The sequence below is a fragment of the Perissodus microlepis genome, chromosome 14 (assembly GCF_051167445.1).
Source record: "Perissodus microlepis isolate ML-2025 ecotype Zambia chromosome 14, ASM5116744v1, whole genome shotgun sequence".
Classification (NCBI taxonomy): Eukaryota; Metazoa; Chordata; class Actinopteri; order Cichliformes; family Cichlidae; genus Perissodus; species Perissodus microlepis.
Window position 1 is genome coordinate 13,210,857 of NC_140474.1, and position 142,463 is coordinate 13,353,319.

General features: G+C 40.2%; 7 protein-coding genes across 19 annotated transcripts in view; 4 read left to right on the plus strand and 3 right to left on the minus strand.

Annotated features, from left to right (window-relative positions):
* The first annotated feature begins 2,801 nt into the window (after positions 1-2,801).
* On the plus strand, positions 2,802-70,592 carry LOC146373553 (roundabout homolog 2). Of its 4 annotated transcripts, none has more exons than XM_084950030.1 (26): positions 2,802-3,465; positions 13,396-13,722; positions 31,541-31,698; positions 33,931-34,051; positions 34,128-34,269; positions 37,718-37,845; positions 41,328-41,452; positions 43,782-43,953; positions 44,409-44,614; positions 49,380-49,461; positions 49,697-49,862; positions 54,775-54,941; positions 55,287-55,408; positions 55,620-55,836; positions 57,692-57,810; positions 58,717-58,894; positions 60,142-60,360; positions 61,300-61,342; positions 61,437-61,573; positions 61,641-61,943; positions 62,984-63,122; positions 65,579-65,901; positions 66,101-66,217; positions 67,714-67,884; positions 68,203-68,324; positions 69,739-70,592. In XM_084950030.1, exons 1-26 carry the CDS (start codon positions 3,411-3,413, stop codon positions 69,748-69,750), a joined length of 4,071 nt encoding a protein of 1,356 aa, XP_084806156.1. In that variant the 5' UTR covers positions 2,802-3,410; the 3' UTR covers positions 69,751-70,592. The 4 variants fall into 4 exon arrangements, with proteins under 4 accessions (XP_084806156.1, XP_084806157.1, XP_084806158.1 ...); XM_084950031.1 differs by having other exon boundaries at positions 34,131-34,269; XM_084950032.1 differs by having other exon boundaries at positions 2,803-3,465; positions 61,656-61,943.
* Positions 70,593-77,123: 6,531 nt separating this feature from the next.
* lim2.3 (lens intrinsic membrane protein 2.3) lies at positions 77,124-79,171 on the plus strand. Its single transcript, XM_084950848.1, has 4 exons — positions 77,124-77,306; positions 78,559-78,708; positions 78,797-78,931; positions 79,007-79,171. The coding sequence occupies exons 1-4, from the start codon at positions 77,132-77,134 to the stop codon at positions 79,066-79,068; spliced, it is 522 nt and encodes a 173-aa protein (XP_084806974.1). The 5' UTR covers positions 77,124-77,131; the 3' UTR covers positions 79,069-79,171.
* A 294-nt stretch (positions 79,172-79,465) lies between these two features.
* On the minus strand, positions 79,466-84,128 carry hspa8b (heat shock protein family A (Hsp70) member 8b). The gene is made up of 9 exons (XM_084950847.1): positions 83,945-84,128; positions 82,326-82,535; positions 82,038-82,243; positions 81,692-81,844; positions 81,021-81,576; positions 80,703-80,905; positions 80,413-80,611; positions 80,100-80,332; positions 79,466-80,008 (listed from the first exon to the last, which is right to left on the minus strand). The coding sequence occupies exons 2-9, from the start codon at positions 82,528-82,530 to the stop codon at positions 79,823-79,825; spliced, it is 1,941 nt and encodes a 646-aa protein (XP_084806973.1). The 5' UTR covers positions 82,531-82,535; positions 83,945-84,128; the 3' UTR covers positions 79,466-79,822.
* An 11,449-nt stretch (positions 84,129-95,577) lies between these two features.
* Positions 95,578-98,694, plus strand: LOC146373556 (zona pellucida-like domain-containing protein 1). 2 transcript variants are annotated; one of them, XM_084951816.1, is made up of 10 exons: positions 95,578-95,591; positions 96,097-96,212; positions 96,302-96,528; positions 96,627-96,811; positions 96,940-97,012; positions 97,092-97,189; positions 97,268-97,348; positions 97,460-97,631; positions 97,745-97,847; positions 98,564-98,694. In XM_084951816.1, the coding sequence occupies exons 1-10, from the start codon at positions 95,578-95,580 to the stop codon at positions 98,692-98,694; spliced, it is 1,200 nt and encodes a 399-aa protein (XP_084807942.1). The 2 variants fall into 2 exon arrangements, with proteins under 2 accessions (XP_084807942.1, XP_084807943.1); XM_084951817.1 differs by having other exon boundaries at positions 98,615-98,694.
* Positions 98,695-98,849: 155 nt separating this feature from the next.
* LOC146373557 (zona pellucida-like domain-containing protein 1) lies at positions 98,850-101,994 on the plus strand. Its single transcript, XM_084951661.1, has 9 exons — positions 98,850-98,862; positions 99,705-99,931; positions 100,022-100,206; positions 100,294-100,366; positions 100,456-100,553; positions 100,625-100,705; positions 100,792-100,963; positions 101,084-101,219; positions 101,951-101,994. Exons 1-9 carry the CDS (start codon positions 98,850-98,852, stop codon positions 101,992-101,994), a joined length of 1,029 nt encoding a protein of 342 aa, XP_084807787.1.
* A 3,938-nt stretch (positions 101,995-105,932) lies between these two features.
* Positions 105,933-124,045, minus strand: sytl2b (synaptotagmin-like 2b). The gene is made up of 20 exons (XM_084951106.1): positions 123,991-124,045; positions 122,554-122,706; positions 120,926-121,089; positions 120,509-120,620; positions 119,357-119,405; positions 119,160-119,262; positions 118,668-119,073; positions 118,381-118,586; positions 114,490-116,976; positions 113,128-113,241; positions 112,991-113,041; positions 112,601-112,695; positions 112,393-112,509; positions 111,257-111,426; positions 110,685-110,787; positions 110,423-110,584; positions 110,146-110,230; positions 107,622-107,724; positions 107,326-107,531; positions 105,933-106,708 (listed from the first exon to the last, which is right to left on the minus strand). The coding sequence occupies exons 1-20, from the start codon at positions 124,035-124,037 to the stop codon at positions 106,560-106,562; spliced, it is 5,082 nt and encodes a 1,693-aa protein (XP_084807232.1). The 5' UTR covers positions 124,038-124,045; the 3' UTR covers positions 105,933-106,559.
* Positions 124,046-125,994: 1,949 nt separating this feature from the next.
* The window catches only part of picalmb (phosphatidylinositol binding clathrin assembly protein b), a 21,338-nt gene continuing 4,869 nt past the window's right edge, over positions 125,995-142,463 (minus strand). The window contains exons 2-24 of one of the 9 annotated variants that reach the window (XM_084950417.1): positions 141,778-141,920; positions 141,573-141,648; positions 141,380-141,482; positions 139,743-139,836; positions 139,433-139,544; positions 139,205-139,311; positions 139,076-139,117; positions 138,554-138,565; positions 137,927-138,012; positions 137,683-137,806; positions 137,436-137,569; positions 135,910-136,010; positions 135,582-135,734; positions 135,131-135,214; positions 133,297-133,389; positions 132,958-133,068; positions 131,210-131,326; positions 131,073-131,103; positions 130,855-130,954; positions 129,816-129,875; positions 129,339-129,443; positions 128,834-128,939; positions 125,995-127,406 (exon numbers count right to left, since the gene is read on the minus strand). In XM_084950417.1, the coding sequence (XP_084806543.1) occupies positions 128,847-128,939; positions 129,339-129,443; positions 129,816-129,875; positions 130,855-130,954; positions 131,073-131,103; positions 131,210-131,326; positions 132,958-133,068; positions 133,297-133,389; positions 135,131-135,214; positions 135,582-135,734; positions 135,910-136,010; positions 137,436-137,569; positions 137,683-137,806; positions 137,927-138,012; positions 138,554-138,565; positions 139,076-139,117; positions 139,205-139,311; positions 139,433-139,544; positions 139,743-139,836; positions 141,380-141,482; positions 141,573-141,648; positions 141,778-141,920 (2,081 nt within the window). In that variant the 3' untranslated portion in view covers positions 125,995-127,406; positions 128,834-128,846. The remainder of the gene's footprint in view (positions 127,407-128,833; positions 128,940-129,338; positions 129,444-129,815; positions 129,876-130,854; positions 130,955-131,072; positions 131,104-131,209; positions 131,327-132,957; positions 133,069-133,296; positions 133,390-135,130; positions 135,215-135,581; positions 135,735-135,909; positions 136,011-137,435; positions 137,570-137,682; positions 137,807-137,926; positions 138,013-138,553; positions 138,566-139,075; positions 139,118-139,204; positions 139,312-139,432; positions 139,545-139,742; positions 139,837-141,379; positions 141,483-141,572; positions 141,649-141,777; positions 141,921-142,463) is intronic. The other 8 variants (XM_084950419.1, XM_084950418.1, XM_084950420.1 and 5 more) reach the window with 8 other exon arrangements.

A 142,463-nucleotide genomic window follows, 5' to 3' on the forward strand; every position in this document is an offset into this window, starting at 1 on the left:
TTTCACAACCTGACATGAGCACAATGAGGTGGAGGGAGATGAAGCAACGGCACCGAGGAATGGGTCTGGGCCCCGCCCCAAGGGAGCTGTTTGTGTCCAGAGCTCCCTGAGAGAAAGACCTCGGCCAAACTCTGGAGGCTACAGCAAGGCCAGATTGTGGAAGAGTGGGTGTGAAACAGCAGCTGCTGAACAAATCTCGAAAGAATGAGGGAGTGGATGACAAACAGCAGGACTGAGATGATGTGAAGTGGAGAGGACGCAGGACATGTTAGCACACACGGTTGACGCTCTCTGTCATCATTATCAGCCTCAGCAGCAGCAACAGTGATGATGAAAGTGAGAGAGTGATTATGGCTGTGCTGAGTTGTTGGAGTGATTACGGATAAACAATGGCAGTTGTCGCGAATTCAGGTTGTTACTTCGAAGCACCTCTCATTAGAGGCTTTAAAGGGAAAAATGCACAAGCAAGCATGAGGAACAAGTTTCATCTTTGTGAGCGTCCAGAAACTGAGACTCATGTATGTGAAGTGTCAAGAAAAAGGAACTAATAAAGTAAATACAACAACTAGTGGATAAAAATGACTCAAATATCAATTTAATAGGTGATAATAGAAATGAAAAAACTCAATTTAAGTTTTAATCATTAAAAACTTTACCTCACTGACACTGTTTTGGTGTCACTTTAAAGGAAAACAGAGCCTTTTACTTGAATAAATTTAGCTTTTATTGAGGTTGAGGAAACTTAAAATAGCATTGTGCAGAGCATAGAGTCACAAATCAGTGTTCCTGAGCAAGACTCTGAATCCCAAAATGCTTTTATGTCCATGTCTGCCCAGACTCTTATAACATCTGTAGTGATGACTGATAAATAATTAAGTTAATGTTAGGCGGCATGGTGCAGTGGTGTGGTTAGAGCACGGTCTGGGCTTGAATCCACCTGGTGCTGAGCCTCTTCTGTGTGGATTTTCCATGTTCTGCCGGTACCTTGTTCTCCCACGCTTCCTCCCACAGTCCAAAAATATCCATGTTAGGTTAAAGGCTGATTCTAAATTGTCTGTAGGTGTAAATGGTTGTCTGTCTCTCTGTGTTAGCCCTGTAATAGACTACCATCTGGTCCAGGTTGTATCCCTGGATGGAAATTGATGGAAAACAAAAGTGCCAAAATTAGAAACATCCTGAATCAGATTTATGAAAAACTATTCTACTGTATTTAGGGCTATTGTCCTAAAAGCTCCCTGAAAAGCCTTAAGTTGATTCAACACACTGAAGTGCACAGAGTACTAATGGAAGCTAGAAAGAGAGATCATATTTCTCTCTTATTATTGTGTCTTCATTGGCTCCCAGTTAAGCCCAGATTTAACTTGAAAATCCTTTTCCCCGCATACAAAATCTTAGATGATCAGACAGTATCATATCTTAAAGACCTCAGAGTATCATATGGTCCCAACAGAGTGCTTCCTTCTCAGAGAGCAGGCTTCTTGCAGTTCCTAGTTTCTAAAAGTAGAACAAACTACCAGGCTCCTCTCTCCAGCTCCCAGTTTGGGTTCAGGAGACAGACACCCTGTCTACTACTAAAATGATGTCTGGATGGCCGGATCAGGTGGCCATGAAACATCCCTTGGTTATTCTGCTGTAGTCTCTGCTTCTGCTGAGGACCCATGACGCTCTGAGTATTTTCCTCCACTTTCCTCTTATTATTTTCACAACTTCATGTCAGTAACTGCTGTAGTCTGTCCTTTTTCTATTTATCATCTCTCTGTCATCAGCAAAATCTTTCCTCTTAATCTCAGACTGCTCCTGCACCCACTGTACCGTTTGGGCTTGATTTTCTTGGAGATTTCTTCCTGTGAAAAAGGACTTCTTCCTTCCCACTGTCCTCAAGTGCTAGCTCAGTAGAGATGGTCTGATTGGCGGTGTTTCCTCTGTAATATTGGTCTATATATGTCTTTATCTTTCAATATAAAGTGCTGCTCGATGACTGTGGCTGTGAACTAAAACTAAATAAATAAAACTGAATTTAACTTGTCCTGCTGTTACCAAGTTACCACACGGATTAAATGACCAGAAAAGCGTCAACACTTCAGCACTTTATCCTGGGATGTTGATCTAAAAATGTCTGTACTTTTTCATAGATTATTGAGCTCCAGCCAAAATTTATTTTTATTATTAAAGGAACTTTTGACCTGAATCACCAAAATTAAAGGAAGTTATATCTTCCAGGTCCAAGTATTTGTTTGTTACAAATTTGAGGACATTTTTATTCAGGCATTAAAGAGATGGATGGACTCACAAGTCAAAAATGCAATGCAGTTCTGGCCAAGCTATGCTGATGCCAAGGCATTAAAAATCCCCATATTTGCCATGTAACTTATTCTACTGAGATTTTAGATCTTGGAATCTGAACATTAAGTCTAGAATTCACACTCTAACCCACTGGTTCTGGTTCTCAACCTTTTTGTCTGACCCTGAAATTGTAATGCTGCCCTACATTACAACCCAAGAGCATTTCTATTGGCTTACATTAATATTAGACATAAAACCACCTTTAAGATCTTCACATTATTAGCCATAATTAGTTTTCAGTATTTTTGTCATTAGCCAATATAGACATTAAAAACACACCCTTTACCTCAAACACAAGTATCATTTCTAATAAAAGTGACTTCCACACTGACGCTTATACTACCACAGTTCATAATAAGACCAGCAGCTGTGCCCCTTCTGCAAGTTTTATTTCACGCTCCCGTCCTGTGAGGACACTCTGAGAGCGCAAATGTCGTGTCTGTCTCTTTAAAACACAGACTCCTGGAGGTTGGCGAGGATTGTTGCGGATCTGGGAGTGCGCAGCTCGGCTCGGCATGTTCAGCGCTTCATATTCGCTCAAACTGACGCTGCAACCCGCAAGTGCCCGACTCTGAGCAGAGGAAGAGGAGAGGAATTGTTTTATTTATGACCGGGCTAAATATAGTTAAACCCCCCCACCCCCTCTTTTTTATTTTATTTTATTTTTTATTTTTTTGTTTTGTTTTCGGCAGCAGCAGAGGGGGCATCTTAGGAAGAAGTCGCTGTGCGTGTGAGCGACCATGCGGACACTAAGAAGTGATGCTGCTGAGTTTTGTTATTAGGTTTCTCCTCCCGGGCGGTGCTGATGCTGATCCTGCTGCTGTCATGGGTTTCTGGGAGTGACATCAAAGTTTTTTTTCGGGCTGATCTCAAACGTTTGAATATTCCAGCTGAGACTTCGTTTTCAAAGCCATCAGCTCGGCTAGTTTTCTTTAGTAAAACCCGTTTTTTCTTTTCTTTTTTCTTTTTTTCCATGACTGGAGTTTTGGTTTAACTGATCATTTTGACGCGGAGTCCCTCAAGAGAGCTGCAGACTCCGGCGGATTTGGCACCGGGAGAGTGAGGAGATGAACGTTGCCAATTTACTACTTGTGACTGTCTCCTTCGTCAGCGTTTCTTCAGGTAAAACGATGCTAATTCTACAAAAGTCTCGTATAACTGGCTCTTTCTCACACGCACACGTGCACGCGCACTAACAGCCCATATGGCGTGACTGCCTCCTAGCTGTGCTTGGCTTTTCTTATCTTGTTTTCTGTCCCTCCAGATGGATGTAGATGTTGTGTTTAGCTTCATTTCAAACACCCCTACAGCTGTGGGAACTGAACACATCCTCCCCAACAACAGATGGATTTTAAACTGGAAATGTCACATGTGCATTCATTTTTATTTAATTATTTTAATACCACCGATGAATGCCGGCAAGACTCTCATGTTCTCAGTGTCCCCTTGGTCCCTGAAGTGGCCACACAGCGAAACCATTAGACCACAGCAGAGGTCAAAAGAAGCTCCACTCAAGCAAAAGCGAAACCATTAAACTCTCACTTTTAATCCAGCTGTGAGCGCAGAAATTGTGAGGGGTAGTGCAATAGCCTGACAAGCCACCACCCTCCAGGCGTGCTTATAGAGGCGCACACACATTACCAAAGATGCTTTTAAAAGATCATTTTTGATTACCTTTGACAAAAGGATTATATTTTAATCGTTGCTCTAGTAACAGCTTAAATTTCCAAGCCTTAATCCAAAGCATAAATAAAAGCAGGGCTCAGAAAAAAAAACAATTCATGAGAGTGCAGATGTTTTGTTTTGTTTTTTCATTCTCAATGGGGCTAAAAAAAATTTAATGTTAAGGAAATTAAATTTCGACTCAGTGGACATGAAAGGAAATAAATCTCTCTTGATTAAATGATGTATTTACATTTTAGACCAAAGCCTCATTAATACTGGATTTGCACAGCCAGTGGAAACACTGATATTTTAGAGTTTTTGAAAGATAGACAGACAGTTCTGGAATTATTTAAACTATACCTCCAAAAGGATCCAGTGGTACTGCTGTAGAACTTTTTGTTGCATAGTTTACTTGGATGGCTTGACTGACAGCTTGTGACACTGATGTTATTCAGGATTATATTAGATTTAATAACTGGACTCAAAGATGGTTAATCCTGAAAACAGTCCTCAGAAAACTTTTAGAGTTAATGATGGAAACATTTAAAACCCTTGTTTACAGTTGCAACAATGTCTACACATATCCCCAAAATTACGTGCAGAGAAAAGGCTTCACAGGAAACTTTTTGTTGCTTTTTTGACAAAAATGATTATTAAGCCTTTAAAGTAACACATTAAATTTGGTTTACAACATCTGTTTGAATCATTATGACATCACAGGCCTAGAGACTGGTTGGCAACCTTCAGTTACAAAAAAAAAGAAGAAAAAATACGTGTTCCCTTACTGGTTGGTGATTGGTTGCTGAAGGTTACTGACTGTAGCAAAAGGGGGTGCTGCATCAAAATCCTCCAAACAATTGCTTTGGTCACTAGCAAACTGCCACATTCATTAGTTAGCATGGAAGAAGCTAACTTATTTGCAAAGACTTGCTTTGAAGGCAAATGTTTTCCGTTTTTTGGTTGGTGACTGTTTGCAAACAAGTCGTCATCTTCCCTGCAAGAACAAAATTCCTCTTTGCAACCAATTTCACTTCGCCATTTATAGCAACCACTCACCTGTCTATACATTTTTAACTAATCACCTGTTGTTTTGTTTAGTTCTGACCAACTCTGGGGGTAAAAGATTTGTCTTCTGCTGCTAAACTGTGCTTGCACGCTTGTTTATGCTGGCAAGTTATAACACCCAGGGGTTTTACTCACATTGCTGGTAAATGTTAAAGTTTTGGGCCATAAAACCATGTGCAGCTCTATTTTACAATGTCTTCAGTCATAAACAAAAAAATTTGCTTCAAACCCTGAGCTCTTTGACCCCAGTAACTCTTCTTGCAACCCACATTGCTTCATTATTGTAAACTGGAACCACCTCTGAACATTAAAGGTACTTCTCAACACCCACACCATCTGCCCACATCTATTGATCTGGAGTGGGTATTTCCTCTTGTCCCGCCTCTACGATACAGCGTGTTCCCATATGTATTTTCATAAAAGCATTCGTGAAAAGGATTCGAACAGGCTTCATGACTCCTGCTTGAACCGCGCTCAGACAAAAACACCACCGGTACACACAGCCTAGCAGTTTTTCACAAAGCCTCCGTGTGATTGCGAACAACAATGGCCTGCCTCACAATGTGCATGTAATTCAGCCCAGCAGCTCGCCTCTCACGCAGACATGCAAACCGAACCTCAATTAATAGACTTCAATACGTCTCATTGAAATTTCTGTTATCTCGAGCTGTATTCAGACTCAGCTGTTGTGGTGCTTGCTGCAGAACTAATCGATGCTAAACAATCCTTAGCTGGTGATTTGTGTCCGCTCCGATCCCTGCGGTCATTACTTAGCGACAAATGTGGCTCAGGGCTGACTAAAGCTTCCTACAGTACTTCTTGATAAAAAGAACACAGATGATGAAACCACTGCAGAGGGGAGGTAGTCGTCTAATGTGCCACAGCCTCGAGTCATGTTGCCGGATGCTGATGATGTCCCACTTCTGGTACAGTGGCTGATGACATCATTTAGAGTTTAGATGATGGAAGAGGAGGACGGTTGCTAAACAAAGGCTTCAGTTCTCAGTCTGATGCCAGAAGAAAATCAAACCCGACTCTTTGGCTTTGAAATGTAGTCTGCTGTGACATGTTATCACCCTCCCGCAGAGATTACTTGGCAATGTCACAAGAACTCCTTGAATGTTTTGGCCCTTTTAAGTATGTAAATGAATTGAAATGAGAAAAAAAAGAAAAGAAAAAGACATGAGTGAATTTCAGCAGACAGCCACGAGCCCCAACTACAAGCTGCCAGCCTTCTACTGCTGTCTCACTTTAACTTTCGTGTAAAGTTCGCCTCTGAGCTTTCTGCAGGTTGTGTTCCTGTTTTTGTTTTTTCCACCAGATATAAAACTGTGAGCTGAGACAGGTCCAGGTGTTTTCGTGTGTGTGTTTAACTCCGAGCCTGGGTGTTGATAAAAGGCTCTGAGATATGAAGCAAAACAGGACGTCCCCTCGGTGTCTCTGTTGTTTTCACACATTAGCATGACTGCAGTACACTTCTGCCCCTGGGGAGGATGCGGGGTTAATATTTGTAAATACTAATTAATGAAAGCAGCCCCCAGCCTTATGAAACACCACAGCTAGGAGCCAAGAAACGCCAGATATAGCCCAAATAACCAGCTTGTAAAATGCAATCGTGATCTCCCTCTCAGCTCCTACCCGGCTTACTTTGCGTGTTAGATGAGGCAGAGATGTAGGAGACGCCTTGAGCAAACATGTGGGCGTGTGTCAGAGAGAGAGAATTAGGACCAATGCAATAACTTGTCTATCAGATCTGCCTGTGGCATTAATGAGCTTTCATTAAACTGTGGTTGCACGCTTTCTCTGGATTTCTTTCTCGGTTTTTTGTTTTTTCCTTTTCTTTGTGTATAAAAGACATCAGTTGCAGTTATTACAATTATTCCATCTAATCATCATGGATGAATCATCACGGATCATCAGTTCATAACGAGTTAAATCTGTATCAGCTCTAAATCTGCTTAGATTTTTTTAATACCACTGAAAAGAAAACAAAAAATCCTGCATGAATTTATGTTGTGTGTTGCAGATACTGGACATGATAACACTCACAAACCACTTTTTTAGGTACGCCTGTTTAACTGCTCAGTAATATAAATATCCAATCAGCCAATCACATGGTAGAAACTGTGCATTTAGTCACAGCTTAAGATGTCCTGCAGTATAGTTCTGTTTATATGGCATCAAGTAACGACAACAGTCACCTCAAGGCACTTTATATTGTAAGGTAAAGAGAAAATCCCAACTATCAAATGATCAGAATGGGGAAGAAATATGATTTAAGTGACTTTGAAGGTGGCATGTTTCTAGGTGCCAGACATGCTAGTCTGAGTATTTCAGAAAAAACCGTCTCGAGGGTTTACAGAGGATGGTCAGAAAAAGACAAAATATCCAGCGAGCGGCAGTTCTCTGGGTGAAAATGCCTTATTGATGTTAGAGGTCAGAAGAGAATGGCCAGACTGCTTTGAGCTGCTGGGAAGACAACAGCAAGTCAAATAACCACTCGTTACAACCAAGGCAGACGAGGAGCGTCTCCGAACGCACAACATGACAACCCTTGAAGCATGTGGGATATATTGCTAACCCCAAGAATTTCCCACTGCTAAAGTAAAACCAGGTTACTTGAATGTATGGTGCTATTGTGCTTATTGCTAAAATTAGCCTGTTTTATCATATTTACTTAAGGTAGAACTTAATTAATAATCTGAGAAATGACACTTTGACACCCCGAAGGGTTCAGGTTTCAGGTCAGTGCATACATGTCTCGTAAATGTTTTGCAGCTGCACTGGGCTGTCTTTTTCAGGAAAACAAAGCTTTAAGATCCACTGTCAGCAGTGTTACTTTGTAATACGTCAGTAATGGCATTACATTTCTGTTTAATGCACTAATGTCAGGCAACACTGCTCCTAAATTAAGTAATCACATTACAGTTACTCCATCCATTTTCTGCCTGGTTACCAGAAAAGCAGTTTCAGCAGAGATGCTCAGACACCCGCACCAGAGGGACATAATCTCTCCAGCATGATAAAAACCTAATGTGCCTTTATGTGTACACACACATGCACATAGCCTTTAATTTTCTGTGCAAAGGTACAAACATTACAAACTGTACTCTGACTTTTTCCACATATACAGGTTGTTTTTATAGGCCAGAAGCCTGGGGTGGGGGAAGTCATAAGGTCAACAAAAGTCCAGTCTGCAATGTCTCAAGATTTTCTCCATCACTAAAGAAAATCTTCTCATCCAAGCAATAACACGACGCACAGTGAGATAAATGTGCGCACCTCTGATTGCGAGACAAAATCTTTGTTGCCGTCATCCGCATGCAAACACAGAAAACTTCATCTTACGGAGCTTTTTCAAAAGCTGCTGTTCATGTGTGGGCAAAGCCAGGCTGTAATCCACCATCCACTTCTGCAAAAACTGCATCAAAGCTTCCCAAACACCAAGCTACTGACAGAAAACCCCCGATGCAAAGTGATGCTCCACATTTGAGCGTGCCAGTGCCATAACCCGAAGCTTGGTTTTTGAAAGGGTAACAAAAGCTACGATGAACCGGCTTACAGCACCACACCTGGTTTAACATGAGTGGTGGCAGGTTTGTGGGCTTGTTTTTGCTGACTTTGCTGTTGGTTTGTGGTGACTTTAAAGAAGGATCAATTTTGAATGGATTTATGCTGATCCGTGGCCATATACAACATCAAAGTGTCTGAGACTTCCGTGGCAGTGCATTCATAATGCCAAGATAATGTCACAAGTAGTGAAACAAATTACTCTCTACAGGCAGTAAATAACTTTTATGCAAAACCGCAATGTTATTATTATTTTTAAATAACAAAATGAGACTGAATATTGGACCCTAAGTATAAATAGGCACACTTTTCAATATTTTTAAGAGCTGATTATAAATAAATGACCATAAGGATATTGATACGGCCGATATTTATTGAAGCGTTTCATTTAAGAGCGAAAATATCTTTTTTCATGTTGAAGTGTAAACATGTATCAGATGGAATTTACTGCATTTCTCTCTGTAAAGCACCTCTTGCTCTGATACATTCGTGTGTTTACCGGTTAGCCTTGAGAGTATTCCAGAGTGTGATAACCTTGCAGGGGGGCGGCACACTCTCGCTTAAATAAAGCTCCCGTCATATTGGACGTCAGCTCAAGGTTGACTGCCATTCACGCTTATGGCTCAACTTGCCTCCCCATTGCCCCTCACGCTTGCAGAAGTTAACATGTTTAAAAGCTTCTCATTGATTCGTCCGCTCTGACGCCGCAGCGCAGCGATGAAACACGTTTAGTGGCTACAAGGGGCCTAACAAGGTTTTGTTTTCTGCTTTAACTTACAATTGAGGGTTGCTGGATTAGATATTTCACCAGTGTGGAGCTGATATCTGCCGATGTCCTGTTGATTTTAGCTGTACTTTCTGCTGAGAGCTTTAACCCTCGGTTCTTTAAAATAGCTGCTCTCATAAATGGGAGTCTGTGTACTAAATGCTGCAACAGACTCATGTCAAAGCTTTGCATTTTCTGTGCTTATTTTGAAACTCTGCCGTACAGCGTGCTTAGCCAGTGCACTTCCTAACTTGTTCATCTCTTGTAAATGAAGTCATTTCACACCAGGACGCGCCAAATTAAAATTTTTCACACAAATCAAGTCACACTCTAAATTCCCCTATGCACTCGGAGATCTCCGAGGACCTGCGGGCTCTAATGTGCCGTGTTTATGATCCGACTAAAACATACCTTCTCTGAGGTCCCCATTATCAGCGGTGACATTTATTTTTCCACGACACAAACAGGTTGACAGAGTTTCTTTTTTGCCGAAAGGTGCTTTCAACCGCCGCACCGCAATCTTCTTGTCACGAGGCAAACGTTGCTGTGAAAGTATTGTTTCTCACAAAGAAAATGTGCTGCTGTCATGCTCATAGCGGCGTAGCCTTTTCACTGATTGCACACTTGTCGCAGGAGCAGGTTGCTGTTTGTCACTTTGGCCACCTGAAGCTGTTTTGCTGTTATTTTTCTGCTTTGACGAGACTATTTTGTCTGTAACACATCAGCATGGCGCCACGCTGATTCTGTTATCTGTAGTAAGTGCCCGTTGACTCTTATTAATAATACCAAAGCTGGCTTTGGTTGGAAAACGTTGCCTCTAATGCACTTTAAGACACAGCTGGGCTGAGTTTCCCAAAATGAAAGCACTGAATTTGATTTCAGGATTTTGAAAAGTATCCTATTCAAATATGAGAAAACGAAGACACAAAAATTTGTCACAGTGACATTTGTGCTATTCAAATCAACTGAATGGGGCCAAGGCAGTGAGTACAAGGACAGCTCAACATTGCAGAATAGAGAGCTTTAACTACGGTATTATACACTCACAATAAAGGGATTAAAATGACCCCTGTTAACAGTTGATAGCATTATTAATGGCAGACGGATGGCTTTATGCAGTAGGCGAAATGATGAGGTAATCGCTGAGATTAGCTGGTATTACTGTAAATATACATAATGTCATTTGTCTGTATTAATCTGACTTCTTATCTGTTCTTCTTGGAGACATAATTGTAGATATTCACAGAAATAAACGGCTCCAAGAGTTTTTGTTATTAGCAAAGCTTTATTTAGTTAAGATAATATTAGATGAGACTTCATCACCCTGAAGGAACTTTGTCTTGAACACAAAATTAGAAATACATATGGCACTCATTCAACATCAAAATGTCCTCTGCAAGAGAGGTCCCGTGTGCATCTGTTCCCATGCCACGATCCCTCAAAATGACAAATATTATACACATAAGCGTGTCCCACAGAGGAAAAAATGTGTTCCACTCAAACTGCATTAAAGAAAGCATTAAAGCTGCACCGATATATTATTGATGTGAAGAGTGGATGTGCAAAAGGGTCACTCTTAGTGAGAAACCCACTGAGAATCACCAGCCAACAGCACACTTCCTCTCAACATGTTCAGCTCATTGTTTAGCTCTCCAGTCCACAGTGTTGTACAGTTCATATCAGCCAACAGTTTTTACCAAAAATGCTCTTTTTCATAAACCTGCCAAGTACCGTACTGAGTGATTGATGCTGCTAGCAACTAGCTGCAGAACAAAACGGGGCAGCTGACGAGCCAGTGCGCGATTTCACTTCACAGTAAATAGTAGAATTTAATAGTTCGTTTCACTAAATTTATGGATGATGAGCTTGATGACTCAGTTGCAGCACATATGAGGTTGTCAAGTCTTAAAAAAAATCATGCTGATGTCATGGTGAAGTCATGGAGATATTGAATATGAAACCAGGCTTCCAGGAAACACAAACAAGAGGCTACACTATGATTTATATATACATATGTACATATATATATATATATGTGTGTGTGTATTGTGGCTCAAATCCTTTGAAATGGCTCTTAATCTAATCAGAATGCGATCCATTGTTTCCATAATGATGGAAATCTGGCCTGTCGTTTCAGTCGCATGTACACTCTACCAGCTTGACTTGGAGAGACGCTGTGCTCTACGGGCCCAAAATTACGGAAGCGTGAGGAACACGGAGGAAGCTTGGAATTTCTTTTTTGATATATGCACCACTGAGCAACTCGTGTTCAAATAACTGAGGCACCATCTTGTCATCAATGCAACATGCACCTGAACCCGTGGATGTGGATTTGGAAAGGTGGAATCTATTCAAATATGCTTGCACTACGCGGTGCCGGTTTAAGTGTTTTGTTTTGCTTTTTTTTTTTTTTAAACAAGAGTTACTCATTAAAAGTGCCTCAGCAGTAGAGCTTGGCCTTTTACTGCTTTGACCTTTATTTTTATATTTCCACCTCAGTTGAAATGCAGCACTGAGCTCCTGGGACCTCTTTTAAGAAGTCTGGTCTCTCTCAAGTACATGTATACACAGTGCTTTTTAAAAATAAAATAAAATGCAGTTATCACTCAAGAGGAAGTGAGCACAGAGTGATGTAACTGTATTACATGATCTGGGATTAGAAATCCTGTATGTGCTTGCAAACAAGGTTCAACACCAGGACATTGCTGGGCTGCAGATCCTCCCTTTATCAAATATTGTTCCAATGTCTCAGTTTCAATATAATATATATTATCCTGTGTATAATATAACAATATAATATATATGTAAACAAAGTGTGTTTTCGCATCAGTACTCAGTAAAGGTGCCATATCTTATTTTAATGGCTCCGCTAGCATTCATCCACAAGCCTGCATTAGTGTTTTGAGCTGTCCTGGTTTGTGACCCTGGTGCTGTGAGTGCTCGGATCGCGCTTTAGATGTTTACTTCAGGTTTGTGCCATAGCAGCGACTTCAGCCCATGAAAAAAACATAACAACCATAAATCTGCTTATAGCTAAAAAGTGAGGATTTATCCTGAAACCTCCTGATTTAAGTGTAATGTAGCAGCAGCATGTGTGTCATTAGGTTAGGTCCTGTCTGTTCCTCTCCAATGATAATGTAGGATTTCCATGCAGTCTAGATTATGTGCTAAGAATAATGCCTCAGAAAGAGCAGCACAATAATCAGTGGCACAGTGACCATTTCATTTTCTCTCTTTCTTTCTGTCTTTTTTTTTGGTTGGGGGAACTTGAGCGGCAGACCATCTGCTCCTCAGAACCGAACTAAAAGCGGCAGTCTTTTGAATTATTCATTTTTTAAAACGAAGCACATTGTTAGAGACATTTGGTCGTGGTCTAAAAGCTTACCTTGGGTGCTGAAGAGTGTGACTTTCTCTCACAACCGAGCGAAGATAGTAATGGATCCCCCAGAGAGAAGGAGATATGGGAGTTATCTACGTATGTCAGTCTGCGTAGCTTCTTCCTTTAACTTTAGTCTTTTTCCTTCAAATGCAAAGACCTTGTCTTATACTCAGCGTTCAGCCAGCTATCATCTCTACCACTATCCTGCCTGACACAGAGATTGGCTATTACCATATCATATGGCTGATTGAATCCTCTATGCTGCCGGTGGCTTTGCTGGTGGCTTTCTCTGCAGTGTATGTACACTGTGTCCTGCTGTTTAGAGAATATAGAAAGAGCAGATAGATGTCAAATTGATTTATTTATCTAAAACGCACAGGTTGTTGTTGTTGTGGGAAAATGTAGCATCTTACTTTGAACTTCAAACAGAGATTACTGATGATTTTCCCCTTCACCACACAAATTTATCAAGCATCTCCGAAAGAAGATTTTTCTCTCCTTTCAAAAAGGTTTCGCTTTTGTCTGTCCTCTCACAAAGAAACTGTTTCCATGAATGACAGCAGGTCATCCCGATAGATAACATCTCACCTTCATCTCGGCTTCACAGGGTCTCGGCCGCGTTTTGAAGACAGCCCGCCGCGGATTGCGGAGGACCCCTCGGATTTGATTGTCTCCAAGGGGGAGCCTGCCACCCTCAACTGCAAGGCAGAGGGCCGCCCCATCCCCAGCATTGAATGGTACAAAGATGGTGAACGTGTGGAGACAGACAAAGATGACCCGCGTTCTCACCGCATGCTCCTGCCCAGCGGCTCCCTTTTCTTCTTGCGCATCGTGCACGGCCGACGGAGCAAACCAGACGAGGGCGTTTACACCTGTGTGGCCCGCAACTACCTGGGAGAGGCCATTAGTCGCAACGCTTCACTGGAAGTTGCCGGTAAGGCCCTGTGTTATTGATCATCGTGCTAACAGTGTTTGTGGTTCCTTTTGCACTATATCTTGATATGTATGTTATGTGTACACAGATGCCTCACAGTTGTGTCCCAGATCTTTTTGCAGCTGCCTGCCAGCTTTGTGGAGGTTCACTGGAGAAGTGGTGCTTAAAAATAATGACATGAAATACACAGACAGTAGGAAGCGACTTCTAAAAATATTGAGGTGTAGGTGTAGCTAAAATCAGTGATAAGTAATGGCCTGTGGATTCGTCCTTATTTTTTGGCTAATTTGGCAACAGTGATGCAATTTGTCTTCAAGTCTGTGTGTGTTAGTTGTTTACACTTTTAGAAGAGGCAGGCATGCAATCATTTTGTGCCACATTAGGCAGCTTAGCTACTATACATAAATATTAAGATATAACAATACACAACACATGAAAATGATTTCAGTTTTTTGAAGTGAAACTGTGGTATATAATGTAATGGGTGCAGCTGAGTGTGGATGCTGATCATAGTTAGTGGAGTTTGTGACATTTCATCTTTAATCAAACATCTGGATTTATTGAATGACGCATCTGTGGCTCCATTCTGCACTATTGTGTCGACCGCAATCTCCACAGATGCAAAACTGTTTATTACACATTTGCTAAAAAGAGGGCAAACTCAGTCACCCATTGCAGCTGATGAAGCTTCAGTTCCCCTACTCCGTACTCATCTGCAGAACAACACCCATCTTTGACAGATCGTTCTGTGGCTGCAGCTTGCACTGTTTCTGCATAACTGCATAAAATGTGTTTTTATTAGTGCTGTTATCAGTGAAAAATGTGCCTTCAAAAAATATTAGCAAATGTTATATTTGATAGTAGCAGTAGTACGGTTTTTCTTTATTGTATTTTTCATTTCATGATGTGTAAAATGTTTTCTGCCTGGGCTGCGGGCAGGTAAGTTCATCTTTACAAAGCCACGCTGTTGTGATATGCATTTCAGCATTCTCCTTAAAAGTTTTTGAAAAGATTTCCCTGGAAAAGACGTTGTCTTGATGAGTGCATCTGTTGTTCTAAAAGCTGTATCATTCCATCGCAAATCAGCGAATTTTTAGAATTTTTCCTTTTTGACTATCTCCAAGTTGCGCAAAAAATTATATTCTCCAAAGATTGAACATTTATAACGAGCACTGTGAATTTCCAGCTCCACACCTCAAACACTCTTTAAGACATATTCTTTCGAAAAATGCTCAGTTGACCCACACCAGAAGGCAAACATCTAAACATTTAAAAGAGCCTGCACATTTCTGCAACAAATCTTTGGACACCTGAAGCCAAGATAAACTTGTACCTGAATGATGGGAAGAGAAAAGCATGAAGGAGGCAAACGGCTCATTATGCGAAGCATATCGCATCATCTGTCAAACATGATGGGGGAGACGTGACTGCACGGGTATGTATGGCTCCCAGTGGAACCGAGTCACTGGTGTTTATGGATGCTGTGACTGCTGATAGAAGCAGCAGGATGAATTCTGTAATGTACAGGGATATACTCTCTGCTCAGATTCAGCCAAATGACCTTCATCCGAGATTAAGAACAACCATTATATTTTACTTTTTTTTAGTTTGTTCAGTTACTTTTGAGTCTCTGAAAAACAAAAGATTTTTTTTAAATCACTTGGGCTACGTCCACACGTACACGGGTATTTTTGAAAATGGAGATTTTCCGTTTTCGTGTTAAAAAATAATCCCGTCCACACGTAAACGCAGAAATGAAGGAAAACGCGGCTAGGAACATGCCAAAGCAACAGGTGGCGATATATTCCTAACCGTGTAGAAATGTTGGCCAATCAGAAGTCTAGAAGCCTCGGTGGGAAATAGTAAACAAGGATGGGGCATAGAAGCAGAACCAAGTTGTATGTGTGGAGGGACAGTAACTGTGTGTGTATATGTAAGCATTTAAACACTGCAGAGAGTACAATTAACAGTAACAGTATTGTAGAAATTCATTTCACCGAAACAATAACGTGGCGCACAGTGTGACGTCAAAAAAGGCGCACACCTTTGACGCTGCGTTTTCTGCGTTTTCTCCGTTCTTCTCGTCCACACGTAAATGCAAAAACGGAGTTTTCAAAAATATCCACCCTGGCCGGAGTTTTTAAAAATCTCCGTTTTCAGTGACCGAAAACGCCGTTTACGTGTGGACGAAAGGTGCAAACGCATAGAAAAATCTGCGTTTTCAAAAATACCCGGGTACGTGTGGACGTAGCCTTGAATCAAAGTTGAAAGTTTGCGCTTCAATCAGATCTTGATTGCTTAATTTAGAACAGTGTAGTTGTGAATGGAGGCCAACATTACAAAAAAGTGCAACTTATGGAGATGAATGTAACTGTTCAGGAGATGGATGGTTGTATGTTTGCCATGTTTCTTATACTCTGACACTATTGTGTCTACAGATTACTGTGAATGAGACTTTTGTTTGAGAGCCGAAACACCCAGAACCATCAAGGAGGTCATCACTTTTCTTGCTCCTTTTTTTTTTGTGAGACCTCACCATTTAGAGGAATTAATCCAAAAAAAAAAATTACAATACGTATGATTATGTGTACAAAACATTATAATTGTATGTGATAGAATTAGAGAAATTGGTACGTACTAAAGTCAGTTTCCTAATAAAGCATTTCTAGGTTGATAAATACTATTATAAAGGCTGTTTGTAGCTGATTTCAGCCTGGCATGGTTCCTGTAACGTGGCTTTGTATTGTGCTTCTGTTGGTTTTCAAAGTGCAAGGTCCCCGCAGCTTCTCAAACAATTGTGACTGAAAGTAACACTGAAATTAGCAGCACTGATTGGCCATTTTGGTAATTGCAAGCAAGCATACACCCAGCATGACCCATGGAGCCAAATTTTAGGAAATAATGCCAGGCTGACATAAATTATGCTTTGATAAAATGAGATCATTATGTTGCTATAGTTCAAGTCTACAAACTACTTAAGGAAAACCTGAGCCAAAAAAATAAAAAATGTAGATAATCATTATTTGCTAATTACTCTCCCTGTGATTTTCTGTCTTAATGGATTTAACATTTAGTAAAGGAAATGCCAGAAAATTCCCCATTATAATTTCCTAAATCTAAGTTCACGTCTTCAAATGTCATTTCGTCAAACTCCTCATATTTGAGCAATCGGAAGTGGTGAAATATGAGGATTTTTACAGCCGATACAGAAGATAAGGCATTACTCATCTTTTCTGTTGGGGCTGCACTGATGCATGTTTATGTCGGCTGTACTGGACTTCTCTGTGGCAGTTAGATTACCATCTCCTCACCTCAGAGTCAGTGTGTACAAACAAGATCAGGAGAGCATGCCTTTAAAGCTTTGTTATTTGTTAGCTTGCTGCTGAGCAGTACAGAGTGTGAGCTTCCTCATCTGTTGGTGGAAGTGCACTGAAGTAGAAAAAAAAGACTCCCTCATGGAGCCGTGTCTGTTATTTTTTCTCCCCCGTCCAGGACACGTGCCATTGTCTTCCCCCTCTCCTCGTTGCGCTGGCGTGGCTCGGCCCTGGGCTGAACTGCGGCTCTCTTTGGCACGAGAAAATGGATTAGTCAGTGGGTTGATTAGGGGAAGGAGCCTAACAGATTAGCAAGGTCGAATTGTCCTCGTTAAAAAACACAAAACAGCAATTTGAGCAAGGCCTTATCTGCCTCCATACTGAGGCTTCTTTTCTAGCAGTGTGTGTGTGTGAGCGCTCACGGCTGGCTGACCTCATCTGTGGCTTGGGTCCAAAAATAGGGACAGCCTCCTCAGATATCCTGCATATTGACAACCATAAGTGTCTGCAAGTAATGCAGATATCCAAGCTGGGAGGAGATACAAGGCTGTCATATTGCCTCTTTTGAGTTGCTGATAATAAATGTAGCTTTGTGTGCTGCTGATTACAGTGCAGTCATACTGGTGAAGGGATGATTGACCTGCAGGCACCGAGTGACTAACAGTATTAATAAGTGCCTGTTTTGCTCTAATCTCAGTGCCTGCAGCCTACCAGGGCATATGCTAGGACAGCATGATGGTGGTCTTGGATTCCCCCTCCCCTCTGTGTGAGGTTGTGCTGACTGTGGGGTAAATAGTGACCCAATTAGCAATGGCATCGGGGGCGGGGGGAGTCTGCAGTGTTAATGAGAGGCCAGTTTTAAGCTGGTGGCCTTGCAGAAATGTGTGTCGGTTGTGGCTCGGTGGCAGGAGTCTGAGAGACAACAGGTGGGAGGAGGAAGAGCTTAAACCTCCCACTGAGCAGAAATGAATACTGATGCATCTGTGTGAATGCTGCAGCTCAGAACAGGGAGCAGGAGTGCTGACACTAACCTGGTTTTCACCACATTAATTACTCATTTATTGCCGGTGAATGATGCATAATGCATTTGGCTGCATGACTAAGACTTTTATCTGTAGTGCACTAGCCACATGCCGTACTTTTGCTTGAACTACTTGGGCAAATTGTTCTTATTCCTCTGAACTGCAGGGTGTCATGGATAACTGTAGGGCTCGAAGACTTGTAGAAGCCCACGTGAATCATATTTGGAAACATTTTTGGAACGTAAGCCACATTTTTTCAGAGCACCACTGCTACAAATTAAATTCTAGCTGATCACAGAAAACTAAATTAGAGTTACTTAACATTTTGGCCATTGTTTCATCTTTCTGTTCATTCACAGTGATACATTTAAATTCTTTCACAGAAGTATTTGTTTGCTGACACTGGGGTGAAGCACATTTCCATTTTATTATTTTTCCACATTTTTTCCGCTGTGGTTGGTTTCATTCATGCAATGCTTCTTCCCAGGGGAAACCATGGATGTGTTAAGAGAGCTGACTATGGGCGCGACCCAGTGGCAGGGTACATATCACATGGGCTAAAAAGCCATTAGGAACAGAATTGCTGGTTCAGGGCCTAGTGGCTTCTAACTGCATGTCATTTCCCTGCTCTCTTGTCTGTCAGTCTCTGCTGTGCACAGTCAAATAAAGACTAAAGGCTGCCAAAAACATGTAAAATAATAAAAAAGACAGCTAATAATTTGCTGTCACTCACCAATTTGCATTTTATGTGGGCGACATTTCTTTCCAGAGTGTCACAAATTGAATAACTGAATTTAATTATTTCTTAGCACAACGCTCTTTAGATAGTTTAGTTTGAAGGTTGGTTTGAAATGGTTCAGGGACTGATATTTTGCCCATCTGTTCTGCAGTCAAATTAGGGAAGACTGTGGTTGGAGCCTGTGGTTGTGGCCAATGAAGTTGTGATCTTGTTACTTTTAAAATGATTGCTTTGAAGTTTGGGACCAGGTGTGCAATTACATGGAGTCAGGTGCTGTCTTCAGAACAACTTTGTGATCAAGTCAGTGTGCCATCAATCTGCAAATGAATGGGTTAAAGTTGGCATGAACTGTGAAAATCCAATGAAAATTGCAAATCCGTTGTTGTCTACATGCACAGAAATAGACCCTGTGCACGAAAAAATGCTAACTTCCCGTTTTAAGACTGGATGTAGGGTTGTACATTTCCGGTAGCTTTATTTTGCGGTCAATCACTACTGCGAAGATGGACTCCAAAATCATGTCCAAAACACGAAAAATGAAAGATCGCGTTAAGGTACGAAGAGCAGAGGTGGGAACACTCACCACTGCTGTGTCATAAAAAAATCAAATGATCAATTTTGACGATTGAAGCGTGTAGATCGATTGGTTGTTTACATCAGCGGTCCCCAACCCCCGGGCCTCGGACCGGTACCCATGAAAATAATGTCAGGCATAAAGCAGTCCGTTGCGCAAAAAAGGTTGGGGACCGCTGGTTTACATCACTCAACATAAGCAGAATTGCGTTACAAAATGAGAAGACACATCGTCCAGATTCAGAAGCACATCTCTGTATAGTGACAGTTCTTATGATTTAAACAGGCAAATGTTCAGTATTCAAACTACAGGTGAACAATAGTCAAATGTTTCTCCCGTTATGTCGATATCAGCTAGCCAAGAACACACTTACACAGCATTTTTTTTTAACAGCTCATTGTGTTCTGTGTCCTGATCAGCTGCAGACCACTGTCCATCTCCTCTGTGCCGTCTCTCCTGTACAGTACAGAATCGCTACATCGATCGCTGATTCATTGATTCATTAATGATTCACTGACGTTGAATTCTCTCGCAGCTGCTCTATTCCTGTGTTCTGGAACTGAAAACAGGGTTTGATCTTTGGTTTCATTCTATAATACTGGACTTATTTTTCTACAAAGGTTTGAACTTTAGAGTTTTAAACAAGAGAGAAAAGTGTGAAAATGTTCATGCCTGTCTGAGAAAAGTGTATTAAGTGTGTAGTGAGGGGCTTTACAGTCTTAAAACATCTATAATAATTGTAAAAAATAAAGTTGGCTACTTTGCGGATTTCACCTATCGCTGGTTATTTTTAGAACATAACACCCGTGATAAACGAGGGACCACTGTATACAAATGCTGAGAAATATAAAATTTGAATCCTTTTTCTTTTTTGTTCTATATATATATCGACAAATCGACGAACATCATCTACAGATATATTCGGTAAATGCCCAAGACATCTTGAGAAATGTAAATCGCCGCTTGATTCATCCATTTGGTTGACTTGTTTTGGAAAAACCAACCGTAAACAAGGAGTGAATATCACACCGGAAACGAAGGACCCTACAGGAGTTTCCCCACTGGAAGTAGCATATGCTAAGGTGCACATAGTCTATTCACATTCCCTACTATGAGTACAAATTTGAAATAGAAATTCAGAAATTCAACAAATACTGAGTAGTTGCAACAGGATGGCAATTTAACTGAAAAATGATGTAGGCTTTACTTTCATATTGAGATTTTGCAGACATGTGACCACGTGACTAAATGAGTATTCTATTCTGCAGCTGGTTGCAACTGATGGGACAGAGACAGAGTGCACTGAAACATGTCCACTAGAGGGGAAAACATAACAACATTATTTAAATCTATTTGCACTGAGATACAAACGTTTCTGTGTGAGTTGTGCTAAGAAGCTATCTTAGCAGGCTGTGCTAGCAGTTAGAAACTAATGCTAGCAAATATCTATCGAACAATTGTGTGACAGTAGCAGTAGCAGAGGCTGCAATCTCCTTATAAATGTGTCGTTGTTCCAGTTTTTCATTTGTTAAAAAAACTTTCTATAACTAAGCTGTTAATACTTAGTTAAAGCATGCTAGTGTTGTATGTTTTGATGTTTAAACATTGTTTTGCTAATGAGTAAACTGGAAATGCAACAGAATAATGGATTTTAGTCTCGATCCTATTTTGATCAGTTGATCAGTAAAAAGATTTTTCTCCATATTTAGCTCATCCGGTCGAGGCTCCATCCATCCACAGTTAATAAGAATTGCTACTGCTCCCGTAGCATTGGTCAGAATCTAATCAAACTTGCACATAGTGATCACTTAGTAGGTATTCACCAAAATATTGCTCAAGGTCAAGATAACATTTAGTTGCAGTAACTTGTGAATTATAATGGATTGTGAGCCTAGTACATCACTGACGTGTGTTCTGGTCCTTATTCAGCCTCTAATTTTAGAAGCAGGGTGTGAATGATGGCTCAGAAATGAAGGCATGTACTCCAACATGATTTGGAGAATCAGCTATAAGTGGTGTGCTCTTAAAATGTTAAAATAATTTCCCTGCTAGAACTACTAAAACCGACATTTGGATATACGATTAAAGTGCTTGCTGCATTTTATTACAAGTATCAGGATCCCAGGCTTTACTATTATTCCTGCTGATATATATCTTATTGTTTATTGTACACCTTTCTCAGGTTAAAGACTTAGCTTTTCAATTTGACACCTTTTGAAAACTGTTCTGGGTCATTACCCCATTGTTGTTGTTGCAGTGCTTTCCAGTAGAAGAAAAAGGCCTGATCACATTAGCTACTAGCCATTTTAAGATGTAACAGGTTTTCTTTGCAGAGCTCATGTTTCCACAGAAACTCTAAGAAAGAGGTTTCTATAGTAGAACACTTGAAGTTGTGGCCCTCGGGCCTCCAGCCTCTGGGCCTGCGGCTCGGTTCACTCTGGCACAGCTGGCTGCCGGCAGAGCCGGCGGGTACGCCACTGCAGCCCCCTCTGGCTTCTGCTCCGTGGCTACTGGGTGACCCCTCAATTGGGGCTCTTCCCAGGAGGGTGGCACGGATGCCCCTCCGGTGGTCCTCCTTGGGCTCTCACACTCTGGGGCCTCTGGATGTCTGGAGGCTGGATCTCCTCCATGCCTGCACTGTTAAAAAAAACATCTTAAAAAAAACGGTAATATTCCGGCAGCTGGGGCACCAAAATACTACCGTAAAATAACAGAAAATAACTTTCCCATGAAAATACAGTTATTTTCAGTAATGAAAATAGAGTTTGTTGCGCTAATTTTACATGGGATTCTGCTTTTTCCAAGTGCTTTTAGACATTAAATTAGGAACATTTTAACGTGATCAAACAATGAAATTACCTATAAACAAGGTCAATGAATGTGGCAATATGAATCATAATACGTAAATGTACAGAAATATACAGTTAACAGTTGGTTTAAATAATAATGGATTGCATGCCCTGGGACAGAGGCGAGGCTGCCATACCGCACTATCGGCCCCTCTGGCTATCACCAGTAGGCGAAGAGTCTTGACCACGGACACAATACCGAGAGTGTCCGAGCCGGGGCTCGAACCCGTAACCTTCTGATCACAAGGCGAACTGCCAACTCTTGAGCCACGATCGTCCTAAACAGCAATGATAATAATACTTATGTGATGTAACACAAGCTTATAGGAATCATGTTATATACTTTTCCATAGCATTATATTTGAATTCAACAGTTCGATCTTTCAAATAACGGACAGATATTTGTGAAATTATGATACATTTCTGAATGTATTTTTACAATCTAAATATGCATATGTACAAAAAATATATTTACAAAACAAGTAAATTGTGTTTTACTATATTTACAGTGATGTTATGTTATTTTACCTTTGACATGTAAAATCACAGTCTACTTATGTAAATTTAATGATATTCTAGAAAGACAGTACAAAACTGTAAAATATACAGTAAGATACTTTGACATTACTATTTTTTGGAACAGTGTGCTTCATGCCCTGGGGGACGGGGCTATGGCTCCCTACATCCTCTAGCAGACCATTACATGGGGAAACCTTTTGAATACAAGCGCGCTGATCCACACAGGTGTGCACACGGGTGTTCACTGTTCATAGACATAAACTACACCTTTATTGGCAACATTCAATATTTAGTATTTACTGCTGTTTACACTTAGCTAGATTAACGTAATGGTGTTGTGTTTAGTATGTTGCTCTGGTTTTTTTTGTTGCTTGTTTTCTCTTCTTTTTCTCTCAACAGGTGATCCAGGAGATGTTTTTTCTCTTCTTTCTCTTTTTAAGTGCCCTTTCTCACTGTCCCTCTTCCCTTCTGTTTTTCTTTTCCTTCATCTTTCTTTCTCCCTTTCCTATCCCTCAGTCATGTCTGTCCCATCTGTAACAACTGAAAATAAAATAAAATAAAATAAACAATAACAACAAAGGTTGACCAATACGGCAAGGCCGTGATGATCCATTTGGCAAAGTAAATCCATTGGGTATCCTTGTTGGTCTTCAGACAACAATTCTGACGGCTAAAGAACCACATGGGACAGGCAAAAAAAAGAAGAAGTTGTGGCCTTGATTCACACAAAAGAGATGAATATGTAAAGTGTAGCAGAAATGACTGCTGGCTTCACTGAACCATGAGATCTATCCATAATTCATTAAAATTATCTGAAAATTTAGAGTTCTGTCTTCAGGACTATTCCTATTTGATGCAAATTTGCTGTTTAACTAATTATTTTTATATTATACTATGCATTTTTTGCACCTGTGGTCCAAAAGTTATGGTTTTTGTGTAGCTGCTGTTGCTCTCTTCCAGAGTACCTTGTAGTAAGGAACGTGCACAGCTGCGAAATGCCAACAGCAGTCATAATTCTGCCTTTTTTCCATCTCTTTTCACTGTAGTGCTGCCAGTAACCGGCTGCCCTGCCTGCCTGTTGAAAAACCAGAATAATGAGACGGTAGGAGTGGACTGAAATCCATTCCCTTATTCTTCCAAAGCAGCTTTTTTTGCTTAAAAAAGAAAGAAAGAAAAACAGGGGGGGGGGGGGGGGGAGTAGTAGTTGTGCCTATTTAGAAATCATGAATGTGAATGTCTGGCTGTCTCGGCAAGGAGAAAGTCACATGGTGTGCCAGGATTAGAATAAAGTAGGACAAATAAAAAAATAAAACTTGCTTAAAAGGCTTTAGAGCCAGATGTTCCTCTTACTCCTGATGAGGGATTATGAAGGAACCAAAGTTCTGTTTGCAGCTTGCTTCTTGGCTGCTCCTGCTTTCTGTTTTCCTTTCAGCATAAAGAATGTGCAGGTATTATCTCTGATGAATACAGTTTATAGAATATTTGTTTTTTGGTGCATGAAATCAGTCAGGCTAAATTTTAATATGCAGTTGTGCAAATATGAACCACTGGCATGATTTATATGAATCCTGTCAGGGATTACTAATATTGCAAAAATGTCTTCACTCAGTGCCGATTTGTAATTGAAACAGCACTGCATTTTTGGAAAATGGAAGGATTTATGACCAAGTCTGTCATAATGGCTGTTTGCCCTGGAGTGCCTTCTCATCACCCATCAACACCATCAGACAATGGGTGGATTAAAGCAATCTCTCTTCGCTGTAGGCAAAGTCTCCATTAGCTATGACAGGGCAGTATCACAGCAATGGGATTAGACCACCTCCCTAACGGGTTTTCTGCTCTCCGGAATAAAAGAACAATCGAAGTCAAGCAGCGGGTCGTCTGCAACTCTCCAAAATGTGCGCTTGCTGCTGACCTTTTACCCTTCTGTCCACCCTCCTACCTGTCAGCCATGAAAACACAGAGCTAGTTGTGCGTTCACACATCTGTCAAGGCCAATGCTGTCTACTGTGTCTCCTTCCCACACTCGCTGTCACCTCATGTTTTGCACGAAACCTCTGCAGATTCCCCCCCCCCCCCACTCTCCTGTCTGTCACACTCACGCGTCATGTGTTGCTTTTTTTCAGCCGCTGCATATAAAGAATCCATGGAGTGCTAGTCATCCATATACAATATGCAATAGAAAGGCATTTTCATATGATTAATCGCTATTGTTCATGTTTCCAAAAAAAACATTAACAGATGGCCTTTCTGCAGTGTTTAGCTCTCGTCTGCTCAAGTCTATAATATCACTTAAAAATCAAGTGATGAATATTTTCGGGGAGATTAAGTCTCTTAATCTGTATATCCCTGAAATATTAAAGTAGTTGAAATGAACGGGCGCTCCTGGAATACTCAGCACATAAAAGAATATACCACCAAAAGTCATTTAGGTCTGCTTTGGTATTGTTTAAGCTCTCAGAAAGTGCCTTGGGGAATATGAGGATTTGTCTCAGCAGAGGCAGGGTCAGCTCTTAACTGCCCTGCAGTAACCACACTGCTTGTCTGAGCCCAGTGTGAATGGATAGAGGAGAGAGTGTGGGGCCTGGTTTGGAAGATTGCTTGCTAGACCCAGTCGCATTATGTCTGAGAAGTTATATTAGGGACAGCAGCCCCTCAGGAGACGCGGTTCATCTGTGTTTCTGAAGAAGTTTGTCGATTTCGTGGTGGGACCGTCATTGCATACAAACATCCATGGGAAACTCTGTTTGGCATGGCAGCCTTTAAAGTCGGAGCAAGGAAGGATCACATTAACTTGAACACAGCTTCAAAGAACATTTCAGAGCTTGTGTTGTAGTGTTTGGGGGTAATGATGGCAGAAATTCTGCTCTCTGGCGTTCGTTTCGACCCTCAAATGTCCCACTTTCTGTGAGACTGTGCCTGGGGACTCTAGGACTTAAATGCTAAAGGTGTGTACGTGCATGGGCTTTCTGTGCGAACTCATGTCTGTGTGTGTGTGTGTGCATGTGTACAGTTCAGGGATTAGCTCCTTGCCCATAACTTTTTCACTTCAGTTACTGTGGCAGTGAAACAAAGGCCTCAGCACTCCTATCTCACCAGGCCTTACAGACTGAAGTCTAAAAATAATGCAGCACTTTCAATTAGCCCTTCAGCTCTGCAAAGTATTTGAAATAGGCAGCCAAGTGAGCAGCTTCAGGGTTATTTGATGAACAGACTGTTGTAAGGAATATCGTTTTTGGTTGTACGCCATCCATTTTAATATCTTAGAAAACCCAGACATATTCTGTGAGTAGTTTTCAATTCACGCTGATTGCTTTTACTCAGTGGTGGGATTGGTAATTTGTTTATTGGACACAAATGAGCTCACTCGTACGCCTCAGAATTTGTTCAGTTTACTGCATTTTTAAGCAGTAGACTCAGACCAAAAGTAGTCATGATGCCAGTATTTCAAAGTCGTTGCTGATACCAAAGAAAATACTTGATACCATTGTCAATACCACATAGGAGTGGGAAAAAAGAAAACAGAAAGCTTACTGGAGCCTTTATTTTCATGAGAATACCATCTTTGATCTGATTGCTCTTAGTGATACCAGAGGTACCAAGGTGGGGTGCTCCAACCTGAACTTGTGCCCTTCCTGCTCGGTCTCACGTCAGTTTGTGAAATGAAAAATGAAACTTTTTTTTTCAGCTTCATGGACATGAATAATAACTTTTTATGTAAGTGAACACAAATTTATAAGTAATGCATTTCAATAGGAAACATGTTTTGTGTCAGAAGCAGGTTTCCAGAAGCAGCCGAGAGATGATTGCATGGCAACAAGGGAAAAAAAAAGGTTTAAACAAAGTGAAAACGTATTGTATTTTTCTAAATCTAACCAAATCGTTTAACAGCTAAACTTAACCGAACTGCACATTTGTTAAAAAAAAAAAGTATGACTTGAACTTATGTAACAGGCATGAAAGCCAACAGAGCTTACTCCTCCACCAAACATCCATTTTTTTGCCTGTTAATGAGTACATATGAAACTATACTGATGTTCAGGGGACACAAAATAATTGGGAAATTCATGTTGAGGAACACGAAAACAAAATTCAAACAGCACATTTAAAAAACATAATGGTCATGACTAGATTGCGACCTGCCACAGACCATGCCCTGCAGCAGGATATTGTGCCCAGGCCACACTGGCAGAGTGCTGCAGACCTTTCTGGATCAAGAGCAAAGCTAGTCCCTATATGCTTCCTATCCAAGATGCTGGGTTGGTGCACTAATAAGAGGCAGACACAACCAATGATCCACAGTATGAATGAAGCGCGACAACAGAGCCACCCAGCTTGTACAGTCCATGCATCGAGAAGCGGCCATACCTCATATTAAACACCATGTATATATTGTATCTACACACATGATAGTTTTGGTCTATATATAATATTGTGTTTCTTTCTTTGCTTTTGGTTTTGCTGAAGTTCCCAACTGTTGTGTTGGGAATTTTGTGGAGGGTATTTTTCTTTGTAGCAGATCTTTGGTCCGTGGATACATAAAGAGCTTCTGTACCGCATTGATTGACTGTGAATAATAATTAGTATATCACTGAGGGTAAATGAGAAATTTGATGATGTCAAAGGGGTCAGAAGTCTTAATTTCCAAAAGACTTCTCACTTCAAATCTCGTAGCATGAAACAAAAAGAAATTGGGGAAAAAAAATGATTTCAGTCGGTAAAGAGGGTAAACTTCCTCTTTGTTTTCAATGCTATTTAGTTACAATACAGCCTGAGTTAAAGAGAGATGGGCAGAGAAGGTAAATGAATTGACCGTCTGGCACTTGACTAAGTATTGAATATTTATTGCTGATTACCCCAAGACAATCGTGCCTGTTGAACAAGAGTGAGAAATGATTTTCCGTCTTTAAACAGCTGCGATAAAGTGATTTCAAATGAGATTTTATTCAAGCCCAGTGGATCTGAATATTGATGCTGTATTAAAAGGCCAGGGCTACCATGTTGACACGGACCTGTCAGGCATGCTGGTGGATAATTAATGTTGCATAGATTTAGTCAGGTACTCAGAGTAATTGGCTGAGAATAAACTAAGTGCAAGTCGATTTAAGGTGGCTTACAGAAATGTCACAATTCTCAGTGACTAAAGACGCCACTAGCTTCCATATACCACTTTCTGCAGCTCAACAGTTTACAGTGAAAACCAGTTTTATTGGAAATTTAAAGTTCTGCCAATCTTAATTTTCACACAAGTGAAAAAAGCTGCAAGTCACTTCAGATTAAAGAAATTAATATTGTAGTATAATAAAAAAAACAAAAACCCACACACATAATTATATTTCGTTAAGAAGCTGTTGAATAGCAAGGTACGCTTATTTTAGGTCCAGACTGAAAATGTTTTATTCTGCAAGTTAATAAACCAGAAGCAATCTTTAAAAACACAGAGAAAAGCAACTTTTAGCTCTGCAAGTTTGTTTTGGCAGATCTTTACAGTAGCTGCCTTTCATGACACAACCCCAAAGGGATTTGTGTCTTTTCTCCTTGAATGGGGGACTTTTTGCTTGTTAAGTGAATGTGTGAACTACTACTACTATGGAGCCACTCATGCAAAAAATAACAGGAGTAGAAAAAGATTGCAAAAGTGTTATGCTATAATTCTGAACAAATGGGAAAAAAACACCTTGAAAAGTATTAATTTAACAATCCAAGAGGCAAAATATTTTCAACCGAGATAAGAGGGTTTTAGTATTCTAATAGCGGGATTGCAAATACTTACAAATGACCAAAGGTTTTTGAAATAACCTCTAAAAAAAGCGAGATTAGCTCTGATATGCAAGTGATGGCCACTGGGATATTATGTCCTCTTGACTTGCAGCAGGCAAACTTTCCTCTACCATTGCATCAGAGTTAAGGATGTTGCAGAGCAGCACTGTTTCTCAAATACATAACAACTTGACAACCACCAGTGGTTTACTCGTGGATGTCAACCACCTAATGAATGGAGACTTTAAACCTAATGAATATAGCCAATGATGCTACCAGTGCTCGACACTCAACTTTAACTGTATGTTGACCAGTGATGGGAATAACGGCGTTACAAGTAACTGGGCGCTACAAGTAACTGGGCGCTACAAGTAAATGGGCGCTACAGCTTTAAGCAGCTGCGCGCGCTCCCGCGGACGGTAATCACGATCACTGGCCCTTTCTCAATTCTCAAGTACGCGAGTACGTACTCACGGGAGTACGTACTCGAATTGGAACAGTACTTGGTCTCCGACTGATGACGTATCACGAGTACATGAGAACGCAAGTACGCACAAGTACGCATAATTTGGAAAGGCCCACAGTCTAGCACAACACCTCATGATAAACATGACTCTGTTTTTTTCCTCAATAGCTTAGTCGCGTTTACTGTCTAAGGACAGCGCAGCAAGCACTCTGCTTATGAGAGAAAAAAAAAACAGGGGAAGTTTTAGGAGTGACGGAGAGAGAGAGAGAGAGCAGAAAAAGAGAGAGAGCGAGTTTTGAGATGTGAGAGATTTGTGACGTTTAGCGTGTTTAGACTTTGTAGTTGATGTGTTGTCTTGTGTAGTTAGTGTGTAGTGTTGTGGATAGTTTTGTGTTGTGTGTCAGAACAATGAGGCGACTGCTGTCTCCAGGCAGAAACAGGAGGAGTGATACACCTGCTGCTGTTAGACCTATCAGGCTGTGATGTTCTCCTTTACAGTGGACAGGAATTATTTTTTGGAGTGGCACAAATAATTTGTGTGGCAGCTTATTGAATGCAGAACAGCTGATTGTTCTGTAAATAGTTTGAAATGGTTATTCTAAAAAGGGTAAAAAGTTAATGGATGCAAATAACTTTGTTTGCAAAACTTGTGCATATGATTTTAAAATTGACAATTTATATTTGTATTTAAAGTTATGAAATATGATTCATTAAACATGTTTGTGGTTGTTACAGTCAAAATATAACTTTTTCTACTCGGATTTTATGTTTTTTGTATGATTTTAGATCAGTTGTGTTAGTACAGTGTGTCAAAATGAAAACATAACTGTAAATTCAGACACGTGAGGTTGTGCTGAAAAGAATGAAACCAAACAAGGCAAAGTAAATAGTTTTTAAAGGTAAAATGTGGAGGGAAAATCAAAAGTAGTTAAAAATGGCCAATTATACCCTGGACCCCAGAGGGTTAAACGTTTTTTTTTTTAAAGTAACGCAATAGTTATTTTTCAAGTAATTAATTACTTTTAGAATCTTGTAACTCAGTTACTAACTCAGTTATTTTTTTGAAGAAGTAACTAGTAACTATAATTAATTACCTTTTCAAAGTAACTTGCCCAACACTGATGTTGACACTTATTTTGAAAAAGCTATAAGCAAGTTTTTAGCAATTGTGACTCTAAGGCAGAGGTGAGTAATTAATTTTCCCAAGGGGCCTAATTGTAACATCGACTAGCAGTTTATAAATAGAACCAATTAATATCGAGCAGCATTGAATTCAGCTTATTAGTGCAGCCCTCCATAGCAGTGCCAGTTTCTCATGTGGCCCCTTGAGAAAATGATTTGGGAAAATTGGCCACCCCTACTCTAAGGCAAATTTGGGCTTTCATTGCTGGAGTGTTGGCTAAACTTGCCAAAATCAATAACCCTAACCCTAAGTGCTGGGCAGAGCCAGAAATAGCCCGATATTCAGAAGAAGGCTCTTATCATTGATGAGTCAGCCACAGCGGACATTCGGAGAACTGCAGTTCTTAGCACTTGATTGGAGCAAGTGAACTCACGTTTCTTTTTTTTACACTTGTTTTGCCTTGTAAAGACTTAAAAAAAGCCCTTTCCAAATGTCTCGCTTGGCCAGCAGAGAGGTGTTAAATGATTTGTGTTTGGTCTGCTGCAAAGGCAGTCATTGAGTGAAGATTGGCAGAAAAGGCCAAGATCTTTTATCTTTGCACCTCAGAAAGATCGATGAAATATTCATTACCGTGTAAAAGCAGACCGATTGATTATACTGGAATAATATACTTTGGTTCAGAAAGGATCCTATAGGACTGTGTCTATTGAAAATGCGAGCCTGTCAATTCAGTTCAATTGTACAGCAGGTCTCTTGAGAGCGTTCAGTTCGCAGCTCTCACTGAGGCTTTCATCTGTCAATCACAGCACAAGATTAGAAGATATCAGAGGTCGCCGTGTCAAAGTTCTGTCGTCATCCACAGGGTGGCGGGAGCTCAAACTTTAGAAATGACACGAGCGGAAAGGCTTTGCTCGGTTGGTGCTGATTTCTCTTGACTCAGAGATGTGCTGAAGAGTTGTAAGATAGCTCTTGAATCAGAGACACAATCCTCTCGTTGATTCAGAGGCAGTTTTTCTTCTTTCTCTCCCCTGCACACGGGCTAAATTATGAATGTGCTGTTATTTGTTTACTCCATGTTGGAATGAGAGATGTGCATTATTCATCTGTTCTGACAGGAGAGACATCAGAGTAGGATGCAGGCTTTAAAACCAAGCACAGACTAACAAGGACAATGCTGGGGATGTAAGCAGTCAGGCACATGCAGACACAATAATTGACTTTCTCTATAAAAAAAAATGTGTTCAGAAAACTCTCAGCAGAAAGATGGTTCACCTAGGAGAAAGCAGCCTTAATTACTTCCAAGACAAATTGGTGCTTCATTTGTTGATACTGGTTATATGGCTGTGTGCCTGTTTGCTGATCTGTGAGTCTGATTTCCAGTCCTTGTTTTAAATACATTACTCATACAGGGCCCTCTGAAGCTAATTAGATTTCTTTGTGTCTTCTTTTTAGTCCTGAGAGATGATTTCCGGCAGGCCCCGAGTGACGTGGTGGTAGCTGCCGGTGAGCCTGCTGTGTTGGAGTGTGTACCTCCACGAGGTCACCCCGAGCCCACCGTGTCCTGGAAACGCAACAATGTCCGAGTCAGCACCAAAGATGAGCGCGTCACTGTAAGTTCAACAATCATTAGAAAAAACGTTCATTTTTAGCGAAAAATACAGCGATTTGTAAACCCGATAAACTCTACTGCATTAATCTTTACATCTCTGGATCATCTCCAAAATCTAACCCTCAGAGGTCAAAGTAGTCATAGCTGGTAACCTAAACCTAACCATATATTTGGGAGAAAGCCAAAATTTACTTTCTTTTGTAAATATTTTTTGATCTGTGTAAGTAAGAATGATGATTTTCTTTGTTCTCTGATTGCAAAGACTTTGGGGAGTGACTAAAGAAAACAAAAATTTAAGCCTGTGTGCCTAGGGTTAGAGTTCTGCCCATCACCAATGATGACTCAGACCTCAAACGGTTAACCAGTTTTAAGTTGGATGCAGTCTCACCTCTGGTAAAAATCTCACTCCAGAATGTTTTCAGTTGTCCTGCTAAACAAACAACCAAAAACATCATACCAACCTCCCTGGCAGAAGAAGTAGAGGAAGATGGATGTCTGGTTTTTGGATTTTGTCATCAGACAGTGATCACGAGGGGCTGCGCGGACATCTCAAAATTATGATGATTCAACATGTGCCCCAGGCGGTGGATTTCAGGTGGCCTTCAAAGCTAATAGATCCAATCTTTCCTGCATGTCCTGAGCCTGTCTCGGGGTCTCCTCCCTTTAGGACACGCTTCAACCACCTCATCTAATCAGATGCCTAAACCACTTTAACTGGCTCCTTTTGGAGGAGTAGCGGCTCTACCCTGAGCCTCTCCCAAATGACAGAGCTCCTGAATATTGGGGTGGAGGGATTGGTATACCCACGAGAAAGAAAGACGTACCTGTGGGCTGTCCTGTGGGCCACCAGCTGAAGGAGGAGTCATAGGAGTTTGGTGCTTTGTGGATCAGGTGGCAGCCAGAGGCACAGTGATCTGATCCTTGGTTGGCAAATGTGGCTAAACTAACCTGCTAAACTAAATTCTCTAGAAAGGTACCGAGGCACAAAGATAGTTACAATGTTTTTATTTCCTTACTGTTACTTTCTTACTGATTCGTTTATTATAGACCTACTGTAGTTTCCAATTCCTAACATCCATGATCAATAATTCTGGATATAAATCCAATGAAAACCAACATCGAACTGTACTTAATAATGGCCATAGCCTTTATACATGAAGTGTGATAAATATTATTGGTCTGTGCTGTGGGGCTCAATTGTTGCCAAAAACTATTAAAAATACAATAGAGACCTACATTTGAAATGAACACGAGCCCTGAAGTTTATTTTGAGTTAATCCCACATGCTCTCTAGTGATGTGAGTACTTCGCAGTGCTCCAAATGCGTATGAATCCATCTCTGAAAATAGTTCACAAAGGTACAGTTTCACTTCTGACTGAGTCACACTTAATTAAAATCTGTGATCTATCTTTCATTATTTTACTTAAAAAATTATATATATATATTAGCATCAAATCAGTTTTTTTTTTTTTGCCTGAAATGTAAGTTTAAAAAAACAATAAACATCTGTGATTTATTACAGAGTCACTACATACTGCAAAGGTAGACTTTACATACAATTGGCAGTGTTTGAGTACGTGGGGTAGGAATAAGTTGAAAATTTAAGGTTAAAGAGGTGTTCAAAAAGGAAAATGACCAAGCAAAATTAATTTAAACTTTAACGTGTACAACTGTGAGCATAGACCTGTGTGGATAGATTCTGGTTTTTCTTTCTTTCCTCAGGACTGATAAATATTCCCTCAAATGGTCTAGGAAAACTCTGTTGTACAGGTGGGAGAGATATCAATTCAGACTGACAACAGTTTCTGTTGACTATCATTTAATGTGGACACCTTCGTACGCTGCAGAGCGTAAAGTGTCTCTGATTCTGCTGTCGCTTTTCTTCTGTCCTCTCATGTGTAAAAACAACAGCTGGACACAATCTCTGGGTGTTGAAAAGTAGATTTGGAACTGTGAGTAGTCACAGGCGGATGAAAGATATTGTTTACGTCAGTAGCTCAAGCAGGAGCTTTAAACTGAACTTAATTTCAAGTAAATCTGTGCTGAGAACCTCACGCATAAGAATGTAGATAGAAAATAAACATCACAGCAACGTATACACGTACACCTACAGTGACTCATACAGTGTTTTGAATATGAGTGATTAATGATCTTTGCATCAGTGCAAACATAACTAATCATGTGATTACTCAGGGGATGCTGAACGCTAATCGCTGCCATTGTGTTTTTCAGATGCGTGGTGGCAAACTGATGATCTCTCACACCAGGAAGAGCGATGCAGGCATGTACGTCTGCGTGGGCAGTAACATGGTTGGCGAGAGGGACAGTGATCCTGCAGAGCTGGTGGTGTATGGTGAGGTTCAAACAGTTACGTAGTCAGTCCTTCGAAGAGCATAAAGTGGTCATGTTTAAAGGCATCTGTTGTCTAGCAGAGCGCCCCGTGTTGGTGCGAAGGCCTGTTAACCAGGTGGTCATGGAGGAAGAGACTGTTGACTTTCTATGTGAGGTCCACGGGGATCCCGCTCCTACTGTGCGATGGCGGCGAGAAGAAGGAGAGCTTCCCCGCGGGAGGTGAGCTGATGGGCATGACCGCAGACAAATAGAGAGACAGACTGTTGATGCACACACAGCCTGAGAGCACTCTTGTGTTAACACACGTGCCCCAGAAAACGTAAATATGTGCAGGAGCTGTTTATTAACTCGTGTCTTTCTGTTACATATCACACCCGCGTCACATCACACTTCTGAGGCAGCAGAGCGCCTTCCCCCTCAGACTGATTCCACCTCGCTGCCATAATGAACACATCGGGAAATCATTCCTACCGTTCTCTATAAAACCGTATAACACCGTTCATTCTGTGACAGGTGATCACACCAGTCAGGCATAAGATCCCAAACAGACTTTTGTATTATGTCTTCATGCAGCTGTTTTCTCAGATTTATAGTGTTCATATTATTTATGAACACCTCTCTCTTACAAGTCATTCCTACTTTTACTCTCTTCAGCAATCTTTGTTTTTTAATCACTCTTGTAGAAATATATATAAATCCCTGCACTATCTCATAGTAAAGGTCCTTTATAAGGCACCTGTGGCACCCACCTGTGTTGTTTATTTGTTGTTTATTGTCGACTGTACCATCTTTACTCTTTATCATGCTGCTGTAACACAACAATTTCCCTTGTGGGATCATTAAACTATCTATCTATCTATCTATCTATCTATCTATCTATCTATCTATCTATCTATCTATCTATCTATCTATCTATCTATCTATCTATCTATCTATCTATCTATCTATCTATCTATCTATCTATCTATCTATCTATCTATCTATCTATCTATCTAATACATGACTAAATACATGACTATTTGGACAATTGCAATTTTTGTAACTATCTCTGCACACCACCACAGTGGCTTTTAAATCAAACTATCAAGCTGTGATTGAACTGCAGGTTTTCAGCTTTGATTCAACAGGATTGACAAAAGTACTGAATTAAGTGTTTAGGAATTAAAACTTCTCCATTTTTCAGAGGCTGGATAATTTACTGACAAGCATTTCCATGGCCACATGAGGCCGGCTCTGTTGTTATACCATCAAAAATTAAGCAGTTAAAAGTCCTGGAATTGATTCCAAGTAATGATCTTGCATTTGGTATCTTTTCACTGGAACTATCAACATGAGAGCCAAAGAGATGTGTATCCAAGTGAAGGAAGGCAAAGTTTAAAAAAACAAAATAAATCAGAATAAGAGAGACAGCAAAAACTTTAGCAGTGGCCAGATCAACATTCTGCTACATTCTTAAAAAAAAACTGGCCACCTTAGAAATACTAAATGGACTGAAAGACCACAGATGGAACTGAGGAATTACTTCCCTGAAAATCCAACTAAATCAAAAGGTAGACTGTCCATGTCAAGTTTGCAATGAGATGCCTTTGTGAATGGAAATACAGAGAACAATAAACCACTGGTTACACTCAACAGGAAGAGCAGCAAGGCCAGATTAGACTCTGAAAAAATTCTGTGGACAGATGAAGCCAAGATGTATCAGAATGACCGGACGAGAAAAGTATGAAGAAGCATACTTTGGCGGTCTGATCCAGCGTACCACATCATCTGTCAAACATGGTGGAGGCAGTTTTAAGGCATAGGCCCGTATACCTGCCAGTGGAAACATCACTAATGTTTACTGATGATGTGAGCGCTGATAGAAGTAGCAGGATGAATTCTTACGTGTACAGAGATATACTTTCTGCTCTGATTCAGCCAAATGCTGCAAAACTGGTTGAGCCGCACTTCACAGTACAAATGAATACTAGTCTAAAGCATACTGCAAAAACAGCCCAAGAGGTTCTCAAGCCAAAGAAATGGGATAATGTTCAATGGCTAAGTCAGCCATTTGATCCCAATCCAACACAGCGTGCTTTTCAGTTACTGAAGACAGAAACAAAGGCAGAAAGACCCACAAACAAGCAGCGAGTGTAGGCGGCTGCAGGAAAGGCCTGGCAGAGCATCTTAAGGGAGGAAACACAGCGTTTGGCGGTGACCATGAAATCTAGACTTTAGTTTGTCACATTAATTCTGAGCCTCTGAAAAAAGTGGATTTTGTGTAAAAACCAGTTTTAATTCTTGATCAGTTTTTGTTAAACGCCTTGAATTAGTGATGAAAGTCGGTACTTTAGTCACATCTTGTTTCAAAACTTCATAAAAAATGAAAAGACTGAAAGAATTTTATGGGGAGAAGTTTCATGCTTTCTTATAGTAATGGCACTATAATAATCATTTTTAGCCAAAACTGATAAATAATTCTATTATTTTGAAACATAATGACTTAAACAGCAGAGATATGAACTTCAAATAAAGAATTTTCATATTTTATGTAGATATAATTTTACTTACTTATTTTCAATTTAGTGAGTTAATGCAGTCCTGCTCCACAATGGCTGCTGCTGTTAGAGTCTTTTACAGATTACAGCTTAATTTGAAGCTTGTGATAGCAGCCACTAAAGGGATGTGTTACTGGAAATGGGGGAAAGCTAACTGGCTTTGACTATTTTCCAACAGTTTCACAAAACTGTGTCAAACATATGGCCCTTGATTTATTAATTATTATATTCTTATATTGAACATGACCTGCACACACTGGGGATTGTAGCAAAATGTGATAGTCGGTAACATTTCATAAATGAATAAATATTCATATTAAGTATGACAGTTCTGTGATTTTTCTGTGAATTGGGAAGTCTTACTTTAAACTTGGTGATCCCTACATAAGCCTGGTGTAAGAGTCTTTTTAAAATGCTACTCATATATGTCTCATTAAACGTGTCCATATACTGTATTATCCATTAATGGGAGACCAAATGCGTAAATGTATGTCCTGAACAATTTTGGCAAAACCTGCACAAAAAGCAAAGTCACGGTGACTGCGGTGTAAGAGTTTATTTGTCCACTTGGCGACAGGATGATGAAGATTGTTGTTTCATGTTTGCAAAGAGCTTTTCTGTCTTTTATCTTTGACTTTTACCTGTCTTTCATCTTTTTCCATTTCATTTCTTTCTTCGGTTGCTCACTGATCCATGAAATAAATGGACTTTAAGCAGATTTTACTCTTTGTGTTTCAGTAATTGTACGCCTTGCGTAGACAAAGAGAGTTACACTGTACATAATATAAATAATTCTGCTCTGTCTTTATATTTAATCTACTGCCTGTACAAAACCAAGTGAAAAATCCTTCGATGTGTTGAGGTAATCTCATTTCTTTCTAGTTGATTTTCATCAGTTTCAGTCATTTTCCTGGAGCCTGTGACAATATCTAAAGCAGATAAGACACATTGTTCCACCGGTTTCAAGATAATGCCACCTGATAGCAAAGAAATCCTTCTAAGGACAAGAAATTCCATTACCCCAAACCACTGGCAGAATTTTTCACTTTGTGGAGATTAGTATGGTTACTTATTTATTTATTTTGCTATGCATCTGCCAGATCTTTCATTAACTCGCTTTTTATTCACAGGTTTGAAATCCGCAACGGCAACAACCTCCGTTTGTTCCGCGTGAAAGAGCAGGATGAAGGGACGTATACCTGCACATCAGAGAACAGTGTGGGCAAGACAGAGGCTTCGGCCATGCTGCAGGTGCACGGTGAGAAGCACATCATGCATATTGTATACAAACTCACACACACACACACACACTTAGACATGCATAAAAAAAGCTCTCAATTCAGGGCCATTTTCACGTATAAGGTAGAGTCACATGGCAGCTGCATCATGCAAAGCCTGTTCCCACTTGATGTCCAACGCTCACTGTGTTATATCAGTCCCTGTCCAGCGGTGCTGCCAGGAGCTTATGCTAAACCGTATGGATTACGCCATTTGACAGATGTTTGGTAGATGTGTGGGTTAACTCACTGCCAGAGAGCAGTCTCAATATTAATAAGACATGACTCCCCCACCTCCTCTCTTCCTGTCTCTTTATCTCCCTCCTCCCTCCTCGTCCTTTTCACTCACTCGGTGTCTTGGTTTAAATAGTCTCAGACGACTTCATCCGCTAATGCCTTTTTCAGTGTAAATGAAATCCGAACCAAGTGGTTTTCTGTTCACACTTTTCTGTTTTGTTTCTTTGTGCTTTTACATGCTATACTTTCCGTTTAGTTGCTCAGCGTTTCATCCATCTCATTAATTCTCCATCTCTCTCCGTTTCAAACTCTATCATCATTCCGGTCGGCCGGCTCTGTGAGTTCACTTTCCATCTAATTCTTCTCCACAGAAGGGCATTTATGTTGCTCATTTGTCTAGAAAAAAATATTTTCTGTATGACGTTCTTAATGGTTTTTAAAAGCAACTCTAAATGTCTAATGGTGTAAATGAGTTCCTCCATTAGGTACTGACATGTTGACAACATGCCTGTTGCTGCAGTCAGGCATTAAGTAAGCCCCAGACACAGTGACTTAATGTACAGCAGATTAAGGACTCCTATCAAACACACATCTGCTGTGTTGAGAAGAGTGTGGCACCATAATTTCTAAATCCTTCTCTCTTTTGCAGCTGGAGGAGTTCAAAATGCAGCTGAAAGGCTTTTAATTACAACTAAACTGAGGCTGAAATAACAACGTATTTGACCTCATCCATTATTACAGAGCACTTAAACTAATATTCTATCATTAGACTTAGTACTAGCAATATGTTTGGTGGAGATGCATCAAGCTTTTGACCATCAAGATCAAAATTACCTTGATATTTATTGTGCTTTTGTCAAGCGCCTAATTTGGGTCAAGCTTCAAAAACAATGTTGCTTACATTTCCCATAATGCATTTATAAAGGAATACTCCACAAACTATAATTACATTGATGTAATACTCCTCAAATTCCAACTTTTTTATGAATTTGTTTTTTTGTGTAAGCTTCTAATTTTGGCCTTTAGTCAGGATAAGACTGATGGCATCAATACGACATCATTAGGCTTATTTTCTCAATAAATCAGGTCCAGATCAAACTTACCTTCTTATTTCTGCTTTATAAAACCCCAGTAAAGGACACACAGTACTTGCAAAAGGTACCCTTCATGTCTTTATATTTTGCTTTGAAAGAGCCAGATTTTTCTGTAATATTTTGAAAGTGGTCTTGTGCATCAGTTCTCCAGGCTTTCTGAAGGTCATTCAAGGGTTTTCTTTGGACACTGGTTGATTTTTCAATCATTTTCAGCCCAGTCCTTGGAACTGACCAAGAAAGAAGCACCTTAACACTGACCTATGAATCATTTAAGCGCAGAAAAAGGCACCAAACTCAAGGAAACCAACAACATGTCTGCACAGAGATTTTGAAGAACCGATTTAAAATAGTATCTTTAGGCACTTTGCTGCTTGCAACCTGCTGCAAAAACACATTACATCTTCTCATATCTTTATGTGAATTTAGAAAAAATGGCAAAGATAGCAAAGACTGACAGGCATAAAATAGAATTTTTGCACCAACAAGCTGGCTGGCAACACAGTGCTAGAGATTTAAAAATAGATTTAAACCAGTTGAACTATCATGTTTCAGCTAGACAACAGTAACACACAGTTAAATCTCTAATTGGGACATAAAGCCAAGAGCTCATATTCCCAATATCCTTTCTCCCAGACGGACTACTTTGCACCAGCTGCTAGACTTCTAACTAAAACAGGAGTTACAGAATTAAACTGATATACATTGCAAATCTTATTCAAAATCTACATAAAATCTTTAAAATGGTTTAGAGTCACTTTAAGACTCCATGATAAAAAACAGCCACAAGTAGCACCAAAGTGAATATGAAATAAATGAGAGCAATCTTATGCTATATGTGACTAACACATCAGATCTGCTGAAAGACATTATAACATCTGAAGAAAGAGAAAAAAAACTTCACAGAAACTTCACAGAAAGATCATCACAACACTGATGTTCTGCGGCTGGGAAAATGCCCTCGGTGAGAATATTAAGACAGGACACAGATGACTCAGTTCTCTTGTGTATTGAGCCAAATATGCATTTGTGCGCCCTAATACGAGTGTGTGTGTGTGTGTGTTTGTGTGTGTGTGCAGCTACATATGCACCATATGCACTATGCAGAGATTTGTAGAGAGGATGCATCCAGGCTAGAGAAGCTTCCCATTTGGTGGGAAGTGAGAGCCAATTATTCAGGCTGGGGCAGAATGCAGTGGTCAGTGTAAATCTACAGAGGATGTGATGATGTGGATAACATGGTGATCTGACCCAAGCTGGAAATTGGCAGCTCTTCTCAGACCTTTCCCAAAATAACTCAGTAAATGTCATCAGAATGACGCTGGCTTTTGCTGCCATGATTTTCTTTCATGCCCCCCCTCCCCATTTTTTCTCTTTAAGAGGACATGGAGGTGATTTTTCTCATTAAGGACGAGAGGGCGATGATGATGAGTATGTAGCAACAGATCAAAAAACTCAGAAGGTCAAAGAAAAGACTCTTAAATCTCACTCGTTAAGAGCTAACGAGCGCTTTATCGATCCAGCTCGGGGTTAACAGCGGTTTTGGAAAATAACTAAATCGAGAGACGCTCGGTATTTCAATATCATTACGTTTTATAGATCCACTTTATTATATTACTTTATTTTACTTCACTACATTTACTTGACAACTGTTTGCTTCCTTCCTGCTTCATTAAGCAACTTAGGTCTTCAGAGAGTTCCTCTTTGGCAGTTTCTCATCCTGGCTTCCAAATTGAATATATATTTAAAACTGGTTCAAGCAGCTACAACTGCTTAGAAGCAGTTTGTTTGCTGCTGTGAAAATAATGTGCCGAATACAGCGAATCAGCAAGTATGCGCCCTTATGGATGGCACAAAGAGTAAGAAACTACCATTTTGCTATGTTTGCATTCCTAAGGAAAAGGGGGAAGTAAAGAAATATTGTTGCTATAGTGTTGGCGTCTTTAAAATGGTTTGCCATATTGGATTCAGAATGGTTCCTTCCCATTCAAATTAAATGAACACTTTCCCACTGATAAATTATAGAGGAGAAAATTGGGTTGGCTTTTCAGCAGAAAGGGAGCGTTCATAAAGCAGGCCATTTCATGCACAAGTATGGCTTTTAATGGGTGGTCACACTCCTCCTTCTCTTCCAGTACCACCTCAGATTGCTACAAAGCCCCGAGACCAGATTGCCACCCAGGGGAGGAGCATCACCTTCCAATGCGGCACCACGGGAAACCCTCCACCTGCCATCTTCTGGCAGAAAGAGGGCAGCCAGGTAAGAGGCTGTAGCAAAGCACAAGGCGCTCTCCAATGCTAAATACTGCAGCAGCAGAGACATCCAGGACACTAAATGAGTGAATATAAATACATTTGCTCCCCTAACAAGCCCGGGCTTGCTCTTCATGAGTACTTGGCGCATTCTTTGTAAACTTTACTTCAACTATTCTTTATCACATCAATAGTCAAGAGTTTCACACCTTCTTTGTTTAAAAGGCGAGAATGACTCACCACAATGTGAGCAGGTTTTTTTGTCTGATTTAATCTTACTTTTTCTGACACCTCTTTTTTAGAGTTGCCCACACTGATCAAGACACATTTTTCCAGGCGAAATAAGCGAGAGGCGAGCGAGATAATGCAGCACATTTGCATTTGGCTCAGAGATATGCGCAGAGACAAAGAGTTGGAAGACATTGCAGTATTGCGTTGGCGAGAAATCTTTCTCCTGTTTGCGTGCCACACTGGTTTGGGGGGTCGACGGGAGAGGGAAGAGAAAGTAGAAGAGACTGAAGGAGGGCTTCCAGGAAGCACACCAGGTGTGGAAATTGCTTCTTCAGGCCAGGATTGCAGACGAATGCTGCCCTCCTTCCACATTATTCCTGACCACAAATGCCATGTTGCTTAATGGCAGCTGGGTTCACTGACTCAGGAGTGGAGGAGAAGCTTCAGGTGTTTTCGGAAAGGTTCCACAGAGCAAACAGGAAGTTGAGCTACTGATTTTGTGAATAAGCTTCAGTCGGCAGGATAGGTTGATGCCTTGCTTGGCTGTTTGTAGGGCTTTTGGCTGTATATGTGGGATTATCTGTAGCCTTATAACCTCGGTCCCTCCACTGGAGTCTAAGCCTCTTAGAGGAATGAAATGGATGGCTGAATGGATTGATGCATCCCTCCCCCTTGTTCCCATCCATCTCACTTACAGGAAAACAAGATGGGATACCTATAAAATGTCAGTTTCACAGGCATCATCCCCCCCAAAAAACAACACAACAACCAGAGTCTTTCAGGGTTTTTTCTTTTTTCAAATGTGAGATTATCATTAGAAGTTAATAGTTTGAGCCCCGGATTTGGGTGAAAACATGTAAAATAATGTGTCAAAACTAATTTGACAACAGTTTTACTTTAATGATTTATTAATTCTTTACATAATTCATCAACTAAAAGTAAGGCTCCACAGCTCATCTCTGGGAGGATGTAATTAATGGAAGACGTACTAATTAGCAGTAAAAGTACAAGCAGAGCTGAGTCTGATGGGAATGTCATTAGCTTTGCAGGTTTTTATTCATTAGGCACGGCGACAAATTTCATTTTGATCTTATGGTGGTGTTGCATGAGAAGTTACAGGATCACCAAATAATAATAACTAATCTGGAGCTGCACATGAATATCGGTAATATTTTTCAGGGACTTGAGTCCATGAGTTATTCGTTTAAGGTGGGATCATAAATTCATTTTGAATTCAATTTGATTCCGTTAATTCACAACAACAGTGGCTTCAAGGCACACTTATGATAATACAGAGAAAACACCAACAATCCGATGACCCCCCCTATGAGCAAGCACTTGGTGACCATGGGAAGGAAAAACTCCCTTTAACAGGAAGAAAGCCCGGCAAAAACAGACTCAGGAAAGGGAGGCCATCCACCACCACTGGTGAAGCTCTTAAATCTTACCTGACTTAAATGTGGCCAGTGCTCCACTTCAAGGTCACCTCCATCAGCACCTCTGGGACACTTTCAAATGTGCTGCTATTTTTAGAGTTCTCCAAAATCTAAAACATGGCGCGATATAAGTCCTGATGTGTCCAAGCCTGAATGTGGTGCACAGGGTGAGGAGTGGGATATCAGTGTGTGTGTGTTTTTTTTTACTTTTTTGGCAACGTTAGTGAGGTTGTCCTGGAGTGTATGAGAAGAACATTGGCAAAAGAAAAATCTGAACTACGGTACATGCTTTTGTGCATGACTCTAAGAGAAAGAATGAAGCTTCCACAGACTGATCTAAAAATAAAACATATGCTTTTGATGAGTGGATTTCTGGGAATTTGTGATTGCGGCTCAATTATTTCAGTTTGCGTTCTGCTTAAAAATGCTGAACATAGCCTTTTAAATATGACGCTTTGGCATTGTTTTTCAGTTTTATTTGGGTCCACATTAAAGTTTTCCTTAGACACAACCAGCCATTTCAAACAGCCAATTTGAGCTGCAGGAAATTGCGACTGAAATTGTTCTAGTCCTATTTCCTTTTCTATAAACTTACTCAAATAGCTGAGGTAAATGATTTGACAATAAAAACATTGATTTACTTTTTGCTGCATGCATTTTTCTGTTTAGATGTTGTTGTTCCCCGGCCAGCCGCCTTCCCAGTCTGGTCGTTACTCTGTTTCCATGAGTGGAGAGCTGACCATCACAGATGTCCACCCTGAGGACTCGGGCTTTTATATCTGCCAGGCCATCAGTGTAGCAGGAAGTGTTCTGACCAAGGCACTGCTGGAGGTGGAGGGAGGTAAGACCTCAATAGGTACAGTTACTTTTAAACCTGAGGGGTTGATTCTTTGTTCTGCACCATCAGCTAATGAGGGGAAAACATATTAATTACTTAGTAGGTGCACAACAATGAGGCTCATACAGACAGAGATGGTGCACAGTTGGAGACCCCATGCTGGATGAGCAATGAATTGAAGGCTTAATGTTTTCCCACAGGCAGCTTGTAAGCACCAGATTTAAGCTTTCTTTTACTCCTTATACAGCCTATTGTTTTCTGCTTACTAAGCATCTTAATTATTTTTACCCTTTGCTGTCCAGCTGCTGGCGACTTTATAAAGTCGTCCTTCCTGCAGACCGTTTATATGCCTTCCTAATGTTATCTGTCTGTCTTGACTTTTCTGCACTGTGATCTAATTGGAACAAGGATATCACCCCTAACATAATATTCCGCCTCTTCTTCACTCAAACTGGCAGGTCCTTCAGGTCGTATCCCGCCAATCATTCGCCAAGGCCCAGCCAATCAGACCGTATCTCGGGGTGCAACGGCACAGCTGTATTGCCGTGTAAATGGAGGCACCTCAGTCGAGATTTCATGGGAGAAGGACGGAGAGAGACTTCAGGGAAATACACCTCGACTGACCTTGATGGAAAATGGCACGTTGCAAATCGCAGACGTAAAGGTGTGTATGTGTTTGGGTGTGTGCGGATGAGGCATTTGTTGGAAAGGGCACGTAACAAGCGACTTCTGAAAGGCAGTTGCTCTTAAATGGAAGGAGCGGAAGGAAAGACGGAGTGTGCACGGAAAGATGGAAATTATATATTAAAAAAAAACTGTGGAGAATAAAATACCTGTGTGATCTCTGACCGTCTGTCACCTTCCCCGCAGCCCTCATAGTAACCCATTTCTTCCTCATTTCCATCAGCAATTCCATTTCTGTTTGTAAAATTAAAGTGAGTCTGAGTTAAAAAGACCAATCTCTCTAAGGCGGTGCGTATCTCTCCAGTGTAATTATGTGCTCATGCGGTGTGTAATTGTAATGTTAATGAAGGTGCTTGTTTGTAAATGCTAATGTGTTCTGCTTTGATGGAAGAGCAGTCAGAAACCCCTTTGTGCTATAACCCCACCTGGAGGTCAGCGAGCCTGTGCAGGACAGAGCAAAGGCAGCATCATTTACATTAATTGACTGGCAATAGATGATTCATCATCTAACCGTCTTTTAATTAAATCTCCTGGCTGGAATGTGCTTATTCACGTCCTCCTTCATCCTTTTTCTCAGCAGTGGTGCTCAGCTAACTTGGAGCATTAAGGTTTGGTCTGGTGCACCGCTGAGGCAGGGGAAATCTGCCATGCCAATGTGCCCAATGGAACAGAAGAGATGCATTAGTGTGGCATCAAGGGGTTGACAAAGGGGGAAAAAATGGGGACACGGAGATGATGAGTGAGGGACTAAAAATATTTACCCTGCTACTGCCCAACCCACCATCAATATTTTAGCTGTAGTTGAAGTCATCTAAAGAAGTTCACCTGCCCACAAGCTGTGCGGTCTGTCAGCCAGAGGTCAACACTGCGGTGGATGATCTCATACGGTCTGAGGATAGTTCCAGCAGACTGGCTCTCAGCCAGGACACGGCCAGAGCGAACAGCAAGCGTGTCAGTGAAGCATGCAGGCACATACTGTACACTTCATAACATAAAAAGAAGGTCGGTTGGGGCGTAGTGTCGCTCGGTGACAGTTGCTTAATGGCTTGCATTTAATTGCACAAACATGGCTGCTTAATTGGGTCCAGTTTCACCTGGAGCTTAAAGGTATAAGTGCCAATTTTTACATTTTTGAAATATTTTTTAAAACGTGTTTTTGCTTTTTTGTAGCAAACTTTTAAATATGCCTTTTGAATAATTTATTGAAGCGTAGGGGCTTAAAGCTGAACAACAGTTGCAAGCAGGTCTAGCATTTTAAATTTGTTTTTATCATAACAATAATTCAAATGTCTGTGCGTGCTGTGAGAAAGGCTGGCTCTTGTGACGGAGCTGAAATTTATTAAAATTATCACCTTATTCTGCAGCTGCACTCAACTCTGAAGATAATCTTTTTTTTGGGTGTCTTTCACTGTGTTAACTGTGCTGGTTGCGTCTCACTGCTCTCATCAGCATCTCGCACTCGTTGTCAGTGAAAATGCACCAAATGGCAGACACCTCCAAATAAGCGTTGATGTGCTCTGTAACTGATGGTTGCAGAAATCACAGAGAAGCGTGTCGTATGCGTTTATAATGTCATCGCTAATATAACGACACGTATGAGTTGTTTACTGCTCGCTTCTGATTTAAATGCTTTTGCAGGCTGAAGTGAGACACTTAATAGTTTCCTCACAAAAATGTCCAAAACAACTGATAGAAAGATCTGCATTTATATTTTGGTACTAATTAGACTCAGCTGGTCCACTGGCACAATTGCTGTAATGATTTCCAGCGGAGGGTCAGCTCACCTCGCAGAAAAACAATACATTATGTGAGAAATACAGCATTAACAATGAAAGAATAATTATCTGGGTTTAAATGAAGCAGCCCTCTCAAGGACATTAACATTCTGTGTATAATTATAAAACTGCTCTTCACAGAGCATCGAATGGACATCATTATGAAATTTCAGTCAGGCAACTATCATTTGCAATAAATTATTGCATCAACTGAATGAGCATATAAGTGGGCAGTTGGGGTCACCCAGGAGGTCCCGGAGACCGTGGTTTCTGCGTTTTTCGCTCATTCTTTAGTTTAGCTTTCAATCACTTTGTTTTTGTTCGCTGTTTGGTCAGATTTAGGCACCATCCTCTTGATCAGACTTAGGAACTGTTTGCGTTAAAAGTTCTCTGCTTGTATCGCAGGACTGAAGCCAAAGAAGAAAAAAGACTGCAGCGGTTTTGACTATGTGGCAGCATTTAACATCGTAGGAGTTACAGTGATCACGCTGCTCAGTAAAGACTCTTGCTAACATCTATTAATCCTAAATAAATACATCCTACATAAGATATCTTGTTATTCTGATGTCATCAGAATTTAATCACAGTCTTTTAATAGTTGATGTCGGACACAACACAGCATATAATGCTTCTTTTGGCTGCTCCCTTATTCACAAGGGGTCATCACAGCAGGTAGCTCAGCATGTTTGATTTGGCGGATTCTAATGACAGATGCCCTTCCCCACAAGGAATTGTGTCTCCACCCAAAATCAGATCACAGATCTTTAACTTGGTTGGCAGATGCATAAAGCACTACTGCACGGAGCCAATGCACAAGCAATATATAATTAATCACTGCTATTTTCATCACATAAGCAAATAAACACTATTACACCAACAACAATCACTGTAGCCATTATTTATGATCATTTTGTTGTGATGCAAAACTATTAATTGCTAAAGTTGTTCTAATTAAAGCTAAAGCTACTTTCAGCTGCTCCCTCATTTGTAAGGGGTCGCCACAGCGGGTAGTTCTGCATGTTTGATTTGGCAGATTTTCCCGCCAGATGCTCTTCTTGATGCGGCCCCAAAGAGAGACACAGCAACACATTAACTAAAGTTGTTTAAACTCTCGATTTATTATCTATTAAGAACTAATGCTTTCTCAAGTGAGAGATAGCTAAATATTTACTGCTCAGTAACACTCAAGTTGCATATCAACTCTTGATGAATTAAATATTCAAGGTAAACATTGTTACTGACATAAAATGCTTAGCAAATTCAGTGTAAGGTTTATGCCATCAAAATCATTCTTTTTATGTTTCTGTAATAGTTAGTCTGCCAGAACACACAAAATGACATTTTGCAAAAATATAATTACCATAATAATCTAATTATTTGTTTTTTTCAAAAAGGAGAAAATTATAGGAAAGCACATTGTTGTTTATTGATTAAAATGCAAAATTACATTTATTCATTTTATTCACGAAGAGAAAAAATATATTTATAGTGGCTGAATGTTACTTTTGATTAATTTTTGACTTTGTTGGCTCAAATTTGGTAAATTAGATTCAAAATCGCATCAAAGTTAAAACTGTTTAAGTCTTTCCTTTTAAGCTGTAATAAGTTAGATAAAGAGAGGTCACTTGGAAAAAAATGAACATGATTTATTAAGATACAGAATTTGATTAACAAGCTGTTTGGCGATTAGACTCTGATAAACCATCGCAGTAGGATGGTTTATCCGAACAATGATAGGAATTATGATAGGACTCCACTAGAGTATAGCTGAGGGTGAAGATGAAGATGGAGGCGTGGATGGGGCGCTGAGTGACCAGGGTGAGACAGAGATGGGGGAGGAGGAGGTGGGCTGCAAGGGCCTGAAAGGCAGAGTGACAGAAGATCGCTGAGATTTAAAGTACGCCGAAAGAGACATGATTGGCTCTTAAGAGACATGCAAGAAAATGATTGGACTAGATGGACTATAGCGATGCTGGTATTGAATTTGACACTGTGGGAAAGAGGAAGTGATGTAATAGACCCAGGAAAGCAGCAGATGAGTGATTACTGATATTACTCACACATAAGCTTCATTATAGTGTTACATTCCCCTAAAAAGGTAAAGTTACAAAAAAAGTGTTGATGAAAGAGAGATGAAGGCAAAATATGAAAGTAAAGCTTTTGATTAATAATTAAACAGACAGAGATGGACGAGCTGCTATCCAACTCAAAAGAAGAGAAACATAGCAAAGCCCAGGAGGTGGTCACTAAACAAAAGCGCAAATTAAAAAGGTTAACGACCAACAACACAAACAGCTCACGAGCTTCAAAACCAAAAAAGCCTCTCTGGCACTGGAGCTCTCTTCTCTCTGGTCTTAAGTACTTTGGCTCAATAGCTGAGTAGAGTCAGGTTCACGAAAGTGGGTGGCATCTACTACTGAAGAAAGAACAAGACACAGCGCCAAGGTCAAAATCACAGCAGGCCCGTAGCAACAGTTAGAGCGTGCTGTCTGCAAGCTCCTCGCTCCCTGCAGTATTTACATGTAGCAACAGGGCAGAGATGAGTATGAATCACCCTTGGAGCTTACAGGTGGATGTTGGGGTGGTGAAGGGGTTGAAAGAGCAGGTAATGATGCGGGGTAGCAGCAGTGACACGCTACATTTACAGCTTAAACAAACCAATAAGGGAGGATGAGTTTGGTGTGTGATGTATGAAAAGCTGTGCAACTCAAGCTGCCTGAACTAGCTTGCAGGCTTAGCTTCTTTATTTTTGATTTACTTCACTACTGCTGTGGTGGATGCTATGGCTAGCTCATGCCTTATATAACTTCTTCTATGTATAAAACTGATTTTTGACATGTCGTAAAAGTCTAGTGGAGTAGAAGCATAAAGTGAAAATTAGCAAAAATTGCTGAAAAAGTGAAAGTGTTTGTGGCATTTATTGTGTTATTTTTTTTAAGTCTGTCTCAAATGCTGACTGCTGTTTAACAGGACACGGACTCGGGTATGTACACGTGCGTGGTTTCCAGCACCACAGGAGAGTCGAGCTGGAGTGGGATGTTGACTGTCAGAGGTACTTAGACTGAAACTCGCCACAGTCTCTCTGTCTGTTACACTTCACACTCTGTCACTCCTCAACTACACCTCCTTTCCCAAGAAACTACTTAGTCTGCCAGTGTTCTTCATAGGAGCACAATCTGTAGCCTCCACGAGGCAAAGTACAGTTTGAGATAAAATGTTAATCAAACTTAACCCACTGATATGATGTAATTATGTTTTTTTTTGTGTGTGTGTTTCTGTAATGAAAGATGGAGGTTCTTCAGTGTCCAGAGCTTCTGAGTTCATCCAGCTTCCAGGACCTCCACAGAAGCCTGTCATAACGGAGGTGACCAAAAACACAGTCACCCTCACCTGGCAGTCCAATCCCCATGAAGGCGGGGCCGCTGTCACCTCCTACATTATCGAAGCCTTCAGGTGAGTTTTCAAAACAGGAGCATACTTTAGTTTTTCAGTCTTTTGTGGACTTGTCTCAGTTTATCTGAAATTTCTAGATCACAGCAAATACAGGCTAACTATCCATCCATCCATCCATCCATCCATCCATCCACAGTAAACTAAATGCAAAAACAAAGCTCTGGTCAAATGTAAAACAAGACAAAGCTTTTTAAAAATGTGTTATAGTAGTAAAGCTTATTAATAACTTTTTGCTTTGCTGTACATAGATTTAAACCCTTAATAATGGGGAATTTCCTCTGCTTAACCATTTCCACTCTTCTTCTTCTTGTCTCTATTTGTACCCTTCACTAAATCTGGTCTGAAAAGAAACATGACTGACCAAAGTCTCTCATCATGGGTTAGATTTTCTAAAGCCTCAAATCAGAGGAAAGGCAGAAATCTTTTTCACACTCAGTCCTCTTTGAAAAAAAAAACTGCTGAAAGGTTTTTATGCTTTTTTATGATGTTGGGTTTTTTTGTCCAGTAATGGTCACATGTTGACTTGCTGAGGTCAGGTCTATATTGAGTCAGAATGTCATTAATAGAAGATGAAGAAAGACCATGAAAAACTACTGGTGCTACCAGACGCTTTAACAAGTGTAACTGGTGAAATGTGTTTTAAAGCTCTAAATCCATATACTGGTAGCTTTGCCTCTGCACTCCACTATAATGGATTTTTAATCAAACAAATATGTGGTAGAAATACAGACTTTCAGCTTTAATTCAAAAGGTTTCACAAAAACTGTTTAGTAGTTACAGATATTTTCATATACAGAGTCCCCAATTTTCAGAGGCACACGATTAACTGCACTGACGAGCAGTTTCATGGCAAAGTGAGGCCTGTTCCCTTGTTACTTCGTGGCAAATGAAGTCATGTGAAGTTCATTAAAAGTGTAATTATATTTGTATTTTCTACATTTGGCTGTAATTTTGATTATGAGGCCCGAAGAGATTTTAGTGCAAGTTAAGGCTATTACTGGATGGAACCCCACCCCCACCCACCCAAAATAAACCAATTAGAGACAGCAAAAACTTTTGGAGTGCCCAAATATATCCATTATTCCCCTCTGCACATGTCCAAACCATCTGAGCATTGCCCCTCTAACTTTGTCTTCCAACCGCTGAGGTGAGCTGAGCTGTCCCTCTGATGTACTCACTTGTCATCCCGGTCACGCCTAAGAAAAATCAACTATGCCACCTCCAGCTTGGCCTCCTGTCTCCAAATCATACATCATAGACGGTCTTATTACCATCTTGTTAACCTTCCCTTTTACACTTGCTGCTATCCTTCTGTCACAAATCACTTTAAAAAAAGACAGCTAAAATGAGTGATGACAGAATTATTTCCATGGTTAAGAAAAAACAAAAACAAATTACAAACACTTTCGATGTGGTAGCTTTATCATTGCTGACAACCAAAAGACGCCTTCATGAATGGAAATACAAAGAGTTTACAACAAGGTTGAAGCCAGAGGTTAGACTAAATATTTAAAAAGAGTACAAACCTTTCTAAGAAATTCAAATGAACCAGAATGAGGGGAAAAGAAAAAAATGGCAAAAGACAGAACAGGTCACGTGACTTCACCTGTCAAACATAGTGGAGGCAATGTCATGGGCATGTATGGCTAACAGTGAAACTGGATCACTAGTGTTTATTGATGATGTGACTGCTGACCAAAGTAGCAGGATGAATACAGGTGATGGACACAGGGCTATACTCTGTGCTCAGATTCAGGCAAATTCAAATGGAGAAATGGGAAACTCTTCAATGGCAGAGAGACCCACAAACAAGGACAAACTGAAAGGAGCTGCAGTAGAACACATATTATTTTGGTTTTTGAATTTTATCTACTTAATTTATTTATTACCTTAATATACTGTCTTCCTGACTTAAAGTTAAACAGGCAGCCTCGACTTAACTTTCCACCCTTGATAAAGGTCTCACTGTCTGACTGACTCTTCCCAGTTAATGAAGTCTTCTTCATTTAGACTCATTAGACTTTGGAAATGACTCATCTCTGCCTGAGGGAGAGACACTTCTGTTACCACACGTTGCAAAGTGAAACCCACCACATCAGTGTTTAGCCGCGGCTTTTCCGAGGAGAGCCATAGCAGCCCTAACAACCAACTAGAGTCCTGAGCGAGACAGGGAGAGTGAAAGAGGAGACAATTACTGCAGTGGTCAGCTTGACAGCTCTGTCCTGTCCTGGGGCAATCGCAGGAGGGGATGTGAGCCGAGCTGGAAGTTCACTCATTATAGAAACAGGACGGGGGGTACAGAAAAAGTGTATAGACACAAACATGCACGCACACGAGCACGCATATATTTCTTTCTGTGCAGGCAGAAAGCTCAGTCGGGCACACTTGCAGACAGAGCTGATAAAGATCCATTCAGTGCTACACGCTCCAACTCCAATGAGTTGTTTGTTTTTGTGGATCAGAAGGAACAAAGAAAGAAACACTTTTATGATTGCAGTATGCCTTTTTATACCAAACATAGCAAGAGTTATGTTTTTGATTTTAAAAGGGAGGCAATCTAGATGGAGTATTTACTATATAAATGTAGCAGTTACATTTTCCTTTTTCACTGAAAACAAAACCAAAAAAAAAAGGTTAAAAAAAAAGAAATGCAAGTCTTAAATGGCAAAACTGTTTCTCTGGAGAACATTTGTTGAGAAAAAAGGCACAGAAGAAAGGAGAAAAAGCTGTGACCTGCTTGATGTAATTGCCTCGCCATTTCCTCCTCCATGGAGTTGAGGAAAATGTTAAACTGCACTCATGCTGCTTGATAGTGCCCGTACCTGCACAGCATAAAGCTGTTGTATCCTCGCCGGGCTCATTCAGTAGTCATCATTATAACCTGCTGCAATTAAAGACGGAATAAAACTTTGTTAGCAAGCTGAGAGAAGCAGCTATGAGGGGTTTTTTTCTTCCAATGAACAGAAACTCGTGAATCCAAGAAGCGACTGGTGATTTCTTTAATTTGTTTGCTCATTCAACAGAGGCTGCTGAAACATTTCTTGTTCACGTGCCTGCTGAGCGTCAAGCGAGAAGATTGATATCTGTTCATTTAATATGGGGCTGCAGCCAGAAGAAGATTAGCACTGATTTGCATTAAGACTGTGGTGTCAGTTTTCTATTTTAGTTTTCTTTTTAGGAGATTAAAAGAAATTATTCACTGTTTTCCATTTTAAATATCACGGGGGGAGTGGGGGGGTTGGAGCCTAGCCCAGCTGTCATTGGGTGATAGTCGGGGTACTCCCTGGGCAGTCTATCATAGGATTAAAATACAGACACAGACAACCCTTCACAGTCATACTTGCAGCCAAGTTTTATTCACCGATTAACCTAACATGTGTCATTTTACTGTGGGAGGAAGCTGGATTAAGCACATGCAAACCACACAGATTCAAACACAGAACCGCTTTGCTGTGAGTCATCAGTGCTAACCACTGCAGCACTGTAAAGAAATGCACTTAAGATCCCATGTTGCCTTCAGAACTGCCTTAATTCTTTATGGCAGAGATTGAACACGGTGCTGGGAACATTCCTCTGAGATTTTGGTCCTTATTGACATGATAGCGTCACGCAGTCACTGCGGAACAAATCTCCTGTTGGACAAGGGTAGTGACAGTACAATGTTCAGTTGGTACTAAGGGGCCAGCAGCAGCAGCCTGAACCATTGATACAGTACAAGGCAGGATGATCAGTCCTGTCATGATGTTTATGTAAAATTCTGTCCCTACCATCCAAATGTTGCAGGAGAAACTGAGACCCAGACAACACTTATCTACTCATTTTGTCCACTTTAATTTCCTGGGTTTTTTTAGCAGTAGTAGAACCTCCTGTGGTCTTCTGCTGCTGCAGCTAATCTGCTTCGATGTTCAGAGAGGCACTTCTGCATACCTTGGTTGTAACAAGTGTTTATTTGAGTTAGTGTTGGCACTCTGGCTGTTATCCTGTGATCTCTGACATCAGCAAGATATTTTCGCCCCTTACTAGATATTTTATCTTCTTCAGACCATTCCCTGAAAAACAATAGTAATCCCAGCTCGTCTGGCACCAACAAGCATACGATATTTAAGGTCACTTATATCACCTTTCTTCCTCATTCTGTTGTTTGGCTTGAACCTTAGCACATCATCTTGACCTTCTCTCCATGCCGAACAGCTTTTACTTACTGCTTTGTGATTGGCTAATTGGATATTTTTAAGAATAGGTGTACTTAATAGTGTATCTAAAGTATATTTAAAAAAATAGATATGAAACTGCTTAAAAGAGTTTTAACTTTTTTTTTTTGCATTTTTGTTATTTTTTTTCTTCTGACAAAATAATTTACCATTTAATTAAGAAGAGAAAAAAACAGCTATGGCTCATATTTATAGCTTTCTTTCTCCGGGTTATTTCTATTCTTGCTTTGAGATATCACACTTCATTTTCTTATGCTCGCAAGATTAAAAAATGTATTTATCCTTTAATGAGGGTGACTACCGTAACTGCAGTTGCCATATTTCCTAAGTATGCAAAATTCAGATCTCTCCTGACATCTCTCCTGGCTGCTCTACTTTCATCTGTCTGTGCAATTAGGGCATGAGCAGAAGAGCTGTGATCAAGCCTATTGCCTTGTTATCTCATGGTAACACGACAGATAACGAGAGAGAAAAGAAGCATCTCTTGAAGCTGTTTATTGTAGTCCTCGCACCAACTTTACATGCAGTTATCCGAACTCTTTCAGGCAGCAAACACGCTCCCGATAAAGACTTGACCTACCCTTTAAGTCATGTTCACACACTCTTGTTTTGATCTCAGTCGTTCACTCTGACAGTCAGATCTTCATCACAAGAAATTCAATTTCAAGATAGTCTTTTCTTTGACGTTATCCGTCTTGCAGCCAATCAGTGGGCAGTACCTGGCAGACCGTAGCGGACCATGTGAAGCAGGAGAGGCACACTGTTGTCGGACTCTTCCCCAACACCGTTTATCTCTTTATCGTCAGAGCAGTCAACTCGTACGGCCTCAGTGACCCCAGTCCGATCTCCGAGCCTGTCAGGACGCAGGGTGAGTTACATAAGATGAAAGAAAAAAAAATCCTTTTTTGATGTAATGTTTTTCATTATATTATTCACAGTTCAGTCTTGGTTTCAGTTTCCATGAGACAGTATATTTTAGATACTGGATGTAGAGCTGAGGCAGAGATAATGTGCTACATGCTTTGGAAAAAAAAAACTTGCTTTGCATGTGCAGTCTCAAAACTAATTGCTTTCTCAGTGTGATGCTCTTCTGCCGGGAGCAATGTTGAATTTCATCAAAAAGTTGTTCCCTGCTTTTGCTGAATTTCTGCTATTCAGCTGTTTTGTTTTCATGTTGCCAGGCTGGACTGATTAGATTTATTTGCTGTCTTAGATGGGAGTCCGACTGAACAGGGAGTGGACCACAGACAGGTGCAGAGAGAGCTGGGAGAGGTGTCTGTCTACCTGCAGAAGCCGATGGTTCTGTCTCCTACGAGCGCCAAGATTTCTTGGAGTGTGAGATTAATACTGATGGATTTCAAAGTCAGCTTGTAATGTGTGGAGGACAGGCTAATCTCCAAACATTAGCTTCAGAAACTCTGCTCAGCATTATATGACGCCAATAGATCAACGTGTAGAGAAACAGCTGGTTACGCTTCCCTGCTTTTGATAACTGATTTAAATGTGAGATCATGTTTTTGTGCTTTTTGTCTTCCACCTTTATTAGGTTGCCCGTCAGTCACGGTACGTTCAGGGTTACCGTGTATTTTATCGAACGATTGGCAGCTCCTGGCTGGTCCAAGATGTGGAGGCCACGTCTGACTACAGTACCATCTTAGCAGATCTGCACAGTGGTACCGAGTACGAGGTCAAGATCCGGCCTTACTTCAATGAGTTACAAGGGCATGACAGCCTCATGGTTCTCCTGCGTACCTCGGAGGAGGGTAAGGAATGTGTATTAATAACCTAATCAGTAGCAAGTAATGCCAACTAGTAGTAAGCAAGTACAGTACTGTGTAAAAGTCTTAAGACACCCCACAGTTATTTATGTTTGCACAGCAGCCAAACTCTATTGTACTTTTTCTAAGTGGTCTTGACTAATAATCCTTTCTTAAGGTCTTTCACAGTTTTTCTTTGGACATTAGCTGCTTTCTAACTCAGTCCAGTCCTTGTACCTGAGCATATTCAGAGCTTATTAAGCCACTTATTCATTGACTCATTCAAGCATAAAAAAGGCACTGAACTCAAAGAATGAGCCAGCGATGTATCGACACATAACTTGGGAAAGAACCAATTTTTTACTGTATTTTCATGCACTTGGTTATTAGCGGCCTGTTGCAAAAACCTATACAGATCTACATCAGAGGGAGAGTATCTGAAAGCTATGTCCTTATGAGACTGAAAAAAATATCCAGACCTGACATAGGACCCAGAAAATGCATCTCAACCTTCAGTTGATTGCTGAAGCCTCGTCCCAAATGGTCTCAGTGGAAGGTTCGCTGTCAAAATGCCATTTTTAAGGAAGAGAAAAACTGAGAAAAGGTTGAGCTGTGCCAAATTACACAAGAACTGAAAACCAGCTGAGACGTCTTATGGAGCAAAGAATCCAAATGTACTTTTTTTTTTGTTCAAATCATCAGTTTATACAGAGGATGTCAGGAAAGAGGTTAATGTGGACAGAAATCTGTAGAGGCTCTGTCATTACTTGGGGCTGCATTTCAGCCAGTGGTGTTGGGAATCTTGTCAAAATTGATGGAATTATGAACATGGATGGAAGTACCATCAGATTTTGATCTACATATCAATATCGTGTGGAAATTAAATCAGAAGACTACTTAATGAAATTAAAAGAAATCTTGCCTAACAGAGTTCAGGCTGTGTTGAAGAATAAAGGTCTTCATTCCAAATGTTGACTTTCAGGCTTGATACAATTTTACAAACTCTGTTTCTGTCTTATATCTTACTCAGTTGCTGCAGCTGTTCTTCATTTTCCCAGCAAAAATGTTAAAAAAAATTAGGAGTGGCTCATGGCTTCCGGACAGTAGCATATGTGTTTAGACAAATTCAAGATACCAGTTAAATCCTCTTTTGTTTCTTTGTAGTCGATGTGAAGCAACAGCCAGCAGCTTAGCTTTGCATAGAACCTGGAAATAACAATAGTTAGCCTGGACTCAAAAACTCATAGATAGAGGTTTAATAAAAAGTGGTTAGTATTATGTTAGTTTAGGAGCTTTAGAGGTATGATTTTAACCATAATCTTTAGATCAAGCCGCTTGTGTCCAGCTTTTGTTGAGCAAAGCGAAGGACTGCTGCCAAGAAAGTAAAATAACATGTTTCCTTCCAAAACTGATTAAAGCTCTTTCATTTATTATGAACTATTTTTTATTTATAATATTTAGTCACATTTATCAGTGTGGAGGGATTTATTAATTAAACAGTTTAAAGTGCTTTAGATGAGGCAAAGAAATCCTTTAAAAACAGTATTTTTCCAGTGGAGTTAGATTATCAGACAACATAGGAATGAATGAGTTCTAATTAATTTAGCAAAAATTCTGAAATAACCTCTTAATTTTGAAAAATAAAGACACTGTTTAATTTGTATGATTTCTTATAGAGAGTGCTTATAAATAAGTAATTAAGAATTATTTTCTTTCAGGTTCTTCTAGTTTCTATAAATTATATCTGTTATTTGCAGGAAATTGTGCAGGAATTATGGACCTGTAAACACAGTCTTATCACAGCTCTGGTATGTATTAATAACTATAGTAACATCTCATTTTTTCTTATCTCTGTTTGCAGTTTTGTGTGCCCCTCCACAGGCTGTATCAGTGGTGCAGCTCACCAACAGCACCAGTATCAGCGTGTCCTGGGAGCCGCCGCCTCATAATATTCAGAGCGGCATAATTAGGGAGTACAAGGTGAGGCCACATTTTACTGTTTGTCTTCTTCTCTGGTGTTTATTTCTGCTGTTAAGCTCGTCAGTAAAGCGAATAAAGGGAGCAAATTGTTCTTTCAATTTGCATCTGTGTGCAGGCATTACTCAGTGTTTCCCAGGTTTGGTTGTTTAGATGCTTGTGAAAAACACAGATTTCAATGAACAATTATTAATTAGTCATTGCCTTTTATGTGTTGCCAGTACTTGCGATGCTGCTCGGTTTTGTGTCATCAGATTCTCGGCTGAACAGTCACCATCCCTGTCATCTGTTAGCTCTGTGGAAAAAAACACAGAGTTCTCATTATCTGTCTCTTAGAATGAGCGCAACACTGATTACTAATCATCAGGCTGCTTATCCAGAGCGTGGAAAAAAACATCAAAATAGAACATGAAGTACTATTGTTTTGATTCCCTCTCGCTGTCTTGTGTCTACACATAGACAGTTATGAGTCTGATCATGAGAATCCATATTCTTCTGAATGTGCGATGGATCATCAGCCTAAGGCAGGGATCATATTTAATCCCCTTAAATATTTCAATTTCTCAGAAATACACCCAATATTTTGTTCAAGCCCTCAAAGGCTGACGTAAGAAAATATTGCACGGTATTACCTGACACATTTTCATTGTAACTCCCAGTGTCTTCATCACAAATGCTCTATAGGAGATTTAGAATAAATAAAAGCTTTACTCAGTGTTGATGAATGTGGACAGGTGTGGGGATTATGGCAGAGGTGGTGCGAAGCCTTGGAAGGGAAGATTTTACATACTAAGCACTCCTTGTACCTGTTGCTTATATCCTGTGGATAGTAGTGTTGTACCATTGTAGAGCAACTTTCATGTGCGAGTTGCCTAAATTGTGAGGACCTTAAACTTTGGTGTCACTCAGGTCTGGTGTCTGGGCAGCGGCGTTGAGCAGGAGAACCAGATAAACCGAACCGTGGATGGAGCAGTCCTGTCCATCCTGCTGACGGGCCTGCTGCCTGAAGTCCGTTACACCGTGATGGTGGCTGCTGTCACCAGCCTGGGTGTGGGCGCTCAGAGTCCGCCTGTCAGCCTGCTTCTCAGTGAGTCAGTCAAACTGTTACAGTTACTACACACGCCGAAATATGCCAAGACGCACTCTGCAAGCTGACTTTACCACATGTAAAATGTGTATGTGGAGAGTTGACTGCGCTGCATGAATACAATTAAAGCTGGTGCATCACCAACAGTAAGGGTGGTGCAGGGTGTTTGTCACGAATTCGAGTCAGGAGTTGTGATTGCATAATAAGTTTGGCATTTATTTTGTTTAGTTTTATGTCTCTGTGGCTCTGCTTTTTAATTTACTTGGCTATATTAGTCACATAGTCAGAGAAGATGAGTTGCTTCCAAAGAACATATTTTGCTTCCAGTGTTTCCTGAAATGTTTTTCTTGTATTTGTAACCCTTTTACAGAAAACATGGGAAACTTACCTATTTGAGTTATTGATGAAAGTTAGGTGAGATCTTCTAACTTCTTCTGTTGGATATAACTTGGCTTATCAAAAAGTCTAAAAACACCAAAGGTGGAAAAACTAGCATGTCTTCTATGTCTTGTTTAATCTGTATCAACACAAGTTACAGTTTTATGATACAGTCACACTAGGGAAAGATAATTTACAACCCCAAAATAATTGCAACCATGTGTAGTGAACTTGGGACTCTCCACCAGAGCAACAGATTTTAAGCCCTATGGGAGTGTCCGACAAGAGGGTCATGGACCCCCAATTGATCCTCTACCTAATCACACGAGCCAAGGTGTTAAAACGGGTGTGGGTCACAGACAGCCAAGGTTTCGGGTGAATCCACTGTGAAACCTGGCCCCACCCTATTTCCTGAGGTCAAATGGCCCAGGATGTGAGTGGGCGTTAAGGCATCTGGGAAAGGATCTCAAAACTGGATTATAGATGGCAGACTAATTATAGATGGCTAAGATAAACTGCTTGTAAGTTGTAACTTTCCACCTGTTGTTCCTTTGGGGCGTCTCTGGCACATCTCCTAATGCGTGTCTGTGCAGGCAGGAAGTATGTCCACAAATAAAATCAATATAACTTCCTTCACGTTTAACCAGTTTTCAAGTGCTTTAATGCCCCAATTTGATCCTAATCCCCTCGACTATGCTGGCCCATTAAAAGAAGAATTTACTCAGTTTACTATTTAATCAACCTGAATGATATGTGAGGAAACAAAACCATTTAAAAAGCTTGTTTTTTTTCTACTCTGAAGTGACTGACAGCTCTCTGCTTTGGCTGTGTATCATGTGGCTCCATTAACTGGATCGCTTCTCTTTCAGCTCCCCCGCTTGAGAAGACTTCAACGACCGTGACTAAGGGCGATGACCTCAGCATAGCAGAGCAGATCACAAGCGTCATCCGCCAGCCAGCCTTCATCGCTGGGCTGGGTGTGGCTGCGTGGTTGGTGCTGATGGGCTTCAGCGGGTGGCTATACTGTCGCCACCGAAGGAGGAAGCAGCTGGGACACTATACCACATCCTTCGCATACACCCCAGCAGGTGAGGGGGGATTAACTATGACTTACTTACCTGCTTTAGGTAGAGAAAAAAAAAGGAAAAAGCAGGAGAAGTTATTGTCACAGGACACGAGATGATTTGATGAACCCTGTCACAGACGACTCATTATGTAATGGAGACATAAAAGAGAAAAAAAGACACAAACCATCAGATTTTGTTTTCATCCAATGACAGTGACAAAGTTCTTAATAGACCTCCGGGGATATCTGGAGCAGTGATGAATGTTTTCAATTTTAGTTTGTACTTTGCAAAGCGATGCCTGCACTTTAATCGCATATTCAGTTAATTAAAATATATTTATTCCCACTGGGTAGTCTTCATGGCAGGAGCAAAGGGAAAAAAAGAAAAAAAACCCTCAAGAGACACTCTGAAGCATATGTAAAAAGCTCAGCGCACACTTTACTTGATGCCCTTTGGCTCAGAAGCACACAGCACATCAGTTCTCAGTTCTTGTCTGACTTTGAGATGTATTTGTTCAATAATGGCTCAAGGCCTTAGGAGCAAATATGCAATTTAATTTTCGCATTAATATTTCATAGTGTTGCATGTATGTCTTTCACTTTATGGTATGGATTTCTTTATTTAATTAAAAATGGATTTTAACCATCCCTAACTCCAGATACAGCAGCAGAAAAATGACATCTGCATTTTTATGTATTGCAGGCATACTCTATATAGATCTGCTGTGTTCCTCTTGGTGTATGTAGGTCAACAGTGCACCCTCATAAAATATCAATTCAAATCTGCTTTCTTAAACCCCCGTGTGGGATAAACTGTTTATTTGGTTATGGAGCATGATAATTCGGTCCAAAACATCTTTATCTTTCAGTGGCTCTTTGGGAAAAAAGGGGCTTAAAGCAAAAGCTTTATCTTCTTTGCTGTTTTCCAAATTTATAACTTTGCTCTTTTTTCCTCTTGCAGTTGGCTTCGCTCACAGTGAGGGATCAGGAATCATTAATGGAGGGTAAACTCTACGTTATGATTTGATTCATCAGATGATTAGTGTCACTGTGTGTTTCATAGAAGCAGTATTGATATAATCTCATCTTTCTTCCCAGTCCTGGCTTGTTGGGATCAAATATGGGCAACTACCCCTGGCTGGCAGACTCTTGGCCCACTCCAAACCTCACTCACAACAGCAAAGACTCGGTCAACTGCTGCTCTGGCAAACTGGATTCAGAGAGATATTACAACAGTAAGAGCTCTCTGATGTGAAATGCTAGAGTGCCGAATAAAAGATTGTCCTTGTTAATGTAACATAGTCATTTGCTGTGCAGCTGTTGGGATCATAAACTACCCGAACCAGTCAGAGAAGCACAGCGCGGCGTCCAACGACAGTCCCATCTACAGCACCATCAACACAACGGCTGAAGACGACCTCCTGGCGTACTACGACACCTACTCGAGCACGTCCTACAACCAGGGTCCAGACCCGTACAGCAGCAACCCAATACTGTCAAACAGTGGGTTTGGAGGTCTGGAACAGGACTTGGATCACTGGACCATAAAGTCTGGTCACTCTGGATCTGAATACGCCAAGCTTCAGTACAGCAAGAAGAACAACGGTGAGAATTTTGTGGAAGCGGAAAAAATAAAAAAATGTATCTTTGGACAGCTTAATTGGAAATGTGGTTGTCTGTCTGGCTCTTTATACGCAGTCATGAGAAAAATAAATTTTCTGTAGTTGTGGTTATGGCAGCATTATACTTCTTGAAAATCTGTTGAGACGGTTATTGACCATTTGAAAATCGCACATTCATTTAATTTTGCGGGAAAGAAAACACCTGTTCTGTTATTCAAAATGGATCATTTGTAACCACCTTAACCTTTTTAAGATGTTTTAATTACGAGATTGCACAGTAATGAGATCTTTTCTTGGACGATATAGAACGACATGATTACACGGGAAGGTCTGCATTCATCTTTTTTCATTTTCTGAACGCACTGCAGTTCCATAGTAATAAGTTAACTTCATAAAACTGTGTAGACTTGTGATTACGTGTAACAATCTGAGACGTTGCCCGTGTAATTACATTTATTAGAGCACGGCAACCTTAAAAAGGAAATATTAGTGAGCTGCCTTTTTTTTCTGTAGCTTGACATTGGCCAAAAATGTGCTTTGTTTTATAGATCGTTTATATGGCTGCCATAGAGCAATGTTTTCATCTCTTTTCTTATATGCAAGGGTTGTAACCACCTACAACACGTATACTTCCACCCACATGTGAAAGCTTGGACAGCTTCATTAACTCACATATAATATACTTAAATGCCCTTTTATATCCAATATCCTGGGCTTTGAATTGGCTTATTGAAAGGTGCTTTGTGAATAAGCCTGCCATGCTCTGAAACTTTGAAACATACTGTGCGAATGGAAAGGTATGCGGAGGTTAAGTGCTTCATTCCTTTTGATATCCAGTGATTCTACAGAAGCTTAAGGTGCCCTTGAAGATATAAAATGGTCAGTAAAATTCTTTGAGGCGCTAACAGCTGTGGACACAGAAAGGACATATTTAAAAACCTTTACTTAGCAAGCAGTTTGAGCTTCAGGATGGGAACGAGTAACACAACGATTATGGCTCACGCATTGTTTGTTTTTTTTTAGACAAACTGGTAAAGCAGAGGTCTACTGGGTCATCATCCAAGTCAGGTCCTCTCACCTGGGTGGATGTCTTGTCTCTACCTCTTCCTGCCAATAAAGATGGACACCGTACAAAAACACACAAAGAAGATGAGCAGCACAGGTGAGACAAATCACTGCACTGTTAAATGTCAGGTTGTTGTTAAGGCCACTTCTTTACCCCCCTCCAAGAACAGTGGCATTTATTTTTGTGTGATCAGTCAGTTTATTTTTAGCATGGAGGCCTCTGCCTTCACCTATATGACAGAGGCAGTTAAGGCAGATGGATATCAAAACTCCCCTAGAACTGTGCTGTGACTGCCAAGCAAAACTTGAGTGAAGTTTGGAGTCTGGGGAGTTTTCACATTAACAGCTGTGTCTGCAGGCAGTGAGAAGGGAGCGTCCACTCTAACTAGTTCTGACAGATTAGATTGCGGACATATCGGAGGGCTGGTCTGACTGTGACGTGTCTTTCCTAACGACATTAGCCACCATCTGACAGGCTGGATTAGTACTTTGCCTTTTCAATGACACATCGTTCATTAAATTAGCCCTGACGGCATTGAAGTGACAACAGAAATTATGGAGGTGGTTCTGGTCTTTGGGAATGCTACACTGGTTCCCTTTTCCCACAAGGACTTGAAATTAGGTTATTATTTTTTTTAATATATATTATTATTGAAGGGTCTTTAAGTTGCAGTATAAAGCGCCTTGAGGTGACTGTTGTTGTGATTTGGTGCTATATAAATAAAACTGAATTGATTTGAATATTTTTTTATATATATAGTGGTGTTAGTGGTATTTCTGTGCACAATTATTGGAAGTATCTCAACACCAGATGTTTGTTTTGACATGTTACAAGCTTGTGTGATCTAGCAGCTTGACATTTGTGTGTTTTAGTTTGCAGATTATCACAAAATCCTCACAGACGGAAAAATCAACAAGTAAACACACACATCTGTAGTAGCTGTAAGCGCAAAACACTGATTATATGTTTAAAGTCTAAAATCTTGGCTCATTTCAGCTTCTTTTCTCAACATGCTGGTCTGTGAAGCCTCTGCTATGAGGAAAAAAGTAAACAGTGAATTTAAAAAAAAAAAGTTGTTTTCCATAATTTGTTCAGTTTCTAACGATCCCACTTCAACAAAAGTAAGGCTGGCATTAAGTTCTAAATGAGCTGATATTTTACTTATAAGTTCAAACATACCGAATGTTTGAACTTAGTTGTCTGTGTGAATAAAATGCTGTCATGCGCCGCGGCGCGCGTGCACAAAAGGATCCAGACGCAGACTCAGCGCTAGCAGAAAAGACACTTTATTATAATAACGAAAGGCGACCCGGGAAAACTAGGGAGCAAAACAAGAAACTAAAAACCCGGGGAAACAATGACACGAGGAAGCCGGAATCGGGACCGTGGGAAGCTGCAATAGAAAGGGGAGAGGATTACTAGGGAGCCGGGAGGCGGGGAAAACACATCAGGACTGAGTTAGAGTAGGGGGGCTTACGATAGAGCGGGACCGTGGGAGCTCGGGAGGGAAGTGTGGCAGTCCGTGAGCAGGAAGTCCGTGGAGATAGTGAATGGGTCCAGATGAAGCGCTGAGTGATCCAGTTGAGCCGGAGGACAGGTAGGTGGCAGACGCCGAACGCCGGGTCGAAACCTGGACACAAGTAGGCGGATTAAACACAGTTCCAACCAGAAGTGAACGCACGCTTTCGTGGAAGTCTAGTTACCACTGTGAGGTGATTAACGGACTGGCGTGGAGCATCCGTCAGCGCCGGGTTAAGTAGCTCGTCATGTAATCACCGCGATGGAGAGCAGGTGTGCCGGTGATGGCCCAGCCCGGGGGTGTGGCTACCCGAGCATCACGCATTCCACAGACACAGGACCACGGACCATGACAAATGCAGGTTCATGGGAGTAAAAAAACATTACATTGCTTTTGTTTTTCTGTCGCCACAGCAGGTAGCTTTACATCTCTGATTGTTTAATACTGTGCGGTACTTTGTAAAAGTCTTGAGTCACCCTTCCTTTCCAAAGTGCTGGCTTTCTGGAGGGTTTTCAAAGTTTTTGTTTTTTTTACCGTGGCTTGTTTCAGTCTACTCCTTGTACCTGACCACTTTCAAAGCAACGTTTTTTGGTTGCTTGGTGCTTGCCACAACTCAAACGAGAACTTGAATGGACTGATGAACCCAAAGAAGAGAGGCACAACAGTGAGTGTCTACAGCCATCTTTAAAACATGGTGGACACTCTGTCATGGTTTGGAGCATTTCAGCCAGTGGTGTTGGAGATATTGTCAAAATTGATGGAATTATGAACACAGAAAATTACCATCAGCCTTTTATCAACCATCTAATACCATCCTGGCAAATTATAAAGAGATAAAAGGTGGCTCAAGACTTTTGCACAAAACCGTATGATACTTAAAATATTCAGTAAAACGTGATTAGTGTAAACTGATGACACGGATTGGTGGTTAGTTCAGCCATTCGCTCACATCTGGACTGTTGTTTATAAGCTAGTTTTTATATGTGGTAATTTCCTCAAAGATGCGCACTCACTGCCTTCTCTTGTCCCTTAGCTCTGAGGAGGAGGACGATGACTGGTGTCCTCCTCTGCCAGCCAGAACCTACCTGATGGACACTTCCAGGGAGGAACTCCCCAGCCTGCCCTCTAAACCAGATGAGCTGTCCTACACTGCAACTTTGACATCTCCCCACCAGCAAGATGCATCCAAGCCTAATGACAGTCCACGGCTGCAGCATTTTGACCTCTTGGCACGTCACCACTTGGTCTCCCAGTCTAACCCCGATCTGTTTACCAACATGAAGGCCCAGGATGGCAGTGAGGTGTACCGCACTAGCCAGTGGGTAGATGATTTCAAGGGGGAAAGCCTTGGTAAAGGTCAGTTTGAATTCAGCTTAATGCTTCACAGCATCCACACACAACCACATAGTGTCATGTATAATTTAGTTTATGATGTAACTAAACGGAGAGAATTTGTACACGAAAATCATGTTGCATTTATTCAGAGTGACGCTCAGCGTTTCTTAGTTTTCCCTGTTCGTGTCCTGAGGATGACATCAGTGTTCTTTCCCGTCAGGACAATTTCCTGTTACAGCTGCAGAGTCGAGCCCCACAGCCCCGGCGCACAGATCCAGGAGTAAGAAGAAAACGCCCAAGGATGGACCAAACAAGAGAGATCTGCAGAGTGAAGCAGGTATGATGTGCTCCACCGCATGCTTCTAATTTCTGTTTTAGGCTGGAAAAACAAATGAGGTATATTAACCACTCTGGCAGCTTGGCTCTCTGGAGTGCTCTGTTAGTGTGTTCGGTCACCAATTAAGACTGTGTATAAAAATGATTGTAGCCTCCAGATCTGAAAAGAGAAGCCAGTGAGGAAGTGGCTCAAATGTGAATTCTTTCTAGTGGCCAGCAGGGGGCGAGTCTCACAGTTTCAAAAAGAAGTCTGATTTTAGAGAACAGAAGTTGGTAACCTGTGGTTTACGAGCCTCATGCGGCTCTTTAGCCCTTCAGCTGCTGTTCCCACAAGCTTTGAAAAATAATTATGTAAAAAAATAATAATTTGAACTAATTTATCTTCTCCCAATTACATCCATTATCCATCCGTCTGATCCCCCAGCCTATGCAACCTTTTTTTCTCCCGTTGTTTGGTAGGAGGGGCTAAAATGGCTCTTTTGGCTCTTCTGCTGCTGAAGGTTGACGAGCTATATAGAAGTCCAAAGAACAGGGTACACTTAATTTATGGCCTCTGTATACATCTTTCTAAAGAGTTTATAGTCTTTAATGCAACGTGATGCCTTTGCCTACTAAACTTCAGCCTTTCAAATGTAAGTTCACAAATCAATTTGTGATGTTTTGTAGTTAACTGACTTAAATATCTCAACAGCTGCTGGCTGGACTGCCAAATTGACTTTGTTTGCTTTTTTCCTGACCTTCATTTTCCCCAGAGACTGGATTCTAATAGCTTTGGTGATGTATATAAGGCACCATAGTCTATTCAGTTTTATAAGTTATCTAACAGCCACACCTTACAGTTAATTAACAAATATCATCATGCTAATATACTGCTTTAAGACTTTCAATGCCTCGAACATTATACTTGGAGACTCCTCGGAAGGTCATCATTATTATTGTGAGCATAACAGCATTCTGGTGTTAGCACTTATCTCAGTAAAGCACCCCAGAGTGGCTAGCATGGCAGCAGACTTCATAATCAAGTGCAAGAATTCACTTTGGATTATTTCTGTTCTTTCTGATATTTGTAAATGTTTAGTAAAGCTTATTTATAAAGTAGTGACTTTTTGGCAAATATGATCGTTAATTTACTCCCTGAGAGTTTTAAATAATGCGTTCTCTTCTGTGAATTTGGCTAGTAGCGCCATGTAAAATTGCCATTTATAGTTAACTAATTTAACAAACAAGATATAATCAGTTAGCCTTAGAGGCACTGCTGCTGCTTTAGAGCAGCACTAAGTTAACCATTCCCTACTGTTTCCAGTCTTTGTGCAAAGATTACTGTGTGCACTACTATGTTTAGCTTCATATATAATAAACAGACAGTGGCATCCTCTCATCTAACTCTTGGCAAGAAAGCAATTAAGCGTCTTTTCCCCAAAATGTCAAACTATTTCTTTAAAGTCAAAATTCTCTGTTTATTTATTTTTTTAATCATCAATTATCAATCATGCGCAGAGCCCCCCCCTCCACCGGCTCCTCTCCGCACAGATGACTCCCTGCAGCTCTTGGCTGATGTGTTGAGCCGCAGTCGAGCAGACAAAGAGGGGAGTGACTCACCCACTCTTCAGAAGAGGGGAGAACATTTCTCACCCGAAAGGAGAGGATCTACAAAGTGGTTATCGCAGGGTAAGCACATAATGCAGCATCCTGGAGCATCATTCAGCAAAAAGATAAAAGAGCAACATCTGTCTTTGCATCGCATGCCACCTTGCTTCAACAGCTGGACCTCAACTGATATGTATTAATGTTATTGTGATGCTCCATGCAAATCCCTTTGGGCTGAGAAAGAAACAACTGCCACCGAATGTTTGCACACTTATCATCCCATAGTCAAGCAGCCTTGCTTTTAGTAGCAGGGGGTCTATTTTCACTGTGCTCTATCACTCAGGGTTTAACCTATATAAATACAGCTGTGACTTTGAGTAATCTGTTTGTCATCTGCAGATGAGAATGTAATCCCGTACGGACAGTCAAGCATCGTGCCCAACGTCCAGACGTCAAACTACGGGTCCCTTGGTGGAGGAGTGTTTCAGCAACCATCTAGTGCTGGTCTTAGGAGAAATGAGGTACACTGGGGCTGATACCGCTGAACAGACATAGCCTTTATAATGTGGTGCACAGTCCGTTCAACAGCAACCTGAGGGCAGGCTGAGACAGTGAATGGCAAAAGTTTACTGCAGGTTTTGGAGGAGAGATAAAAATAGTTATCTAAAACTCAAAAAAGTACTGCAGTTTCTCAGTAAAATCTCTGAATCCAAAGTAGAAGTATATATCTATAAGTGTGATGATTTTTAAACTTAACCTAAAAAAGACCTACAGACAGGTGAATAGATACAGTTGAAATAATTCTATGCTTTACCAATGAGTATGCAACACACTCATTCCCTGAAATCTGTCTTTTTCTAATTAAAGTCGCTATCTTTAGGCTTAAAAATTTAGCCTGTTTGTTGTTTGCTCAGTCACAGCCCTAGAGACTGCGTGACTGAGCTCTGACAGCCGCAGGTCACTAGGGAAAAAACCTCTCTGTGATTGCTCCCGTAGTTTGCATAGCTAACTAACTGTGAACAGCATGACACAAACTAAAAATGCAGAATGTTTGCCTTCAAAGTTACAGTTGCACTTTTTTTTAAAAACATCTTGGTTGCATAGACAGAATAAAAGATGGATGTGGCTTCAGTGATGTCATCCTTGAGATTATCGTTTTTACCGATGTGACAAAGAGGAGTAGTCTGGCTGTGAAACTGCTTGCTCATTGGCTAATGACTTGTCCAACAGAAGTTTCTTTCCAGTTTCACTGCCACTCAGTGTGCAGACGTGTGACTGTCTGCTAGCTACTAAAGAAATTACAAGAAGGTCTTTGGTTGCGGCTAATTTCACTTTGTGACTGCCAGCAATCACTGGCTAACAGAAATGAATCAGGGGACACACATTTTTCCCAAACGACCAAGAGGTTTGCCAACTGGTCTCTAGTCCTGTGTGAGTGAGGCCTTAATTGTAAGGAGTGTAGTGAAGTTGAAGCACCCAAATATAATCCTCTTACTTTCTAGCCATCCCCCTGCCTGGTATGTCCACGATCACTTTTCAAATCTCATTTTCGGGGCATGATTTGGTGCCTGTTATTGAGATATGATTCAATATATCTGGTGTATATCTTTGGGAATAAAATGTAATATAGTTGGGAACATTTAAGAAATACATCTAAAAAAAACACAATGTCATCTGAGTTATTGTTTTTGGGATTCCTCAAAGTATATTAATTTTAGCAATTTGTCTTTTTTAAACAGTTTTTTAAAGAATGAGCAGTTTTCATGCACTACCCACTAAACAACTGCAGATAAAATATCATATATAGCCTCAGCTTTCAAAAAAATCATTCAATCATTCAGGCTCATGCTTGTTGTAAACTGTATTTAAATGATGCTGATCTGTGCAGTCATACACTGTTGTCCCATTAATCTTTGTTGTGTCTTTTCTTTCCAGAATCTCATGTAGACAGTCGCCGATTACGCCATGTGACGCCGTCCATTTTTCCTCCCTGATTTCCCGTCTTTGCGAACCATCAATCTGTTGCCATGGTATCTGCTGAAAAACTGAAGACAAAAGGGAACGTGTCGAGGCTTGCCATCTGCCTTTTCACAAACTATTTCTATTCTTTTTTTTTAAAATCTTATTTTATTGGCTTAATCTTTATTTTTTGTGATTTCCGTTACTCCTCCTCTGTGTATATAGACATCTTTCCAATTTTTTTAAAAGATATGGTTAAATATATTACAAAAATCTGCGGATCTGCGGGAAAATATTGTATTTTTCACAAATTGTGGGGGTGGGTAGGGTTGAATCCAAGTATTACATTGTTGTACAGCTGATTATTGAATGTATCTTCTGTTTACTCCTGAACCATCAAACCATAATGATGGGAGACGTCACGAGGCAGATAATGTGCTAATAACCCATCATGTCGGTGTGCGTGCGCGTGCATGTGTGTCGTGTTTGTGTGTGCTACTGTTTTTTCTGTAATCTTTGTGTGACTGTGTACTGTGGTACTCCTGTAGATCACCGGTGTGTTCATTTTTAAACCGACCAATAAAGCATTTGTTAGAAAAACGTTTCCATCCATCTCTGAGTTATACTGAATGATGGTGATCTGTGCACATCGCGCACTCGGCCCTCTTTATGTGCATACATGAGTGAGCGTTGATTTAATGCCGTATTTTTGCTTTTCGATAACGATATCCACAGTCATCATTAAAGAGTCACCAAACTGTGTTTAACGGCCAAACTCATAATGAGTATTTGGTAGCGAAAGATCAAAATAAAAACCTTATTAAATCCAAGCGAGTCTGAGGGGTTCATATGAGACAAGAAATTTACCATGAAGTTAAAAAGCTATGCTAAATCAAGCATGTAAATTATTAATTAAACAGCACACATTTTCTAAATGTTTAAGTGGAATGAAATGTGTGCTTTCTTTTGTTCTTTCTCTCCAGGATGCAGGAGCTTTGCTGTGTGATACAATAGTATCCCGAGAAGACTGCTGCTGTGAATTGGCTTTGTGCAAATAAAATAAATTATTAATACCTGCAAAGCTTCTCCTCACCTGTATGTTGTGTTTTACTTAAATTAGTACATCTCAGCAGTACTAACACAGTAAACTGAGGTGGTAAACAGTAATATATGCACTAATCAGTAAATAACAATACGCTTGCATTTAGTTTAAAGCCGCTAATATGGGAATGTTTGTGAATGTTTATCTTCAAGATTACCTTTTTGATAAAACTTATAGGTGGAGCTGGATTGTGGGACTCTCAACCATTCTTGGTACAGCCACAGTAGGAAAAAAAGAGGTTTGGGAGCACAATAACCAAAATTATTGCAGCGGTGTGAAATGAACTTGATCTCACTGCCTTTGAAATGGTCAATTGAAAAATGGGGATCAGGTCTGTGCGACTACTCTTAGCTGATGTCTTTAAATAACTGTGGAGCATCGAGATGATGACAGAACAGCAACAAGATTGCATGGGATCCATTTGACAGTTACATGAAATCTGTTTGTGGTATTATGGCAATTGACATCTGTTGCTGTCTACGTGCACAGAAATTTGCATTAATGTGAATTCTGCAAAGCAATGTAACTGCAAAGTAACACAGACCACTTATTTTTATGTAGTGTATGAATATTGCCAATTAGGGACCAGCTGAGCCAAGTCCCCAATTGCCAATAGACACGTTGCAGATAGGTTGTGTTCATCGGTATAGTCTGACTCAGAGTGAATGTGTTGGCAATCCGTCTGCATTTATAAATAAGATGGCAATTAGTCGCAAACTTTCACCAATCTGCCTGAGAGCAACTGCAGTCGGTCCAAGTTAGACTGTAATTGTTTACACAGAGGTTGCTTCCCACCAGGCGACCTGTGCAACCTCCAATCAAAAATGATCTCCCATGAGCATGCAACACCCTCAGCCTCTGGGTAAACAGTTGGTCGCTGCAAGTATTTGCAAAATGCTGAAAGATTCAATGCAGTAACCAACAGCACCTGCCGACTTTTCCTAGTTGCTTGTAGGTTACTGCCCTACTTTTTCTCTAATTATGGCTGTAGGCTCAGGCCCCTGGAGGAACTCCAGTGCACTGAGAATTTCTTAACTCCCTTTGTTTTCCCTATGAGGCTGCTGCATGTCATTAACATGTTGTGTGGTGTGCATTATTGTCCTGTTTGCTATATGTTGTCTCTTTATGCTTCTCTTACCTTTTATCCCCTTTGCCTTATCCCCTCATTCAGTCAGTTCCTGTTAAAGGACAGTTCTTTCTCCCCACTGTTGCCAAGTGCTTGCTGACTGAATTCAATTGTTCTCAATTTAGCCTTGTTTATACACAGCTAATACATAACAACAGTCCTCTCAAGGTTCCTTGGAAGTCTATACATTGCTGGGCTGACCTTGTGAACTATAAAAATAAATTCGAACCAAACTGAAAGAAATCATCTTGGACTTTGTATGTTTAAATAATGATTGATAACGATTAAAGACACCCTGAATAATTTAAACACAACCATTTTGTAATGCAAGCAATGTGATCAGGAGAAGGTTTTAAAGAGCAGAGTGAGGAAAAAGGAAAATGGCGAAATGTCCCTGAGGTTTGAATGAACTTGGATATTGTTATATCATGCTCCCTGTAAAATGTCTAATACTTCACACTGTGTGTGATTTGATGCCTTCAACGGATTGCAGTATTCTGAAAAATGCCTGTTTGTGAATGCGGTTTAATGAGCGGAGGAAGCCTTCATCTTTCTGTATGTCTCCTGAAACGTGACAGCAGCGAGATATAAGAGGCTTTTCCTCGTGTCTGCACCGTCATCTGCTGCATGTGCCTCTTTTGTGCAGATCTTATTAGTGGAAGTACTACAGTGTTTTGGCAGGGAGACAGCGGATGGCGTGGAAAGCGAGTTGGACTCCATTGCCTTCGGCAAATACACGCTGGGTCCCACCAGGCTAGGATGATAATGGTAATCCGATGCAATTTGAATAGGTTATGCAATTTAGAAGGGTTCGACAAATTTATGCTTTTAGCCCTGTAGCGTGGATTAGGGTCTGTGTGGTTTGCTGACCCCTCCCACACGCACACAGGCTCAGTTTGTAAAAGAGACCACTTCACATGTATCTAAAAATGTACAACATTAGGTCGACAGTAGATTTGTCATTTTTCCCTTGTTGGAGATTTAGTTCTCTTTTCTCGTCTATATAAAAAAGTGCACGTGCATAATAACTACAATATGAACAACTGGAAATTGGAGCACAAAGTGTCTGTGATGTACGAGCAAAAGTAACCCGTCTTGAATAGGGACTGAAGATGAATTTGAAGAAGCTTTCCCAGATTAAGGTAAAAACAGTTTAAGTGTTGAGACCTGTTCATGCATCAGTGTGTACACAACAGAGTGCTTTAGTTAACAATAGCAAACACTATTTTTTGTATAGGGGATTTTTAATATGTGAAGGGCAATAGTAAAAACCCTCTAAGATTTGTGTAAATGTTTCTTTTGTCTGCCAAATTATTTTTGATCAATGTGGGATTAATTGTCACGATCTGCAGGCGCACATCATGTACTTGAAGTGAGTTTGTAGGACTAAATTTAACCAAAGCAAACTACATTTTAAGGCTGCACAAAATCAAACAAAATACAAAACAAAAGGCAAAAGGAGACGCAGACTTTCACTAACACTAAACTGGGAAGAAACTAAACACTAAGGACGTGAAACATGAAACCTGAAGCCGGGAACGTGGAACATGGATGAGACACATTGGGGGAGAACTAACGATCTGGCAGAGGACAAGAGGAGACTGGGAAGAGACACTGAGAGATGACAGGGAAACAGACAACTTAGCAACGAGACAAGACTGACTTCACGGGGAGGCATCAATGACTAACACAGGAAACAAGACACAAGAGGATGGGGAACAATGAGGGAGGAATTATTCTAACACAATGTATAACAGAAGAAGACTAAATATACCAAGGGGAGAACTACAAGAAACAATATACACATTACACAACCGTAGGATTCATAAGCAAACAAAACTAGAAAACCCACTAAACTCAAAACACTGGGTCACAGACCCGGGACTATGACATTCATACATTAACCTTACTTACTGTATGGAGCATTGGATACCCAAACTGCAATGTAAACCTAATATAGGAAGGTAAGTTAATGTGCAGCACATTGGTATATCGGTATTGGTATATATAAATGCAGCTAATGAGTCAGTGTTTGGTGCAAGATTAAATAAAATGCACCACCTAGTGGTAATAACTGAGTCAAGCGTGTGATGGCCTTTGACTCAGTTATTACTCAGTTACTATTACTATTTACCTTTTCCTTTACATGGTTCCCAGCAAATGCTCGAGAACTTAAATGTGTGAATGTTTTTTGTGAAATTAAGATTAAATTCAGAGCAGGTCCACTTGCATTTATAGCAACTAAAAGTACAGACATATTGGCTTGTTGCCCTTTGAAGCTCATTGTCAAGGGGGATATAAAGATAAACTGCTGCTGTGCTACTTGATTGAAGATGTCACAGCAGCAGACATGTTAGTACCAACACATTTAACATGGGTTCAGCCTTTGAGTTTTATAGATTGCATTAAAACCTAAATTTGCTCTGAATAAACATAAATATGTTAAAAAGGGTTTGTGTAAATCATAATAAAATTATTGAAATGCAAACAATGCTCAAACAAAATGTTTCATAAATGGATTTTTTGTCCTATTCTCGTGCTTCCAGTGGTCCTGTGCAGGCCAAGCTCACTAATGAACAATGCTGAACCAGGCTGCTGAACCAGGCTGCTGAATCCATTTTCATTGTACACCTGTGTGTGCTCTAAATGACCTTTATGGAAAGTGACTCTGACTACAGAAATTAAATAACCACCTTTACATAAACTCCACCCACTTATTTTCTTACACATTATGCTTAAATAAATTCCATCATTGTTCAGCATGACTCAAACTATTAACTACTGTTAATTAACTACTATTGTCATGTTTTTATAGCTCTGTTATGTGGGCTTAAACACGATTTGGATACACCAGATCGGACAGAGCTGAGATTGATATAAAACATGATTCAGTTTAAGGAAGTTAAATTGTTTAGATCTTTTTTATTATCTTATGTATTTTATCTTGTTTATTTTTAGAGAGATTGTGCTGAGTTTTTAACAATTTAGGCGTCTCCTCATGGGCCTAAATCTACATGTACATATCACAGTGTGACAGTTTCCCTCCCATCCTTATAAAAAAAGATCAAAGGTTTTTTTTTTTATTGTGTTGTGAATAAGTAACCGTACCAATAAATAATTAGTTCAGTTGTGTGCCACGTTAACGTCTGCCTTCACTCTTTCCACCTTGGACACCTGCTAGGCGTAACTCTTGTTTGTCTTTTCTGAACTGAGTGGTTTCTGTCATATTTCAGACCTGCCTCCAGAACAAAGTGACTCGGTGTGCATCACAAGTTATTAAGGGTGGCTACGCCTAACTGGGGATACCACTGGAAAAAGCCTGAAACCTATTTTGCTTTTTGGCCTTCGTTCGATACTGAGGCGTCAAAACACACCATTAACGATACAGGAAAAGAAGAGCTAAGACAAGAAATATGCCAGACTTGGAATGACTTTGCTTTGCTTTACTTATTTATTCCAAACTCTTGGAAAACAAACTCTTCATAATTGACCCTCTGATTGTGCTCCTGATTAGAAACTCATCTGTCCTGACTCTTTCAACAGTAACACCTTTTCATATAGAATATGCTACACTATCAAGCAACCAAATTAAATATTAATTTCTGACACACAACCCTCTCTTTTACAGCCCGCTCTTTCTACCAGGTGCTACAGCAAAGATAAACCACTTGTGCTGCAGCTTCTTCACCCACATTATACAGTTTTATTAGCCACACTCATCACACTTTCACGTCAACTGCATGCATATGGTCCAGCAATTTTATTTTGTTTATTTCATCTATAATTAAATGAATTCCTCTGGGCTCGCTAGTGCTAAACATATATATATATATATATATATATATATGTATATATAAATTTATTTAGATGATCATAATTTGTACTTTCAACATTTTAATGGAACTAAAATGATGATGAGATGGTTGATTTATCATCTATGTTATGAGCCTTATAAAAGTTTTTGTGAGTTGTACAATTTGAATTTTATGAAAGTCTATATCAAAGAGAGAAAGAGCCCAATATTTATTAAAAACAAAACTTTAACATGTGAATAATGGGCAAAATGATTTACCAAAGTCACATTACATAATTCAACACTGCAGAGGATTCTGTTTCTACATTTTGCACTATGTTAAATAATCTCTCTTTCAGCAGTACTATGGTTGAGCAGCGCAGGCCACGGGTTTACTGTGTATGGTTGTGGAGCGTTTTGAATTAAAAGCCCTGTGTCATCAGTATTGCCGAGATGTGCGCAGCGCTTTAACGGTTTTGTATTTTCAGCAGATTCCCTAAAACACAAAACTCATCCTCTGTGATTGGTTGTGGCTCAGCATGCTCCATTGTTCCATCAGCCCGTTTGTTCACTTGGTTTCCTATGCACAAACAAAACTTTCCTGCCATCCTGGGCAATATTGGGCTCCTCCGTGCTTTGACAACCCGAATTATTGGAATCTCTGACTTTTTCTAAGGGGAACAAGAGGTATGTGATCAATATGGAAACACAGTGCAATTAACTGTATTTTGTATGGAATAAGAAAGTCTTTTTTAGTGTTATTTGAATTGAGTTCAGTGGGTGAATCCTTGCTTCTCTTAAATTTCACTTCAATTAAATTTAAAACAGAGTGGAAAAGCCCACTTTATATAAAATATTTAAACAATATGCCATGTGTTATGGATGCACCACTGAATCTAGATAGAATAAAATTCCTGAGCTCGTGTGCATCATTTACACACTGTTCACTGTACCATGTTTGGCAGACTTGGGTATAATTTAACATAAATATATCTGGCTTTGAAAAATGTTTATCAGCCCTGCATGCGCTTTTAAAGATATAGACACTTCCTGCTGCAGCAGAGTTAGAGGTTAATGATTTGTCAGATTGAGCTTGCTGCTTGTTCATGTCTTATAAGACGGTTCTTTTTTTCTTTTTCATATATATGCAATCAGATCTGTCTATAGCTCCAGCATCGCATTTGTGGCATGCCGCTGAATGTATTTAGATATTGTTTTATTCATGCCCACTGTTACTCCTCTCTGTAACAGGAAGTACTTGCTCTAATTGGTATAGCCGGGGCTCAGATGTGGTGGTGAGGCCTTGACCTGTTTTTTGTCTACGTGTCAGTCAGTGTTTTTTGGCAGGATGTACAGCTTCATGGGAGGTGGGTTGTTCTGTGCCGGAGTTGGAAACATACTCCTCATTGTCTCCACGGCAACTGACTACTGGATGCAGTATCGGCACTCCAGCAATTACATGCACCAGGGCCTGTGGCGGTACTGTGTGCCTGGGAAATGCATGACACATACAGACAGTATTGGTAAGACCTGCTGGTTGTCTTACACTGCATGTCTACAGACAGGCATACCCTCATTAATACGTCTTAGTTTGCTCACAATTAGTCCAGAGCCTTGATCAACACTGGAATACTTCCCCTCTGGACTTTATGAGTATGGAGAACCAAAACTTCCAAAATAAAATAAAATAATATACTTTGGTGTTCCAAAAAAAGCTGAAAAAAATAACAATTTCTTTGTTATTTAATCAATATATTTTGTTAGTTCCAATTTTCACTATGGTTACTTCCTTTGAGTTCATGGGTATGGAGGACTGAAACTTAAAAACCCAATCTGAAAAAAAAAATGTAAAAATAAAAATTAATTAATCAATAAAATGAATAAATGACTCACTGACTAAAAAATATCACAGTAAATGAAAAAATAATACATATAGCCATTAACTAATTGTAAAATGCCAAAACATTTATGCTTTAAATAGCACCAGCAATTATTTATCTCTAAAATTAAGTGGTTAATAACATTTATTAATGAATATAGATACATTCATTTTAAAAACATTTCCCCTTTCCTTTTTACCTCTGTTTGGATAAATATAAAATTATTTGACTTAGAAACCCACCCTGAGAAAACATCACATCTACACTTCTTTATGTGCACTCATAAAAGCGTGCACAGTCCAGACAAACTGCTGTATTTGTTGGCAAACATTTCTGAACCTAGTGTTGATCGACAAATAAAAAAACTCCCTGAACCCACAACATATTTTGATGTTTGGTAATAAAGTAGGAATGCGGGGAGTGATGTAAAAAGAGCATTAAAAATAAGGGAACTATTTCAAAATTGAAAATAATATAATAAAGACGCGAAAGGCTTGCATTGAATTATTTATTCATTTATTTCTGGCTTTGGCACTTTCAGTCCTCCATACAGTGGGACTGCGAAATTGCGCTTCCACCTCAAGTAGGTTGCGAGTCACACTAGTGGCACAGATGTTATTAGGAAATCTATTTTTGGTGGGGGGCCTGTGTGTGAGATTTCTTCATATGCTTTTATTTGCACCAGCAACACAACATAAAACAGCTTTCCATTTTCTCTCTTACTTCATCACATTTTTTGACATGCTCTAGATGACAAGCTAGATCTGTCTCCTACATTAGGACAAGCACAAATACAGGCAACATATAACTTCTCAAACTGAATGTGTAACAAAGAATAAACATACTTCTAAAGTCTGCATTTATTAAGTCTGGCCTGTCTCGCTCTGGCTCACAGCATACTGGGATGCCACCCGGGCCTTCATGATCCTTTCCCTGCTGGCTTGTTTCATTGGCATTGTGATTGGCGTCATGGCCTTCATCCACTACTCCTCCTTCGACGGGTTTGACAAGACATTTGCAGCTGGCATCCTCTTCTTTATCTCCTGTGAGCTCCTCACATGCAGTCATATACAAGCTTTCCTGATATAGCAGAGAATTAGCACCTCCAGTACTTATGCTATCTTTTTGTGCAGGCTTCTTTGTGTTGCTGGCGATGGCTGTGTACACAGGGGTGACGGTGAACTACTACGGCAAACGTTATGGCAGCTGGCGATTCTCCTGGTCCTATATAATGGGCTGGGTGGCAGTGGTGCTCACGTTCTTCTCAGGTTTGGATCTCATGATGCTTTAAGTGTTATGTGTTTTTTATTTTTTACTGAACTATTTACCCTACCCTGTTTCAGGTATCTTCTACATGTGTGCCTACCGGATGCACGAATGCCCAAGAAACTCTAACTCGCGCTGACCTGCCGAACACTTCAACATATGTTCTCACACGTGTACCAGCAATGGTCCATAACCTGCGACCAAGAGGAACCAATACACCCCCATGAACTTTCCAACATCTTAAGTAGTCACGACTAAGCAAAATAAATGAGAAAAATGTTGTTGCCTGTCTTGTCTCTGCTCTATTATTGTGCACACTATCAGGACCAGCAAATAAATTTTGATGGTAAACTACCCACAAAAACACAAAGGAAGCCTTGAAAAACTACAAGCATGTCTGCTTAGTCATCGGCTTTGATGAAGTTTCAGATTGAAACGTGCAGGCTGAAAGCCATGCCTGAGAAAACACTCCATAGTGCTGCTCAATTTCACAGAAAAGCTTTGAGGTAATAAATAAATGACTCGGAAATCATGAAAATATTTCATTTGGTTTAATTTAGCTAATCGTTGTGCAATAAGCAACAGTTTTAGCTTCATATATCAACCCAGAAAAACACTGGGAATGCAAATGTGAACTATCTTAACTCAAAGGAACTTCACTGCCAAGAGAGACTGTTAATCAATAAAGTCACAGTGCAGATACAGCCTTAAGCCTGGCATACAAAACAAAGTAAAAAAAAAAAAAAGAAAAAAGTCAAAACAGTCAACAGAGAATGGAAGTTAATGGTTTTGAGTATTTAGATAATGCTGCGATAACATGAATGGTGTTACTCTCACACAAACGTTTCAAGAGCAAAGGGAACAGGCTCATGCACATCTGTTCAAGTTGCGGCTTAGTCGACCTCCTCGATGGTGGGGCCGGAGGATCCTCCTCCTCCAGGAGCAGCACCACCCCCGGGGAAGCCGCCGGGCATCCCCCCTGGAACCCCACCTGCATTTTGGTACAGCTTGGTCATGATGGGGTTGCACAGCTTCTCCAGCTCTTTCTGCTGATGTTCAAACTCATCTTTTTCTGCCGTCTGTAGAGAAGTAACAAGAGGGAGTCAATGCAAGTTTATTCTGAGCATTTGTTTTCAAGGTTTCTAATCACAGTTCAGCACAAACTCATACCTGGTTTCTATCCAGCCAGCTGATGACCTCGTTACATTTATCCAAAATCTTCTGTTTGTCTTCGTCGCTGATCTTGCCCTTTAGCTTCTCATCCTCCACAGCGGACTTCATGTTGAAGGCGTAAGACTCCAGACCGTTCTTGGCAGAGACCTTCTGTCTTTGCACGTCGTCCTCAGCTTTGTACTGCTCAGCTTCCTGGACCATGCGCTCGATGTCCTCTTTGCTCAAGCGACCTGAGTAGCAGAGCAATAAGATGGCTTAAATGCAAAGAACTCGATTTTCACAATCTGGATACAGTTTACTTGCTAGTTACCTTTGTCATTGGTGATTGTGATCTTGTTCTCCTTGCCGGTGCTCTTGTCGACTGCAGACACATTCATAATGCCGTTGGCGTCGATATCGAATGTCACCTCAATCTGTGGAACCCCACGTGGGGCTGGCGGGATTCCGGTGAGCTCAAATTTCCCCAAGAGGTTGTTGTCTTTTGTCATCGCTCTTTCACCCTCAAACACCTGATGACAAAACATCAAAAAAGCATTTTCAATGTTTCAGTCTTACATTTTAGTAAAAAAATGGAAGAGGGGACTGAGGTTGTAGTTTTACCTGAATGAGCACACCAGGCTGGTTGTCTGAATAGGTGGTAAAGGTTTGGGTCTGCTTTGTGGGGATTGTGGTGTTTCTCTTGATCAGCACAGTCATGACTCCTCCAGCAGTCTCGATGCCCAGAGACAAGGGGGTCACATCCAGCAGCAGGAGATCCTGCACATTCTCAGATTTGTCACCTGCCAAGATGGCTGCCTGCACAGCTGCAGAAAAAAAAGAAAAAAAGAAAAGTGAAATCAAGTTTTAAAATGTTGCTCATTAGTAGCTCTATAGTGCAAGACAGTTGTTGTTCTATTTCTAAGCACACAGGGGCCATACCTGCACCATAGGCCACTGCCTCATCAGGGTTAATGCTCTTATTGAGTTCCTTCCCATTGAAGAAATCTTGCAAGAGCTTCTGGATCTTGGGAATACGAGTAGAACCCCCCACTAGCACAATGTCATGGATTTGGGCCTTATCCATCTTGGCATCACGGAGAGCCTTTTCCACAGGCTCCAGGGTTCCTCGGAACAGATCTGCGTTCAGCTCCTCAAACCGGGCTCTGGTGATGGAGGTGTAGAAATCGATGCCCTCGTACAGAGAGTCAATTTCAATGCTAGCCTGAGTGCTGGATGACAGGGTGCGCTTGGCCCTCTCACATGCCGTGCGCAGACGACGCACCGCCCTCTTGTTGTCGCTAATGTCTTTTTTGTACTTGCGTTTGAACTCGGAGATGAAGTGGTTCACCATGCGGTTGTCAAAGTCTTCACCGCCCAAGTGAGTGTCACCCGCTGTGGACTTCACTTCAAAGATGCCGTCTTCAATTGTCAGGATTGAGACGTCAAATGTGCCGCCGCCCAGATCGAAGATGAGAACATTTCTCTCTGATCCAACCTAAAAATGTAGCGTTTAATCGTAATTTGTAGATTATGGATTTACTACATTTTTATTTTTTTTATTCAGACAAACTTTAGGGCTTTCTACACAACATCAAAAAACTCTAGCATACCTTTTTGTCCAGGCCATAGGCAATGGCAGCAGCGGTGGGCTCATTGATGATACGAAGGACATTAAGCCCAGAAATGGTCCCTGCATCTTTGGTGGCCTGGCGCTGAGAGTCGTTGAAGTAGGCAGGCACAGTCACTACGGCACTTGTTACCGTCTGGAAATTTTAATAAGACTACCAATGAGAACTGTGATGAGCAGGTTTTTTTTAGTTAATTTTAAACCAGGAGGTATCTAGGCTGTTAAAGTAAACATGACACAAGCAGTGCAGCCTACTGTTGACATTTCTGTGTTTTGTGGGAAAGAGAGACTTAAAATAAAAGATTATAAATCTTTTTGCTCAGAAGTACCTTGCCAAGGTATGCTTCTGCAATCTCCTTCATTTTAAGCAGCACCATGGAGGAGATCTCCTCTGGGTAAAACGTCTTGGCCTCACCCTTGTATTCCACCTTTACTTTGGGTCGTGAAGCATCATTGATCACTGTAAAGGGCCAATGTTTCATGTCTGACTGGACAACGCTGTCATCAAACCGGCGTCCAATGAGACGTTTGGCATCTGGGAAGCAATAAAGGATTAATACGCAGAAACATCAAAGCTCATCTTCTATTCTTGAATTTTCTAGTTAAAAAAAGCATACCAAATATTGTGTTGTTTGGGTTCAAGGCCACTTGGTTCTTGGCTGCATCCCCAATCAGCCTCTCCGTGTCAGTGAATGCAACATAGCTGGGTGTAGTCCTGTTTCCCTGGTCATTGGCAATGATTTCCACTTTGCCATGCTGAAAAACTCCTACACAGGAGTAGGTAGTACCCAGGTCAATACCAACTGCTGGTCCCTTGGACATGGTTCCTGAGAATAAGATCATTATTTATAGTTGTTAATCACAGACTGGCACTAAAGTGACAGTGTGGATATGTGGCAGATGAGTAACTTAAGCTCTAAGCACTGGTGGGGTGGGGATACCATGATGCACTCTTGTAGTATGGGGTAATGAGGCTATTATCAGAGTCTGAGCTGTTCAAACAAATGGTTTCAGGGAAAGTTAAGTCCACCACACCTGTTACTAGGCCTCCTCCTTTCTGAGAACTTGGTATTAAGTGCCTTTATTACATTAACAAGGAACGACAGGAAAGCATGGGCCTCTTCCAAGAATAAGGTATTTGGACACCTATAATCAAAATCAAAATTTTTATCTCTGTGTTTTTAGTGTGCAGACTGCTGTTGGTCTAACAAGAATGTGCCATCCAAAATCACCTCTAGTGGCCATTACAAGACACTAATATTCTATATTCTGTTTTATAATCTCAAAAATATAAACTACAAAAGGGATTATCTATCAATACATTTCTGAGTGAAACTACGTGGAAAATGTTGGGAAAACAGCTAAACAGGAAAAGCCATGTTTACTGTTGCTACAGTAGCAGATTACCAACACACTGTAATGATACCCTAATCTTAAACCACATGGGAGGTCATTATAACAAACTTTTCATGCCAGTGGGTGACTGGGTTCCTCCTGTGGGGCATGCTGCCAGTAGTGGTGCAGCAGAAATGTGGAGACTGGCAGTTTGATAAGAGCCAGGGCTTTATGGCTTGGGTTAGCAAAAAGTAGAGCTGATTGATATATAAATATATATATATTTGGACTGTGGTTAACAGTGGGTTGATTTTAGCTATGCTTTATTACAGTCCGCATGAACATTCCTATATTGATAAAGATAACTTATACAGGTGCTTGCTTTGGATAATGCAAAGCAACTTTATTTGCAAATTGCACTGACTATTGTTTATACTGATGTGCTTCGCTAACACTGTTTATGGACACTGCATTGCATTTGTTTTGGGAGTGATGATGGGAAAGAGTGACTGTGCAGCAGCAAGTCCATGCCAGTCTATCAGAGTGGGCGTGCCCTTTCATATTTCAGAAGCCTGCGAACTTTCTGGATCTTTCTTCCCACTTTATGTAACTTTAACGCATATTAGAAACTTCATCCCGACCGTTTTGGGTAAGACGGAACATGCAGCAGCAGTAGCAGTTTATACCTGTTGTTTGTCATTTTAACTGTCAAGCATCCTATCGGTTAAGCTACACTTAACATGCATACTTAAGGATGTGTGGCAGTAAGATAAGCCTAATAACAAAACAACAGCAAAAAAAAGCACCAACTAGCTTAGATGTTACCTTAAAACACTGCAGCCGTTAATGATGTTAACGTGACGCTAACCACTTGACGTCAGCTTCTCCTCTCTATACTCACCTCTGTTGTTTTCCTACTGTGGCGCAGGTTGCCTTCGCCCTGAGTGACTGGGTGTGACGGGTCCTGATCCCCGCTATCAGTCAGTAGTGTGTGTGTGTGTGTGTGTGTGTGGGAGCGGCCGGACCTCCTCAATATTATTCCCACTCCGAACTCTCTAGAACACAGGAGGAGCGATGCTGGCCAATCCTCTCCCGTCAGTTTCAACTGCCTCGACCAGCGGTCCAATTAAAAATACCGTCAGCAGATTTCCAAAGCAGTTGCTATCAGGAAAATACAGAGAGTGAAAAAAAAAACTAAAGTTGAAGTTTCGTTTCTAGCAATTACTAGCAAACTCACTGAGGAGAATGATCCAGCAGTGCCAAACAGTTTCTGGATTATTCCACAGGTTCCCGCCTCAAATACTCCTGAAGGAGTTATTTCGATTGCATGAGTTACCTGATTTGGCGTCCTGGGCAAAAGTGATCTTGTAGGCATCTTTTCCCTCTTTGTTCATTGTGAAAATTTGCTAGATTTAAGCACACAAACTTGCTATCAGTAGTCTTTGTGTCATTATAAAATCTTTCCGCGTTACAAATATTTCTTGGATTCAACTATACCTAATTCAGCCATTCACACCAACCGCTTAATTTCACTGCTTAATTTCACTGGTTGATTTTGCAGTATTTAACTTTTCAAAGCAAGCTTAATTTTTAGATCCTAAAAAACAGATCTGACCAGACCATTGCATTAAACTTGATTTAGACTTCTCAAGGAAAGCTGTCATTCGCTCATGAGGAGGTAGAATAGAATAGAATAGAAAACTTTATTTGTCAATTTCTTCAAATGTACTTGCCATACAAAGGAATTGAAATTACGTTTCACACTGTCCCATGCGTAGACATTGACAACAATAAAGTGCAGATGCACAACAAAAAAACAGCCCTAACAATAAGGTAATATTGAATAGGGACCTAAAAATAAATAAAATAAAGTGTTCCAACAGTGTTCTCTGGAAAATAGTATACTAGTCTACTATATAATAATATAAATAATGCTAAAAGAAATACTAAAAATATGTAGCAGCAGGTGTGTGCAATTGCAATGCAGAGGTAGTTGTTTCCAGTCAGGAATGTTTCCAGTTCTTGGTTCAGAGAGTGTTTTCTTGTTGGAGAGTGTGTGTGTGTGGGGGGGGGGGGGGGGGGTAGAGTCCAGTCTGTCTTCCTATACTTCTGCCAATCTGGTGATTCTGCTGGCTAGGAGCCGGGAGGGAAGAGAGTTCAGCAGTCTCACAGCCTGGTGGATGAAGCTGTTGGTGAGCCTGGTAGTGCGGGAGCGGAGACTTCTGTATCTCTTTCCAGAGGGCAGGAGGCTGAACAGACAGTGCGCGGGGTGGGTTGCATCGTTGACAATTGTGATGGCTTTGCGGGTGAGGCGAGTGGTGTAAATGTCTTGCAGGGAGGGGAGTGGTACACCAACTATCCTCTCAGCTGTTCTCACAATGCGTTGTAGAGCTTTCCTGTTATAGTCAGTGCAGCTACCGCCCCACACAGTGATGCAGCTGGAGAGGATACTTTCAATAGTTCCTCTGTAGAATGTGGTCAGGATGGGTGGTGGAGCACTTGCCCGCTTGAGTTTGCGCAGGAAGTAGAGGCGCTGTTGTGCTTTCTTGGCCAGTGATGCTGTGTTGGTTGTCCAGGAGAGGTCCTCACTGATGTGCACCCCCAGGAACTTGGTGCTGCTCACCCTCTCCACCGCAGCGCCGTCGATGGTCAATGGGGGGTGACAGGCGTGGCCTCTCTGGAAGTTGACAATAATCTCCTTGGTCTTACTAACATTTAGCAGGAGGTTGTTGTCTCTGCACCACGTGGTCAGGAGCTCAACCTCTTTCCTGTAGTGGGTCTCATCGCCCTTGGTGATGAGCCCCACCAGCGTTGTGTCGTCCGCAAACTTCACAAGATGGTTGGAGCTGTAGGTTGGTGTGCAGTCATGTGTCAACAGGGTGAAGAGCAGAGGACTGAGCACACAGCCTTGTGGAGCCCCCGTGCTCAGGGTAATGCTGTTTGAGACCTTGTTGCCCACACGCACCGCTTGAGGCCTCTGGCTGAGGAAATCCAGCAGCCAGTTGCAGAGGGAGATGCTGAGGCCCAGTCTGTCCAGTTTACAGATGAGTTGTGGTATTATGGTGTTGAATGCTGAGCTAAAGTCTATGAACAGCATTCTCACATATGAGTCTTTCTTGTCCAGATGAGTTAGGGCTGGGTGGAGGGCAGAGCAGATTGCATCCTCTGTGGATCGTTTCGCTCTGTATGCGAACTGGTGTGGGTCCAGGGTGGGAGGTAGGGTGGATTTGATGTGTGACATGACTAGTCGTTCAAAGCACTTCATAATAATGGGTGTCAGTGCCACGGGGCGGTAGTCATTGAAACAGGCTGGGGATGGTTTCTTTGGCACAGGTATGATAGTGGCAGTCTTGAAGCATGATGGGACAGTGGCTTGCCTCAGAGAGGTATTAAAGATGTCTGTGAAGACATTCTTCAGCTCCTCTGCGCAGTCTTTCAGCACCCTACCAGGGATGTTATCTGGACCCGCTGCTTTCCGGGCGTTGATGGTGATGAGTGTTCTCTTCACGCTGGCAGCAGACAGGCACAGAGGCTGGTCGTGTGGAGGTGGTGGTGTTTTCTGTGGGCGTGTGTTGTTCTGTGCTTCAAATCGTGCAAAGAAGCTGTTCAGGTTGTTGAGCAGAGTGGTGTCGCTCTCACAGCTACGCGCTACAGGCTTGTAGTCTGTAATAGCCTGGATGCCTTGCCATAGGCTTCTTGCGTCCTTGCTATCATTGAAGTGGGAGGTTATCTTGTGTGTGTAGTCCTGTTTCGCTTTCCTGATGCCACGGGACAGGTTGGCTCTCGCTGTTCTCAGGCCTATTTCATCCCCAGGAGGTACTCTTCAGGTTGTGTGGAAGGTTAGAGCAAAGGGTTAAAAGGAGTTTCCAGTTACATCGTAAGAAGCATAGTTTATTAGACATTAGGCAACAAGTGCACTTGTTGCTCAAAAAGCACACCAGTACTATATACACAAATTGTGAAGTACTACCATTTTACCTCAGACGCACAGCTAGGCACTGCTCTGTAGTGGTGCGCTACTGCGATCTGATACTAAGCGAATACTTGGCCAGTATTGCCAATACCAATACGGATACTTCTAACTTATAAAAGTAGCTTATGTAGAGAACAATGTGTCATGACTTATGAGATGAATCATCATCAGTTTTTTAGATTCTATAGACATTTTAATGACCACTAAATAACAACAATAATAATTTCAGAATAATTATTTAACATAACAAACACAACTTTTCATATATTTTGAAACTGGGTTTTTGAAGACTTGGAATGTGAATGAGCCTGCCTCTGAATAACTTTGGGTCAACTTCTGTTGTTTAAATGTGCCGAAGGCTCTTATAATGTAAACATGACAGTCAATACAAAAAGGTTCTGAAATTTTTCATACTAAATTTTTGAGGTATATTTTTTCATTTCCCCATGATTCAGTCAGTTACATACTGAAATTAGAGGCTAGAAACAGAGTATCAATCCTATCGTGCTAGTATCGATATGATACCAATATCAGCTTTGGTATCAGTACTATCAATATTTTGATCAATCCATCCACCTCTACTGCTCCAGATGAATAGGCCCTCTGAAGTTATTTCTGCCTCCTCAGATGTGGTCCCCACTCTGCCACCAAGAGTTCAAACTACCCCACTGACATACTGATATATGTATGAAATCTGCTGTGATACAGCTTCAACTCCTGGATGAAACAATGAATTTCCCCTGCTGCTGCATTCTCTTTTTCTTACTTTTCCTGTTTAGAAACATCAATACCTGCTCATCATCACTCAATGTCAACTTTGGGGGACAAATTTTCCCCCAAAGTACAATGTGTATATATGCTACATGACAAGGTCAACATTTCTTTCCCCTCTCATAACCACGAACATGCAACACAATGCAACCTATACACAAGAGTACAATTACACAATACAGTAATACGATTATGCTTGCAACTCATATTGTTTATTATATATATACATTTAGAATCACAACATTACATAAACCTGAAGGAGTCAAATACATTTTAAAAATCTTTTGGCGTCTTTTTGGCACTGTATTTAAAGCTTTAATTGGTTTTGCACCTGCTGCCACAAGATCATTAAAGTCTGCTTCCCAATCATTCTAGACCATCCTGCAGCCCAAGCTTATTTCAAAAGGGGCGTCTTTGCTTACCTTGCACCAAGATTCTGGAATGATTTCCCAAGTGACCTCAGAAATACATCAACCTTGGCTGTCTTTTTTTTCCAAGCTTTTGAAAGCATTTGTTTTAGGCTGTGGTTGTGGTATTTTATGTAAATAGTATGCATGTGCATAGCAAGAATTTTTAATAATTAAAATATAATAGTTCCTTAAGTCCAGCTGCCACATAGTTCAGTTTCAATGTCCATAAGTGACAGGTGCCCCTTAAAATGTTGTCCTTAATTATTTTTCTGTCATCTTGAACATTTCAAGAGGACCATTCTCCTTGTTTTAGTTTAGTTTTACTTAACTAGAATAAGTTTGGTCTCAGTGCTGGAGTCCTTATCTGAACAGGAGGAGTGCACAGCTTATCAGAGGGCCTTATTGTCTCCAGGGTCCTGGGCATGTGTCCACTTTGCCCACATAACAACACAGTGTCCTGTATCTAGTTTATATAAGCCAGTTACATAAGCCAAAAATATGTGGCTCGTTAATGGATGAGATTGTCACAGAAACCTGAACTTGATTACCTGATAGAAGAGCAATTAGCAATAGTTAAGAATAGTTAACGTCTTGCATGAGCTCTTAAAAACAAAAACAAAAGAACAAACCCTTCAAAGTATTGCATGTATTTAAGAGGGAGTTAGGAAGTTGAAGTAAAGTAAAATACAAAGCACTAATAAACTACAATAATACTACTCATATCTGGTCTTCAGATCTGGTCACCCTACTGCAATGTTGGATTCATCGAAAGAGCTGTCACTCAGTTCCACAGGCAGTTTTTCCACTTGACTTACACTCACACTATTAAATCCCCCGTTGCCCAAAAAGCATTTTCTTAATAAACCACAATGAGAAAATCAGTAAAGTGCACACAGGACACCTTTGGCTTAAATGTTTTTATTCTGAGTCTGTGAGCTGAGCAGAAAATCCCTGTGGATACTATGACCCAAGACCAGATGGCCTTAAAACACAGCAAAAAACATAGAAACTAGAAGAAGTTCTGAGGTGATGTGTCATTTCATATTCAAGTTTTTTAAAGTTCTCATTAAAGGTAACCGTTTTTAAGTTTGTTAAGGGGGAGGTATTTATTTTTACACACAAATTTTGAAGTAGGTGACATCAAGTTAGTACTATTTAATCATTTGATTAAAAATCATCATAAAACTAAGTATTTTAAAACTATATTCACCTGGTGGTTAGAGTTTAAAAATTATACATTTGCATAGAAAACATATGGTGACTTTACATTATCTTCCAGCTCTTAACAGTATATACAGTCATGGTAAAAACAAACAAGCACACCCATTCTCATTCATTTCTGAGGTTTTGAATTGAACATGCCTGGTTCTGGTTCAGTGACATGTCTGAAAATGAGGTAAAAACAAAACACGACATATAACATCATGTCATTCATTTATTTAACAAACCCTAATCCAAAATGCATAAGTAGTGTGGATAGAACCACCATCAGCCAGAGTAATAACCAAACTACATTCTGATTTGTTGGTGTTCCAACCGACCAGACACAGTGGTGGGTAAGAAGGCGAGGAAGACCACAATTGTGATAAATTCCCAGCTGATAGCAATGTGAAGATGTTTTCTTTTTCAGCCATTCTGTTGTAGATTTGGTCTGTGATTCAATTTCATTCAAGCTTTAGCTGTCGGACACATGGTCTCACCTTTGACTCTAGAATAATTTTCATTTCCTGTGACTGCAAAACAAGCCCAACCCATCACCCCTTCACCGCTGTGTTAAAATTTACCATGTTTATGCTGATATGATTTGTTGGGTTTTCTCCATGACCAGTCATCTCCACTTTGGTCTCATGTGTCCAAAGAACATTCTTCCGGAAAGCTTGAGATTTGCTCACATTCGTCTTTGCAAACCTAAATCAGAACGGTTAGAAAGGTTGCCATGTTCTGTCACAGGGTGGAATAGACAAAGTTTAAGTTGATATTTTTATTTGCTTGCATGTAGTGATGTGTTTTATTCTTTGACATTTTTTAGCGTGTAGTGTTTTATTTTATTGGGTTTTTGCATGCTTATGTTGTGTTATGTGATTTTTTCCGGGGGGATGCCCATTCCACCGCCCCCTTCCTGATCATTAACCTGGTACACCTGGGGTAGATAGCTATTTAATAAGATAGAGCGTGAGAGGGGAGAAGTAGAGACATGGCGTGGTAACCGGTGTGGGCGACGGCCGCGCAGAGCGGCACAGAGGCCCGGCTATAGGCAGCTGGCCGAGGCGTGCGGCAAAGGAGAACGAGACCGGAGATCGCGGACGACCGCGCACTGGAGAGAGTGATCGGGGCTGAGCGGAGAGGTCTGTGTTGGTGTTGACGGGAGGTAGCTCCTCGCCGAGAGAGGCCCGCGGCAGGGAATTGAGAGGCAGCGGGATGGCGCCTTATGTCCCCGGGACGGCGAGATTATGGCTACGCGTGTGAAGCACAACACAGTGGTGGGCGGAGTTAGGAGCTCTGCCCATCCGGGGTAAGTCCCGATCCATCCCGTCTAAGACGAACCTCTAGTGGAATCTAAGAATGGTGACTGCCGCTGGCCCTCTCTCCTTTTTCTAGTTGGTGCCAGAATGAAGAGGCAGACAGGACGGCGACGATCCTGTTGGTTTCTGCACCGTTTGGACTTTTATGGGACTTGACCTCCATGGCTGAGGCAATTGCATTTTGGCTGTATAGTTTTAATTACTTTTAATGTTTTTAACTTCATGTTCCTGCCTGGCCAGAGTATTTTAGTGCTTTCTTTAAAAATAAATTATAGTTTTAGCAACTTGTGTTTATATTTACTACTTCCCTTGGCTGCTCCACTGCTCTTCCCGTCAGAAGGGTTTCCCTTCTGTGTTAAACTTATGTCACCTGTGAATCCACCTATGACAGTTCCAAACCAGCCATACTTGTACTGTCATGAACTTTAACATTCAACATGCTAACTGAGGCCTGTAGAGTCTGAGGCGTAGCTCTCAGGTGTCTTGAGCATTGCATGGTATGACCTTGGAGCGTCCACTCTAGAGAAGATTGACAAGTTTTTCATTTATGAATAATGTTTCTCACTGTAAAATTACCTTATAACTCTTCCTATACTGATGGAAAGCAACAGTTATCAACTAAGATTATTGCTGATGTCTTTCCTCATTGACATTGAGTCAACACACAACTGAATGCTTTAGTCCAAAGAAGTGCTAAAACACCTGCTTTTATAGAGGTGGTCGTACTTGCACATGCTCAATTAATCAAGTACATGTGATTCGCGGCATCTAGCTGCTACTTATTGTCTTAATTCGACTCTCTTAATGGAAGCAGAAAGAGTGTCCTTGTAGTTTTCCACTCACTGCTTCTGCATTTTGATTTATTTTCTGTTTAAAAAAATAAATAAATAAATAATGACAGTATAATATAGCATTTTGAATGTTAATCTGAGGTTGTATCTAACTAATGATAAAGACCAGGTGCTCTAAATGCTAATATTACATTTTGTTTTTCTTGTGGAAGAAGTTTATTTTTGTTTTTTAACATTGTAGTATGCTGTGGTACGATTAGTAAGTAAATATCAGAAAGTGAAAGAATGTTACTCTTTGCAGTCTGTGAAGTACAGACTGAACCAGAAAGCATTCGCTTAACCACGCCTCTATGTGCCATTGCTAAATAAGTATTAAGGACATTGCTGGAGGCTTCCTCTAAAGTACACAACCTGAACCAACACCCAAAATTTATGTGAGAACAGACACTGAGATCAGGGTGTAGTTCTTAAAAATGCACAAGTGGGTCACAGATAATCAAGCTTTATAAAAATAATGGTAAAAAAATCCTGGGGTTGGTTTACCAGTACAGTATGAGGTAGTGCTGTGCTCTGATATGACCTTTTAAACAAAAAAAGGACACCTCCTATGTTACAAAAATGTTATGATACTGCTCAGGTGTTGCATATATTCATGACTTTGCAATAAAGCAGGGAGTAACTGCAGTCAGTAGGTGTGGTACTAAACGATTCAATGCTTTTAGATTAATTTTTACCCTATAAAGTTACAATTATAAAGAAAATATAGAAACTGTGAAACTGTCATTAAAAAGAAGTAATCAATTTATTTGCATTTTGAAAATCATGTAAATCATGTCAAATCTGACACATAATAAAATATATCAATTTTTTTTCATTTCTATATTTATACAATATAACCTCCAGGATGTATGTCATTTACTGTTTAGGTCACAGCCTGCAACAAGCTACACAAAATTCATGCCTGTAACAAAGTGTATTCGTATGCTTGCATCAGTATCACAAGCATGGGATATAGAAGCTATACAAAAATAAGGTAATGTTACATATATATTTTACTTATATTTTCTATAACATAATTCAAGGTATGCACTGTTAGGGACAGTATACAATTCTTTGGGACAAGGTTAACAACTTCACAAATAACACTGACAAAAAGAAAAATGATTATATTTTAGTGATCTGCATAGACATATTCTTAATTCAACGTCCATGTGTTAAAAAGACATTCTAAGTAATTATAAGCCTTACATTTAATTAATTAATTAATTTATTTTTTACAAGAAATCTGAATGTTAAATAACAATTAGTGTGGACCCAGTGGACAAAAATACCTTGCTTGTTCCATTAAAGCAAAAAGAAGCATGAAAAGCATGACACATGTAGCGTTTTGTATTAGAGGAAATGGAAATGTGTTACAGCCTAAGTTGAAGTGTAAATGCATTCTTATATAAAGTAAACACATTTTACAACAATTTAAATGTGATGATTGCAAACAAAGCCTGTGTGAACTTCATCACTGGGATCAACCTTATCAAGACCAGCTCATTTAAATTGGTATTATTTGCCTTAAAATGCAATTGTGTGACACCGGTAAACCCAGTTTTACCATCTGATTGTGGCTGACCCATTCGAGAAGACAATACGAAATGAAAGTAAATCAACTTTGACTTGGATTTGTTGAAATCTGTCAAGTTCCCAACAGCTAACACATAGTTTAAGCTGAAAGGTAAAGTGTGGACCAACAAGCGGACCATCAGTGAACATCCCAGGCTCTGATTGACCAGGTAATACTAGTAAATGTATGTACTACCCTGTCATATATGGATCCTACTGATCTGACCTGACTCACTACTCCTAAAAAACTGTTCAGAATTTAATCTAACATACAATCAGTGATCACCTAAAGGGTCTTCATCCAAACTGCGCTTAAAGTCTGATGATCTGCATATTTATTTTTTATATATTTATTTTTTAAATTTTAAGTGAATGAAAAAATTATAAGCTTTATGCCTTTGCATTAAAGAAATATTTTCATCGCATTATTCTGTGCATTTGCGTATCAAAATATGGATTTAAGGTCCACACATAATTCCTAAGTAAAGCTGATTACTAGTTAGCTACTAGCTTTGTTTGAAAACACAGAAATTTAGAGTCACCTATTATTCAATCACTCTTTTGCTAAAGTTTGCCCTGTCATCAACTTAATGTCTATTTCATGTTCTGATGTTAGCTTGCATAATTGTTTGTGTTTGTATAATTGTATAATTGTCCATGTTTCAGCCTAATATACTGTTATAATATAAACATTTTTAGCATCTCCTCTTCAGTATTGAAGTGTTTCTTTTAATGTAATTTGAATTCAAAAGGCCTTGAAAGCCATAATTTTGTAAAAAAAATTTGTTACAAAAACTTTTGTAACATTTTTTGTTAGAAATGCCTGGAAAGGAAGTTGTTGTTACACTGGCCTACATACTTGCACTGCTACTGATACGTCCGTGATAAGCTAGGTGTAGAATCTATGCGTCACACCTAAACGCACTATATGTGTCTTTGTTTGTTTTTCCCATAAAGCATGTATCCTCAGGTTACTAATCGCCAGGGATCCCTTGGCTGTGCTTCCGAAAATATTGTTTGCTCATTTTCAGTGTGTTCCTTTGTTGTATATTTTTTTTAGTTTTTAGAGAATCAGATACAAATTAAGATTTGTTTCATAATCAAGTATCACAGCAATCATACTTTTATTACTGAAACTGAGCCCGTTTTACAGAAACAACTTGAGTGTCACAGACTTACAGACAATCGCACTCTTTTAGAACAACCTATTTTTGAGGACAGTTCCTGTTGCAAATCTGCCACAGGCCTGAACCAGGTTAATAGTGTTTCCCAAGGGGTCCAGGTTTTCACCTAGCAATGCCTTGAGTAACACTGATGGTGCTGCTTGCAGACAAATGCTTTTTTTCCACAACAAAGAAGAAATTATAACCGGCATTTGACATTAGATCCCTGTAAAGTAATCTTTCTCAGGTTGTCCCTTCATGTTGTATTATGGTGGTGTTCTTTGGGGACTCGGGAGTCCCTTTCGTGTCTTGATGCTTCACAAAAGACCTTGGTTTTCCTCTGAGATAGGTGTGTCTTTAAGTTAGAGACTGTACACAACAGTGCTGGACGTTCTATTTTCAGTTTAGCGCCTGAGGCCAAAACAAAAAACGACCCATTACAAAACTCTGACGACAGTTACTTCTGTTTTTATCACATTAGATCTCCAAGAACTTGTGATCAAATCACTGATCATGGCTTTTCAGACACCTTTGAAAACAGAATGTTATTTGTTTGTATATGTTTCCTAGGCAACACGCACTCTGCTCATACCCAAGACAGCAATTAAGTGTTTTTCAAATCCGGAAATGTATTAATTTAAAATAGATCATATATGTTACGTTATGTTAAACAGCACAGTTTAATGAGTCTTTATACAACATGTTGACACTCCTACCAAATCCTATAGTGCAGTTTGTTTTTTGGCTGTGAAACTAAATATGATGTTTCACTTCAGATAAAAAAAAAAGATGAAATTAATAAAATAACCAAATTAATATAACAAGAACACAAGGTGATACCATAGGTGATACTATAATTCCTTGGCATAAATGTCAACATTTTAATAAAGAAAGTGTATCGGATGATTTTAATTAATAGACTAACTTTATTATGTGAAACTTAAATTAAAGGGCAACATAATATGTATGCAACATAATAGTGCCACTGCTAATGAAGTAAAAGTCTGACATTATGGTGCCTGAAGATGCAGTATTCCATTTGTTATTGTTGTCAAAATAAGCCAGAGCTCGATGTTCAATTCTACACAATCCTAAAAATACTTTGATGATATTTTCTTCAAGATCAAAATGTATTTTAAAAGAAGAAACCAAAATGATTTGAAAAAAGAAGATGTTCATGTTCAAGGCTCAGTGTTCAGGTTACACTATTGTCTTCCATCACCCGCCCCTGTGGGGACAACGGCATAAAAAGGATCTGGAATCTGGAAGCTGAGAGGAAGAAGACCCCAGATGAAGGCTTATCGGTGAGTCTCACAATTTAAAAAAAAAATCTATTTATGAAAATTATTCAAATTAATGTGTCTGCATCAGGAAAAATATTTTTATGTATTAGCAGAGAAAAATATTAATTGTAAAAGTTAAACCTGAGAAATATTGAGTGTATTGTGAGTATTTTGAGATATTTTTGTGCTGAGACAGCATGATGAATGTGTCTATGCAGAATACAATTACTTTTTTAATCATCTCAACTATGAATGTGCTATCAATTTGATGTTAATGAACTTGACTGAAAATAGCACATTTATTCTGTTTTTCCTCTCAAGTGGCTGCTTACTGTGTGTTGTACAATGGCCTTAAGAAACTAATACCTCTGTAAGCTTTGCCCTGGAGGGAGATTACCCCGTTGTTTTTGACACAGAAAAGAAATCTGTCCATTTTTGAAGAGTTTTTTTTTTCTTCCCAAAAACACTTTTTGTTAAAAGAAAATGGTGAATGCCTTATTCTCATTGTTTTGGTGTTTTCTCACAGGTCCACACTGAGAACAATGAAGCTGCTCCTTCTTCTATTCCAGCTTGGCCTAATTTTGAGGGCTGATGCTCAGATACCAGATGCTTGTGCTACAAGTACTACAAACAGAGCTCCAGGTTTGTATCATCATTTTCTGCAGCATGTTTAAAAAAACTCTTAAACTTCCAGTAATTTGTTCTAAATATTTTTATTTTTCCTCTCCTAGAGAACTCTGACATATCCGTGACCTGCGGCACTGAGAATATGGACTTGAGCATCTACCTTTGCCCGATATACAATGCTTTTTACAACGAGTCCCTGATGGTCCTCAATAATCAGATCACCAATTCTAGATGTTATGGGACAGCTGACTTCATTGCCGTCCCACCAAGATTAAGATTCAGCTTTCCCATAAATACAACCTCTCTATCTTTCTGCAATAATAATTTTGAGGTAACCTATGCAATAGCTTTTTGCTGCAGATTTATAATACATTTTTAAAATAAATTTATTGTACGCTGTCAAGCTAAAAACTACTTCTCTGTCAACAGATAACCACTCAAGTTGGGACTGGGCAGTTTTCTGACTTTTCAAATGTCCAGTTCGTCAACATCTCTGGCACTGTTACTTCTATAGACCCCGCTGCGGGCACGATCACCTACAGGCCCCAGATCCTGTATAAGTTCTCCTGCAAATACCCCATGCAATATCTGCTCAACAACACAAACTTGGCTGTGTGAGTATGTAATGGCACATGCAAAAAATATGTGCACAAATGTATCTGTTATATTAAAAGCATAAAAAATAATAATAAAAAGAAATAAAAGCATAATATGATTGTCTTTTTTTTTTTATCAACTACAGATCTGGTGTGACTCTGGCCATAAAAGACAACAATGGCACCTTTCTCAGCACACTGAGTATACAACTCTACAGAGTAAGACCCTTTAAAACTTTTGGAAGATTACCAAAAAAATTTTCAAACTCAGTTACTCAGTTACTTTTCTGTGGAACAGGATCAACAGTACCAACAGATCTTAACCATCCCAGAAACAGGACTTGACTTGAAGACGAAGATTTATGTTTCAGTGAAAGCCACCAATCTAACAAAGAAGTAAGCTTTAACTATTTACATTAGACTGGCTGCATTAACAGAAAGGACCCATAAAAAAATCTCTGTCTGTCCCCAAAGGTTCAATGTGCTGCTGGACAGATGCTTTGCAACAACAAGTCCATATCCCACGCAAAGCACCTCTTATGATCTGTTTGTGGGGTGAGTTATACAAATGTAACCACAATTCATCTAATCATTGACATACACTGAAACTCATTTCAAGCAAGCCCTTGAAACCTTCTCAAGTGCATGTATTTTGTTTCACTCTAGGTGTACACGGGATGCACAGACTGTGGTGGAACAAAACGGAGTGTCACATACTGCGAACTTCAACTTTGAGGCCTTCAGATTTGTGGAGCACAAAAATCGGACAGTTTCCGCTTTCTACCTGCACTGTGCCACCAGACTCTGTGAGGCATCCACATGTAGCTCATTGCTGCCTGTGAGTGGACGTCACTTGTTTTTACCAGACATCTTGAAAGAATTCTTTTTTTTTTTTTTGTATTACTAAGATAAATAAAATGTATTTTGTTTGTCTTTGTTTATTTTCGATAGAACTGTGGCGCCCCCCGAAATAGGAGAAAGAGAGAGGTGGAGACTGTGTCGAGCAATGCTACAATCACCTCTCCCATCATAGTTGTGGGCAACCAGAAAACTGGTATGTGTTTAGAACAAATTGCAATGAAATATGTATTCTTGTGTTATTACCCTTTTATGCCGCTTAATAAAGATTATTTTTCACCTGATCAAATCTGCCAATATAGCTAGTGGATGAAAACAGAGGATTACATTAAATTACAATTAATAGATTAATATTTTTGCACAATGTAAAAAAAATTTGTGCTGTCAGCATTAATCTCGTTAAAATGACGTTAACGCGGCAAATCTCCGTTAGCGAGTTAGCCCCGTGTCCGCGCTAACTCGCTAACGGAGATTTGCCGCGTTAATGCGGTTATGGTGTTAACGTCATTTTAACGAGATTAACGCTGACACAATTTTTAAAAAAATTATCAAAACTTAGTCTTTGATGGTAGATTTTGGTTACCCTGTCGAGTCTGAGCCAAGTTATTTCTCCTCTGTTTTCAGGCTTTATGCTAAGCTGCCCGCATAGCCTGAATGCACCTAGCATCAGTTTATGAGATTTCTAGTGTGTTTTCAGTTTTCTAGTGTGACTTTTTTCAGAAAAGCAACTAAGCAATTCTTTTTCAACAGCACAATAAGCTTGAAATCTATCCATTTCTGACCATGACTTCTGATTCACTTTTACAGGAGAAGATCAAAATTCTGACGTATGACATTTCTCTGTTAGTGTGTACAAATTTATTCTGAAAGGGTTACTTATTCTGTCTGTAATAAGCAATCCTGACTCATTAGATATACAATGTTTTAATACCTTAATGCTTTTCTCTTTTCCTGTTCACAAAGGTGTGAATAATGGGGGCAGCTACAATGGGCCTCTGGTGGCTGTCATCATGTGTTTCGCCATATTTTCAGCACTGCCCTGACCGTTCACACTGGGATGTACATCGGGCGCACAAAGAGAAAGTTCTAATATCTTCTGACTCAGAGTGGAGTCCTTTTACAGATCTCCCAAACTGCTAGTGCAGTATTTCATCATTTACAATGCATGGTCATTATACAGTAGATAATAAAACAGGTCATGGGGAACAATAGTAAGGAACAGTGCATGGTCTTTTTCATATTTCTATGTAGCTTTTCCATTTCACAAACATATTACATGGTGGTCGGTGGTTATATAAGCATGCAACTTCAGTATAAATCATATAGTTTGTTAATGGGGAGATAAGGGCTCAGAATAATTTAAAATAACTGTGTATGGCAAATAAATGATTTGAACCAGGTTGTCAAGAGTCTTATTGATAAGGAATGATGGCACCTTGAAATCAATGACAATGAACTTTTAAATGATTTTTGAGTTGAGAATGGTGAAAAAAGTAGCTGCTCATGCTACATTGTTTGTTTTTTTTCTTCTTTTTGCTGCCTGTTATTGCATAACAGACAGCAGAGGGAGCTAATATGTTGATGTTAAATAATAAATACTTGTTGACATTTATCAAGTTGCATATTTGTGTCGTCCTTATAGATCTAAACATCTTTCTATATCCCTGAATATTATTATCTCCCAAATCGCTTCATTCACAATTTTAAGTGTGGAAGAAGGATACTGAGTATGTTTCCGAGAGAGTCATTTAAAACGGCGTATATTCACAGACCAGCAACAGCAGATATTTTGATGCCTCAGAACAGCAGATACAAGTCTTGTGCATAAAATACAAATAAAAGTAGAGACTTACTCCACCATTCATTTTGTTTTAACAGTCTTTTTGGGTTTCTGTCAACTCCAGAAACAAGCATATGTCATTGTAGCTGCTAAATGTTTGTTTATCAGGTAACTGTTGGCTTTGTGCAGCAAGCATAATGAGAGTTCTCTAGTTTAAAAACATTCTCAATCTTCCACCGACTTGATTGAAATCTTTTATTTTTCCTCTCCTAGAGAACTCAGATGTAACTGTGACCTGCAGGCCTGAGCACATAGACCTGAGCATCTACCTTTGCCCGATGTACAATGCTTTTCACAACGAGTCCCGGGTGGTCCTCAATAATCAGACAAATAATCCTAAATGTTATGGGACAGCTGACTTCACTGTTGACCCACCAAGATTAAGATTCAGCTTTCCAATAAATCAAAATTCTCTCTCTTTCTGCAGTAATAATATTGAGGTAACCTATATAATAGTTTTTACTTCAGTTTTAATTTTTTAACAAATTTATTGAAAGCTGTCATGCTAAAACATATTTCTCCATCAACAGATAAGCAGTCATATTGGGAGTGGACAGTTTTCAGACTTCTCATATGTCCAGTACGTCACCGTCTTTGGCACTGTTACTTCTATAGACCCTGCTGTGGGCATGATCACCTACAGGCCCCAGATCCGGTACAATTTCTCCTGCACATACCGGATGAAATATCTGTTCAACAACACCGAACTGAGTGTGTGAGTATGCCATGTGACGCACAGAGTAATACCTGCAAACTTAATCTGTCATACTCTAAAATAATATTTTTATTTGGTTGAATGCAGATCTGGTGGGACTTCAAGTATAAAATCCAACGATGGTAGATTATTCAACATGCTGAGTATGCAGCTCTACAAAGTAATCCTTAAAATCTTTTAGAATTAACTAGAATATTAAAAAAAATACTTTTGAAACTTCATTTTCCCCATTAATTTTCCCTGGAACAGGACAAACAGTACCAAGAGATCTTAATTATCCCAGAAACAGGACTTGAAGTGAAGACAAAGATTTATGTTGAAGTGAAAGCCATCAATCTAAAAGACAGGCAAGTTTTAAAATTTACTTTAATAACCTTTTTTTTTTATTGTCTTTTAAAAACTCTGTTTGTCCTCAAAGGTTCAATGTGCTGCTGGAAAGATGCTTTGCAACAACAAGTCCAAATCCAATGCAAAGCGGCCATTATGGCCTGTTTGTGTGGTGAGTGAGATAAATGTAATATGTACCCATTTACACACTGACACATTTCAAGCTTTCTCAAGTACATGTTTATTATTTTACTATAGGTACACACGGGATGCGCAAACTATGGTGGAGATCAATGGGGTGTCGCAAAAGGCGCTTTTCTCCTTTGAAGCCTTCAGATTGGTGGACAATGAGTATGAGACAGTTTCCACTTTCTATTTGCACTGTGTCACCAGACTCTGTGAGGTGTCTAAATGTCGCTCGTTACTGTCTGTAAGTTCACTTCATAGATTTTGATCTTTAAAATATTATGTCTTTAACTTTTGCTCAGTTCTGTGAACATTTCCATTACCTGTTTGAAGATGGTTTTGCAGTTTTTCATGTTTTTGACAGAAATTTGGATCTTCTGAGAGACTGTGCAAGAGAAAGGTCAACAAATACGTGTCAGAGAGCACTATAGTAACTTCACCTGCCATCCACGTGAGAAGCCAGAGGAGGAAAGCCGTGACGCTTGTGTTGAGTAGCATAGGTATGCTTTCGTACTTGGCAGTAAATAACAGCACAAACATAAAAGGAAACAAAGTAGAAGATAGACAGTATTATATTTTCTTGCTTGTTTGGTACTTATATATGCATTTACAATATTTTGGGGGTAAATTAACCCTCTGAAGGCTCAGTCGTGAGCATTCAGATTCATTCATTCAAGATTCACATTATAAATCCATTCCAATCAGTCAGAATTAAATTAAAAAATTGTCATTTTTTAAACCCGTTAGGCTGCTGTATGTTTTCTTATCACAGTTGCATCCTTTTAATTCTAACTAATTCTAACAAATTTACACGATAACAGCAAGAATTCAAAGCTTTATAGCCATTCTGTTTCAAAACAGGCCAAAACCTCTGAATACACATTTTTGCTTCACTTCATAATTGTTCTGTTTTCTTAGTAATGCATTTTTTAAATGTATTTTTAGTTGTATAATTTTATAAATGCAAGAAAAACATTGTTAACACATTTATAATAGATTGTGTGCCCTGTATTGTTAGGCTCAAGCATGTTTTGAGGCTAATTTTCTTTCTCTTTTTTTGCAGTTTTGTTTTTGGCTCTTTTGATTTTAGATAGTGTTAGAGCATCACTGATGATGACTCAGTCCTAAGAGGATTCACTCCGCGTTTATTTTTCTTTTAAAAGCAAAATTATCTTTAAAATGAACCAGTTAATTAACATTACTTGTGTCTTTCCTTTTGATTTTTCTGTAGATCTGCCAGCTGACTCAGTCTTTGATGGTAAGAATCTGTGTTGAATGTGATGTGTGATTGTGTTGAAGTTGTACAACTCATAAAATGGTCATGTAGGTTTAATTGAAGTGGATTAATTCATTGTTGAGGACTTTTAGATCATGACAAACATCAAACTGAGCACAGAGCAGAAGATATTTTCTGAACCGTTATGAGCTTGTTCCATGGAAAGTGCTCTGATTGGACAATTTGATGCATTTAATTAACCAGAAATTTCTAACACAAATTTAGAAAAAATATAACCACTAAATCACTCTGGTCCAGTATATTGAAACCAAAAAGAAAGGGAAAGGTCCAATTGCACAAGTTTATTTTAATATGTCATAAAATTGTACAAATTTTTTGTTACAATAGTACAAAAATCCAGGCATTCATTTATAATGTTAAATATTACATGTATGTTTATTCACATGTGAAAAAGTTATGTTTGAATACTATTAAACCCGTAACCCTACAGTGAGGGCTTTGTTTGCTCTGCTCTGCTCTGTCGGAGGCACTTTGCTGCTATTGTTTGGTCCACTTGGCGTCTTAAATGGAAGCGTTTAGTGTAAATCAGTACCATGTTGTTCTGAATCGTGACCTTTTCCTCAAATAAAACAAAGCTCATCTGATGGGAGTGGTTACCTCTAATGGTGACAATACCTCTATTCGTAGTGCACATATCAAATGATGGGAAATGTATGCGATCTCCTTTGTTACTGAATACCAACGCAATTTCACATCTATGAGGGAATACGTTTTGAAAGAAAAGTGTTAAATTGCTTGCAAAGAATTATACCTAAGAATCAGTGTCACTGCGTATTAAAGCTGTATGACCAAACATCTTTTAAAAAGTCTTTTAAGCTTTATATTAGTGTGTCTTTTATTTGTTGCCGGCTTGTGTTTGCATATGTTCATATCTGCACCGTACATATACATGTGTATCTGTACTTACGTGTATGTACAGTCTCTATTTACACATGTATTATCACCTTAGTTCAGTAACATTTTTTATGTGTTTTGTGGTAATAGCTCATTGGTTTAGCTGACCAAATCAGCTCCTTTAGACTCTGACCTAATGCATCTGGAGCATTCAAGAAAATATCTAACTGCAAATCATCTTCAGCCAGTTTGCTTCACAGCTAAACTTGTAACAGTGATACGTCATTACTTCCTGAATGTACCATATGCTGGCCAATCAGCTTCTCCACCTTAACCAATCATAGGCGTATACTACAAAGCTAGTTGGACTTCTTTGCACTAGATCAACCTAAAACTACAGTGTTAGGTATCATCACAGTGGCATTGTCTCTTTGTTAACCTGAGCTTTCTGCTTCAGGGTCCGTGCACATCCACATATTGTTTGATTCTTCCTCTGCATAAAATAGAACAGTTGAAATAGAGCTCCAATGCAGGGTGTATAGGTGCATCCTTTATGTTTTAAACAGTGAAGCATAAACGAGATAAGACATAAAACCATGGCAGGAAGTAGAAGACATGCTAACAAGTACTCGGCACAAGTTTTTTTTTAGGTTTTAAAGATGATTTGGTGTAGAAAAGGTTGGTTTGATAGCCGATATCCTGACATTTTGATGTGAATATGATCAAAAGAAGCTCCACATACAAGTTCTCAGAAACACTGTTAAACTCCAACCACATTTGATATCATAAAATATAGTTGGGCTTGAAAAACTGTTTATTAGTTTATTTATTTGGCACAGCTTTAAAGACAACTCTCTCCTTATGTCTCGTCCTCAATTTGCATGTATGGTGAGAGGGATTTACAGGAACTGAAGATGTATGAACTGAGAAAAGAGGCGAGAGAAGTCTAGAAATCATGCCTACATAGTCTTAGTTACTCTTTACCACCTCGGGCGCAGCCTTTTCTCTGAAAATTCACTCTTCTAACTGTATGTACCTGTAATGTTTTGCTTTGACAAAAGCCAACAAAACCCCCATGGGCCTCTTTTCCTTTAAATATGCAACATTTTTCAGTATAAAAATGCAAGTCCTGATGTTTTTTGTGTTTTTCTCATACAGATTCTCCATCGTTGAAGCGCAAAAGGATCCCTGTAATGCTTGTAACTGTGTGCAGTGTCATCATAACTGTTTTGCTGTCCATTTGAAAAACAGTCATCCCATTATATCCCCCAGTCATGAAGGAATATTGATTAAAAATATGTAATGCTGAATAAAAGAAATGTCAGTTTGGTCAGCCATTATTTAGGCTCAATATTTACTGCAGTTTGAAGATAATAGTTCATATTTTATGCATTGAAAAAAAATATTTAGTGAAACTTTTTTAGCAGTTGGATTATATTGAATTCAATCTGTACGGCCATTTTGCATTATGAATGCGTGTTGGTGAAGAAAACTGATGGAAAAATGTGTTAAATGTTCCATATTATAAACTGGGGTTGGAAAATAAGGAATATTATTTTAACTTTCTTGCTGTTAACAAAATGACAAAACAACAACAACAAAGGTTTACCGTCATACTGGAATACCTGCTGATGTGCATACGGCTCTGTACGCGTCTGTCCTGTATGTAGGTTTAGAATATTAACCCGTTTCAACATTTGCAGGTAATTTGTCAGAAACATCAAGAGGATTTAAAGTTTATTGACGGTGGATCCAAAACAAAAGTTAATCTATGAACAAGTTAACCTGACATTTATTCAGCATGACAAAATGTAACTTTGTTGCCAAACCACTCAACTTGAGCTGAGCCTCTGAAATAATCCTTTCCATGTCCTTCCCGGTCACTTTAAATGAATATCTTGACATCATCCCAGCCTCCTGTCTTTTTTATCAGTGCCACCGTCTCCAAACCATACATCATATCTGTCCTTCTGTCACAAATCACTGCTGACGCTCGTCTCCACCCACTCACCCAGTTCTGCTACTTGCAGCTTCACTGTTACACCTGCTTCTGTCGCGTTCCCGGGTCTGTTGACCCAGCGTTTTGAGTTTTAATTTATTTGGATGTTATGTTTAAGTTCTTTAGGGTAGCTAAGTTCATTTGTTTATTAGTTTCTCTTTGTGTTTTCTATCCCTGTATTTAAGTTTCCCTCTCCCTGTTTCATGCTGCGTGTCTTATGTTGTCAAGTTTATATTGTCTTGTCCGCGTCTCATGTTTCCTGTTTTATTTTGAAGGTCTGTGTCCTATGTCAGTGTAGTCAGCTTTGCTTCCTTTGTCTTGTTATGTCAGACTAGTGTCAGCTGTTTCCCCATGTGTTTCCACTTCCCCTAATCACCCTTGTGTGTATTTAGTCTGTGTTTCTGTTCATTCTTTGTCAGGTTGTCTGTTGTTCACGCCTTGTTCTCCATGCCATGTTTCATGTTGTTTGTTTAGTTCTCCCAGTTTAGGTTAATCTTAGTTTTATTTCAGTTTGCCTTGCCCTTTGTTTGTACCTTTTTTACCAGCCTCATTAAACAGCTCGCTTTTTTTGGGTCCTCTACGTCACTCCATACAGTCTGCCTCTGCCAGACTATGACAGCTTCCCTCTTATCAATGCGCATACCCTCTCTCGCTTCAACTGATCTTTATTCCTTGTTTCTCCAGCGCATACCTACACCTCTGTAGGACTTCACACATCACATAATCTAATTCTCTACATTTAAAGCTACTTTTAAAATCCCTACTACCACCTCTATACACCAACCTTTTCTTCTCTCTCACTGCCTCCAAGCACCCCCCACCCCACTCCTCCTCCTTTGGTTTTGTCCAACAGTAGCATAGAGTTTACACAAAATACCTTCACTGACACAACCCTCCACATTTATCTGAGCCTGGGACCGGCAGTAGAAGTGCACTGGCTTGTTGTCATCTGTAACGGTTGAACAAAAACAGATGTTGAGATATTTCAGAGCTCAACAAAAAACACTAAGAAAAACCTGCTGTTAAATGTTACATTTCTTATAATTTACTGAACAATTAAAAAAGACAGACTTGTTCAAATGATCTGTATTAAGTGTCTTTTATTGCACTTGTGGTTAATATAATTAACACGGCACGTTAACAGTTCATCACACGTGAGATCTGTCTTTGGATTGAATTATATTTTTGAAAATACTGTCAATAATTGTTAGTCCAAGAAGCCATGTTTTCTGAAGACTCAGCTAAGTAAACAAAGGCTATATTGGCACTTCCAGGTGATATAACATTGATAACTTATAGTATATACTACGTGTAAGTTCTTCCAAATAACAATACAAATAAAAAATACCCAGTGTCTTATTAATGTTCGGCAAAAGACAGGTGAAAGTGATGTTACTGTGTCGCATTAGAACAGAACAAACAACTTTAAGGTGCTGGAATTATAAAAATAATGTCGGCATTGGTCGATCCTCTTCTTAATTCTCATAGCTGTGTAAGAATATGAGTCTAAAAACAAAACTCACCCTCCAGAGGTTTCTCTAAGTGTTCATACCACCTTTATGCTGGGTGGCCCACAGGTTTCTGTAAAATTTCTGCCAAACTGATGACTCCAGTGTTTCACTCCGCTGCCTTTCATTTATTTTTAAACTTTGAAATGTAAAAGCAGTTTTACTTTATACTCGTCTGTAATCTCGTCACAGTTTGAGATATTTATTTGAAAGCGGTTTTTGCAGAGTTCAGCATTCTCAGCGGGAGTACGGCTTCCACCCATTCATTCGGGGTAGCCATCATGCGCTCCCACAGCGCCACCTCATAAGGACTCGAGTCCATCCAGTCCACCACTGCTCCGTAACTTCTGCCTACAGAGAGAGAGAGACAAAAAAAGCACCAAAAACATCGTCGTTCCAGCATGAAACTGTTAAATTTCTTAGAATAATTATCTCTTATCTACATCATATAAAGCCTTTGTTTTCTTTCTACACACTTTGATCTAGAAACACTACTCGCATTATGTCATTCTGTTTTTGAAAATTACATTCTGCACACTTATGTTTTGCAGACTATAAAGGCTGTGCATGCAACCAGCCAACGAGAATGATCAAAGCATTGAAGATTAAAGACATTTCATATATATATATATATATATATATATATATATATATATATATATATATATATATATATATATATATATATATATATATATATATATATATATATATATACACACATACACACACACACACACACACACACACACACTAAAATGAGCAAGTCTTACTGCTTTCACTCATAATGTAAACATCAAAGCTCCAATAACTTCACAACAGAAGGCATGTTCAGTTTGTCTTTCAGTGCCACCTCAACTGGCAGCTGGAAACTTTGTCTATCCCATCTAACAGAGGTTGTCTTCATGATGTCTACACGACTGAAAGGTTGCGTACTTTAATAAGTACTTCTTCCATCAGTAGCCTACCTGTTCCAGTCCCCAGCCTCAGGCCCCCCAGCAGGTTGCTTGCGAGCCTGTCTCGGTCCCACACAGTGAGCTCCACGCATGCCTCTGTTAGATCAGCCTCTCTGATGCCATCATACACCATCGTGTGGTTAAACACCGGATCCACCGTCCTCCGCAGCACACGCGTCTTCTGGCGACTTTTCCTGCTCGTGTCTGGCAGGACGAAGCTTCAAATGAGCGGGCAGAAGAAAACATGTCGTGACTAATACAGAAGAACCCCTTAAATGACTAACTTGAGATGAATCAGCTGTGCATACCACTTTACATATGGGTCGATGGTAGCCCTGATTAGAGGCAGGTTCTTGCATTCTTTCACCCAAATGTGAATCTCTCCAGTGCTGCAACTGTCTTTAGCTACACCTTTAAAGAAAATGACATTACATTTTTATGACTCTGGTATGAATCTGGTATTTCTACACAAGTATAAGACTGAACTTAAAAACTAAAACATACTGCAGTAAGGGAGGTTAATACATAACATTTTATTACTGGATTTAAATGATGCTTTTCTTTCCTGCTTTTATTTAACTGGTAATCTAGGTTGATTCTTGTACACTTTGTACAGTGATAGTCAGCTATAGTGCTGTGAAAAAGTATTTACTGTTCCCGATTTCTTTGGTTTGTTGCATATTTGTCATATTTGTTAAACGTTTCAGATCAAACACATTTTAAATATTAGACAAATATAACCCAAGGAAATACAAAATGCAGTTTTTACCCCTCTGCTGCAAAAGGCTGATGGGATATTGTCATCACCCTTCTGGGCGAATTTACCAACCTACCTGGCAAAGTAATTACACCCCTAAATCTAATAACTAGTTCTGGCACCCGTGTCAGCAAGAACTGCAATCAAGCGTTTGTGATAACTGGTAATAAGCCTTTCATATCACTGTGGAGGAATTCAGGCTCATTCGTCTTCGCAGAATTGTTTTAAGCAAGCCACAGTTGAATGTTTTAAAGCATGAAAAGGCTTTTAAGGTCACACCAATCAGATTTAAGTCCAAACTTTGGCTAGGTCACTCAAAAACCATCATTTTGTTTTTCTTCAGAGCCATGAAGGTGGACTGTGTTTTACATCACTGTCCTGCTACTCAAATCTGATTGAGCTTCAAAGCATCAATTGATGGTTAGATGTTCTTTTTCAGGATTTTCTGGTAGGGAGCAGAATTCACGATTCTTTCAATTATAGCAAAGTATCCAGGTCCTGAAGCAGCAAAGCAGCTCCAGACCGTCACACTACAACCAGGCTGTATTTAGTGATTTAATTTTATTCAGCAGGTCTGGCAGTAATCAGTCCTGAGTGTGGCTGATCACAGCATTCCCCCCAAAAAAGTCCTAATCACAGTTAAATCATGAGTTAACATGGGAGGGACAAGCACTTTTATTAAACAGGGTCAGCTTGGTTTGCTTAGGTTTCTTCCCTTAATAAATGACGCCATCATTTAGACATTTAAATAATAATAATAATAATAATAATAATTAAAAAATAAGTACAACAAATAAATAAAAAAATGTAATGAGGAAGGGGATGATACTTTTTACTGCATCACACTACCTAAATTTCCAATACTATCTATGTAGATGTAGGCTAAATGATCTCATTATGAAAAAAGAAAAAAAAAAAATCCTGTTTCACTGTTTCTAATGTGGCCAATTTAAAAAAAAGTTATTTTTGAACCATCGGCCACAGGTTAGAATTTTAAATATAACCCTGGTAATACATAGACTATATGCATTTATTTATTCTCTCTCAATTCTCTCCCAATTATATTATATCATCTGTCCCCCACGTGTGCTGGTCTTGTCTCCCGTTGATTGGTAGGAGGAGCTAAAATGGCTCTTTTGATGTCGAAGGTTGCTGACGCCTGACATATGCAGTATATTGGGACACTATGGATAGGTGCTAATAAACACAATTGTGTTACCCTAAATTAAACATAACACAAAGTACAAGATGCAACAATCAGGTAGGAACAGTGAAGCTGAAATCTCTTAAACCTGCATTCTGTCAGAAGGCCACCAGATGGCGATAGCTGTGCCTGCAAACAAACTTCCTGGAAAAAGTTCCTTAAGAACTCCACCTTTATACTCATACATGATTAAAAGTTCAAAATAATTCTTATTTATCGTTCACATTACATGGTTTGTTCGTTTCTTTGTTTTTAAATGGGCAGGTGTCAACTTTCATCATTTTAAGAAAAAACAGAAGCACTGTGAAAAATATCTCCATCCAGATTAAAAACGTCAAGCATTGCATGTAGAAATCTTGGCCAATCAGAAGCCAAGCGGTAGGCCTGAGTTTTACATTTGAATCAAAAGTGAGGTTCAACTTCCTAAACATCAGGGGAAACACTGACATCCATATTCTATTCATGCAACTGCAGATATTAAAATCTTGCCTTTGTCTGCCACTGCAGGAAATCGCCTCATATAAAAAAAATGATGTGTTGTGCAGTCCGATGTCAGAAAAGGAAAAAGGCACATGCCTTTGACGTTATAGGACAAAATCTGTTTCCTTGCACAGAAGGAAATGCAGAGTATGAAAATCTTCAGCCAAAAAAAGTTTTTCAAAAGTCAAAATGCAAAGGAAAATACCCATGTATGTGAGGACAGGGTGTTACACAAGTCTTTTTTAACACGTCTCCCTTTAACCTGACTTTCTTCTGATTGGCTCTATGTCAGAATAACAGAAGCCTTGACAAACAGGAGAGGCTGCTGTGCTCACTGTAAACAATACTGCTAATCCAATTTATAAAACACAGAGCAGGATTACTTGCAGACCTTCGCTGTGGATGATCTGTGGCAGGAAACGTATGGCTAGTTTCATCTCTCCTCGGTCATTTGATGGCGCTAGCGTGGGCGTCGTCTAAGACACGGGAGACATTATATAAACACCCGAAAACTTCATCATGTGACATCTGATATAACCAACTCAAACAAGACTCTGGAAAATAAATGAGCGGACGGACCACATTCTCCAGATAAACCGCCGTTATGCGATGAGAAAACAATGTCGCAGATAAAGAAGCCTTTGTGTGTGTTTATCTTTTTTTCTTACCCTGGCTTTCAGGGCTAAGTAGTTCATCTGGGTGTGGTCAAAGTCCCACTTAGACAGCTCCACGTCTACCTCGCCCAGGAAACTGTTCTTGCCAAACGTGTCATGATGCCAAACAGAAAGAATGAGTGTCTGGGTCCTGAGATACTCCATGCGAACTCGATACTGGGAGGATAGGAAAGAGCAGGGCGCTTTTATTTGCTGTCAGGCAAGATTTACGGTGTGGGAATATTTGTGTGTTGGTAAAATATCCACATATTCTTACTCTGAGGATCTCGTTAAAAGTCGGGTTTAACGTCTTCTTTTTTACCGATGTTTTCCTCTTTCCGAGATTAGCTTTATCGGGCGCCAGGTAGCTCTTGACATACCTTAAAAAGAAAAAGAAAGCAAATCTTACAGAATATATGGAGGAAGTAGCCACAGTTAGTGGCCAAAAATGGGCTTTCTGCTTTATACACAGTGCTAAAATGAATAATAACTTATTCATTTTTGTGTGATATGGTGACAGAATATAGTAGAAATGAACAGATACAATAAGTTAAGAAAAAAAAAAAAACTTTCTTATACTTCAAGTTTCTAGTGAAAGCTGAGGAAACATCATGAACCACATGCACTGCTGTTCTGACCTTGCCACTTTGCTATATTGCAGGTAAATGCTAGTGCTATAGTGGCTACAGCCATCTCTTATATACAGTCAATACTCTGTATATGCCCCTCATTATTATTTTACAGTGACTTAAAAGAAACCTGGTGTCCTTTTTTGGGGGTGAAAACATGATGCAGGAATGTCAGGTTTCCTTTCATTGGTTTATAATCTAGTATGGAAGTAGCACTCACGGATCTGAGCGGCCCCTTTTCGGGTCGACAGCAGCCAAGTCTCGGCACTCGGCCACAAAAATGTGAAACTCTCTGAGCCGCTGGACGTAGTTGATGGAGAACTGGATGCTTCCCTGGACCTCCACATTCGCAAAGTCTGCACTGTACATGGTCATCACACTTCCACTTAGCTGAAAGCATACGCAAACATGAAGATAAACATTGTTTATTATAAAACAAAGCAGAAGACGGTCTGATGCATGCATGTTTGAGCTTTTGGTTATTGAGTTTTATTGTGCAGCAGGTACAGACGGAGAAGGAATGTTTGAGGTTCAAACAGTGACCAGAGTTCTTGTTAGTGCACTTTTCTATACTTTGACCTGATTAGTGCTACAAACCTTAGCGCTGGAAAGTTGCTGTGAGCTGCACTGAGGTGTGGGGAGGATTCAAATTTCTTTTGGAGCTATCAGTTTTCTCCTTTAAAATCATCTCTATGGATAAGCTTAAAAAAAGCCCTACTTCACAAACCTCATATCTCACTCAGTGTTTCAGTATTTGTTGCTCCAGGGCTCACTGGAGCTTCCTAAGGCCTGAGAAGTGGTAAAATCACAACAAAATTTCAATTTACGCTTGATTAAAAGTGTTCACTAATGAAGATTTGGCCAAAGACCAACTTTGTTTAGCTAATGCACATCTGCTCATGTCTGGTTAGCCTCCCACTGTTCAGCTGAGGTGCAGTGCACAGATGCTTGGCAGCTTTGGGATCTTTCTGATTCTGGCTGTCATCCCGACATGGGTGCAGTGGTGGTCGAAACATTTATTTATGTCAGTATCAATACAACTGGAGATATTCTATTTCAAATAGTATAAGAAAACTGATGATTGATGCTCATATTAAACATGGCCAAAGTTTACAAAAAAATGAGGTCAGTGTATCACTGTAGGCCACGACATGTTGGCGGCTGTGCCAGCAATAGCATAAATGCTAAGTGGAATGCAGCCTTCAGTACACCTGTATTTTTAATTTAAAGCTTTTGCTGTGAAAAAGGTTTCTCTAGTTCAGCTTAAAGCCAAGAAGCAGCGCAGTTAAAGTGAGAGATAAGTGAATGGGAAACATGTGCATGCAAAGCGATGCATTCTGCTGTGTATAAACATACAGAAGACACAGACGGCCTGCCAGAAGAGATGGTGAGGTTAGACATTGAGCTGCCCATTATTAGTCTTTCTCGGGGGTAACTGTCCTCACAGGTGGAGTCAGTGGTTTCGCCAGGATCCTACAACACAGACAGCAAACAAAGCTCTGTGCTCAAAGATGCAGTGCAGGCTTTTTTCTACAGGACTAAAAGATGCAAAAAGTCATTTTACCTCCTTCTGTAAGAATGAAGGAACTGATTTGCTCATCTTCTTCAGGTGGTCTGGATCCGAAAATAAGGCCGAGGAGGATGATGCGATAACAGAAGCTAGAGCGTGGTTAGTTGGGAAGCAGAAGATTAAAATACTGATTTAATTTCCATTATGATCGCAAGAAAATGTATATCCTCCGGAGACCCAGCCTAATTATGCATGTCCTCTGTAGTAGACACAAAAATCTGAGAAAAAGTTAAACTTAGAGATACTTTTTTCCTTGGTTCTCAGAAGGATAAAATAAGATAAGTATTTGTCTTATCATATGTCTCGCACAAAGTTCCTAATGTTGTAAATCTGCTCAACATTTGGCAATAAAATCCTTTCTGAAAGGAAAAAGGCTGTTTCTACCATCGTTAATGCGCCTGAGGTCAGAAGTTGAGTCCTGTCTTCTTTCTTGTCCTTTGAGAAACAGAATTAAGAATCAGTCATCTCAAATTGTGTCTACATACGGAAGATTCGGGCTTTAGCATTGAGAACGTGCTCACGTGGTGATAATGATGCGGTGATATCCTCCATACTTTTAGCCAGATTTTTGGGCCGTGCTTCTGCTCGCCGCAGTGCTTTCCTTACAGGATTTTGGTCACCGTCATCATTTTCACCTGCAATCAGCGGAAAAAGCTCTGATTAACTGATTAATGGTCTTGAAAGCTGAGAAAGCACCATGAAGCAAATTAAGGGCACTGATTAATGGCTGTCGTCTGGATCCTGGATGCGTGGAGGAAACTTTTAGACTTGACAAAGGTATAAATAAGGTTTATCTATTCTTATTTGAATGATAAATAGTCTGAAATATTTTTAATAAACTGTTCTAGGAAAAAAAAAAAACAGAAGCATGTGAAAAATGGCAATCTACAGTATTTTTCAGTTAACGACATTGCAATGCAAAGAAAAGAGGCTAATCTGCTAATCTTTGACAGCTGATTATGAAACAGCTTTTGATCAGCTGATTTTTGCAGCTCCATTTACTTTGAATCCACAAATGAAAATCTAAGTATTTGAAGTTTGAGGTTTACAATTAGGTAATAATGAAAATAAAAAAGAAAAGAAATTAACCTTTAAACAGTTCAAGGTTTGAGGTTTGAAGAATACTATATAGCACTATAAAACTACTGTTGGTGAAATGTTGTTTTGTTTTCGCTTTTTAATTAAGTTACCCAGCCCACAAATTAAACACAGACAGCTGACTGCAGGTACACAGTCTGTTTACTGAGATTTGCTGTTGCCAACACAGATAACCCGACACGGACACAATGTCAAGGACACGGCTGGATCCAAGCCATGATGACAAACTGTATCGGAGTGTACACACAGGAGTACGACCTACACAAAACAGCTGTTGAAAAAAATTAGATTGATATTTGTGATGAATGGGGAGGGATGCTCGTTTATTTATTTTCTGGTTTATTTTATGCAAACTAATTAATTTCAATTTCTTTAAATGTTTCCAGCAAGCCACTGGTACTATTTGCAGATGTCACCCATAGGTTGCTACAGATCACTTGACGCGAGGATAATCCATCTTCAAACAATCCCGGGCCACCTTGGATTTACTGTAATTTACATGAGCACACCTGGTCTGCGATGCGTCTCTCTGAAGTAGGGACTGCTGGTTGTATTCTACTTATAGACAGTCTCTGTCTGGGCTATTCAAATGACCCATTTCAAAAGGTAACAATATCACAAGGTCATAGCAGTTGTAGTGCACTGTTCAACCACTATTTTCTCAAGCATAACTGTAGCTGAAGGAAAAAAACTTTATGACGACATGTATAAAACCATTTTAGAGAGAAGTTCTTGCTTTGAGTTGCAGTAGAAAGTAAAACATCAGAATGAAAAATGGTGCTTACGATTTGAACTGTTTCTCGAGTTGGACCAGGTTTCTGACGTGCTGCTCACAGAGGACTCCTGGCCAGTGTCTGAGCTGCTGTAGTTTGCCCACAGGGGGCGTTGACTCATCTTGTTGACCTTCCTGCTGTATCGCTCCTCAGAGCTAACCGGTGTGCTGGCCCTCACCGGCCCAGTCACATCCAGTTCATACCCAGATTTGCCCTCTGACCCCTCGTCCTTCACGGCCGGAGCGAGTGAGGTGTGGACGCTGGTCTTATCCGTCATCCCCAGGTAGTGCCGGTAGTCTCTAGGAACAAAGGCGCGTGCTCGTGGAGTCAGAGCCTCCGTTTCCTCTGATCGTCTCGGCACTACAGCTTTCTCAGGGTTCTGTCTTTGCTTTCTGCTCTGAGAGTGAACAGGGCTGACATCCATTTTCAGTTTGCTTTGATCTTTTTCATCGGGAATGCTCAAAGCGAACATGCTGGTGGCACGGCGCATAGAATTACCCCGACTGCTCGAGCAACCAAAGCTGTCTTTTCTGCTCTTAGGAATACGACTCTCTTTTCCTGAGATGTTTTGTGGTTTTGAAGTTTTCTCCTCTCTGCTGGAATCTTTTGAGCTCTTTCTGGACAATCTTTGTTGGCCTGACTCAGTTGAGTTATAATTAGGCGGGTTGTTTTTGCCATCACCCAGTGCTCTGGACCCAGAGCCCGTCTGTCTGTCATGTGGCGACTTTGATCGATTCAGAGGAGGTGGAGATGATTTCATCACAGCTGGTCTTGTTTTCTCGACAGCAGAGGATAGTCTGTAAATCTCTGGATCAACAACCTTTACGTCCTGAGATGACAGCTGGGCACTTATTCCTTCTTTCCTTTTGGGGCTTTTGGGTTTGTCAAAGGAAAATGATCCCTTGGAGTCTGATGTGGCCTCATCCCAGAACTCGCGTAGAGTGTTAAACTGGGCCCGGCTTGTGCCAAGGCTCGGAGACAGCTTGTCTATTCTCTGATTCAGTGGCATAATAGAAAAATTTTGATGATTTTTGTCATAGTTTTCATCGTCACTGCCTGACTCATTGCCAATTGACCTCAGGTCATATTCTGATTTTGTGAATCTTTTATTCAGTTTCACCTGATTTGCTCCACGAGCCACCTTACCATCTCCGAAAGCTCTAGGTTTGCCGGTATAAAACATGGGCTTGTTCCTCTCCTGCTCCCAGAAGGATTTGAGCTGCTTTATTCGCTCTGCAGTGCTTTCTTGGTTTTGCAACGCCTGCCTATTTAGATGAGGACTGTTAGTCCTGTCTTTATTGGATGAGTCCTCTTTTCTTTTTGGAGACATGCTCGAATGAATGCTTTTATCCTCACCTGAACCTCTTTGAATTTGTGCTTTTGTGGTGATCTGCACATCATTCCCAGGTTGCTTATAGTCCATGTACACATTGTTTCTGGTTAAACAGAGCTTCTCAGAATCCAGGCTGGCCCTTGTTAGAAGGTCTGTATCCAGCTGAGACACAGGGAGACTTTTTGAGAGCTCTTCTGGCAGCAGGACTTCTCTTGGTTCAGAAAAGCTGTCAGGTTTGATTAAAGAGATGCTCTCAGACTCTGGACTGATGGCCGTCCTTGCCAGTGCTCTTGTGCAAAAAACCTCAGCATCTGAACCTCTTCTCTCACTGGACAGCAACATCAAATAATCTGACTTGTATGTTGAATCATCATTACCCTCTTGGGGCAAATTAATCACCAGATTGTCTGCTTGCTGGTGGTTATTTAAATGAACACTCTCTCCTACATCTGTAGTGATTAGCAGCTGCTGTTCTCTTTCATCACTTGGATTTGAAGCGTATTTATCATAAATCTCATTCCCGCTGTATATTCCAGGAACCAACGCCATATCAGACCTTTTCTCTGTCGTCAGCTGAGCAGATTTTTGACCTTTGTCGCCAGATGAGACCGACTTCCCAATGAGTATTTTAGGGCCTGTATTGCTTTTCTCCCAGAACGACTTCAGATGAGATATTTTAGGTGGCTGGCTTTCATCGGCATCATCTTTCACATCTTGTGAATGCATTCTCTCTCTGGTACCCGTCTTCACCTCCTCTTGTGATTCAATCACTTCCTTGCTGCCTGTTCTGTCAGCGGCTCGAAGCTCTTTGTCATTGTTGATCTGTCTTTGCAAATGATTCCTCTTTGTTTCAAGTGTTTCCTTTTTCCTGTCACTTATCATATCCACAGCATCTTTCGACAATAAATCCTCAGCTCTTAATCTACTAACTTCCACATGTTTGTCAGGGCTCTTTGTAACCACTGGATCGTCTGAATTTAGCCAATCGCTGCTGTCCGTGCTGCGGCTGAACCACTCCAGCACCTTTGCAATGGATTCCTCATCCTCACCAGTGGGACTGGTGGCCTGAGTGGATAGCTTAAACACATTTGCATGATTTGACCTCTGGGTTTGCTGATGAGACTTATCAATGAAGTTGAGATCATAGGATACAGGGAGATCCGGATCTAAAAACCAACATGGGGAAATAGAATTAGATACTTGGCTCTACTTCAATAAGCGGTGGGATTACCACATCAATTTAATGAATAAATAAAACAGTATTAGTGTACAAGGTGTGACCAAAGAGCGCTACAACCCACTGAGGAAAAAGCGTTTCTGACTTCAATTTCAGCTCTCTGCCCTTCAAGGTCTTCTCCTTGTTCACCTCTGGACTTATTCCAGCACTCCTGTGTTTTTAAAGCCACTCTACAGAAGTCAAGTTCTAATCACTTGTCACTGTGATGCTTGCTGGATCTCCTGAAGTTTTGACACATTAAGTTTAAAGGCCCCCAAAGGTTCTGACCTTTAAATTTCTCATCTTTAAGTTGGTGGGAGCCGAATTTGTCTCTTTCTTTTATGTGTTATAAGCCGGTGCAATGTTCTCCTTCGGCTGCCCTGGTACATTACAGGAGAGTTCAACATTGACTCACTAAATTCACAGCACACAGTAGAGAAAATGTGAAAAACAAAGCAAAACACTGACTCTCTCTCAGATAAGCTCCTAATTTGATATGTCGCCTTCAAGCTTAGACTCGCCTTCACCGGTGATGATCCCCGGCATGAATGTCGGGTCACCTTAAACCTGAATTTGAGGTTAAATTTCTGGTGAAATCACAGATGTGTGAGTGCATGAGGAGTGCTTGCGTACTGTAGGAGTGCTGGAAGCTTGCAGAGGCGGAAAATAAGATGACCCTGAAGGGGAAATGGACCTCATATAGCAGTATAACTTTGCAGTGTTGCTATATTGATGGCAGTGTGATTTCATATTTAGTCTAAAGTAAAACATTTTAACAACATTTTAAGAGGGTGACAAAACTTGCTGACCTTAGCAAACCCTCGATTTTTCATTCAGACGATCGCCCCTTTTAATTGTGTCTTATATTTGTTTTATTGCCCAATACATTCAGATAATCTTATTTTCCTAATTACGGTTTAGAGCTCATTCTTGAATCTTAGTACTTTAATATTCAAATGGTGAATATTGTGCTTATTATACTTGCTACAAATCAGTATGTTAGATAGTCGTCCACAGTGGAGTTAAATTGGATTTGCTGGAATTATGATATATTATCTTCTGTTAAATTTCTGGACATTGGCTGAAGTGGGAAAAAAAAAAAGATTAATCGTCTGTCTGTAGCAGACAAACAGAGGAAAATACCAGAATGGAAGATACACTCAGAATCACAAGATAAATAAAAGATGAAGAATGAAAAAAAAAAATTCTCCCCCCCAAAAATGTCAGTTTTTCAGACTTTTCTCTGATTTTATTCATTTTTTTAAACTTTCACCTCTTTTCATCTCCTCCAATCCTTGAAAGAGGAATACATGCCTGAAAGCCCTGCCCTGTCGTACCTTGTTACTGAACTTACCCACAATGTTTTGGGGCAAACTCAGCTCCTCCTGCCTCATCGCTGGCCCCACACGGCTGTTGTTTTCTTTGTCCTGAATGTTGGTGGTAGGCAGCGTGACAAAATTCAAAGGTGGAAGCTCTCTTTGAGGTTGGTCATCTCGTTCTTCACTCCTCTGCGATGTTCCCGTCTCAGTGGACGCATCACTTCTTGTGTATCTGGACACTCTGAAAATATACAGGTTGTGAGTTACAGTGGAAGGATGCCAACGTTTAATTACAGGTTCCCAGTATAAGTTTCCCACTGACCTGTCTCTTGTTATAGAAGCTGGGTTTCTCTGTCTTTCCAGACTTGAATTGGAGGAAACCTGAGAGTTGTCACACAGTGACTGCAAGGAGTTTTCATCTGCAGATGTGGATGATCGAGCTACCTGATTAGACACTGCACTTCTTTGAGGCATTTCATCTTGGCTCTTCAGGCCAGACTGATTAGAGCTCCCGCTGGATCCCCGCTGCAGCCTCCGTCGTGGTGTAGGAATAATCCCCGCTGATCCCGGCTGAGCATCCAACCCCAGGCCGTTGCTTTCAGACGGACTGAGAGGACGTCTGGAGAGAAAGGTCCTCTTCTTTGGCACTGGCCTGAAACCTACAGAGGAGCCCTCTGATGTCTGATTGGCCTCACCTGCTGGGTGATTCTTCAGTGGAGAGACGGGCTCTGAGGACAGAAAAGATAAGAGGCTCACTGCGGGATACCCTCAGATAGCCCCGCAAAGATCTGTATGTTCAAATTTCAGTTCAGACCTGTCTCCAGTGACTCCTGGTCTCGACTGGCTGACAGGTAATGATTATTTTCAGGAGGCTCAACAACAACAAGGGAAGCACGGTTAAAAGGGTTATGCCTCGGCTTGAAGACAGAAAAGAATGAAATGCGCTGTTAACTCTACAACAGGAAAAAAGAAAAGGAAAAAAGAAAGTCCAGCCTGTTTTTCAACACGTACCATTCTCGGGGAGTGAATCCCTGAACTTTGATTCTCTTTTTCTGCATCACTGGGAAAAAAGAATAAATTTTTTTTTAAATTTAATGTGTAAACAACACCGTGCATGACTGGGACTCGCGACAGTAAAGAGTAATGACATTAAAGAAGCAAAAGATGTCTGCCCATCCAAACCACCCAAACATCAAAGGAGCAAACATATGAGACAACACTTGCGACATGTCTATGTTGTGGCTGAATTAAATTAATCTAATGCAATTCATTTAACTGCATTTAAATCTCATGTGATGTAATGAAGCAATGGGAAATAAATGCACTGCAAACCAACACTGTCAGAGTGCAAATACCTGAGAGGGACTAAGTCAAATATTGACTGCACTATAATAGAAGTGTGCTGAATGTGTGGCACAAAGTGACTTCACTACACAGTCAACGGTGTGACTAATCCAGTCTTATATTAACAAAAGGTCTTAAAAGTCTTACAATAAAAAACAATCTTCTCATTCAAATTAGAACCACAGGATAGGACGATCCTGACATTTTCTTTTGTATAACTTAATTTCAAACATAACAACAACATCTCGTAATGTCCCAATCGGAGTAATTGCTCTGAGAGTTTTATCGAGTTAAACACTTTACCGAGAAGGTACAGTAGCCGCTGCCTGGCTATAAAACAGATGTATTCCTTGTCAGCACCACCTATGTTTACACAGGCTGAGTCACAAGACTCCGAGTACATATTCACACTGACAGGGTGACGAGAGAGATAAACAGAGCTGGTTCAGCCTCAAGTGATAATATCAGTGTCTGGTAGCGTTACATGTGAAGGCATCCTCCGCGGTCCGTTTCTCGAGTCACAGTGAAGCTGGTACTGGTATCAGATCAATATTAGCACGGCAGGATCAATACTTGTAATTTTTTTATATACAGTTTGTTTTGGATATCATTGAATATACCTCAAACATGAGAAATGCCTGAACCTTTTTGTGTTGACTGTGACGTCTATTTTATTAATAGCCTACAGCATATTTAAACAACAGAACTTGACCCAAAGTGCTTTAGAGGGCGGCACATGGCCCTGTATTTTCTTCTGCTGCATCGTATCGATAATAACATTTGCAGTATTGCACAGCACTATAGGAAACAACTGCTTACCTAATCTGCTGTGGCTGCTCTGCTTCCAGCTGTCTGGCAGGTTTCAGTGGAGGAACAATGTCTGAAGCTCGACTGCTCGCGACCTTGGGTCTGTCAAGTCTAAGAGAACCATCTGCAGGAGAGAGGTTTGGAAAAGTCTGTGAATAACAACACTGTCCAGGTTGATGAAGCAGAATAATTCTGATTTTCACCACACGTTGAGAGGGAATTCTTTCCTGGCCTCATTTCTGACCTCAGCACTCTGTATGTATTTACCCCCGAAAGGCTAAAACATTTAAATCCAGCAGATCAGTAAAATCTGTACTTGCCTCTGTTGTGATAACAGGGTGCTGTGGTCAAAAAGAGGAAAAGTTTTTTTTCCCCTGAGCACGAAATGTGCATTTAAAACTCTTAGCGAACAGTGCAGAATGAGCAGACCTAAACTAGCCGCTTTTCCTTGTTTCATGGAAGCCAGAATGATTTCCGAGCCGTGGATCTTGTCCCTGTGTCTGCGTGACTTGGCCTCGTAAAACCACTCTCCTGTCAGGTACTTCAGTTTAGCGTCGGACTGGGAGGCATTGTTTACTATGTTCTCCAGTTTCCTGTTAGGATATAATAAAAAGAATAAAGAATAAAATAAAATAGACATACACAAAAGAGAAATGAAGTGAAAACGCTCAAGTGGAGAGGTTTTTTCTGTATAATTTCTAGTTCTTTTATGCAGTGTGTTAATCCTAGCTGAGTGGCACATCTTGCTGAATGGCTACAGACACAAAAAAGAGCAAAAGCGAGACAATGCTCGCTTTCGGTTGCACTGAATGAAGAATCTGACACCATTTTAATTCACTTTGAGCAGGACTAATCTGCAAATATGGGGTGAAATACAAAGCCAAGAGCGCAGAAAGGACAGACAAACCCCCAAAAATCTTTTAAAGGTGTTCACAATGCAATCAACATAACACAAATTCTCTTTTGTGTTTTTAATCGTGTGAAGCATTTTTCAGATTTCAGCTTAAGCTAATGAAAAGCTTCTGATTTTACTGTGCAGGAATTCGGAAAACATTTCCATCAACTTTAAATTGAATCAAAGAGGGAACAAAAAAAATTCCTCCGCCTTGAGCTGACTGCTCCAACTCATCTTTCCTCCTTCACAGAGGAACTCGGTGGTCATGTGAAAAAAGGGTAGCACATTATTACAGACTGTTGGCTTAATCCTTTTACACTAGACTGGCTGAGACACAGTGAGCATTCAGCCCCCCGCTGATGGAAAAAGTCAGGCCGGCCAATTGCATTAAGGCCACAATAAAAAGCACGCTGTTTGATGGCATTCTCGATTTTTGAAAATGAAATCAAAACAGGGTACACAGCATCGGGGATTTTTGATAGTTTGCACGCATGGTTGCAATTTGAAAGACGAAGTGTGCACTTTTGTTTCAGGACATGGGAGAGGTCAGAGAAGATGTGAGCTTCTTGTTTGTCTTCACACACCCTGAATATGCACAGTGAGGAAGTTCTGACCCCGCCCGAAGGTGCTAAGACGACAGGGAAACAGCAGATGTCAATTGTTTTAAAAGTCCTAAAAAGATATGACCAAATGAAACTTCTTTTCCCCATCACGTTCGACACTCTTGATGCATCTCCCATCACTGAGGCCTTTAAGGGTTTCTATTCCTGTCCATCAGACCAGCATGATCCTCTCCCACGTGTGGACTTGGCTGTAATCTAATTGCTCATCTCACATTGAGGTTTCTCAGCTACGGAGGCAGCGTCTGTGTCCAGCCAAGCTGTTACTGTGTTATTGGATTATGAGCAGACAAATATTATTTTGACGATCCGACAAAGGCCTCTTCTCACAGAACAGGTGACAGAGGGACTTGGGAGTTCTTATTAAATCAATAAAATGACATTAGCTCAACAACATGACATTAACTTAAGAGTCAGCCCAAAATGTCTCAGCGCATGTCAAAAACAGAGCCAAGCAGCGACGCACGAGTAAACAGTGGCTTAAAGGACGTCCAAAAATATGACTTCATATCGTCATACGTGACTGAGACTCAAATTTCAACCTGACTCTCTCCTCCTCTGCCTTCTTCAGTTCAGCATCCCTCTTCAGCACCGTCATGATCATCGCCTGCTCCTCCTCCGTCAGGTGGCTCAGGTCTATCATGGTTCCTTCTCCTGCTTTTCTCAGCGGACAGGTGTGGAAATGGTTGCTGGTTCTGTCAAAGTATACAGCAGTTAATTCAGATCCTGTAAAGTTCTCAAAGTTTAGAGCTGTACCCTTAACTCTTTACCCCTTGAAAGACTACCAGCAGTAACCCCTAGAAGCTCTTCTCTGATCTAAGTGGTTTCTTTAATATTTCAAGTCTGCTTATAGAACAAAATGACTGGGTTTGCATTAGAAGTTAATGAGGGTGGTCACTGTTTATGCAGCTACCCCTCTACACAGCAGGCTTCTCATTAAGAGTGACGTGGAGCCCATTTTTTCCAATTTAAACCAGAAGCAGGTCCAGTATTTAAAGCAATGAAAATAATTCCATTAGAGGAGTTATTGTTAAAGCTGTAGCTCCTATATTTTCTACTTTACCCAAGTATATAGCTGCCTTAAGCTGCTTTAAACTTCTAGTGCACTGCTTATGGTTCTATCATGTGACTGATGGAGGTTTAACAAGGTTTACACAGAAAGTTAAACCTACAAAACCATCAATATTAAAGATCAAATCAGGGGTTCCTGTTATTTTTTTGGCTTGTATGTAGTTTCATAGTCACATCTTATAGAAGTTCACACAGTGAACTTCTGGATATTGAATATGGGAACTTTTGAAGGAGGTGGTCAGGTTGGAAAGTAAGCAGCTCCTTAACCACGGGAACAGCTGCTTACACACTGATGCTATTGATATAAGCAAGTCATATATATTAATGAATGAGCCACAGGCACGTATTTACTGTTACTCTAATAAGTACCCAAATTATGTTTAGAGTAATAAGGGTGCCTGAGGAAAAATATTCTATCAGTGGTGCTAAACTTTAGCTGGTGTGCTCTTTTTTTATATAAAAAAGTTTATCAAGCGAAAGAGATGCTGATACTTTAACACTAAACTTTGATATCTGGACAGTAACGCGAGGAATCGTCTGGTCTTTGTGCAGCTGATGATTCCTTCAGAGATAAAAGAGAACCAGCAACAGGGCGGGCGCAAAAGTTTTCTTTGGCTGAGCAAACTTAAGCACATGAACGTTTCATAGAGTAAAAAATGGTTTTAAATGAAGCACACCTGAGAAGTCTCATCTTAAACTATTAACGTGAGTGGCAGAGGTTTACCTTAAATCTCCAGAGAGTGTCACTTCCTTTCTTTCCACTTCAAACTCAACAAGTGGAAAACATCGTTTGTTTGTTTTTTATATTTGCCTACCTTACAGGACACCTGAGGACTTCTCACAGCCCGCTTCTGTCTTTCCCATCTTCATGTTTTACAAAAAAATCACACGGGAACTAAAGTTTTTACCTCCTCCACAGGTCTCCTGCTGCTGGATGCGCCGGATCTCCGGACATGCGCGTGGGAGGGGGCGGACTCAGAGCGCGTGCATGGGGAGGATTTGATGAGCATGAGCTGCAGTTTTTAATTTGACTTTCAGTAACTATATAAATATTTATTTTTATTTAGTGAATGTCTGGGTGTTTCATGTCAAGTTCAAGCTTTAATTTTAACTGATCTAACGCTTAAAAATGAATGAATTATGCAGTCAGTGGTGTAATGCCAGGTAGTGTCCAGCAGGTGTCTCCAGTTTACACGCGTTGACATCATCGGTCTGTTTGACAAAAGGGTGTGAGCATCCTCACGGGCAGGCGAGGCTCTAGGACAGCCCAAACCTCAAATACAAGCTTACAGCAAGGCACTGTTTTCCCGTCTGTCTGCACTCTGAATGCTGTGAAATTATTTGGAGTAAGCAGACCATAAATATTCCCACGGTGACCCTGATGTGGTTTCAGGGCACAGCCACAGTTTCAACACCTGCGTCCCTCCTGGTTTCATGTTTTCAGCTTAGGAAGAGCACAAATAAAAACGGTTGGAAAGTGAACTGTGACATAAGCTGCACAAAAATCCTGTTATAGGTTTTATATTTGAATAGCTCATGAATTGTGCTGATTTTATTTAGGTCTAATACATTTTAGACTCCGACTTCTCTAGTCAGCAAATTAAACCTTAGTCTACGGAATATTTTTCCCTTTATCATTTAACCGCCCCCTACAGCAAAAAAAAAAACAAAAAAAAAACTGTCCTGAACCAAAGACCTTAAAAATCTTTGGCAACTGGTTAGTAACCATGTGACTATGTTGTCTACTAAAGCAGGATGTCATCTGCTGGATAAGATCCTTCAGGTGAGTCTCTGATCTTAAAGATAAAGTAGACAGAAACCCATAAAGGAAACACTCTCCCCTCTGTTTTAAGTGCCTTCCATCAGAGCAGCTGAGGGTGTATACATGTGGTCTAAAAATCAGCCTCACATAGGATCACTACTCAGCTTTCCTGTTTGATGGCCTTGTGTTTAACTCATCAAGCCCTCTCCCTCATCCCAAGCAGCAATTTACTGAATGGCCATTTGTTGACTGGCTTCAGAAGCAAGTTGATGTCCACAGACTTCTAATGAGCGTGTTTACAGCCCGGAATAAAAAACCCATTATAGTCTCCATGTTAAATTCTCTTCTTCACAAAACCTTTATAAAAAGATCCACACTTCTAAACCTACTAAAATAGACTTTAGGAATTAATGATGACTACTAGGGACATGAGGGTTCACAGGACAGATGTTAATCTGCAGTGTTTAACCCTTAATCCTACAAGAAACCATATTCAGCAGAGACTCAAATTGGCCTCCCAGTTGAGATCAGGATATCCCACAAATAGTGATGTAGCATCCCAATCCTACTACAGCACGGGTGGGCAATTCATTTCCCCCAAAGCCACACCAATGAGTTCACAGAAATTCAAATTTATACTGAGCAGAACTGAGTTTAGTTTATCCATGTGGTCCTCCACACCAGTCCTAGTGCATGCAGCCCCCTGGAAAAATAATCTCCCAACCCTGCAAGGTGTGATCAACATAAAAATTAAATGTCAAAAGCTACAAATTCTTTTAATATCTTCCAATTAGACTTAAGGGTTGAAAGACAGTCAAACTGGAGAGTAAATTTGTTTCTATTAGTATGTTACTATGATTTAAGTATAGACTGTATATAAAAGATTGATTGATTTTTTTGGGCCAGATGTGAGCATATTGGATGAAAGGCCAGTGATACAACCATAAACCGCTAACGTGTTTTTGCTAATTAGAGCCAATTAAAATACCTGAATTTCACTCACTAAAGCCGAAAAACTTCTTGGAACAGACTGCGCCCACACAAGATTCAGCACGGAATTTAGTGACAGCCTGTTGTGTGAAAATGTGCTATAATCCAGTGCTATCAGGTAAACAGCTTCAACTATTAACTAGCAAAACATAAACAAGAGTTTGTGGAAGCTGCTCTTTATTTGAAAAAGAAAAGAAAAGACTTCAGTCATTGTCTGCTACACGTTCTAATTACATAAAGAAAACATCTGCGGAGACAAACGCAGAGAATATCCTGAATCAAACTTAGGTAGAGTCAAATTTGATTGAATTGCTTTCATATTTCATACATCTTTCAACGTTTGCGTTCAAAGAACAGTCAGGTTTTATATACACAGAGCACCGATCAACAGTGCGTCTCCTCTGCCACCCTGCCCTCGGGATTTTTTTATACAATTAATTTACAACTAATCTGCGACTCTTTTCCCCTCCACTGGACGCGCCATCCGCCCTCCCACCCCCGCCCCCTCTCACTGAGGAACTGCAGTGTGGAAAGATGTGTGCAACATGAAGACAACTCGTTCACATTCAGAGTAAAGGCAGCCTTGATTACAGTCAGTGAGTCAATGGCATGCCAAGCTTAAAGCAAATGGAGCCCACCACCCAGTGCGACGCCTCAGATTCGTGGATGAAGTGTGTTATTTTTTTGTTTTTTTGTTTGTTTTTTTCCCAACTAGTCAGAAAAACTGATCCATTGCAAAGTAAAACCCTAGGCACAGAATCAACTATATACTGTTAACTGACTTGTACTCTAACCCCTGCACTTTAATTACAATGGGGACTGTGAAGTCCTTCACCTAGTAGAAAATTTTCTTAACACAAAAAGAATATTTAGTGCTCTATCATTCCGCTTAATAGGTGTCATTTATATAATAGCTATTTTTTTTTAACTCTATCTCTTAATGATAGTCTGAGATCCTTGTTTAATGCTGAAGCACTCCCACGTGTTCTGTAGTTTTTACATTATTATTTTTTTCCCCCAATCTTAAACCAATAATCATAAATAAATACAAACAACACACAAGGAATGTCTACTGTAAACACGGTAAAAAAGACAAAAACTAAACAGGTGTAAACGTCATTAGCATCACTACTTAGTGACAGTTAAATAACCGTAGGGAATAGATGACTGATGACTGGATCAAGAAAGGGAAGGACTGCTCTACTTTCCCTTCCACTCCCTCCCCTCTGAACATCAACCCTTTACATCCAACCACAGCATGTCCAAATACATCAACATTTAAGTTTCTCAGCACCCAAAACTATCTTTACAGATTACACTGTAAAACGGATAAGGAGTCCTCTTAAGGGGTGGGTGGGTTAGACAGCAGCATCACTCGACGTCTCGGACAAGTTACAGAATAATGGGTGTGAGCTATCGTCAAACGTCATCTGGACATTGTTAGCATGGTTTCTGACAGTCGCTGCACCGTTGTGTGAATGTTTCTCTGAAGACTGCAACGAGGACAAAGTTTTGCTGCTTGGGTGCTTTCATCTTCCAAGAGTCACTTCCTTCAAATTACATGAACTGCATCTGCAAGAAAAGGTCATGCACAATGTTAGAAACTCACTAAAATGCCTGCAGACATAATCCAGTCCAGCAACTGTTAACAGTCAAAACCTTACACTGATATATCCTGGCAGTGATAACAAGTAAGAGAGGAGCATTCTCTCTTAGGTCCAGTCGCATAGGCCCTTAAGACCAGTTGATGACTGGTTGCTTGGGAAAACCCAAGTGGTTGCTGAAGTTTGCTAGGTGAAATCTGTTGAAAAGAGGGTGCTGCTCCAAAAAACCCCTCCTTCGAGTCCCTTCGATCACTGACAGATTGCCATGGTCATCTGTAGTTTGGATGGTAGATCCTGAGCTGTCAACTGCTCACCCAGTGGAAGTCAAACTGGGAAATGTGACAAACTGGAAACAGACCATTCACAACTTTTGCCTTACTGCTGAATCCAAGAGCAGCATCTTTCATCCAAACTGCACGTAACCAAAGCAATCGAAAGGAGATTGGCAACCAGTTTCATCTTGCAACTAACAACAACCACTTGCCAAATGGTTGGGGGATGAATATTTCTTTATCCTGTTGTTACTGATTAGTCTCTAGGCCTATGTGACTGGGACCTTAAATTAACCCAAAATCTTCATATCTAGGAGTCTTAACACTGTTAACCATGAACCAGCCTGTTCATGAGCACATTCGCCAACGACAGCACCATGAATACAAAGAGCATTCAAATTTATGCTGAAGTGTTTCTTAAGGGCAGGACTTGTTGTTTTTAGACTTCCAGAGTACAAAAACAAACAAAAAAGGTACAGAAATTGTTAACAGTGTTGAACTTCTCCTAATTTAAGCTACAGTAGTTAACAGAATTAGGTCCACTATTAATTAGTGTGGTTACACTAAAATAATAGAAACTTGATGGAAATTAGTCTGACAACTGTGAAATTCAGATTAGTGGCTAAATCCCACATAGTTGTTAATTTCTATTACACTATCTGCTAACGCCATCATTTCAAACACAATGTTTGTTTCTCACATAAAATAAAAATAACACTATTTGGATCATGATGATTAATTTAATTTCTCTAATACATGGATATAACATTAGCTTCATTAGCAACTACTGCTTACGTAGGTTTCTGATAGCAAAATGAGACATTTATCATTAGTATATATATGTTAGGTCAGAGCTTAGCAAACATGCTGTTAGTTCACCAATGTCTACACAGTTCAGAGAAAACAGGTTTGAGCAACATGTGGTGATAGTGGATGAACTAGGGGTTAGAATGAGTATGGCTAAATCTGTCAATAAGGCAAGCAATCTGAGCAACTCCACGTTAACATTAGTAAAAAGCAATACATCTAATCAGATGGATTTATACTGAATACAAATTAAACAAATGGATAACTGGACATGCAAAGCATGCAGGTGCATCCACAAGCAAAGAGCATGATGTACCTAAAGAGATGCTCTACAAGAAATCCTTGAGAGAGAGGTGTGCAAACGGGTCCTGTCCAGGGGCTCGGAGAGGACTCTGGCTGGAAGGACTAGAGGCTGCAGAGGGCTATTTCAGGGAGAAATACAGGAGGTAGGAGGACCAGAGGAGAAATCAGAGTCAGTACAGAGACTGAAGGAGGGATGAGATTAGTCTGGAGAAGCTGTGATGTATGAGAGAAGGGTTAATTAAAAAAAAAGAAAAAAGAAAAAAAAGGCCTCTTTTTTTTGGAACAGGGAGTCAAAACAAGGGAGATGATTCACAGTTTTTGTCCCATTCAGCTCTACAGAGTGAAGGGTTCATTTGTTAAAACTGTCATCATCCTCAGCAATATCACACTGACAACAAACTTACACAGTGACTAATCATGGTGCACATCACAGCACAATGGATACACCAGTTTACTCAACCTGATAACTGTGCAAACTTTACTGTGCATCAACCCGGAGCAAACTAACGTGCACCCACCTGAGCACTAGACACAGAGCTAAAGGGGTTGGGTGGCCTCATGACCGGCTGGGAGTACATCATGGTGGGCGGATTCATCATCCCCATAGAGCCCATTTGTGGAGGCTGCAGCAAGTTAAACATCAATTTCAGAGGGGTCAGTAGTGAGCACAAACAACACAATCATATCATCCTGAATCTCTCAGATCTATTTGCTGATGAAAACTGAATATTAATATTTATAGACTGAATTAAATAAAAACTACTGAGGACTCACCTCTCACTTTACTTATCAGCCTTGAGAATATTTACATCAGCAAACAATGAGTCACTTGACCCACTTTAAGTGCATTTAATTAATTCTCCAAGTGATAAAGAGCACAGGAAATATTTATCTAACAAGCTGATTTGACAACTTCCTGAATGAATATCCAGCTTATTTTTCTTTCACACTTCAAACCAAATGAGGAGTTTTACAGAAGCTTCACACGTACTTACCATGCCATATCCCATCATGCCTGTGGGTGTGGTGGCAGGGAAGGCCATGATCGACGGAGGCTGAGGAGACACAAACAGGTCAGGTAAGACAAGACAAGGCAACAACATTAAATGTGACAGCCACGGTGACAGGGGTACAAAGGTCGCGACTCAACAGCTGGTCTAGCTCCTTTTTAATTACCTCCTCCTTGTCAGTGCACGCTGATTCTTTACTTTTCATATTGCAAAATATGGAGCGCAAGAAATGGAAACCTTTGAGGCTTTGACAAAATTAAACGATGGTTACTTTATGAGCAGATAAAAACCTCTACTCCCACGACAATAACGTGCAGCAACTCTTTGTTTTCCAGCACTAATGTCTGCCATCTAAAGCCCTCCAGGGCTTGTTAAGCTCCTCTGACTGTGCGAAACGTCCATTAAAAGAATCCTGAACAACATAGCTTTACACCGCTGTAATTTTGACTCACCTCAACAATGGGTTTGAAATAAAGCAATCAACATTTGACTGAAGTGCAGACTTTCAGCTTTAATTCAAGGAGCTTAACACAAGTATTGTATTAATGTGGCTGTGGTAAAGACCTGACGATGCATCTCAAGGGAGGAAACTCAGCATTTTGCTTGATTTAGCATCAAAGTATTTCAAATAATGCCCATATCTTTATGTTAATTTGTCCAATTACTCTGAACCTATTAAAAATGGACGTAATTCGTTAAAACCGTGATTAAAAGCTGAGGACTTGCCCTTCAATCACAGCCTCATCACTTTACTTCAAACCCATTAAGCTGTTGTGCAGAACCAAATTACCAAAACTGTGCCTTTGTCCAAATATATATGTGTGTATCTGACTACAGACAGTTATAGACGGTTTGTTTAAAGCACCAGTACCTGTTCCAAGGTTCTGTTTATAGCTATGGATGTAATTAGTAACAGATTTTGAGTTTATGTAAGAGAACCCAGATGTTCTGGTTTCATGTCAGCTCTCTATTTGACAGCAGAATAAGAGCAAAAAATCTGCAGTGAAAAGTTTGTTTGTGTCACCATGGAGACAGGGTTCCAGGTCGTAGTTGGCGCCGCCTTGGGCTGCCAGTTGGTGCCGCCGGTCATCCTCTTCTCCCCTGGCTGGCTCCAGTGGATGTCACTGCGGATTAACACAGCCAATGTTAGCACCAGCCCTTAAGTGGCCCGAGAGCACAGAGCCGCTGAAGCGCACGTGCGCATACACACACACACACACAGAGCGACGAAGCATCACTTACTTCTTCATCGTGCCATTTCCAATGCCGAGGTCTGAAAAAGGAAATACAACGAGCAGCTGTTAGCCTGCAAATATTTCCCCCCCTTTAATGAACACGTGCTTTAATTAGAGCAGCTAAAAGCAAAGCATCACACTTACTGCCCACAAGGTTGGCCAGGGAGGAGTCAAGGTCATCTGACACCAACTTCTCTGGCTGCTGATTGGACGGCTGGTTAGAGCCGGCAAGAGTCGGTTTCAGGATACCCCCAGTAATATCTGACAAGACAGAACAGAGGACTGGCTCAGAAAAGAAAAGATATTCGTCACAATGTAATAATGACAAAGACTGTCCGTAACAAACACTTATAACTGGGGCTTATTTTCTTATTATAAATTCTATTTTTCATGAATTTTAATTCTTCTGTGCCAGCTGTTTACTAGATTACCTTTTTCGTTAATTTAGTAAACATAAAATTACTACAAATGCGACTAACGTACCTCCAGTGTTATAAAAAAAAAAAGAAAAAAAAAAAGACACTTTTATTCATTTGGATTTTTGTTTTCAGCCCTTTAGCTCAGTTTTTGGCTTCTACCTATTCCTGAAAAAAAGATATGGCCACAGCTGCCAACATCTGAAATCATTAAAGTTCCTGCAACACTTGTGTTATACCAGAACTAACAAGTATTCAGCAGCCGTGATCAGGGTCCCTTTATCCTCTTTTCCATGCACAACTTGGCGTCAGCTGCCAGCGGTATGGCACCAGCTAGTAGCTAATTAATATGATGTTTCTCTGCAGGTTGGTGTTGCCAGATAGCTTCGAGTGACATTTAGAGATTTTTAAAAAAGAAAGAAAAGAAAACAGTTGCTTGTTTGGGCCAAAAACAGCGCTATGAGGGCAGAAAAGGGCAAACCAAAACAGCTTACAATGCCGATTACGAGTTCTGCAGTTTTCTCCCCCAAGCAAAACATATTGTGTTAGCAGCATCTGCTTTAAAGAAATTAAAGTAACCACTAACAACGTGTGAAATAGTGGGTTTTTTCTTCTTGAGCGATTCAAAAAGAAAAAAACACCAATAAGTGCTAGAGGTGTGTGCCTGTTTTGGACTGATTATATAAATGAAAAGGATATAATGGTCTGTATATCATGTGATTTATTCCTTCTTATAAAACAAAGGTGATGTTTTTGATTAGAGGGCATTGATAATCACTCTCTGTAATCCTTTCAGGGTTTTCTGGAAACTGTTTTCATTCTCTGTTCAAACAGATGATTTGAAGAGATTGAATTTGTTATTTCATCATTGAAATTCTGCACGTTCAGTAAGTTATCAGTGTTTAAAACACTTCTTAAAATCAATTATACCCACCAAAATACTACGAGTGAAAATTTTTCTTAGCCTAACTCTGATTTGAGGTCTATAATCTGTCAGTTTCTTCACTATATGCAGTTTTTTGGCTGCTTGCAGACACACAGACAGTGTGGGGTAAAAATAACCCAGAAGAAAAACAACAGTATGTTCCTGCATTGGCGACTTGCAAGATGGGGCTGAGAGCTGCAGGTGTTTCAGCTGCATCTGACGTCAGGACCAGACACAGCTATCTAAAGCAAATAACATGACTTAGTGCAGTTCTAAATAGCAAGATTTCGCTGTTTTTCTTCAAGCAACTACAGCTAAAATAAATGGTAGAAAAAACAAAACATTAATGTGGTCCACTTTTTTTTTGTTTTAAGTCTTTCAGATATTTCCTCCCCCTTTTCCTGAGGAAAAAAACCCAACTTTCTTCAGCTAAGTGAAGGACGGCTTTTGATCCATCATCTGCAAACTATAATTAAGCACTGTCTGCCTTACTAAGAGACAAAAAGCTATTGCACTGGTATTGCCAGTTCACTTGAATGTGAAATCCTTACCATCAGAATTGAGGCTACTGCTGCCTGTGGCTTTGGCTCCAAAAACTGACTCAAAGTCCACTTGCAGTCCCCCCGCTGATGGCTGTGGAGGGGCCTGTGGTGTTGAGTATCCTTCAGAGAGATGAAAGAGAAGAGTGCTGTAGTTACACAGTTACAAGATGAGAAATACTCTAAAAACTGACCACGGCCTGGACCCAAGGTTTCTGCACCAGCACTTCTAACTACAGAAATTCTAGACATTTGAACAGAGAGCAGAATAACACAGCTTCCTCTACAGGATGGAAAAAAAAGCATTGATCTACTGATGAATGAGGCAGAGAGATGCCTTCAGTACTCTACCTCTGAATAGACCTGCTACAGAAGAGGGCTCAGTGGGGAAGGGAGCCTGATGTGGGAGGTGCTGGGCAATGGACACTGGACCACAGAAGGAGTCTGACACGCCACAGGAAGCAAGAAGAACACAAAGAAAAGAAAGATAGGAAGAAAGAAAGTATTTCAAGGCCAGGCCAGAGAGACATGGAGGAACTGACAGCAATATTACATAAAGAAAGACGAGAGCTAACATATACAAAAGTTATTAAACTCTTAAGCAAAATTTGAGGTGGATATGTACTGCAGCAACCCAAAGGCAAGCATTAAAGGAATAGTTTGACATTTTGGAGATTAATACTAATTGATCAGACTAGCATATGCTACACTTAGCTTAACATGAAAACTGAAAATAGGTGGACACCTAAAGAAAATGGCTGGTGGTAGATCGGATCAGCTGGAGGAACATTATATTTTGATTGGTAGTTGTTCCTGTCAAGCAAGTGATGCAGCTGTGAGCATTCACAAAAGGTCACATGGCAGCTAGCTTGGTCAGACTTTGCTAAATTGCTTGCTTAATGTCAAACTGTTTTGCTGCTGATGAGAAGCATGAACCAGTGAATTATTATTTTTTTTACACTGATTGAAAAGACCAATAGTTTCTGCATTTTTTGAAAACCCACATAAAGGAAATGGCTTTTAAATATTTAAGGAAAAAGCCGCAAAGCTCAAAATAACATTATACAAGGCTTTTGACTAAATCCTAGTCCTTTAACCAGGCAAAGAGTATCAAAAAAACTGTGATACTGTAAAGAAGTGCCAGAGTTTTGGTTGGCTCACGTTGCAGTCTGAGGGGATTTACAGTATATATTACAAGTATTATTTCTGAGTGACACACTGACTAAAAGAGTTCAAACTGTCTACATTTTGACATAAACTCAAGTGACTTTGAACGTGACATGGTTGTTAGTGCCACACAGGCTAGTCTGAGCATTTCACAAACTGCTGATCTGTTGCAATTTTCCCACACTATCTCTAGGGTTTACAGAGCACATCAGGTGCCACTCCTGTCAGCTAAGACACAAATCTACAGTTTGCACAGCTTCACAAAAACTGAACAAGACTGGAAAAATGTTGCCTGGATTTGGAGTCTCGATTTTTTGCTGCAACATTCAGTTGGTATGGTCAGAATTGAGCATAAACATGAAAGGATGGATCCATTCTGCCTTGCATCAACAGTTCAGGCTGGTAGTAGTGATGCAATTGTGTAGGGGATTTTTCCTGGCACACTTCGGGCCCCTTAACACCAACTGAGCATCATTTCATCCCCTGCTGCTGACTACATCCACCCCTTTACAATCACAGTGTACCTGACTTCTGATTGCCGCTTCCACTAGCATAATGGGTTATAGCGCAAATAATCTCAAACTTGTTTCTTGAATAGTTAAGTTAGTTAATGAGTTAAGTGTATTCAAATGACCTCCATAGTCACCAGACCAACCCAACAGAATATACTTAAGATGTGGTGGAACAAGAGAGCTGCATCATGGATGTGCTTCAATAAATTTGCAGCAACAGTGTGATGCTACCAGGTCAAAATGGCCCCAAATCACTAAGGAACAGCTCCAGAGCAACGCTGTCACAGTCACTGATCCAACCGAGCACCCTAACCTAACCCTAATTTAACAAATATTACCATTTGTTAAAATATTTTCCCAAAATGTCAGACCTTTCCTTTAACACAAGTTTCTGCTTATATTTCTACCATGAATGACAAAATAATGGCTCTTTGGGGGAGGGGGATTTGCATAGGATCCTATGTTTGCCAGGAAACATAGGCTGTGATGGGGAGCCATCATAGTACCTGAGATGGAGTGCTCTATCCGCACTGTGCGTTTGTAATTGGTTGAAACGGATGAGTTTGTGTCAATAAAGGGATTGTAACGATCTGGAGAATCAAAAATAGTGTTGGTAAAAGAAGAACATATTTCCACTTAAAGCTCTAAGGCATCTTTGCACTACAATGCAACACCAAACTGTTCATTAAAAGAGCCCAAACTACCTCCATAGCAGGACATGGAGGATCCTGTTTGGTACATGAGAGGCACAAAGAGGCTAAGAAGCTAACGTAATTTGAGCTTGAGCTTAGAACAGGAAGACAGGAAGAGAGAACTGAGATGTATATAAGCAGACAGGTAATCAACATTCAAACTAAACCAGCAGAGGGAAAACATGCAGGCTAATCATGCTTATAAGAAGCTACACAGAAATGAACAAGCACGACAAGACTTCTGAGAAACAAAATGATTTGTTACCACCAAACACTTCATGACCAGATGTCCTAGAGGAAAAGCTAACACCGTCTGAAGACACGACAGGTAAGTGAGTGGCATCGACAACGAGTTTTGAGAGGAAAGGGTTAAGGTTTGGCATGGAATCATCTCCAGCTTCAGTAGACGTGAAAGGATCTATGCAGGCAGAGGAAAGAGAGAGAGAGACAGAAAAGCAAAAGACAGAAGAAAGTGAAGAGCAGAGGAAGATGTGGGATTCAGAGTCAGACAACAACAAGAGGAAAGCATGCAGAACAAATAAAGTCCAGAAGCAGATGTTGGTTGGAACGTGATGGGAGAGGCGACAGTTTACCTGCCCATGCTGTCGCTGCTGGAAGCCCTGTGGTGCCTGATTGCATGGAGGGCTGGAAAGTAGGCTGCAGGTCAAAAAGGTCGCTCTCCATCTTCACTGCACTGTGGACAGAAGAAAAAAGCCTGGTAAACAAATCCATAATACAGCCCCGGAAACTGCTTGATTATAGTGTTTATCCTGGTCTCTTCTGACAGATAACCATTTGGAGTTAATGGCCGAAAAGGCTGCTCTAGTGGGGAAGGGTTACCCTTTTTTGTTTCTAAATCAAATATTATGCTTTCATAGCTCTTGTCATATTTAAATGTACACATTGAGCAAAATCACTTTAATAAAACTTTTACTTTGTCATGTGGCTCCCTGATCCAGAAATACATCATCTTATACCACCGACCACCATTAGTATATTATTTTAATATAGAAGCATGTGTTTTCCAACCAGAAGTCTCTCCCTTAAGCTTTTCAGTGTAAATACACTCACTTGCTACTTTATTGGGTACACCTGCTCAGTTGCTCATTAACGCAAGTATATAATCAGTCAATTTCATGGCAGCAATTCAATTCATTGGAGGCACGTAGACAAGGTCAAAACAACCTGCTGAAGTTCAAATCGAGCATTACAATATTTCAACGAGCGGCAGTTCCTGGGGCAAAAATGCCTCGTTGATGTTGGAGGTCAGAGGAAGAAGGCAGCAGTAACCTGAATAACCACTCACTACAACTACAGTATGCAGAAGAGCATCTCTGTGCACAGATGGGCTACAGGTAGTAGAAGACCACACCAAGTGCAATTAACGCTGTTCTTAAGCTAAGAACAGGAAACTGAGGCTAAAATTTGCATGTTTCAGAAGACTGAAAAACATTTGTTGTTCAGGAAAGTCTTGATTTCTGTTGTAACATTCAGATGGTGAGGTCAGAATTAAGTGTAAACATGAAAGCATGCATTCATCCTGCCTTGGTTAAGTCAGGTGGTGGAGCTGTAATGGTGTGGGGACATTTTCTTGGCACACTTTGTGCCTATTTGCACTAACGGAGTATCACTTAAATGCCACCGCCTACCTGAATATTATTGTTGACCATGTCTGTCCCTTTATGACAACAGTGTACTCATTTTCTAATGGCTGCTTCTAGCGCCAATGTGATAATAAACTGACTACACCTCTGGGTTACAGACTGCAGCCGTAGAAGAGGAAGCATTATGAAGGGTGAAACGTACCCGTTATCCTTTCCCTGGGCACACGGTGAGATCATGTAATTTTTTGAATGATCACCAGTCTCAAACCCAAAATCAAGAAAACCAACAAAATACTTTTCAGCTGATTAATAAACTGCTTCAGCTATCTCACATGTACATCCTCTCATGCCATTACTAGCATGAGCATCTCATCGTGGCTGTTTGATACCTTCTTCTGCAACGACAATGCTGGCAAAGGTTCTCTACATGTCCTAATTACTCACAATTTTATATGTTATAAATTAGTTACTGAAGCACTTTCTTTTCAAGTACAAAATATAGATCTAAGCAGTACCCATTGGAGCAGCTGGGTGTAGAGAAGAGATCAATGGCTGGTGCTGTGCTGATAGTGCCCCCAGTGGTGGAGATTGGTGATGTATCAGTTGTGGCAAATGAAGGCCTCTTGGAGAGCTCTTTAAGCCTTTGTTCCTGATGAGTAATGAAGTCCAGTCAAAAAAAAAAAAAAAAAAGCCAACGCTAGGGAGATTTAATGCATGCCACGTGAAATAATGTTTCATTTTTCGTTTCAAAAATGCATTAACCTTGAGAGCTTTGAGTCGAGCCTGTTCCTCCTCGAGAGCCGCCTGCTTCTCTCGCTCATCGACTTTAGTGAAAGACATCCCTGTGCTGGCCAGTGATGACACAGCATTGGACAGAGTGCTGGCCCTGCAGGGAAACAAATTCACACCAGATGCAGTGCAGCACAGATAAGTCAGTATGACTGATCTAATATAAATGTTGAGGTAGTTGCTGTGATCCAAGGCAAACATAAGAGGATTTATATACCTGCTGGCTGCAGTGGAATCTTTGACCTTTTTGCCCTCTAAAGAGGCCAAGTGTTGCTCTAGAGCTTCGAGAAGGCTACTAGGAGCCTGTCGTGACAGAGAACATAGAGTCAGTGACTTCCTGAGACAGAAAATGTAGTCTACATAGACATGAAGACCATAAAAGACAGTGGTGAGCAACCAAGATGGAGTACAAAACACCACACCATGAAAACTCAGGTGTAGACAGCCAATTTATGTCTTTGATCTGCACGTTTTTGGTAGCTTTGGGCTATTAGTTACCCACCACTGATCGATAACTACATTCCAGCCAAAGAGCTACTTTGGATGAGAGTAACATCTGTGTGGGATGACGTACAGCGCCACAACACTTTCAGCAACCCAGCCGTTGTTGAAGTGGCGGTGTCTAAGCACAACGGGGCAGCCATTTTACAGGAGATGAGCTATGCTTGCTTACACCTCAATAACACGACCAAAAGTGAACAGAATTTTACCACGGCGAGTGTTTTTTCCTTCAACTGTTTTTCACCACGATGTAGGAGACAGAGTCAGAGCAGAGGCATGCAAAAAGACAACACTGAGGCAAGTCACGGACATAGAAGAAGAAGAGTGGAATGATAGTACTTACACAAACTGTGAACTAAAGTGGAAAGATAAGGGGAAAATACAGAATATAAAGGTGGTGACAGTGAGAGGAAAGGCTTCTTAGCTCGGGGGTAAATTATTTATGTAAAACTGGCCCCCCAGAGACGAGCACAACAGTGTGCACAGTTTACTGTAAATTATGAAACATCTGCCACTATGCAGGCTTCAACTATAGTGTGAGGACTCCACACCTTTATTTACTGTCAGAAGAATTAGAAGAAGGTACTGGGGGCAAGAAGAAAAGAAGGAGATTCAGAAGAGGAAGAAAGAGGATAGGGAACTGGAAAAGAGGACCGCCTCCTCTGGCAGACATGCGCCCAAGAAGGAAATCATGCAAAGTGACTAAATGTAAATAAAATGTGAGCCGAGTATACTATATTCTAGTCTAACAAGGACAATGCTGAATCAAAAAAAGAAAAAAAAAAGCAGTTAGAGCTGGCAGTAACAGAAAGAAAAGAAAAGTCTTCCTAATAAGAGTGGAAACCTCAGGTTTTCTGACACTTACCTGTGAAAGGTCTGGAATGTCTCCTCGATCGATTCCCACCTGCTGTTAGAAAGAAAGAGCGAGTTGCGTTTTCTTCCCTGCACTCACGACAGCAGGAGCATTTGTGGAGATAAATGTAGTCTAATTTACCTCTGCTACTTTCAGGAATTCTGATATCCGGGTCATTCGAGTGAGGAACTTCTTGTAGATGTCCAGACCTTCTTTGCACTGAGTCTTCTTCATGTCAAAGTATTTCTCTGTTTGGTTATATATATATAAAAAAAAAAAGAAAGAAAGAAAAAAAAGATTGTATTTACTTGTAATGGCCAACAACAGCACAGGATTTACAAAGAGACGGTGAGTCCGCAAAGGTCTTACCAAGCAGGTTGATAATGCCTTCATTATAAGCAGCAAAGAGCCGGATGGAGTCTTTGAAGAGCAGCATGAAGGCTGCATTGATGACTCCATTAGTCAGCTCGTTGGCATTGACCTGAGGGAAAGCAATCAGCCGAGACATTTATCTTTAAAGCTTCTGCACAGCAATTTGTTGACACACAAAAAGCAAAAAGTCTGCTTCTGAATTAGGGAAATACAGCAGTCTCGGTGCACTCTGCACACTCCAGATGAGCAGCTTCTTACTACACGAGCTGCAGAACCACGGGGGGGGTGGGCTTCACCTTAAACTCACATTGAAATCGAGAAGGGCGTCCATCTGGTTCTGAATAATGGGGATAGTCTTCAGCAGCTTCTCTGTATTCATGGTCCTCATTACGCCGTCCACTCTGTGTGGACACACGCAGAGTCAGAGCAGGCGAGGGCAACGAGGAGAGGAGAGATGGGGAAGCAAACAGTGCAGATATTAAAACAGACTGACTTATGGGTTTACACTGATGATAGTGCTGCAAATAGTTACTGATAAATCTGTCAGCAGGCTCTAAAATGTCAAAAACAAAACAAAACAGGAAAATGTTGCTGTAATTTGTCACAGCTGAAGGGGAGATCAATCTGAAGCCTAGAGATTTTCAGTTAACCTCCTAAGACCCAAACTCTTCCATGGCATGCATTTTTAATTTCTCTTTGATATTTGGGCATATTGGGGCATATGAATGTAAAAACAAAGAATTACCAATTTTTTTTTTTTTTTACCTTATTTTTGTTTTTAAGAAAAATAAGCGCCACATATGAGGATATTCATTTAAAATTTTGATAGAACAGTAGCAGTATAATGTCCTCGTAAGAGGATATCAGGCCCTTGTAGAGCAAAATTTAGTATTTTGGTCTATCCATCCATCCATTCGCTTCCGCTTATTCTTTTCAGGGTCGCGGGGGGCACTGGAGCCTATCCCAGCTGTCATAGGGCGAGAGGCGGGGTACACCTTGGACAGGTCGCCAGTCTGTCGCAGGGCTAACACACAGGGACAGACAACCATTCGCACTCACATTCACTCGCACATTCACACCTAGTGGCAATTTGGATTATCCAATTAACCTACCCCACAAGCTGCATGTCTTTGGACGGTGGGAGGAAGCCGGAGTACCCAGAGGAAACCCACGCAAACACGGGGAAAACATGCAAACTCCACACAGAAAGACCCCGGCCTGATGGTGGAATTGAACTCAGGAACTTCTTGCTGTGCGGCAACAGTGCTAACCACCTTGCCACCGTGCTTTTGGTCTAAATAACCCAAAATGTGGTGTCCACATATGTGGACGCCAGGTCCTAGGAGGTTAAACATATACAGCTTCAAAAAGTTGTTTTAAAAAATTAAAAATTAAAATCTTTATACTGGAGAAGCCAGAACAAGCAGTACCATTTAGCACAAAGCTCTATTGTCCAGCAAACTGAGTGTCATGTTCCTCCATTACAACAACAAAAAGTATATACTAAACTTTATTTGGAAAACAAATTACAGACGAATTACAACAATTCTGTTAACTCTGCTGTGGAAGTATAAAAATGCTCAACAATTAATCGTTTGTAGATCAATTGATTAATTTATCATTTGCTATTTGACTCTATGTAATTTTAAAAAATGGGTTATTACTATTAATTTGATACAAGTTCTGCTGAGATGGCTTAACAGTCAAAAATGCAAAAAAAGAGCCAATTTAGATAGTTTAGACAACGTATTTAAAGACCTCTCTGAGCCGTGAGTAACTGATCACTATATTTCACTATTTGATGAATTAAAACAACCCAGCTTTAGTCAAAGTGAGCATTATTATTTGCTTCAGATGTAAACATTCTTTCTTTAAACATATATTTAAAGGGAAAGCAAGTTTACAGCTTTTATTGTAGAATAGGAAATCGGTTTCAGTGCTCACCCGCGTTTAACTTTTGTGAAGTCAAAGGCAACCTGTCTGTATGAAACTGCTTTCTCATTCAGGTATCGACTATACCTCCTGATGAATGTAGACATGTCATAGCCTGGAACGCAAGACAGGAGGTGACAAATAAGCATTTATCACAATTTACGTATTTTGTTGAAACTTCCATGATAAGAACAAAAAACGTTACCTTGTAATCCACTTTTGTCCAAGAAGTTACTGAGGTTGAAAAGTGTATTCCTTGAAGCCAAATACTGGACAAAACGCTGCAGGAGGCGTGACAACAGTTAAGGCAACACCACTAATTGGTGAAACAGACACTCAAATATTCTGCCATTAAAGTGGAACCAGTTCATTGGCTTGGATCGTAATGGGAATGGGATCAAGTGTCTCACCTCGTTACCGTAGACCATGAGGTGGTGTGTAGTGATGAGGGATTTAAACACAACCACCCAGCTGGTGTTGGTGGTCCTCTCAAACAGCGAGTCAGCCAGTTGGGGAATGTTCACGTTCATCTCGTTGGTGCAATGAATCAAATCTTAAAACAAAAGAGATTTCATACAGTTAAATTACAGTTTTTAATAACTGGAGGCTGTCCAGTGTTGTCTACTGCAGTCTGAATGAGGCATTTTACTGCTTTTTATGGCTTATCTGAAGCTCCACTGTTCTGACCTGTGGCCTGAGATCCCAACAGCTCCCATTTGTCTGCTGATTTAGATGCATATTATGCCAACAAACATTTTTAATAATGTTCATCAGGAGTCCATTCCCAGTGTATCATATTTTTTTGTCAGACAGGCCTTATGTTGAACCAGCAAACAGACCAACACCTGCCGCTGTCTACTGTGACAAAGTAGAAACTAACAACAGATGCGCAAACTAAAAACTGGTCTCCAGTGTTCATCTAATTTCCATGTTTTCCAAAGCAGGTCACTGTGCTCACAGTAGTTCAACTTGTTCACCTGTTAACCCCAACGTTGGCAAATAATCCCAAAAAATTGCGACACAGGCTAATTCACATTACTACGTTTTGTGCTGGCGATCAGTCGAGACAAAACTGAAAATGGTGAAGGAAGACTGT

What these genes read in the sequence shown, in the direction of transcription:
- LOC146373556 (XM_084951816.1), top strand. An exon ending in TACTACAAACAGAGCTCCAG is followed by an intron (nt 96,213 to 96,301) that starts GTTTGTATCATC and finishes TTCCTCTCCTAG; the next exon opens with AGAACTCTGACATATCCGTG. An exon ending in AACAACACAAACTTGGCTGT is followed by an intron (nt 96,812 to 96,939) that starts GTGAGTATGTAA and finishes TATCAACTACAG; the next exon opens with ATCTGGTGTGACTCTGGCCA.
- LOC146373557 (XM_084951661.1), top strand. An exon ending in TCTGCAGTAATAATATTGAG is followed by an intron (nt 99,932 to 100,021) that starts GTAACCTATATA and finishes CTCCATCAACAG; the next exon opens with ATAAGCAGTCATATTGGGAG. An exon ending in GCCATCAATCTAAAAGACAG is followed by an intron (nt 100,554 to 100,624) that starts GCAAGTTTTAAA and finishes TTGTCCTCAAAG; the next exon opens with GTTCAATGTGCTGCTGGAAA.
- sytl2b (XM_084951106.1), bottom strand. Translation starts at nt 124,037, where the DNA reads ATGTCCGGAGATCCGGCGCATCCAGCAGCAGGAGACCTGTGGAGGAG. An exon ending in CTCGAGAAACAGTTCAAATC is followed by an intron (nt 113,242 to 114,489) that starts GTAAGCACCATT and finishes CGCTGATTGCAG; the next exon opens with GTGAAAATGATGACGGTGAC. An exon ending in CTTTTAACGAGATCCTCAGA is followed by an intron (nt 110,585 to 110,684) that starts GTAAGAATATGT and finishes CTATCCTCCCAG; the next exon opens with TATCGAGTTCGCATGGAGTA.
- hspa8b (XM_084950847.1), bottom strand. Translation starts at nt 82,530, where the DNA reads ATGTCCAAGGGACCAGCAGTTGGTATTGACCTGGGTACTACCTACTCC. An exon ending in CCTATGGCCTGGACAAAAAG is followed by an intron (nt 81,577 to 81,691) that starts GTATGCTAGAGT and finishes CTACATTTTTAG; the next exon opens with GTTGGATCAGAGAGAAATGT. An exon ending in AGCCTGGTGTGCTCATTCAG is followed by an intron (nt 80,612 to 80,702) that starts GTAAAACTACAA and finishes TTTTGTCATCAG; the next exon opens with GTGTTTGAGGGTGAAAGAGC.
- LOC146373553 (XM_084950030.1), top strand. Translation starts at nt 3,411, where the DNA reads ATGAACGTTGCCAATTTACTACTTGTGACTGTCTCCTTCGTCAGCGTT. An exon ending in CCAAAGATGAGCGCGTCACT is followed by an intron (nt 31,699 to 33,930) that starts GTAAGTTCAACA and finishes TGTGTTTTTCAG; the next exon opens with ATGCGTGGTGGCAAACTGAT. An exon ending in TGCAGAGCTGGTGGTGTATG is followed by an intron (nt 34,052 to 34,127) that starts GTGAGGTTCAAA and finishes TCTGTTGTCTAG; the next exon opens with CAGAGCGCCCCGTGTTGGTG.
- lim2.3 (XM_084950848.1), top strand. Translation starts at nt 77,132, where the DNA reads ATGTACAGCTTCATGGGAGGTGGGTTGTTCTGTGCCGGAGTTGGAAAC. An exon ending in CATCCTCTTCTTTATCTCCT is followed by an intron (nt 78,709 to 78,796) that starts GTGAGCTCCTCA and finishes CTTTTTGTGCAG; the next exon opens with GCTTCTTTGTGTTGCTGGCG. An exon ending in GGTGCTCACGTTCTTCTCAG is followed by an intron (nt 78,932 to 79,006) that starts GTTTGGATCTCA and finishes ACCCTGTTTCAG; the next exon opens with GTATCTTCTACATGTGTGCC.